At 46.2% G+C, this 124,816-nt stretch overlaps 10 protein-coding genes across 18 annotated transcripts in view; 4 read left to right on the top strand and 6 right to left on the bottom strand.

The window, feature by feature from the left end:
- LOC127215612 (transmembrane protein 198-like) overlaps positions 1-1,277 on the bottom strand; it is a 3,334-nt gene extending 2,057 nt beyond the window's left edge. Inside the window, exons 1-2 of the mRNA XM_051176027.1 lie at positions 1,012-1,277; positions 1-464 (exon numbers count right to left, since the gene is read on the bottom strand). The exon at positions 1-464 is cut by the window's left edge and continues 118 nt beyond it. Coding sequence (XP_051031984.1) covers positions 1-464; positions 1,012-1,186 — 639 coding nt within the window. The 5' untranslated portion in view covers positions 1,187-1,277. The remainder of the gene's footprint in view (positions 465-1,011) is intronic.
- A 2,049-nt stretch (positions 1,278-3,326) lies between these two features.
- On the top strand, positions 3,327-21,558 carry Dnajc14 (DnaJ heat shock protein family (Hsp40) member C14). 2 transcript variants are annotated; one of them, XM_051176023.1, is made up of 7 exons: positions 3,327-3,574; positions 4,042-5,503; positions 8,380-8,486; positions 8,830-8,949; positions 20,131-20,291; positions 20,380-20,482; positions 20,616-21,558. In XM_051176023.1, the coding sequence occupies exons 2-7, from the start codon at positions 4,097-4,099 to the stop codon at positions 20,824-20,826; spliced, it is 2,109 nt and encodes a 702-aa protein (XP_051031980.1). In that variant the 5' UTR covers positions 3,327-3,574; positions 4,042-4,096; the 3' UTR covers positions 20,827-21,558. The 2 variants fall into 2 exon arrangements, with proteins under 2 accessions (XP_051031980.1, XP_051031982.1); XM_051176025.1 differs by lacking the exon at positions 3,327-3,574 and adding an exon at positions 3,746-3,764.
- A 313-nt stretch (positions 21,559-21,871) lies between these two features.
- On the bottom strand, positions 21,872-25,044 carry Ormdl2 (ORMDL sphingolipid biosynthesis regulator 2). The gene is made up of 4 exons (XM_051176026.1): positions 24,879-25,044; positions 23,612-23,786; positions 23,292-23,443; positions 21,872-22,402 (listed from the first exon to the last, which is right to left on the bottom strand). The coding sequence occupies exons 1-4, from the start codon at positions 25,013-25,015 to the stop codon at positions 22,267-22,269; spliced, it is 600 nt and encodes a 199-aa protein (XP_051031983.1). The 5' UTR covers positions 25,016-25,044; the 3' UTR covers positions 21,872-22,266.
- A 106-nt stretch (positions 25,045-25,150) lies between these two features.
- On the top strand, positions 25,151-73,337 carry Sarnp (SAP domain containing ribonucleoprotein). Of its 4 annotated transcripts, none has more exons than XM_051176022.1 (13): positions 25,213-25,306; positions 27,780-27,832; positions 34,800-34,899; positions 34,984-35,125; positions 39,440-39,486; positions 40,109-40,176; positions 45,339-45,390; positions 47,018-47,091; positions 47,535-47,563; positions 49,773-49,798; positions 52,012-52,080; positions 65,143-65,232; positions 72,671-73,337. In XM_051176022.1, exons 3-13 carry the CDS (start codon positions 34,897-34,899, stop codon positions 72,695-72,697), a joined length of 627 nt encoding a protein of 208 aa, XP_051031979.1. In that variant the 5' UTR covers positions 25,213-25,306; positions 27,780-27,832; positions 34,800-34,896; the 3' UTR covers positions 72,698-73,337. The 4 variants fall into 4 exon arrangements, with proteins under 4 accessions (XP_051031978.1, XP_051031979.1, XP_051031976.1 ...); XM_051176019.1 differs by lacking the exon at positions 72,671-73,337 and adding an exon at positions 67,426-67,710; XM_051176020.1 differs by lacking the exons at positions 27,780-27,832; positions 72,671-73,337 and adding an exon at positions 67,426-67,710 and having other exon boundaries at positions 25,257-25,306.
- A 1,312-nt stretch (positions 73,338-74,649) lies between these two features.
- Positions 74,650-81,912, bottom strand: Gdf11 (growth differentiation factor 11). Its single transcript, XM_051176018.1, has 3 exons — positions 81,446-81,912; positions 76,448-76,845; positions 74,650-75,807 (listed from the first exon to the last, which is right to left on the bottom strand). The coding sequence occupies exons 1-3, from the start codon at positions 81,888-81,890 to the stop codon at positions 75,427-75,429; spliced, it is 1,224 nt and encodes a 407-aa protein (XP_051031975.1). The 5' UTR covers positions 81,891-81,912; the 3' UTR covers positions 74,650-75,426.
- Positions 81,913-96,903: 14,991 nt separating this feature from the next.
- LOC127215768 (translation initiation factor IF-2-like) lies at positions 96,904-97,863 on the bottom strand. The gene has a single exon (XM_051176269.1). The coding sequence runs from the start codon at positions 97,861-97,863 to the stop codon at positions 96,904-96,906; it is 960 nt and encodes a 319-aa protein (XP_051032226.1).
- Cd63 (CD63 molecule) lies at positions 97,823-100,329 on the top strand. The gene is made up of 7 exons (XM_051176017.1): positions 97,823-97,927; positions 98,886-99,074; positions 99,240-99,314; positions 99,415-99,510; positions 99,623-99,763; positions 99,957-100,040; positions 100,171-100,329. The coding sequence occupies exons 1-7, from the start codon at positions 97,862-97,864 to the stop codon at positions 100,234-100,236; spliced, it is 717 nt and encodes a 238-aa protein (XP_051031974.1). The 5' UTR covers positions 97,823-97,861; the 3' UTR covers positions 100,237-100,329.
- Rdh5 (retinol dehydrogenase 5) lies at positions 100,169-107,038 on the bottom strand. Of its 3 annotated transcripts, XM_051176015.1 has the most exons (6): positions 106,717-107,038; positions 105,818-106,157; positions 105,404-105,662; positions 101,655-101,818; positions 101,184-101,447; positions 100,169-100,322 (listed from the first exon to the last, which is right to left on the bottom strand). In XM_051176015.1, exons 2-5 carry the CDS (start codon positions 106,125-106,127, stop codon positions 101,218-101,220), a joined length of 963 nt encoding a protein of 320 aa, XP_051031972.1. In that variant the 5' UTR covers positions 106,128-106,157; positions 106,717-107,038; the 3' UTR covers positions 100,169-100,322; positions 101,184-101,217. The 3 variants fall into 3 exon arrangements, with proteins under 3 accessions (XP_051031972.1, XP_051031971.1, XP_051031973.1); XM_051176014.1 differs by lacking the exon at positions 106,717-107,038 and having other exon boundaries at positions 105,818-106,673; XM_051176016.1 differs by lacking the exon at positions 106,717-107,038 and having other exon boundaries at positions 101,184-101,441; positions 105,818-106,666.
- Positions 107,039-107,452: 414 nt separating this feature from the next.
- Positions 107,453-110,934, bottom strand: Bloc1s1 (biogenesis of lysosomal organelles complex 1 subunit 1). The gene is made up of 4 exons (XM_051176013.1): positions 110,803-110,934; positions 110,111-110,183; positions 108,040-108,172; positions 107,453-107,634 (listed from the first exon to the last, which is right to left on the bottom strand). Exons 1-4 carry the CDS (start codon positions 110,861-110,863, stop codon positions 107,524-107,526), a joined length of 378 nt encoding a protein of 125 aa, XP_051031970.1. The 5' UTR covers positions 110,864-110,934; the 3' UTR covers positions 107,453-107,523.
- An 8,784-nt stretch (positions 110,935-119,718) lies between these two features.
- Positions 119,719-124,816, top strand: part of Itga7 (integrin subunit alpha 7) — a 19,940-nt gene continuing 14,842 nt past the window's right edge. For all 3 annotated transcript variants that reach the window (XM_051176009.1, XM_051176008.1, XM_051176007.1), the window contains exons 1-2: positions 119,719-120,095; positions 124,708-124,816. The exon at positions 124,708-124,816 is cut by the window's right edge and continues 19 nt beyond it. In XM_051176009.1, coding sequence (XP_051031966.1) covers positions 119,890-120,095; positions 124,708-124,816 — 315 coding nt within the window. In that variant the 5' untranslated portion in view covers positions 119,719-119,889. The remainder of the gene's footprint in view (positions 120,096-124,707) is intronic.

The raw sequence follows: 124,816 nt of genomic DNA, 5'->3' as shown, positions 1-124,816 counted from the left end.
CTCTGGAAGCGCCTGCAGGCGTTCACCCAGCCGAGTGCCTAGGGCCAGGCCTTCCAAGAAGTAGTCAGCACAGGCCACCAGCCCCGCAGCACCTAGCAGGGCTGTGCCTAGAACTGTGAATGGACGTGGCCACCGGAGTGTGAGCAGGGCTCCCAGCAGTGCCAGCCCCAAAAGTCCACCGACGGGCACCCAGGCTGAATGTGGCTGGTAGATGGGTTCAGTGCCTAATAAGGTTCCAGCGCCCAGGGTCAGACCTAGCAGGAGGCCGGTCAGAAAGAGCCCGACACTGCGAACCAGCATGGTGACCAGGCCGCAGAGGAGTCCGATGCCCAGCGCGATGCCTGCGCTCACCTCCAGGCTCAACTGTGTCTCCAGCACCCGTTCCTTGTGGCACAGTAGGAAGATCACCAGAGCTCCTGACAGCAGACCCGAGAGAAACATCACTGCCTTGAAGCAGCGGTAGCCTGGGAAGGGAGGCAGGAGGCATTGAGAGGCAGGAAGGGGGGGGGGTCCTACAGGGACAGCTAACCAATGGAGCAGAAGCCAGGAGCAGCATACCGCGGGGACCTCAAGGCAAAGGGGAGAAAAGGATAAGCCCAGTGACAGACCAAGGATGCTCAGAAACTCCGAGGGGACAGGCGGAGAAAGGAGGAGGTGGAGTGCAGAGAAAACAGGATGGCGTTAGCTCCTCCAGGAATGGTAAATAGGAAATCACCAGACTGACTCAGATTCTGAGGGAAATTGAAATCTCTGGTGGGGAGGGTATCTGGGAGTGGAATTCTGAGGTAGGAGACAGAGGTAAGGCAAAGAATAGACCCAGAGGCGAAAGCCAGAGGGCATGGGCAAACAGGAGAACCAGAAGCTGGCAGAGGCAGTATAGAAGACTCTGAGGGTGGGCGTCTCCTGACAGAAAAGGTGAAGTGGCCCAGGAACCAGGAAGAAAGCTGACATCATTCTCAAGGACAACGGTCTTAGGCAGCTGCTCCCCCCCCCCCCAGGTCCCGCCCTCACCAAAGCAGCAGTAGATGACTCCAAAGCAGCAGCAAAGGGCACACACAAGGGCAGGGGCCAATTCAAGGCTGTCCTGGGCTCTCAAGACACATCTCAGGTCTGGAGGTTCTGGGAGTTGTTGATTAAAGGGCCTTGGGTCAGATGCCGTAGTCAGGGGCAACAAGGTGTTCTCCATGGTAGAAGGGAAGATGGTCACAGAGTGAACAGTTGGAGTCAGCTTCTCTCATCCATCCATAGCTATTTGGCTGGGGCTGGTAAGCCTGGGAGGGAACAGAGAGCAGAGACCATGGACCTTCAGGGTTCTGTACCTTCATTTCTTTTGAAAAGATGACCTGTTCCAACTAAAGAGCCACTTCTGTCTCATCTGCAGCTGGGACTCCATACCACCCCATCCCTCCCCACTGAATCGGTCCGGGTAGGGTTAATGAAATGGGAGAGGAAGGAAGAGGATGGGATGAGTCATCTTAGGGTCTCAGGACTTGTGCTCACACCCTCCAGGGCTGAGAGCAAAGGGGTGAAATTGCTTAGAGCTGCAGCTTCATCCCTGCCCAGGGGTCCTAGACACAGGGTGGCCAGCCGTTGGCTACAGGCGCTCCCCTCCCACCCCCAGTCACTGTAGGCATTGTTGCTCCCTACACTGCAAGTTGGACCCCAAACCCTGTGAGCTAAATGCAACCCCCAAGGAAGAAAGGGAACAGACACTTAAAAGAGTTTCAGATAAGGAATTAAGTAAGAGTCACACAGTCACCCTGTTAAGATTTTGAAGTCTTGGCTTTATGCCGAGATGGGATTGCTGCGGGAAAGCCGAATACAAGTCAGTCCGAATCCCACGGCCCTACATGGAGTAAGCAGGAGCCTTGCCCACAGACAACTCGCATCGTGGTATCCACTTGCTGCTCACTCGTCTCAGACGCGCAGGGGAATTGTTCCACCCACCCTCTCATCCCGGTACGCCTGGGCTGCCAATGGGATTTGAATTCTGATCCTGAAGGATCACTGAGGAGGGACTGGCATTGGGAAACTGAGGGGTAGGGGGATGCGGATGCACCTTCCCTTTTCTGGCTAAGGGCCGGATTGGAGGACTACTGGGGACCCTAAACAAGGAGAGGTTAGGGAGGGTCTTAACTACTCACCACCCTCCAGGGCTGAGAGCAAAGGGGTGCAATTTGCTTAGACCTCCAGCTTCATCCTAGCCCAGAGGTCCTAGGCGTAGGGGTAGCCGTTGCCTGCAGGCACCCTCTCCCCCAGGCCCACAGTGCCCGTTGCTCCCTAAACTCCTGCAAGTCCAAATCCAAACCCTGGTGAGCTAAATGCAACTAGCTTGGGGGTAGGGGTGTGTGCGGAGGAAGGAGACAGGGTGTGTGTATGGGGTGGGGGGATGACATCACGGGGCGGGCCCCCTCAATCTTTACTCCTGTGTGTGGGGGAACCCAGGCTACCTACTTCTCTAATCAAGGACCAGGGCCTCCCCCTAACCATAGCAGTGAAGAGATATGGGATGCCTGTTAAGACTAAGACGGAAGGCGTCTGAACGCTGAGGAGATTAGTCGACAACTTGACATCTTCGAAGCCCCAATGGGGTCCCAACGCACCCCCAGGTCCAGCTTGGTTTCTCCCACTTCCCAGAGAATTGGAGTATTGTCTTCTGGAGAACCGGGTGGTCGGGATCCGGGAACGGGTTTTTTTTTTTCCCTAACCAGTGCTGGTGGGGTTATTGATGGGTGAAAAAACTTGCGGAGCAAGACGGGCCTGGCAGGGACAATGACAGAACTGTAAGGCTTCAGGAGTGTGCGTAGAGGAGAGGACCCACAAGGGTCTGCGTAGGGGTGGGGGCGCGCGCGGGGGGTCGAACCAAAGCTCATTATGTAAATGAGATGCAAAGCAGCATGCAGATGAGTGCTGGGTTCTGAGCCCGGCGGAGCCTCGCTCGGATGCCCCGGCCGCAGTGCCTAGCCTGGACCTTGGGCCGCGTTCACAGCGGGCGGATCGGCGGCGTGGGAGCTCGCCAGCTGGGTCCGGGAGAGGAGTGTCGCGTGTAGTCAGGGGCCGAGCTAGTCCGGGGCACACACTTCTCTTCCTCTCTGCCACGACAGCCGATAGGGAAGGGTCCGGGCGCGCAGCTCCGGCTGTCTGTCTGCAAGCCACAGGCTATGTGTGGCTTGGCGGCTGCCCTTCATCTTCCAGCTTCGGCAGTGACAAGGAATACAGCCCGCAGGCCTGGGCCGACAGCTCGCCCGCTCACTCGCGGCAGCGCGACCTGTGCGCCTCGCACGGCTCGCACGGCGGCCTCGGGCCCTTTAAGGGGCGGGGCCGGGGCGCTCTGGCGCCGCCCCCTCGATTGACTCGGCGCTCGCCGCGCCCGCTCGCGCCCCCGCCAACCGCTTTTCTCTTTCCTTCCCGTCTTTTACCCCGGTGACCCCGGAAGTGGAAGTAGGCGGCCGCGGCGGGGACGGAAGGCGGAAGCGGAGCGTGAGCGGGAGGCGGAGCCGGGGGAGCTGCTCTCGTAGCTCCCCCTGGCCTCAGGCGCAGCTGCTCGAGGGGGAGGAGTTACCGCCGCTCTTCGGTACGTCGCCTTTGCCCCTTGCACCCAGTCGGTGCTCTCGGGTGGTCCTGCTGCTGGGACCCCCCTTAGGCTCCGCCCTCAGCCTTTCCCCTTAGGCTCCGTCCCCACCCTTTTCTGACAGATTGCGGCCTCTCTTCCAGGCGATCTTTTTTCCTAAGAGTAACCCCCCCTCACCACCACACCCTTTGCGGTAAACTCCCCCTCCCCCCCCCCATTTCCCAGACTGAAGAGTTCAGCTTTCCTGAGGGGGGGAAAAAAAAAAAAAGAGAAATTAAGATTTCAGGGGTGAGGGGGGTTTCTGAGGTCGGGGTTGGTGCAAGCAGGGTTGTGCAAGCAGATCGGTCTGATTCAGGTTTATTGTTAGGGTTAGCGAATGCCCCCAAAGAATTTGCGCTTACGCGGTAAGGGGGTAGTGGGTACATTGTTTAACTTTCTTGACCATTCCCAACTTGCTACCTTTGTTGCAGGCAAAGAACTTACCACAATGGCTGTGACCTAAACTCCTCAGGAAGCCCCGGGGTCATGGCCCAGAAGCACCCCGGAGAAAGAGGGTTGTGTGGAGCCCATCAGAGCGGTGGTGCGTCCCTCAGGACATCAGGACCCTCTGCGGACCCTGAAACAATTTCATTCTCAGGACTCGGGGACTCAACAGAGACTGCTCCTAATGGTACAGGCTGCCTCACAGAGCACTCTAGTCCCAAGTACACACAGCCCCCAAACCCAGCCCACTGGTCGGATCCAAGCCATGGTCCTCCAAGGGGTCCAGGGCCACCTAGGGAAGGAGGCTACCCTGATGAGAGTGAGGCATCCTCAGAAGAGTCAGGAGCCGACCAGGAACTCTCAAGAGATAATGGGGCTGGGTACCAGGAGGATGGGAGCCCTTTTCTTTCCATTCCGACCGCTTGTAACTGCCAGGGAAGCCCTGGGATTCCCGAAGGCACTTACTCTGAGGAAGGAAATGGTTCTTCTAGCAACTTTTGCCACCATTGTAACTCTCCAGCCTTGGGGGAAGATGAAGAGTTAGAAGAAGAGTATGATGACGAGGAACCTCTTAAATTTCCCAGTGATTTTTCACGTGTGTCGAGTGTAAAGAAAGCCCCATCCCGGAGGCAGAGGCACCGGTTTTTGACCAAGGAGGACAATCGGGATAGCGGGCGCAGAGATCCCAGGTCCCCTGGTCGTCATCGGCTGGGCCGAAAACGAAATCAGGCAGATAAGCGCAGAGGCCTGGGACTGTGGGGAGTGGAGGGACTGTGTCAGCTTGGACAGGCAGGCTTCTGGTGGCTGATTGAACTTCTGGTATTGGTGGGAGAGTATGTGGAAACTTGTGGCCATCTCATTTATGCGTGCAGGAAGCTGAAAGTCAGTGACCTGTACCTTTTTCGAGTTTGGGTGGGCGTCTGGGCAGGGAGGTTGGGGAGCTGGGCCCAGGTGGTGGTCGGCTTCCTAAGCCAGAGCTTTTACTACGCGGCAGGGCTATTCACCCGTCTCCTTAGGCTGGTGGGTGCTTTCCTGCTCCTGGCTCTTGCCCTCTTTTTGGGTTGTCTGCAGTTGGGCTGGCGGTTTTTGGTGGGGCTGGGGGACCGGTTAGGCTGGAGGGATAAGACCACCAGGCTGTTCTCTTGGCTGGGTTCTCCAGCCCTGCACCGTTGCCTGACTGTGCTTCGAGGTAGCCGGCCGTGGCAACAGCTGGCGAGATTAGTTCAGAGGAACTGGCTGGGGTTGCCTTGGGTCAAGCAGAGGACTAATGAGCAAGGTAACGCACCTGCAGCTGGCGGGCGCCACTGCCAGCCAGAAGAGGAAGTGGCCCGGCTTTTGACCATGGCCGGGGTCCCTGAGGATGAACTAAACCCTTTTCATGTGCTGGGGGTTGAAGTCACAGCGTCAGATATGGAACTAAAGAAGGCCTATAGGCAGCTAGCAGTGATGGTGAGTGTCCTCCTCCTCTGCTTATTCCTCTTTGTATCTGTCTTCTGTTCCAGAATTATGGAGTGTAAAATTAAGGGAAGGTCCAGCAGGAGGCCAACCAGAAGCTGAAGGATTGCATCCCTTTGTCTTGTTTTTGAGGCAGACTTTCACAATTGTGGACAGACTAACCTAGAACTCATGACTTTCTTGCCTCCACCGCTGAGGGCTGTGATTTATGGGACTTGTCACCATACCTAGCTAAGGGAAATATTCTTAGGCAAGAGCCATAAAGATTTCTCTGACTAGGGAACCTAATTTTTTTTCCCTCAATTAAAGGCTTTTGTCATGAAGTTTTTTTTTGGGGGGGCTGGGTAATATAGCAGTCAGGGTTGAACTCACTCACCCGACAGTAGCTAGATGAAATTCCTCTACTTAGGATAGGGAAGAGGTCCAGTTGGTCATTCATTACCTTAGTTTCTCTCACCTGAACAAAGGAATTTTTGTTTTGTTGCTTGGGGTAGAGTGTTGCTATAAAGCTCCAGCTAACTTTGAATCTGTGAGTCTCTTGCCTTTGGAAGTCCTGGGATTACATGTGTGCATCACCATGAATGGTAAAGAAGGAATGAAAACAATTTTTTTTTTGTTTTTGTTTTTTTAGAGACAGGGTTTCTTTGTGTTGCCTGGGATGTCCTGGAACTAACTCTGTAAACCTCAAAAAACTCAGAGAGATCCACCTGCCTCTGCCTCCCTGGGACTAAAGGCGGGCGCCACCAACCGGCAAGAAATTGTCCCATTAGACTTATTTTATGTGTGCAAGTGTTTGCCCCCATGGATGCATGTGTGCCATGTACAGCCTGGTACCCAAGGAGGTAAAGAGTGTGGTTCCTCTGGAGCTGGAGTTAGGGATGGTTGTGAGCCACCACGTGGGGGCTGCAACTGAACCTGGGTCCTTTACAAGAAAACCAAGTGTTTTAGCAGCTGAGCCATCTCTCCAGCCCCAGCAGGAGATTTTAAACATGGAGAAAACCAACCTCTCCTGGAAATGCAAGTGTAGGCCTAGTGTGGGGAATGACCTCATCAGTGGTCATTCCAGGACCAGGAAGAAGGAAACAGATTCTTTTTTCCTGTGGAATTGAAATGGAGTCCATCCAGGGTCTTGTGCATGTTAGGCAAGTGCTGTCCCACTGATATACATCCCTCCCTAACCTGAAAACAAGAATCTAAACCCCACAGTATGAAAGGGAATAAAACAAGGAGCACACATCATAACAGAGACGTGTGCTATCATGTATGTGCATGAAGATATGTTGCTTTTGTTAACCATGTAGGTGGGAGTTTTCATGTACTATATACTTGAGAGAAATTTATATATATATATATAAATTTTATATATATATATATATATATATATATATATTTTTTTTTTTTTTTTTGGTGCTGGGGATCAAACCCAGTGCCTTACTCAATCTAGGTATACACTACAACTGAGCTAAAACCCCCAGCCCTGCTACTGCTATTTCTGTATGTATGAGTAAAACTATATTATGAATATAAGTAATAGGTGTAAAATTGCACCTGAAGCTGACTGAATGTATGGGCCGGATTGTCAAAACATTACAATATGCAAATTACCACAGTGGCTGTATAACATAAAGAGGAATGGGCAACCAAGGTTTTCCTTGACAATTAAAAGTACAATAAGCCCCCAGACTGATAACTTGGCACGGATTAAATTTGGTCGACAAGACATGTTCCTTAGTGGATGACCTGGGATATTCTTAGACTAGATAACAGTTACTTTTCCCTTCAAATTGTTACTAATAGTAGTAGTAGGACTTGTTTGTTTCACCTTCATGTCTTTCAGCAGACATCTAACTGGAGAATATCATTCTTAAAAACATTCTTGTTTTCCAAATTCTCTTGGATAGAGGTGTTCCCTTATCCTTTATATACCCAGTTCGAACCCCCAAAATCTCTCTTGTTCTGGGCTAGAATTTCTGTTGGCTTCTCTTGGATAACCTAGGCCCCAGTGTGAATACTTTTAAGGCCTGTTACATTAGCTTGAGCCTGTGAAGTTTAAAAGCATTCTTTGTGTTTAGCATCAGTGATGAGATTCATCTCTGTGCTTTTGGGCAATGCAGATGGATGGGAAAAGAAGCTGTACGAAGACAGGCTATTGTTTGTTGTGCAGAAAAGGCCGAAAAGCATAAATAAAACTTCTGGACTCTTAATACACGTTCATTTCTGGAACAGAGAGGCAGACAAGTAGAAAGTTTCAGATATAAGGGTCTCTTAGTTATTTTTCTATTGCTGTGAAGAGACACCATGATCAAGGCAACTTAAAAAGAAACCATTTTTTAATTGGGAGCTGGCTTATAGTTTCAGAGAGCGAGCTCATGACCATCATGGTAGGGAGTGTGGCGTGTGGCAGCAGACAGGTATGCATGGTGCTGTAGCAGTAGCTTAGAGCTCCTTTAGTCCCAGCACTCAGAAGCCAGAGGCAGGCGGATCTCTTGTGAGCTGCAGGCCAGCCTGGTCCACAAATCAAACTTCAGGACAGCCAGAGTTGTTTATACAGAGAAACCCTGTATGTGTGTGTGGGATTGGGAGGGGGACAAAGAATCAAAACAAAAACCTTTTAAAAAAAAAGAGAAGGGGCTAGAGATGAGAGAGATGGCTCAGAGGCTGAGTACTCACTTATTGCTCATCTAAATTACAAACTGCCTGTAACTCTCATTCCTGGGGATGTGATGCCCTCTCCGTGGGCACCAGGCACACACATTGTGCTCATATGTACATATGGATATGCTCTCGAACATGCAGACACACACACACACAACCTGAAATGGGGAGGGTTAGAACTGATTTGTGATGAAATGCCTCTGTGTTTTGGGTAGGTTCATCCTGATAAAAATCATCATCCCAGGGCTGAGGAGGCCTTCAAAATTTTGCGGGCAGCTTGGGACATTGTCAGCAACCCAGAGAGGCGGAAGGAGTATGAGATGTGAGTTTGAAACGGGACATTTCCGGTGAAGTAGATGGAAAAACGTCAATAGAAGGCCCTGGACTTGTGGGTGGGGGTGCTCAGGCAGAAAGAACTTACTTGTCATCAGCCGTTTGGGGGTTGAGTGACTCTTTCACACTGTCACATATCAGACAACCTTTGTATCAGATTAAGTACAGTTAGGAAGTAGCACCAGAAGTTTTATGGTTGGGGACATCACAACATGAAGAACTGTATTAAAGGGTCCTAGCATCAGGAAGGTTGAGAGCCACTGCTGTAGAAGCATCCACATCTGTCTCTTTGTACCTTAATACTCTGACTTATGGAACCTTTCTCCTCTCAGGAAACGAATGGCAGAGAATGAGCTGAGCCGGTCAGTGAATGAGTTTCTATCGAAGCTACAAGATGACCTCAAGGAGGCAATGAATACTATGATGTGTAGCCGATGCCAAGGGAAGCATAGGTATGAAACAAGATGACAGAGTATTGTTGGTGACTGGAGTGCAGGCTGTGAGTGAAAAGACCCAAGTCTTTTACTTTTGTCCTACTACTAAGAGACTGAGGATTTAGGGTTGGAGGTGCTCTGTGATTAAGAGCATTTGCTGTTTTCCCAGAGGATCCAATTTCTACTACCAACACCTACAGCAGATGCTTCACATCTGTCTGTACCTACAGCTCTAGTCAGACTCCTCTGGCTCTGAGAGCATTTGCAGTCATGTACACATACTTACAAGCATACATACATCTCATTTAAAAATTATAAAAACAAATCTCTCTTTGTAGTTTTAAAGTTTTTTTTTTGATCTTGGAGACAGGGTTTCTTTGTATAGGTCTGGCTATTCTGGAACTCACTCTGTAGACCAGGCTGGAGGAACTCACAGAGATCCTCCTGTCTCTGCTTTCCAAGTGCTGAGAAAAAGGTGTGCACCACCATCTTTAAAATAAAAAGATTGAGGATCTTAGCTGCTGATGCCAAGATACAGCTTTCATAAGTCAGGCATGATGACACAGGCCTGTAATGCCAGCACTTAGGAGGTAGAGGGTTAGATATGACGTTCAAGATCATTCACAGCTATATGTCAAATTCAAGGCTAGGGGGGGCCATGTGAGACCCTGTCTCACCTTAAAGGGAATAGAAGTTAATCCTGTAGCCATATAGGAATGACCATGTCCTGGGAACACAGACTCAGGTTATCCACCAAACCACGTTCAAACATGGTATAGTTTCAGGAAGCTTTATTTTTTAGATTTTAAATTTTATTTTATGTGTGTTTGCCTGTATGTATGCATACTACCTGTGTGCCTGGTGCTGGAGGAGGTCAGAAGAGGGCATCTAGGGCTTGAGAGATGTCTCCATGGTTAAGAACACTAGCTGTTCTTTCAGAGGACCCAGGTTCAGTTCCCAGCAGTCACATGTTGGCTCACAAACATCCATGACTCCAGTCCCATAGGCTCTGATGCCCTTTTCTGACCTCTAAGGGTACCAGACATGCACATGGTACACAGATATATAAACACTTATACACATAAAAGAAATAAAATTTAAAAACCAAAATAAAATTTGATACTGATTCTATCCATTAAAAAAAAAAAGTATCAAATTTCCTAGAACTGGAGTTACAGATTGTTGTGAAGCACCATATGGGTGCTGGGAATCAAACCTAGCTCCTCTGTACTCTTAACTGCTGAACCATCTCTCCAGCTCCTGAAGTGGTTTTTATTTTCAGTCTTTGAAGTTACATTTATTTATGTGTATATATTTGCTTGTTTACATGTATGTGTGTGTCCATAGAGGTGTGTAAGTGGAAGTCCTGGGACAACTTAGTGGAGTTCTCTCTTTCCCCCAATTGAACCCTGGCGACAAACTGAGTTGATCAGGCTTGGTGGCACATGCCTTTACCTACTGAGCCATTTTACCAGTCCAAATTTTATACTTGAACAAAATTTATAAATCAAGCACTTTAAAGTTTTTCTTTTAGATTTATTCTTATGTGTATGTGTGTCTTGTTTGCACACATATATGCATCATGTGTGTCTGGTGCCCGCAGATGTCAGAAAAGGGGGTTGGATCTCCTGCAACTGCAGTTACTGATGGTTGTGAGCCACCATGTGGGTGCTGGACACTAAACCTGGGTCTATTGCGGTAAATAAGGATCAGGATAAACAAATAGGCCGAATAGATGTTTATTCAGGGAGAAATAACTTACAACCTAGACAGATGAACACCAGGAAATTCAACCCGATCCTCTCCTGTCCGAGTCACGCCAGCAAGAGAGCGCCTTCCTGGCCCCCTCCGACCTCCTTCCTCAGGTCACCTCCGCCCATCTCTCCACCCCCCAATGGGCGTGGTCAGTGCTACAGAAGGACTACCTCACTACAATTCCCCTTTTAGTCTAAAGAAAAGATTTAGGCTTAATACAAAACTATATACAAAACAGTGAATAACAAGTGTGCTCTAAGAAAAGGAAAATCGAGAACAAAATGACCTACATATCTAGTCCTAGGGTGAGGGCATAATGGAGTTTACAATAGAGTTGTCCTAAGCTGGAAAACGTAAGTCTAGTACCTAATATATCTAACTAGGAAGAGAGAATAATAGTTGTGATAGTTTAATCTTCAACCTCATCAAAACCTGAGAAGGAAATTAACAATACTAGAGTAGACAGGAAATGCGGATGGACAACTTCCAAAAGGTGCAGCAAGGACAGAAACAGCAAGCCACCTGAACAGTCACCCTAGGTCTCACAGCGACGTTGGTACACCCAGATTTGGCTAAGGCCAAGAGAACTTGACAGACCATAACAACAGCAGGGAAATAGAATGGCTGTCTTACCCTGACTTGGCAAGGTCAAGCAGTCTTCTATATTTGTCTCCTGCAAGCACATAGGACTGCATGTCCAAATCAGTGGTCAAGGTGGGGGCAATTCTATGCCCAACAGGCCATTAGCTGAGGCGAGATTGAACTCCAGCAGGAGCAACAACAGTGTCCAACATATTTTCGGGAAAGTGCACGGTGCTGTCAGGAGCAACAGTGTCTCATGTCAATGGAGTACTAATATTAAAACATTTAAATGCCATGTTCTGCATGTCTATGAAGTGATTGAAGATTAAGCATCTATATCTGACTAATCTCATAGGTACAGTGAAGATAATCTGTAATACTCGGGAACTTAGCTAAAAAGACTGATTAAAACTTTCCTGAGTAAAGCAGGAACAAATACTTAAACAATATAACTATTTACATATACCTACAAGTAAATCCCTAAAATAGAGGTAGAGTATAAGTGTCAAGACAAGAGGTAGAACTATAAAGGGCAGCAAGATAAATATCCCAAATTGTATCAATATACAAAATGTCTTGAATACAGGAAAAGTATACATACATAGAATATGGTAAAAAATAATGTGCATAAAATATTATAAGTGGAAACATTTAACACAATATAACAAAATATAAACTTAATTTTACATAGCTTACCACATAGGAATACATAACAATGTAAGCTGTAAAATACTATCTCATTCATACTCAAATTCTCAAGGAAATAGGCTAATCTACTTATATCCCATCTAAACCATACCTTTACCCACCATTCCCTATTCCTGTCTAAAAGATAAACCCGAGTGTAAGCATCACCCAATCCCAAATAACTAAAACCAACCCAAAGACGATGACTATTATCCCAAAATTCCAAGGGTAGGGAAAGGGGGCGTAGTCATATTAAGATTACTTCCTGCTGAAATGGGACGATGATTGCTCCAATGGATCCTGTAGGAAGAAAATTTTTAGCAACCAAATTTCTCAACAGAACTGGCTGTGACATATGTAGTTAGTCACTGTGTGGCAGAAAATTCTTGACTGTAGTTCTATTTGAAACTGGCCAGGGTGTAATAAAAAGGTGCACCATTACAGCTAGCTAGTCATGAGTTGTCTCGAGCAAAACAGTCTCAAACCGGTTTTAGGGTGATGTTTGTAGTTCCGATGCATCAGGTTGAGTCAAGTGGAAATGATGATGTGGGGCCCCATCTTCTTTCCGGAAAGTTCAAAGACTGCTGTTAGGAATCGTTATTATTCCTTGTGGAAAAGTTACACATCAATATTAAAGTAAAATTTTCAAGTTTTAAGGTATGCATTAGGGAAAGACAACAATAAGCATTAAAAGTATGTGAGAAAATTAGGATTTCAGAGAGAAAATTGCATAAGATATGAGTCCCCAGATTTTGTTTCTTCTGCCTTACACCAATTGGCTTCTTGATTTAAGGCAGAAACCATGAATTTAATCTTAACAACATGCTTGAATTTAGAGAAGGAAAGCCAAATCCAACTCCAAAGCCAGCATTGGTTTACAAAATTTGGGACTTCAGGAATACTAGATAATAGAGAGAAATAGATTTCTATATAGAAATAGTTTACTACAATTAAATATTTTTTTTTTTTTTTTTTTTTTACCATATATCAGATTCTGCTTCCTTAAGTGATTGTTTCTGAAGAGCTGTCTTCTCTTCTGTAGGCACCTACATGTTCAGTGTCTTTTGGCTGTTTGATGATAGGTTTTCTCTGTTTTCCTGTAAAAACAAGAACAGAACACTTCCCCTACCTTTGAGAGGCCTCCACACACCTCATAGGACCTAGTTTGTTGGATGACTTGTCATTTCTCTTCATTAAGATGTTTCTCTTGTTCAACTCGGATCTTGATTAACTTAGATGGTATCCATAGTTTTTCTTCTCCTGTAGATACAAATGCAAAACCCCTACCCCAACGTAACACATATCCTGCTTTCCATTCTGAGGTCAGTACATCCTTGAAATACACTGGCTGATTTAGTTCAGAAGTTTTTTCTATTGTCCAGTGTCTTTCTGCAGCTGTTTTTTCTTTCTCATCAGCATTAAGTAAGTTTAATGTTAATAAAGCATTATGTAATCTGTGTTTGGGTGTTTTGGTTCCTCCTGCCTGTTTATGGAGCATTTCTTTTAAAGTACGATTGGATCTCTCAACCACTGCTTGTCCTGTAGGATTGTGTGGTATACCAGTTATGTGCTTTATCTTGTAATACTCAAAAAACTCTTTCAATTTGCTGGAGACATATGCTGGAGCATTATCAGTTTTTATTTGTGCAGGTATGCCCATAATGGCCATTACCTCTAAAAGGTGCGTTATAACAGAATCAGCCTTTTCAGAGCTCAGAGCAGTAGCCCACTGAAACCCTGAAAATGTATCTATAGTGTGATGTACATATTTTAATTTTCCAAATTCTGCAAAATGAAACACATCCATTTGCCATATTTCATTCCTATTTATACCTTTAGGTGGTGGTAAAGGAGTTTGGTTATAGAATGAGCAAGTAGGACATTTCCTTACTATTTCCTTGGCTTGTTCCCAAGTGATAGAAAAATCCTTTTTTAAACCTTTACTGTTCACGTGGTGTTTCTTATGAAACTCTGAGGCTTCTAGCACACTTCCTATCAATAAACGATCAATTTCATCATTGCCTTGTGCTAGAGGACCTGGCAGACCTGTATGGGATCTGATGTGTGTTATATATATATAGGATGAGTCCTCTTTCTGATAGTATCTTGTAACTGTATAAACAATGAAGTTAATTCTGTATTGTCAGGAATAAATTCTGCAGTCTCAATGTGTAAAACGACTCTCTCTGCGTATTGAGAGTCAGTAACTATATTGAGGGGTTCTTTAAAATCCATAAGTACCATGAGAATGGCATACAATTCTGCCTTTTGTACAGAATTGTAAGGGCTTTGAACCACTTTGCTAATATTTCCTGATTTATATCCTGCCTTACCTGATTTATTTGCATCAGTGTAGAATGTATGAACTCCAGAAATAGGTGTTTTTCTTACAATGCGTGGAAGAATCCAAATCGTTTTCTTTATGAATTTGATTCTCTCAGTTTTGGGATAGTTGTTGCTAATTGTTCCCAAAAAGTTACTGCAAGCTCTCTGCCAATATTCGTTATCTTTCCATAAGGAAGAAATTTCCTCATTAGTTAAAGGTACTATAATTTCTGCTGGGTCCCTTCCTATTAGCTGACGAAGTCTTAATTTACCTTTTATAATCAAGTCAGAGATCTTTTCTATATATGTTTTCAGTTTCTTATTCTGTTTATGTGGTAGGAATATCCATTCTAATATGATATCTTCTCTCTGCATCAAAATCCCTGAAGGATATTCTCTAGATGGTAATATAACCAGAATACAGTCTAGGTTTGGATCCACACGGTCCACATGTGCTTCTAGTATCTTCTTTTCTACCCATTCTAATTCCTTCTCAGCTTCAGCTGATAGTATTCGTGGACTATTCAAGTCCTTATCTCCTTTTAGGGCCATTTTCAAGTTTTTCAAATCATGCCCTTCTACTCCAATTATGGTTTGCAGTTGAGAAATCTCTCCTAGTAATTTTTGAAGATCATTAAGAGTCTGGTAGCGATCTCTTCTGATCTGTACTTTTTGTGGTCTAATTTTCTGTAGACCTATTTTATATCCTAAGTAGTTGATAGACTCTCCTTTTTGTATTTTTTCAGGTGCAATTTGTAATCCCCAGCGAGGTAAAACTTCCTTTACTTTCTCAAACATTTTTTCTAATATTTCTCCTTTAGAGTCAGCTAACAATATATCATCCATGTAATGATAGATTATGGATTGTGGAAACTGTTTACGAATTATTTCTAACGGTTTTTGTACGAAATATTGGCACAGGGTGGGGCTATTTAGCATTCCCTGTGGCAAAACCTTCCATTGATATCTCTTCACCGGTTGAGAATTGTTATAATTAGGTACCGTGAAGGCAAATTTCTCTTTGTCTTGTTCTTGTAAAGGTATAGTGAAGAAGCAATCCTTTAAATCAATAACTATAATAGGCCATTCTTTGGGTATCAAAGAAGGCAAGGGCATTCCAGGCTGTAGAGAGCCCATTGGCTGGATAACTTTATTGATGGCTCTCAGGTCTGTAAGCATTCTCCATTTACCAGATTTCTTTTTGATCACAAATACAGGAGAATTCCAAGGGCTGATTGATTCCTCAATATGTCCATCATTTAGCTGTTCCTGAACCAGGCTTTCTAAAGCTTCTAACTTCTCAGAGGTCATAGGCCATTGTCCTACCCAGACAGGTTCCTCTGTTAGCCATTTTAAAGGTAGGGCTTTTGGTTCCTCTGTTTGTTCAGCATTTGTATTTTGTTTTTGTACTGCCTGGATATTTGGTCTCTGTCTTGTATAGTACTTAACAGTATTCTTTCCACAATCATGAGGTCGTCTATGGTTCCTATCTAATATAGGAGGAATGTTAATCTGTGTATTCCATTGCTGTAATAGATCACGACCCCATAAATTTATCACTACATCAGCCACATATGGTCTCAACCTCCCTCTCTGTCCTTCTGGTCCTATACAGTCAATCCATCTCGTGCTTTGTTTTACCTGAGCCAGGGTTCCAATCCCTAAGAATTGAACCTTTACCTCATGCAGGGGCCATCTTTGAGGCCAAGATTTATTAGATATGATAGTTACATCAGCTCCTGTGTCCAGCAGACCCTCAAACAGTCTATTATTCATCTTAACTATCAATCTAGGCCTATGACTATTTATAGCAGTTTGCCAAAATATACGTTTTTCATTTCCTTCTGTCATGTTTGATTCAACTTCCGTCACTAGTTCGTCATCCAGAGCAGTATGAGTTTTTATAATAGGCACAGAATTTTCTAATTGTCCTGTGGGAGATTGTCTTCCACTGTGACTGGGAATGTTCGAACCACCTGTGACGTGGGGGCCTTCGAGAGGCCCCCCAAGGAGTTTCCCGATGGTAAAGGGTTTCCTTGCTTGTCTCTGGTCGATCTACACTCATTTGTCCAGTGTCTGCCTTTGCCACACCTTCTACATAACCCAGGAGGCTGAGGCCTTCTGTTTGATTCATTCCTGGGGGTGTTACTTCTAGGGAAGCTTTGCCTACAATTTCTTTTTAGATGTCCTATCTTACCACAGTTATAACATCTGACATTATGATATCTTTTTAAACCTTTGGGGATGGCTTCTCCTACCCAAGCTTCTAAGTCACCATAGTAAGGAACTCTGTTATCTTGATATCTTCTCTGACCTTTAGATATGGCTTCTCCTATCCATGCTTCAGTCTTATTGTCATTATACTCAATGTTGCCTGTATATAGGACCCATTCATCCAAGGGTGCTGATCGCATTTTTAAAGGCCAAAGCACCTGTTTGCATTGAGGATTCGCATTCGTATAAGCTAAAGATTCTATGAGTATTCGCCTAGCATCTGTGTCTGCTATCTCTAATTGTACTGCCCTAGATAATCTTTCTAGAAAGATACTAAAACGTTCTCTAGGTCCTTGCTTTATCTTGGTATAGGGTTCTATCCTCTCTCCTAATTCATGAACCTTATCCCAAGCATTCAAAGCTGCTGTACTGCATAGAGACAAGATGTGTTCATCATAGGCAGCTTGGGTTTCTGGGTCAGCATAGAGACCCTCACCAAGAATTTTATCTTGGGGAGCTTTATACCCTTTCTTTAAGCCCTGAAGTTCAAGAGCTTTTGCTTCCTCTCTCCATAAAGCCCTCCATTCTATTTGAGAGGCGCTTTCAAGGACAGCTGATATTAATTGATCTCAATCCTTAGGGGTTACCTTGTTATTCCATGCCCATGATTCTACTAATTGCTTCACATAAGGTGAGTGCATGCCATAAGAGACTACTGCTTCCTTTATACCTTTTAAATCTTTCATACGTATTGGTTCCCACTGATATGCAACGACACCTTTTGGATGTTTCTTCGTTGCTGGCTTTTCATGAATAGATACAGGGAAAGCTCCCCTGACCCTAAATGGTGTGGAAAATTTTAAATCTTTTTCATGCCCTGTTACCTGTAGTTCTTCTTCTGATGTATCAGACTGAAGGTCTTCTAAAGCCTGAAATCTATTCACCATTGTTTCTTTGAGTGTCTGAACTTCTTGAATCAAATAACTTTCTAGAGACTTCATTGCATCAGTCAGTTTCTTACTTTCTCCAACTACAAATGATTCCATGTTTTTAATCTTATCATCCTTAGATATTATCTGAATGGCGTGTAAACTGCCTTCCAGAAACAATGTTCTATCTGCTAGCTTGCCATTATCCTCAGACATGGAAGAGATTCTGTCATCTAGTCTTTCTATCTGATGTTCCAGTTTTTTAAACTTATTAGTAGCTTCCTCTGACCAGGAGTGGGCTGTTTCTGCTAGTTTGTTAATGCATTGCATTGTTTCTGTTCTGGTTATTGAAGTATCTGACATTAAACAAATTATACCTTTCAGCTCGCCAACGCCATCTTCAATATTCTGAATCTTTCTTTCTATATTTTCTATGCTTTGAATTCTATCATTTTCAATGTTTCGAATCTTTGTCTCTATGTTTTGAATTCCATCATTTTCAATGTTTTGAATCCTTGTCTCTATGCTTTGAATTCTATCATTTTCAATGTTTCGAATCTTTGTCTCTATGTTTTGAATTCCATCATTTTCAATGTTTTGAATCCTTGTCTCTATGCTTTGAATTCTATCATTTTCAATGTTTCGAATCTTTGTTACTAAGTCTCCCATGGTTTGTACAAGTTCCTTATTGTTTGCTGTAATCTCAAACCATTTCTTTAAGAATATCATGTTAATGATGAAACCCATTGCTATTACAAAATAAAAGTATATATTGGTCCAGTCATAAGTTTCTTCTGCTAAAATCCCTTCTACATATGAAGTAAAATAATTCCTAAAGTTCTGCATAGTAAAATTATCTGCCATAGTTATAGAACAATTTATCTCAGATTTTATATCAGCTTAAATTGCAAAGGATGTTACAATTACCTTAGGTGTAATTCTGCTGTCCTGGAACTTTGATGCTTTTAGTTGTATATCTCAGCTTGTGGTAGCTACGCCTGGAGGTGTGTCATCAAATAGCGCCTAGCCGCCCAGGCTCGTCTGATCCCGGTTCCTGTAAAAAGTTCTTAACAAACTATGGCAAGCAGAATTTTGTTAAAAGGGGACTTTTGGAGTTAGTTGTAACACAAGACGAAACGCGTGCAAGCCGGGCGGGTGCCGCTGGGTGGGTGCCGCCGGGCGGGTGCCGCCGAGAGGCTCTGCGCGAATGCAAAGTCCCGTGTGGAAATGGGCAAAAAATGTTAAGCGGTAAGTGCCTTCTCAGGTCTGCTTTAGCAGCAAAGATCTCCTTTGCAGTAAGGAAGAGGCAAATGTCCCAAATCTGTGGTGAGTCCACCTGGTTAAACCCTGCCCGTTGGGGAAGGTGGGGGAGGGGGGCGGCTTCTGCCGCCTGGGGGCAAAACCCAGGTAAATCCCGCTTCTGACACCAGATATTGCGGTAAATAAGGATCAGGATAAACAAATAGGCCGAATAGATGTTTATTCAGGGAGAAATAACTTACAACCTAGACAGATGAACACCAGGAAATTCAACCCGATCCTCTCCTGTCCGAGTCACGCCAGCAAGAGAGCACCTTCCTGGCCCCCTCCGACCTCCTTCCTCAGGTCACCTCCGCCCATCTCTCCACCCCCCAATGGGCGTGGTCAGTGCTACAGAAGGACTACCTCACTACATGGGTCCTTGGCAAGAGCAACAGCAATCTGTACCTCTGGGCCATCTCTCCAACCTCAAGATATTTTTTTAACTACACTGATGGGAATATCAGGTAGGCTACAGATGTAATCTGATGACACTTTGCTTTTGAGTTGGTGGAAGTTAGTGGCCTGTTAGTATATTCCAGGAGGATTTACCTAATAGTCACAAGGCTGTAGGTGGGCAGTGGATGGCTATTAAAGGGGCTAAAGACAGTCCAAGAAAATTTGGCTTAAGCATGCATCATTCAAATCCCACAGTCAACATTAATTCTAATCAATCACCTTTGTAAAGTCTTTAACATAGGTGTGGCTTTTTGGGGTGTGTGTTATCATGAAATTAGTAATAATTAAAAAAAGGGTTCACAAGGCCTTACCTTTTTGAGGAATTATAGGCAGTTAATAGTTGTTGGAAGAGAGAAAATTTCTTACATTTTTGGTTGTGAGCCTAGCCTTTAATGGCTGAGCCATCTTTCCAGCCCAGAAAGAAAATTTCTTAAGTTGTATAACCACTGGTAAGGTGTCCACGCCCTTATAAGCAACCCTAATGAAACTGGTTAGGTCCCTCCCCCCGAAACAACAACCACAACCACCACAACAAAAGGCCAGGACATGAAAATGAACATTAATTGGGAAGAGGGAGGGTATCAGTGGGAATGGGAGTAAGAAACAGAGGGTAATAGCAGGTAAATAGGATCAAAATACACTGTATACATGGAAATATAATCAAAGCCATTATTGTCTATAATTGTTACATGTTATAAAAACATTAAAGAAAGAAAAAAATAGTTTAAACACAGAAACACCAAAGCAGAGTATGGAACGATACTCCTGTAATCTCAGCACTTAGGAGTCTAGTCTGGGCTATATACCATGATCCTCAGACTAAAAGAAAGTTGAAGGCAGAGTATAGAGAAGAAGATATAGCAGAGTAAAGATAACTTTTAATGTTTGGCCATGTTTGACAGTAATGACCACTTGAAGAGTCTGAAGGAATTATTGTGTTGGTTTGCAGGAGGTTTGAAATGGACCGGGAGCCTAAGAGTGCCAGGTACTGTGCTGAGTGTGACAGGCTGCACCCTGCTGAGGAGGGAGACTTTTGGGCAGAGTCAAGCATGTTGGGTCTCAAGATCACCTACTTTGCACTGATGGATGGAAAGGTCTATGATATCACAGGTACACTTCTGACCTCTAAATACAAGATCATATTTCTTCATCTCATTTGCTATGAATGGATGTTTTGGGTAATTACCTCTATTTGCAGAGTGGGCTGGGTGCCAGCGTGTGGGAATCTCTCCAGATACCCACAGAGTTCCTTATCACATCTCATTTGGTTCTCGGGTACCGGGCCCCAGTGGTCGGCAGAGGTAGGTGGTACTTTTCTTACTTATCTGTTATTTCAGTTGTGAGTATAGTTTTAGATGCCTAGCTCTCTAGGGGGTTTGGAAACTGATCCAGTATGTGGTTAATTTTGATAGTTGATTGTAATGTCTCCCTCAGGGCCACGCCAGAGACACCTCCTACTGACCTGCAGGATTTCTTGAGCCGGATCTTTCAAGTACCCCCCGGGCAGATGTCCAATGGGAACTTCTTTGCAGCTCCTCACCCTGGTCCTGGGGCCACTACGACCTCCAAGCCCAACAATACAGTACCCAAGGGAGAAGCCAAACCCAAACGGCGGAAGAAAGTGAGGCGGCCCTTCCAACGTTGACACCCTTCTCTTCCTTCCTCAAATCAATGTCAGGGAGTCAAAAGGGCTGTGTACAGCACAGGATGGATTTGATTTGTTTATTTTTTAAATACTTTAAAAAGGGAAAATTTTAAATTGTCCACTCAGTACTTGGAGGAAGTTCATGACCTATTCTCCCTCTTCCCAACACCTAGGAACTGAACCTGTCTTCTGACAATACCAAAGAAATAGAAGGTGGCTAGAGCAAAGAGAGTAGGCTCTGGACCCAGTCCAGTCAGTACGTTCCTGAGGTGTGGGAGCTGGGGCTTCTCTGGGTCCTGTATGCCTTTATCTTATCATTTGCTCTCAGAGCAGAGCAAATGATACTCACCCTTTTTAAAATGAGTGTATCTTATGTCTTAACCCATTTCAAGGGTTCCTCCCCCTTTACCCTGATGTACTAGTTAAAAGAAAAAGCATGTAGCCCTAATTTTGGTGATACAGAATTCAGAGTGGAAACTGAAGTTTTCCTCTGACTTTCACTTTATGGGACACCACCTAACTTCAGGCTTGTTGTTGCAAGGATGGCCAAAATTAATTTTTAAAAAACAGACTTATGCCCTGTGCCCTTGGGTGAGGGGGAAGCATAGAGGGTTCCCAGAGGCCCCCGTGTGAGCCAAGGGTTTGTATTTTTTTAAGTTTGTTCATGTTTGTATGTACATATCTATTTAAAGCCAGGGGATTATCTTTCTATAAATATATAACTGGCAACTATTTTCCTTCTTTTCTTTGCCCATGTAGCTTGAGTCCTTTTGTTTTCCTGGAGACAGTCTCACTAAGTGGACCCGGCTGGCCTCCAGCTTGCAGTGATTCTTCTGCCTCTGCCTCCAGAGGGCTGGTTACAGGCCTGTGCCTCCACACCTAGCTCAGGAGCACTTTTTGCTTATTTAAGAATTCTTTCCTTGCCGTTAGCTGACAGTGAAGGATACCCTGTTTTAGATCAAAGGAGTAGTGATAAAAATTTGCTTAATTTTTTTTTATGGTGAGTCAGAATTCCATTTCTTCCCCAGCATTATGAGAACATCTCTATTCTTCTTGCTTATCAAATTTCAGTCATAACTGAAAAGACTTTATTTTAAGGAAAATATACAGCAAAACATAACTTAAAGGTGGTATGTTTGTAAAACATGGAAAACATAATCACCAGACAAGCTGACCAAGTGTGGATGGCTTCTTGCTGTACAGAGAAGAGTGGCGTGGCCCTTAACCTCGTCTACCTTTCCTGATTCAGAGAATCTCGACCCTGTTAAGTCTGGGCCCAGGAACCCCATTTTCCAACTTCTTCCTTCTTGGAGTTTAGATAGGTTTGTCTTATCTCTCAGGCTTCCAAGATACTTGAAGATAGTATGGAGAAGGGAAAACAATTATGTCTCTTTGTTCCAGTGCCTTCCCTCAGTGCCTGCAGAGCTATCAACCCATTTTTCAGTATTTGTTGATTCCAAAGAGACGGACCCCGTGGAATTGGGGCAGCTTAGGTAGCAGGACGCTGAGCAGTGAGGCAGTGTTGATGATGAAATGCGCAGCGTCGTACTTGGTGTAGAAGCTGGCCAGCAGGTAGCTAGGGAGAGAAAAAGAAAAGGGTGACAAGGTTGGTCTTCCGCCCCACAGTCATGCCTTTCCAGTGCTTTTCTTTTCTATTTTGAATTGCTAGTTGTATTGTCCTTTGTAGTTCAAAGCTTCTCTAGCTAACTCAACAGTATTTAATATGAGGTCTAGGGTATAATCAGAAGGCATCTTTAACTAGAGATTATAAATCAGTTGTTTGCTAATGTTGTCTCCTTCCCTCCCCCCCCCCCCCCAAGAGCTGAGGACCAAACCCAGGGCCTATGCTTGCTAAGCAAGTACTCTACCACTGAGCTAAATCCCTGACCCCTGTTTGCTAATTGTTAATGATAAATTGCAAATGGCAGCCAAAGCTGTTTCAGCCTGTGTGACTTTTGGAGCCCTTTTTGCTTCCTTTCCTCAAATTAGTTTTAACACTTAATATCAGTTCTGCCTTTACCTATTTGCTTCTTTGGGGACTGTAAAATCACTTGGATTTAGACAGGAGCTTTGTTACAGTCCCTTTTCCCTTTCCTTATTACCATGGAACTAACAAGGAATGTTTGACTATTATCTTGTACTTTATAGTACTATTCCCTTTAGACTTAGGACTAGTGTACTGTGTGTGCGCACGTGCATGTGTGTAGGTACACATTCAATTCATGTGTGATAGTTTTGGGGGCAGTTTTTTTTTTTGGGGGGTCCCTGAAGTGCAGTTCTTTGGCTAGACTGGCCAGCAAGCCCTAGGGATCTTCCTGCTTCCAGCTCTTCAGTGTTGGAATTATAGGCACCCATAAATGCTGGGGGTTGAACGCAAGTCCTTATGTTTGTATGGTAAGCACCCAACCAAGCCATTTCCCATAGAGCCACTTCTGACCCAGCATTTCCTCTACCCCCAGACTCACAGTACAATAGGAGAGATGCTAAGGAACTTTCGGGAGGAGGTAAATTGTAGTCCATAGTCCATCTGCTCCCAATGTGTCAAAAGCCGAGCCTTTCCTTGGTCAGGGGTCTCAAAAGGTGTTCCTTTCACTGTATGTAGGAAGATATACATTGCCTGGGAAAAGGGAAAGGGACAGTATGAGGGCTAGAAAGTAGTTCTTTGGGTCAAGAATTACGCTAAGATCCCAAAAGGAAGACATAAATTCCCAAACAGTTGGTGACTTTGTTTTGTTTTGGTTGGGATAGACCTGGGTTGGGTACAAGGGTGTGGTTTAGTGCTCACCAAGTTATGGATGACGTTGGTCAGGGTCCAGACAACAGGAATGCTGAAGAAAGGGATGCTGAGTAGAACCACATGCAGCAGTCCTACCAAGATGATGTAGGCCAGCCAGATGCCCCGACTATTCATCACTCGAGTGTTGGGGTTTACTTCGCTGTGTGCCACCCCCACATTCATCCTACCACAATGAGGGGTCAGGCAGGAGTCCAACTCAAGTTCCTCTTAACCCTGATTGAGCTGGTTCCCTGGTGTCTCCTGAAAAGCCAAAATCCCCTGAACTCTAGGGAATGAAAGAATTTCTCTATCATAAAAAAGGGGGGGGGGGAGCTGAAGACTTCGTTAAAACTTGAGAAGACATGAAGCAGCTGGGTGTGGTGCTTGTCATCCTGTACTTGGGAGGGTGAGGCATGAGGGCTATCCTGGGCTAAAGTCAGATTATTTCTCCAAAACAAACAAAAAAGCAAGAGGGTCTTCGAAATGGCTAAGCTGGAGAAGGCATTGGTCACCAAGCGTAAAGACCCACACAGTGGAAGGAGATCCTGCAAGCTGTTCTGAATTCCACAACTGCCATTATTAGTGTGCATACCCACACAAGTGGTTTGTTTTGTTTTTAAGGAAAAAAAAAGTTCCTCACTACTATAGAAACCTGGTAATTTTTACTCCGATCCTTACAGTTCAACTCTAACATGAAGCAGTAAGCTTAGACTGTGACACTCACTTGAAGCACCAGAGAAATCGGGAGTATTTTTAATTTCCTTTCTTGAGAAACTTACTGAATCAGAGATGTCACCCACACCCAGAGTTCCGCAAGAAAGTGATGCAGTTAATCAAGGGTCCAATAAGAAGTCACGCTACCTCCAGTCCTCATCTTTTACTGGGGCTTGTCTCTCCTGTCTCTCACCCTCATGGTCTGTCAACAGCCGGTACCCTCAGCTCTCCAGAAGCGTGGGGCGCAGCAAGAACTTAAGCCAGTTTTTTAAAATTAGTCTAGGAAGGGATCTGAGCTCAGTCCCTCAAGAAATAGAGCCCTCTCCCTTCTAGGGGCGCTTTTGGCATTTAAATTCACGGTAACTGTAATGCCTATTTTTTACCTGCTCTTGCCTGTCCCCAAATCTAGTACCGAGTCCGCCCATGCTCCTCCCAGAGTCCCACTTTCGCACGTCAGTTTGCGGCTCTCTTCACGGGAACTCGTATTCGCCGCCGCCCTTCCTTCCCAATATTCCCATCAGTTCCGCTCGGTAACCTTTTTCAAGTTCCGCGCAGCCCCTACCTGCCAGCTTCAGAAGCCCGGACCGTCCGGCTGGGGCACAGCGGGGCGCTCACACCTGTGGTCTCCAGGAAGTGGCCGCCTTTCGCCGTCTGCGCTCTCCCTATTGGTGGGACAGAATCCGCGGCGTCCCCAGTCATTGGCTGGCTCTGCAGTGGGCCGTGCAATTGGCCGCCTTTGCTATCGTTACTTATGCGAGCCCCGCCCTCTCCCGGGTCCACCCTTTCAGCGAGCCTCGGAAAGCGGCCCAGAGGCGTGAGAGCGACGCCGCCACTGACCAATAGGGAGAGCCGTTGGTGAGAGGTGGGAGTAAGAGCGGCAGCGATTGGTTGACTGAGCCTAGGCTCCTGGGGACGGGGCCGGCGCCGGGGTCTGGTGGAGTGAGGCGCAGCAAGATGGCGACCGAGACGGTGGAGCTCCACAAGCTGAAGGTACCGTTGCTCGGGCAAGGCTGAGCGGGGCTGTTCTGGAGCCCGAGTTCCGCACGGGGCCCTGCGCAGCCCGCCCTCCACGTGTCTCTGTGCTAGACGCTTGCACTTCTTCCCTGGGTGCTGCTGTGTTCTGTGCCTCCCTCCTCAGGCCCGCCTGAGACCCCGTTCCTCCCCAGGACCGCGCTGCTCTCTTTCCCCGCTGTTTCGGCTCTCTTCTAATTGTCTTATTTTCTATCACCCTTCCCCACCCGCCCTGGAGCGCCTTCTGTTCTTTATGCTCGCCTTTCTCATTAGGTCTGCATTACGTCAGTGGCCCTTCCCCCGTGGCCCACGCGAACCCGAAATTACGTTTTCTTCTCAGATTGTTGACACTGTTCACCTGTCGTCCTAAACCCGAGATTTCCCAGTTAGCATACAGTGGCACGTTTGCACGTTTACCTGGACGTGTTCGGGACAGCCCAGAAAAGGTTTCCATTCTGAGTGGGTGGAGTTACGCCCCCGGACTGGAGTTTTGAAACCGAGGAGAGGCTTTGCTCAAGATCGGTTTGCCCGGTGGAAGCCTGGGGCAGAGGCAGCTCCAAGAGTTAGCAAAATGACACATCAGCCCTAACGTGTTTTTTTTTTTTTTTTGAGTTTTCTCAGGAGGTTCTCAGCCCGCTGCCCTCGCTGTCCTTCCCACCCCGAAAGAGAACGTATAGCTGTAGTGTTTTGGAAATACGTGAATTGTGTTTGCAAACGTTAGGATTTTGCTTGTCGTCTTTATCATAGGGAAGGACCCTGGGTCTCTTATTGTCACCGGTTTTATTTATTTATTTATTTAAGATCTATTCCTTGTTTACGGGTATGTGTCTGTGTGCATGTGTGATGCTTGCCCAAGGAGGTTGGAGAGGGTGTTGGAGCCGGGAGCTGGAGTTACAGGCAGTTGTAAGCAGCCCCACGTGGTGCTGCGAACAGAGCTTGGGTCCTCTACAAGAGGAGTAAATGCTCTTAACCTCTGAGCCATTTCTCCAGCACTCCTTGGTGTCACTTCTTGGTGACACTCTGAACCATAGAACCTTTATTTTGAGTTGTAAAATTTGGTAGTCGTGGTACTTATATGTAGACTTCTATTTCGGTGACCATTCTGTAAGGACAGTAATTCTTTTTTTAGGAAGAATGAAGAAGCTATGTTAATTGATTATTGTTTGTGTTTTCATAAGTAACTTTGTCATTAGTTGTTTTGGTTCAGGGAACCTGGTACAAATCAAACTTAGTAAAAACTAAGAACTGTTCTATTTATTTATTGAGACAGGTTGTCACTATGTAGCTCTAGCTGACCTGGAACTCAGAGATCCTCCTACATCTGCCCCAAGAGTTGAGATTAAAGGCATTCACCATCAAGTCCGTTTTTGTTTGTTTTGTTTTTGTTCTTATTTTGTTGCTGTTTTATTTTAATTGTTGGATTGTGATGATTTTTCAAAAAGATTTATCTGTGTGTATGGTTTGTTTGTGTGTGCCTACTCAATTACAGATAGTTGTTAGTCTCTGTGTGTGCTGAGAATTAAACCTGGGTCCTCTGAAAAAGCAGCCAGTGCTCTTAACTGTTGAACAATTTCTCCAGCCCTGAAAACTTCTCTCTCTCTCTTTTTTTTTTTTTTTTTTTTTTTCATAAAACTTGATAATTGGGTCTGGAGAAATGGCTTAGTGGTTAAGAGCACTTGCTCCTCTGGAGGACCTGAGTTTGGTTTTCAGCACCTTAGTCAAGTGGCTCACAACCACCTGAACACCAGCTCCAAGGGATCTGATGCTCTTTTCAGGTGTCCCTAGGCACCTACCTGTTCCTGTGTGACACACACACACTTTAAATCTTGATTTTTTTTTGGTCTTGCTTTAAAAGGTGTAAGTGAAGTGTGTGTGTAGAAAAAGTCCCTGTAATTTAGTCTGTCCCGATGGCATCACTTCTTGACAGCAAATAATGTTTCTTAATTATTGGACTCTCAACTTCATTAGTGGATTTCTATGTTTAGTTATTGTTAACTTGATGGTGCTGAAATGAATTATTAGTGGTTTCCAAATGATTACTTGAACAAGTAAGAAAAATTTAGCAACTGCCTCTATTTTATTTACCTGTATAAGTTCTGTAGTTTTGTACTGTTATACATATTACAAAATACACACAGAAATTAATTTTTAGGTAAAAATTAGTGGGATACCTGATATTTTCTTGTTTGTTCCCTTTTTGAAATCCTGGAGTAAGTCACTAGTTGTTCTATGACTTTCCTTTATGGATATTGTATTTGTTTAAGGAGTTCCTCCTTCCATCATATTAATATTTGTTAGTCCAATAAATTTACATTTGATTGACTAAATCCCATCTAATGTCTTCTGACCTGATTTCAGGTACTGTCTATTCGTAAGAGCACCTGAGGCGTTCTGAGGGCCTAAGCAGGACTTACTCTTTAATCACATTTGCTTGTCTTTGCTTTTTCTCTAGAGCACTTCTTAAACTTTTGGAGGTCACAGATATCTTTGAAACTCTGATGAAAGGTATGGACCCTCTCCCCAGAAAAAGGCATGTACAGTACTTTGCATGCGAGTTAAGAGGCTCCATAAAATTACCTTGTAGCCCTGAGGAGTCCGTAGACCTCTGGTTAAGAACCCATATAAATTCTGGCTTTGAAGACAAATGTTAGGCTCTATAATGTTGATCTTGATTGAATAGTCTGACTTTTTGGATTGACTTAGAGTTTTTATTTTATTTCATTTATCTTTGAGACAGAGTTTCTATTGTAGCTTTTACTGGCCTAGAACTCAGTGAGATCTGCCTGCCTCCAACTCCCAGTGCTAGGTTTAAAGGTAGGTGCCATGTTACCCAGCTGATTTAGAGTTTTTACTACCTTAAACAAACCAACAAACCACTTTCCACTGGGTGGTGGTGCACACTTTCAATCCTACTACTTGGGAGGCAGAGGCAGGCAGATTTCTATGAGTTCAAGGCCAGCCTGGTATACAGAGTGGGTTCTAGGACAGCCAAAGCTCAACACAGAAAAACCCTGTCTTGAAAAATAAAGAAACAAAACAAAAACCATCAACTCTTTCCAAGCTGGTCATAGTGGTGCAAGTCTCTAGTTCTAGCACTGGGAGGCAGAGGCAGGTGGGTCTCTGGGAGTTCCAGGCTAGCTTGGTCTACATAGTGAGTTCCAGGACAGCCAGGATGACATGGAAAGACCCTGTCTCAAAAAACCAAAGCTCTTTCCATTTATCTATCTATCTATCTATCTATCTATCTATCTATCTATCTATCTATCTATTGGTTTTTTTTCGAGGTAGGATTTCTCTGTATGGCTTTGGAGTCTGTCCTGGAACTCTCTCTGTAGACCAGGCCGGCTTGAACTCAACAGAGATCCGCCAACCTCAAGCTCTGGGATTAAAGGCATGCACCACCAATACCGGGCCTTCTTTTCATTTGTATAATGATAAATTGGGACTTTAACTTTAGTTCAGAGAAAAGATAGCTTTGAAGTGTGAAGGATAAAAACATGTACATTGATATTTAAGTCCATATCAAGTGCAAATGTATGAATCTTGTGGCAGTATAGTCATTCTGACTCAGTTGGAAAGACTGAACTGTGGTTGAGACTGTCTTGAACTGTAACAACCAGAGTTATAATTAATCATGATAAAAGGAACTCTACAGTACTGAGAACTAGAAGGTATATAATAGTACTGAGAACTGAAGTATTTGCGTTACTGAAACATGAAACATTTTTGTTGCTAGTTTGGAAAGTTAGTAAAACTGTGGCTATAAAAGTAAATTGGAGTGGCTTTGAAAAGTTCTTGTTTTTTGTTTTTTAATTTGTATGTGTTCCTTTGTATGAATGCAGGCATACACATTGTGTAAGTCAGAGGACAGTCTCTAGTGTCCATTTTTACCTGCCACCTTGTTTGAGACAGGATCTCCTCTTGTTCCATGCCGCCTGTGCCAGGCAGTTGGCCTCTCAGCTTGTTAGGATCCTTCTGTATCTCCTTCACCTCTTTGTACTAGGGTTACATGCTACCTCAGCTGATGTTATGTAGGCTCTGGGGTCAAAACTCAAGTCCTGCCAAGCTTTCTTTACACCCTCTTCTCTTTGTGCAGGTTGAGATCTGGCTTCTCTCTAGCTCAGACTAACCTTAGTCTCAAGGTGACCCTTAACTCAGACAAAAGGAGCCTTTTGTAACTGCTCTGGTTTTCCTGGAACTCACTCTGTAGACCAGGCTGGCCTTGAACTCACAGAGATCCACCTGTCTTTGCCTCCTGAGTGTTGGGATTAAAGGCATGCTCCACCACACCTGCCCAAGAGTCTTTTTAAGTTGTATAAGCAGTTTTTATTTGTGTGTATGTGCATGTGTGTGTGTGTAAAAATAGTCCTGTTATATAACCCATGCTTGTTTAGAGTTCATGACCCCCTGCCTCCATCACCTCTCAGGTGTTGGGATTATATGAGATGTAACTTGTTCAATAGGAGGCAGCAGTGTATTAACTACTCAGTCATCTCTCAAGCCTTGAGCATTTTTATTTTTCGTAGCTATAGCATAGGTAGGGAAGCTTCGGAAAATCTGAGGAAGAGCCTGATAGGATCAATTTATGTTCTGAGGATGGGCTCTAGGGGACAGACTTGCCTGGTTAGGACTATATTATAGATACTCTCCTATACTGCCTAAGAGGACTTTTTAATCTCTCCTAGTCTCCTCATTCTACACTATCATCCTAAACTACCATGAATGATTTTGTTCTTTATTTGCTAACATATTTGCTATGTGGCAAACACCTATTGATGACTAAATTAGCTGGTTTAATTCTCATGATAACTCTGTAAAGTAAAATGCTTCTATATCCTCATTTCAAAAGAAAAACAGGCCCTGAAATAGTAATTGATTTGCCCTAGTTCTAATATGCCCTAGTTCACTTATTACAGCTAATAAGCACCTTGTCTCCAAAATTCACAATTTTATTTAAAATTTTCACTTTATATTTATATTGTGTGTGTGTTAGTGTGTGAACATGGGCTTGCTTGTGCCATGGCATACACGTGGACATCAAAGGACAACTGTTGGGAATTTTTTCTCTCCCTCCACAGTGAGATCGATGGGTAGAACTCAGGTTGTTGGACTGGTATGTCGGATGAACACTTTTTACCTGCTGAGCCAGAAGAGGATGTACAGCTGGTGGAACAAACCAGCTGTAAACTTCTGTGTGAGTGCTGGGAATCAAGCCTGGGCCCTCTTGAAGAGCCAACAGTGCTCTTAACCACTGAACCATCTCTTTAGCCCTCACATCTTTTTAAAACCAATTTTAAATTACTGTGTGTGTGTGTGTGTGTGTGTGTGTGTGTGTGTGTGTGTGTGTGTGTGTTAGGGTGGGTTGTGCCATGTCAGGATTCTCTTTCCACTATGTAGGTACTTGGGCACTCAGATCATCAGGCTACTTTGTGTAAACACTTTTAATTCAGTACTTTGGAAGCCGAGGTAGATAAATTACTGAGTTCATGTGGCCAGCCTTGTCTGCATAGTGAGTTCCAGAACAACCAAAGCTATGTAGAGACAATATGAGGTTTCAATAAAAGAGACACCCCCCTTTTTTTTTTTTGAGAGTATTTTTTAGAAAACAAAACAAAAAAAGAGTCAAGCCAGGCTGTGGTGGCACACACCTTTAATTCCTGCCTTCCGGAGGCAGAGGCAGGTGGAGCTCTGTGAATTTGAGGCCAGCCTGGGATACAGAGTGAGTTTAGGACAACCAGGGCTGTTACACAGAGAAACCCTGTCTTGATGAAACAACAACAACAAAACCAGAGCCTTGCTATGTAGCCTAGGTTGACTTGGAACTCTGTGTTGTTCTGGCTGGCCTTAAACTCATGGTCTTCCTGCCTCTACCTATGAGTGCTGGGATTATAATAAGCCTGAGCCATTATGCTTAGTTTACTAGTTTAAATTTCATAGTTGTCCTATAGAATTTGCTCTAGTATTCCCATTTTATAGGAACCCGAAGCATAGGGACTATAAGTTACTTTCCAGTAGTGTATAGATGTAGGTGGTAAAGGTAGAATTTAAACCTAGCTTGTTTTTAGTGTGGCCTCATTGTCTTAGTGAGCTCCATCTGTCATGTATGTATGCATGTGTATGTGAGTGGACATTGTGTGCATTCATACATACAGAGTCCCAAGGTGGATTTTAGATATTTTTCTCAATTTTCACCTTATATGAGGATCCCAAGAGCAAGCTAGCAGCTAGATTTACTAGCTAATAGCCAAAATGTCAAGTTCTGAGTTCAAGTGAGAAATCCTGCCTCAATATATAAGGTGAAAGTAATTGAGGAAAATATCTAAAGCTGTAAGCTGTCAGGCCAATAAGCCTGGATTACACAGTGCAGTGGCAAATGAGAAACTCTGCCTCAAATAAGGTAGAAGGTATAGACTGACATTAGGGTTGTCCTATGATCTCTACATTGTGGTAGGATATGTGCACATCTCTACACATGAAAATGAACACAAACACAAGTATTTTAAAGAGTGTATGTATATCCATTCCAGGAAAGCTATTACAAAGTTTATCAGAGATCTATAATTTCAGCTATGTATAATCTATACTTAATTTTGGTGGTAACTTTCCCTGAAAACCTAATGTCCTTATCATTTTGCTTTTTCTTAATATTTATTTTTATGTGTATGAGTGGTTTGCCTGCATGTATGCACACCATGTTTGTGCAGTGCCCTTAGGGGCCAGAAGAGGGAGGTGGATCCCCTGAAGCTGGAGTTAGTGATGGTCATGAGCCATGTAGGTGCTGGGAACTGAACCTGAGTCCTCTGCAAGAACAGTGAGTTGTCTTTACTGCTGAGCCATTTCTCCAGCCCCAACAGGGTGGTTTTTTTGTTTTTGAGATGGTCCCACTATGTCACCATGGCTGTCCTGGAACTCACAGAAATCCGCCTGCCTCTGCCTCCTGAGTGCTAGAATCAAAGGTGTGCGCCACCAGTGCCCGGCTTCTTATATGTTCTTAGGGTTGACCATTGGTATTGATAATCAGTTGTGCCCTTCTCTGGGGGAAGACTGTCTCCCACTCTGATCATTCCTTAGTTGCCTGTAGTTGTCTGTGTGGTGTTGAGGGTCCTAGTCTTGTCCATGTTAGTGTGTTTATTGTTGCCTTTGTTCAGTTCTTGTTAGGTAGTCCTGTTAACTTCATGAGTGCAGTTTCTGACATTCCTAGGACACATAATATCACAGCAAACTTAATTTTTTTTTTTTTAAAAAAAAATTATGTGTCTATGTGTGGGCATTGTACATGTGATGCAGGTGGCCAAAGAGGCCCCAGGAGGAAAGAAGAGGTTGTTAAATTCTCTATAGCTGGAGTTACAGGCACTTTGAAACTTCTGATGTGGTTGTCTTCTTGGTTTTGTCACTTCCCAGCACTATTCCTTCTAAAGTCTGTGCGATTGGTAAGTATATATTTGTACAGATTTAGAAAGCGTGTGCCCAGTAGGCATGAAGACAGTGTAACAGTGGAATGGGTGGAAGTGCATAGCTCAGAAGCCTGGGTCCCCAGGGTTGTGACCCCTAAGTCACTTAAGTAGGAGCTACCTACTCCTACATTTGCATATCGTGCATTTCTTAGGTGTGCTCTGTTCCTTACAGGTAGTCCTCATGAGGAAGGATTTCCAATCTTTTTACCATCTGACTTCTTTCATATGTTAATATTTTAAAATGTTTTTATCAGCATATATTAGTTTTTTATGAAAATGAGTCTCATGCATCTTTATACATGTATGTAATGTGTTTTGAACATATTTAGGTTCTCTTGCCCCTTTCCAACTCTGAATAATCCTTTTCGTAACTAGTCCCCCTTCTACTTACATGGTTTGGTTTTTTTCCTGTGACCCAGTGAGTTTCATTAGGGTAGGGTTGTCTTTATAAGAACACCAGTGAAGAGTTTCTTTATGGGAACATGGGCACTTACCAATGGTTACACCACTGAAGAAATCCTTTATGTGCCATTAACTGTGTAAATCCACAGAGAGGATCTCCAGGTTCTCCCTGCTCTTCCATGGCAAGGAGTTCATGTGGTGGAATTTTGTGCAGGTCTGGTGCAGGAAATCAGTCATAGCTGTTGTGTGATTTAAATTTTTTAATAGGGCTGGGTTATATATAGCTCTAGAGGTAGAGTAACTGTTGAGCCTTGATATACAGCAACAGCAAAATAGAAACCTAAACACTATGCTATGGGAGGGGGTTGAATTTCCTTTGTGGTGATATAGATAGATCCTTTAGTTAGGCCATTGTTGACATTAAGCCAGCTAACACATCAGTCTAATTCTTCAGTGATTATTTTTATAGATGTGTGTATGGTATATTGTAATAACACTTTTGGGATAATAGGTTATTTATTAGGCAGTTTTCTACCATCATAACAAAATACCCGAAGCTGTACTTTATAAAGAACTGAGATTTATTTTCCAACTTTGGAGACCAAAAGTCCCAATTGCATAATTGTCCTGGTAACAGGCTCATAGTAAATGACATGATGGTGGTAGCAATTTTGAGGAGAGATCACATGGCAGGATCTAAAGCCAGAGGTTAGGGAGAGTTCAGGACAGGGTTCAAGCTGACCTAACTCTTGGTCTTCCTGCCTCCACTTCCCAAGTGCTGGGATTACAGGCCCATACCCAACTACTCTTATACTTTTCTGTGAACCCGCCGTTTGGAGAGTTGACCGAGAGAACTATATTAATTCTTTCCTAGGGTAAATCCTCCTTTCATGTCCTAAACACTTCCCAGTAAGCTCCATGTTTTGGTGGGTGTTTTTGCTGGCCTTAAATCTGGGATCCTCCTGCCACTAGGTCAGGCTCCTTCACATTTTGTTGCTGTTTTTCAAGACAGGGTTTCTCTGTGTGCTTTGTAGACCAGGCTGGCCTTGAACTCACAGAGATTGTCTGTCTCTGCCTCCCCAGTGATGGGATTAAAGGCCTGTGCTACCACTGCCTGGCGTGTTTACCTCTTAGTAGTCCCAGCACAACTACACTGAGGACCAGGCTTCTGACACAGAAACTGTGTTGGAACGACACACTTCTCGTATCAAGCCATAGCTGGTTAGTAGGGAGGATCCACTGGATTTTCTGACTGAAGATTGACATACCCCCCCCCATGTTGTTGGCAGAGTAATCTTTTAGAACTGTCCCCCCCTTAGTTATTATTAAAAACAACAACACAAAACAGTTGCACAAATAGATTACAATTTTACTTTTAAGTGTGTGTTTTTGTTTTGTTTTGTTTTTTTCTTCAGTGTATGTTAGAAAGTCCTACTGTATATTGAATGTTAAAGGAAAAGTAAGCTACCATTGTGAATTCAGCGTCTTGGTTAGGGATAGTACTTGCAAGTTGGGAATTGACCATCATCATTATTATCATTTTCTCTTTTGTGAGAACCACCTCTTTTCATCCATACGAATTAAAGAAGTTGTTCGTTTGTTTGTTCTTTCCCCAGCTTGCTGAACTAAAGCAAGAATGTCTTGCTCGTGGTTTAGAGACCAAGGGAATAAAACAAGATCTTATCAATAGGCTCCAGGCGTATCTTGAAGAACATGGTGAGTACTTTGTGGAGGGAACATGATGTGAGTGAAGCAATAAGTTTCAAGCTCTGACACTCAAAAGATTTCTTCCTTTCTTAGGTCATTGGTGATGTAAGGTCTAAATTAACAACATCAAGAAAACTTTTAGAGATGGCCATGGTGGCTCATGCCTCTAATCCTTGCACTTGGGAGGCAGAGGCAGGAGGATCGCCTCAAGTTCAAGGCCAATCTGATTTGCAAAGTAAGAGTCTATCCAAGAAAAAAAAAAAAAAAACCAAAAAACAAACAAACAAAAAAACCAAAAACACAAAAGGTACTGTTGGCTGAGCAGGATGTGGTAGTACATGTCTGTAATTCAGTACCCCATAGGCAGAGGCCTGAGAATCAGGAGTTTGAGGCCAGCTCATGCTACAGAGTGAGACTCTGTCTCAACAAAACAAGACAAAAATTTGTGTATTAAGATATTTTTGTTTTATACTAAAGAGATAGGATCTTGTCATGTTGCCTCTTGGCTGTGATTATTTTACCGTGTTATTTAAAAATCTGCATGGAGGGGCTGGAGAGATGGCTCAGTGGTTTAGAACATTTGTTGCTCTTGCAAAGGACTTGGATTCAAATTCCAAGCACCCACATGGTGGCTCACAACCATCTGTAACTCCAGTTCCTGGGGATCTGATGCCCTCTCCTAGGGCACATGATGTATATACATAACATGCAGGCAAAATACTCCTACATACAAAAAGTAAAACAAGTAATATTTTTAAAAATTAGCCAGTCCTGTAATCCCAGCTGCTTGAGGCTGAGGCAAGGGAATCAAAGTTTGAGGCCCATTTGAACAACTTGGTGAGGCTATACCTTAAAAAAAAATACATGTATTCATATATGCCTATATCATACATACATACATACATACATACATACATACATACATACACACACACATGTATAATGCTGTCACTAATTTAAGAGTTTGAAGGTATTGGGCAGTGGTGGCATGCCTTTAATCCCAGCACTTGGGAGGCAGAGACGGGTGGATCTCAGTGAGTTCAAGGCCAGCCTGGTCTACAAAATGAGTTCTAGGACATCCAGGACTGTTACAGAGAGTCTTTAAAAACAAAAACAAAACAAAACAAAAAAAAAAAGTTTGAAGGCTTTAATTTTAGCCTATGTTGTGCAAAAGTTCTCTAAATATGTTTGGACTATCATTGTTTACATAGCTAAGTGTTTATCTTTCACAATATCAAAGACAAGTGTCTGGACCCTTCAAATCCTAAACTAGGTAATCTCTGGTTCCTCCTCAACCTCATATCCCCCAATTCTGCCTTGAAAATATAGAATAGCGCTCCTCTCACATAAGGTGCACATCATCATCCCAGTTTGTACACATCTTTCTAAATTGTATTTATTCTCTTTTATTCCCATTCTTCATTTCACTTCCTTTCAATACTCTGAGACATCTATTCTTATGTATCTGATATATTCAAGGTACGTTTAGGGGTAGGAGAGATAAGGGCATTTGCTGTGCAAGCATCAGGACCTGGCTTTCTGCCAGCAGACTAGCTCCAGGTTCAATGAGATATCCCATCTCAAAGGAATAGGTGGAGCACAGTTGAGCCGAGCACCTTACAGCCCCACTGGTGCACGTGTACACATATATCCACCACACCACACACATAGTCTTACAGACACATGAATCAACATATAACACAGGTTGCTTAGTACAGTATTTTAATTTCTATCATTGGTAATGAGTTCACAGCCTTTATGTCTCATCTATGTCTATATTTTCTTTTAAAGTTGTATATATGGGAGATCTCTGGAGGTGGTCTAGTGGGTAAAGGGCTCTTGCTGTGTAAGCATGGGAACCTCAGCTGTGTATCTATGCAGGGTTCTAACCTCAGCCCTGGGGAGTAGCAGTGGGTAGATTTCTGGGAGCTTAATGTCTGGAGAGCTCCAGGTTCAGGGAGAGACACTGTCTCAAGGGTATGGAACAGACCATGTCAGAGCAGGATGCTTACCTTTTCTGAACTCCACACATACATAGGTGTACTCACCTACATACATACTCACACACATGCACAGAAACAAACTAAAGCTTGTATCTGTGGCATGAGGTTTTGTGGTTATTTGCTTTATTCATTCCATTTCTAAAGTGGCATTCTGTGATACATAGTCACTGCATTAAAATTTTTATATTTATGTGTATGTTTGTGTATATGTACATATGCCTTGGTGCACATCTAAAAGTCACATGACAGCTTGCAGGGTCAGTTTTCTTCTTCTATCATGTGATCCTAGGGATTGACTTCATGTTACTAAGCTTGGTAGCAAACATCTGAGCCATCTCATCAGCCGAATCACCACGTTTTTTGTTCCATTCCTTGATAGTCACCTAGCGGATTTAATGCCATTAGTATGTAATTATATATAGTACTATATATTACAAATTAATATTTTGTAATATTCTCTTATGAACTGTTTTTCTCTATGTGCCTGTGAAATTATATAGTCTATATCCAGATTAGGATTATAATGATTATATGTCCACAAATGTATAAATACTTAATATGATTGAGCACTACCAACTTGCTTCCTAAAATTGCCTTATAAATCTATATTCTTCATTAGGATATGGTGACTCTTTTCCTTTTTTGTTCTTTTTGTTTGTTTGTTTGTTTGTTTGTTTGTGGAGACTGAGTTTCTCTGTGTTACAGCCCTAGATGTCCTGGAACTAGCTCTGTAGACCAGGCCAGGCAGGCCTTGAACTCAGAGTGCCTCTGCCTCCCAAATGCCAGGATTAAAGTGTGCGCCACTACTGTCTAGCCAGGGTTCTGTCCCCTCCCTCCCTCCCTTTCTTTTTGTTTTCCAAGACAGAGATTTTATATGTGTCTAGAGAGTTGGCTCAATGGTTAAGAGCACCAGCTGCTCTTGTAGAGGACCCATGTTCAATTACCAGCACCAGTATGACAGTTTATAACCATTTATAACTCCAGTTCTGGGGTATAATGCTCCCTTCTGACCCTTGAGGACACTATACACATGTGCACAGACATATATGCAGGCAAAAACACTCATATGCATTTAAACATTAAGAGAATTAAAAGAGAAAAATGTATTTTTATTGCATTTGTGAGGGTGTGTGCCTGTATGTGTTTATGTACCATGTGTGTACCTAGTGCCTGAGGAGGCCAGAAGAAGTCCCCTAGACCTGGAGTTAAAAAAAAAGATGGATATTTGTGAGTGATCATATGAGTGCTAGGAGCCAAACCCAGGTCCTCTGCAAGCGCTCTTAACCACTGAGCCATCTCTTCAGCCCACTTCTAGGGTTCTTTTATTTACACAAACCTGTATTTGGCATTATCCTATCAAGCAGCGACCTAGTTTTGCTGATTTGTTGGTCTTAATATACTTTTCTCCATGAAGAAATTTTAAATGTCACTATTTAAACTGTCTTTGTTCCTGATTCTGGGTTTGGTTTTTGCCCACAAGTGCTAGAATTACAGGCATGGGGCTACCTTGTTGGTTTTAAACACAAATATCTTTGTCATTAATCTTTTATGTTTTTACCCTTGGTGTTCTTTAGTAGAAGTGCATAGTTTTGAAAATAATTTTTTTCACCAATGTGGGGTGTGTGTGTGTGTGTGTGTGTGTGTGAGAGAGAGAGAGAGAGAGAGAGAGAGAGAGAGAGAGAGAGGGGGGGGGGAGAGAGCACTCGAGCACATGTGTATGGATGTCTGAGGAGGCCAGTAGAAGCTGTTAGATTCCTTGGTGCTGAGGTTAGTGATCAACCTCTTTAGTACCATTTTGTTTGTTTGCTTATTTTTTAAAGAACTCCTTCCCTACCTGCTACTAAATTTCTTGGTGCTTTGCTTATTGGCCACTAGTGACTAAGGTAAAACATTCTTTCTCTGTCTGTCTGTCTCTCTTGCTCTCCCTCTGCCTCTCAGTTAGTTATTCACTAGAGATCAACCCTGAGTATTGTTCTTAGGAGCCATCTACCTTGTCATTTTACTTAGGCTCTGTCACTGGGATCTGGCTCCTCTTGGCCCTCAGGTCTGGGATTACAAGTCTTCCAACACCATACTTGAATTTTTATGTGGGTTCTGAGAATTGAACTGAGTTACCAATACACAAACGCACACCTTTTATATTGCTTATTTGAGACAGGGTGTTATATAGCCCAAGCTGGCCTCTGTAACTGAGAATGGCTTTGAGTTTAATGATTGTGTTGCCTTTATTTCCCAAATGCTGGGATTACAGGGCATGCACCACTATACCCTGTTCTAATTAGTTTTTAAATTAATTTTATAGTGTGACTTAAGTACAACCTAATTGCATTTAGTTATTCAGTTCAGATGGAGTTTAGTTTTATACTAACATTTGATAAAGATCTGGTTTTATCTTCTGCAAATATGGCTTATTTTGTAAGGATTGGATCTGCCATCATTTTTAAATATAATTTTGGGAAAGCAAAGAGTTTGTAATTTTACTCTTACCATAGTGATCAAGATGGTTTTATAGCAGGACTTGACCTGAATGTTTTGTTGTTCTTTAGCTGAAGAGGAAGCAAATGAAGAAGATGTACTGGGAGATGAAACTGAGGTGAGTTGGGAAAGGTTAGTCACTGGATTGATAATGGTCATTGCTTTGGCTAAATTGTTTATTGTCAGTCCTTTGAGTTTTTAGGTGCCTAAGAGGAATCAAAGACTGGTTCATTTTGGAGTTCTTAGGTTGTCTCTTGATGGATATTTCTTTATTTTCCTAATAAAATGTAATTAATGTTTTTGAGCTAGGGTCTCATAGCCCAGGCTGTTCTCACATTCACTGTGTAGCTGAGGATAACCTGAGCTGCTGTTTGTTTCTATTCCTGCCTCTTGAATGCTGCCATGCCCAATTTATCTTTTTTTAAAAACTTGTTGTTGTTTGTTTGCTTTTTTGTTTTTGGAGCCAGGGTTTCTCTATGTAGCCTTGGCTGTCCTGGAACTTGCTTTGTAAACTAGGCTGGCCTTGAACTCACAGTGATCTGCCTGCCTCTGCTTCGTGTGTGCTACTGCTGTCCAGCTTAAAGTTAATTATTATTGTTATTGTTTCTTCACAGGGTCTTACTGTATAGTCCAGGCTGGTCTGGAACTCACAGAGATCCTCTTGCTTCTGCCTCTCAAGTGCTGGCTCTTAATGGATATTCTTGATTTATGCTAACCATGTTCTTTCATTTTGTTTTTAGGAAGAAGAACCAAAGCCCATAGAACTTCCTGTTAAAGAAGAAGAACCTCCTGAAAAAGCTGTTGATGTGTAATTATTCCTTTTTAATAATCTGGCTTTTTGGGGGGTATGCAAGAGACAGGGTTACTCTGTGTAGCCCTGACTGTCCTGGAACTCTCTTTGTAGATCAGGCTGTTCTTGAACTGTCAGAGATCCACCTGTCTCTGCCTCCCAGGTGCTGGAACTAAAGGCGTACACTACCACACCCAGCCCTTTTTAATAATCTAAATAAGAGCAGATAGTTCTATTTTTTGTTGCGCTAGTGTGGAAGATGATGTCAGGTGTCTTCTTTAATCACTCTCTACCTTAGTTTTCTTTCTGGTGTTTGTTTTTTGTTTTGTTTTGAGGGAGGGTCTCACTACATAGCTGTGGCTGCCCTTGAACTCACAGAGATCTGCCAGCTTGTGCCTCCTAAGTGCTGGGATTACAGGTGTGTGCCCAACTCCACCTAGTCTTTGAGATAGGTCTCTTACTGGCATGGAGGAGCTCACTCATTTGAGCTGAGTGACTGGCTAGTGAGCCCTAGGAATCTCATGTCTTTACCTCCTAGTGCTGAGCTTTTAGGTACCAGCTCCCCACCTGTCTTTTCACAGGGAGACTGGAGCTTGAACTCAGTCCCTTGGGCTTTGGGACGTTAGGCATGGTGATGTCATTAATTTTGAGACTGGGTCTTCTATTTAGCTCAGCAAGGCGTAGAACTCATAGTCAACCTGCTCTGCCCCTTGAGTGCTGCTATTACCGGTGTGTGCCAAAAGCTTTGTTAAGTGCATTTCGTTATAAAAGGTAGTGTGTGAACCTGGGTAAAGGATGTGAAGACACTGATGTCCCATGTCAATGCTCATCAAAGGGTGACCAGCTGAGGAGGAAGGAGTTCAGTAATGAAGCAGGTAGGATGAACCCTTCTGTGGACAGTCAGCCTCTCTCCTCAGCCATTCCTGTCATTGCCCAGGGTCCATGAACACAGTGGCCATGGTGGCAGAGATGAGGGTTATGCGTGGGCTCAACAGCATGCATTCGCCAAGGCTGTCGTGGCTACAGCTGCTGCTGATTCCCAGATCTGCCAACAGCAGAGACCAACACTGAGCCCCAGATATGGTATCCATTCTCTGGGGTGACCAGCCAGCAACCCTGTGGCAGGTGGATTACATTGGACCCCTTCCTCTGTGAAAAGGACAACTCTTTGTCCCTACCGGAGTGGATATTTGTTCTAGTTATGGATTTGCTTTTCCTGCACGTAATGAAGCCAAAATCACCATCTGTGGACTTACACGGTGCTTTGTCTGCTGACATGGTATCTCACACAGTATTGTTTCTGACCGGGGAACTCACTTCACAGCCAGAGAAGTGCCATAGTGGGCCCATGACCATGGAATCCATTGGTTTTACCTTGTTCCCCACCGTGCTGAAGCAGCTGGCCTGACAGAAATATGGAATGGCCTTTTGAACACAGTGCCAATTAGGTGGCAGCAACATGGAGGGCTGGGGCAGGGTTCTCCAGAAGGCAGTATATGCTTTGAGTCAATGTCCAATATATGGTACTGTTTCCCCCATAGTCAGGATGCATGGGTCCAGGAATCCGGGTGGAAACAGGAGTAGTTCTACTCACTACCACCCCTGGTGACCAACTAGGAATGTTTTTGCTTTCTGTTCCTACAACCTTAAATTCTGCTGGTCTAGAAGTCTTGGTTCCAGAGGTGGGAGTGCTCCTGTCAGGAGCCACAATAAGCATTCCATTGAACTGGAAGCTCAGACTTCCAGTTTGGGCTTCTAATGCCCTTTAACCAACAGGCTAAGAGGAATAACAGTGTTAGGAGGGGTGACTGATCCAGATTACCATGGGGAAATTGGATCGCCTCTCCATAGTGGAGGTAAGGATTATGTCTGGAGTGTAGGAGATCCTTTAGGGCATCTCTTGGTACTACCATACCCGTCGATTAAAGTTCGTGGGAAGCTACAACAGCCTAATCCAGGCAGGATGACAAAGGGCATAGACCCCTCAGGAATGAAGGTGTGGTCACTCCTGCAGGGAAAGAGCCAGGACCTGCTGAGGTGCTTGCAGAGAAGAAATACAGAATGGGTAGTAGATGGTAGTTACAAATACCATCTAAGGCGATATGTTCTGTTGTATTTTGTTAAGAATGCATTTGTAGAGATATTTGTGGTTTTTTTTTTTTTTCAATTTAACATCAAGAGAATATCAGTGGTTATCATATTTAAGTTTGAGGTACTAAAAGGATGTCCCTCAAGGGACATTGCCACCTATTCTAAATTTATAATGTGTTTGCATTTGCACATGGGATAGATATGTTTAGGTGTTATATGACCTATTGTTTTCACTTGGAAATTAATCATGATATAAGGAGATATGATTGTCAAGTTGATAAGGGGTGGACTGTGATGGCTGCTTGGTTGTCAGCTTGACTATATCTGGGATGAGCTATAATTCAGAAATGGAGGGCACACTTGTGATCTGAATCTTAAGGTTGGAAGACACAGGCTTTTGATCCTGATCTTGAGGTGAGAAGACACACCTTTAATCTGGGCCACACCTTCTGCTGTGATCCAGTATAAGGACAGTGGAAAGAAGAAGAGTTCTTTTGTTCTTCTGCTGCTTGTCTTCCCCTTGTTAGCACATCCTCCCTTCTCTGGCATTGGAGCCTAGCTTTTGGGATTCCAGCACATACAGAAGACCAGCTGAGACAAGCAGCCTCGTGGTACTGAGCAACTACTAGATTCTTGGACTTTCTGTTCATAGCTAGTCACTGTTGGATTAGTTGGACTGCAGCCTGTAAGTCATTTCAATAAATTACACACACACACACACACACACACACACACACACACACCTGTGTGTGCGTGCGTGCGTGTGTGTGTGTGTGTGTGTGTGTGTGTATGAGAGAGAGAAGGAGAGAGAGAATTTTCATCCTATGAGTTCTGTGACTCGAGAACCCTGACATTGGGGGAATGCTTTTTGTATGTGACTAGATGAATTAATCAGTGAAGAATGGAAATCTCCTATGAATACTTTGAGTGATGTGATATGTATTTATTGCCTGAGTTTATTGTGTCCAAAGGAATTGGTATGTAACATGAGCAAGTTTGCTCTTGGGTTCCCTTTTTACTTTAAGGTCTACTGTAATGATTGTTTTTCAAGATGTGAACATGGAGACTGAGATTATAATTTAGTTATAGAGAGCTTGCCTAGTATGTACAGAGCCCTGGTTCAGTCCGCAGCAATTCGTAAACTTGATGCACTGTTGTGTGTTTATAATTTCAGCATGAGAGAGGTGGAGGCAGAGGATCAGAGGTCAGAGTCATCCTCCAGTACTGGAGATACTGTCTCAAAAACAAAAAAAAAAACAAATGAGAATGTGAAAGCCATTATCTGAAGTTGATGGAGAAGACTGCCTCTGCCTTCCTCTTTTCTCCCGAGCCTTGGGATGTGTGCCGCCATACCTGGCTTTTGCCTCTCTGTCTTAATCAGGAAAGGTCACAGAACTTTGTTTAACCTGAAGTCTAATTTCATTAAAAGAACAGTGTTTTGGGGCCTAGTAGCCTATGCCTTTGGTTTTTTTTTTTTTTTTTTTTTTTTTGTTTTTCAGACAGGGTTTCCATAGGCCTGGCTGCCCTGGAATTTGTTACATAAACCAATCTGGCCTTGAATTCCCAGAAATCCTCTTGCCTCTGCCTCTCAAATGCAGGACTTAAACATGTGTTGGACCATGTCTAACTGTGGCCATGGTTTTAATCCCAACACTTGGGAAGCAGAGGGGGGCAGAAAATACAGGCTAATCTGGGTTACAAGATGTAGCCCTGTCTTCAGAAGAGAAGTAAGGGAGTGTGTAGTGTACATCTGTAATCTCAACACTGGAGAGGTGGAGGCAAGAGGATTAGGGGTTTGAAGATAGCTTTGACTTTATGTGGGAAGCCACATCTCGGACAGCAACAATGAAAAATGCAGTGAGTCTTGGTGAAATTTCTTAAACAGTCTGAATATTCCTAAGCTGATTTGAATCCCTTATATATTCAAAAGAAAATCTCTTTACATCATCTTTGGCCTGAAGTTATGTGTAAATACACTTCTATTTCTAGTTTTAAGAGCTTTTTTTTTTTCTCCCGAGTCAAGGCAGTTAAATATTGTAGGGCTTAGTTATGGTCAGCAGGGGGCATCTGTTGCTTGCTTGTTGGTCTGAGGACCTCCAACAAAAGGATGGAGGACAGAGTCAGGTCCTGTTCCAGAATTGCTTCCTCTGAAAATGTCATTAAACCATTACTACCTTTCAGGCCATCAAATGGGAAAAGTGTTTGGGATATTGGAACAAAAGCTGCCCATGTCTCTAAATAAGGGACCTTAATGAGACTGGTTATGACCCACGGTTTTATGGGAGTTGTTTGCTGGAGTTAATGCCCTTCCATTTATCCTGGGGACTTCCGAACTTTGTCTCCTGCCCCTGTGGTCCCCTTCTTTTGTTTTCTCTTAAACCTTTTGACCAGTAGCTCACCATGTTTTCCTAATTCAACACCCCATCTCCTTGGCCTTTTTTCTTCCCACTTCCTGTGGCGTTTTTATTTGTTCTGCTTTGGCTGTTTTAGCTAAGGCTAAAATCCCACGGGAGCAATAGGGACTTAAAAAAGAAGGAAACCAGGGTGTGTACATTACTGGCTAAATATTGTGATGAAAGTTGAAAGCATCTATTTAATTGAAGGTTGAAGAGAGAGTTTTTAGTTCAAAAGTAACTGTAAAGTTCATAAAAAGCAAATGGAATGATTTAGTCCCTTCAGCCCAGTACGTTTAGCTTAACTTCTTTGCTGATTACTTTCTTAAGCCTTAAAGTAGCTTAGTTTTATTTCAATCTTTTCCTCCCAGTAGATGACAGTTCAAGAAACCAGAGTTCTTGTGGACTTAATATTTCTTTATATTAGGGGTGGTAAACACATATGGGGCAGAGGTCATGACTCAGGTGAATTTTCACACATTTCTAAGGTTTTGGTTTAAAATAGCAGTTTTCTGATTTTTAAAAGATCTATCTTTTCAGCTGGGTAGTGGCAGCGCACGCCATGAATCCCAGCACTCAAGAGGCAGAGGCAGGGAGATCTCTGAGTTCAGGCCAGCCTAACCTGGTCTACAGAGCTACACAGCGAAACCTTGACTAGAGAAACAAAAACAAACAAACAAAATCTGTCTTTTACAGGGCATCAGAAAAGAAGGTGGTAAAGATTACATCTGGAATACCTCAAACTGAGGTAAGCATTCTTAGTATGGATCCCTCTCTCCTCTCGTTCTTTTGTTGTTCATGGGGTGGGGTTGGGGATGCTTGAGTGCAGTGGTGCACAAGTGGAGGTCAGGACAATTTCAAGAGTTTGTTGAGGTGGGGGGGTCTCTATCTCTCTTTAAAAACATTTTTAAAAATTCAAAATTTTTATGTGGTGCTTGTGGGTGCATGCTTGTGTGCATGTTTAAGACAAGTTGGAGGGATTGGTTCTCTTCTAGCATGTGGGTTCCAGAGATCAAACTTAGTCATCCAGCTTGGTAGCAAACCCACTGAACTGTCTCCCTGGCCTATTTGTGGTCTCCTGTTTCTGCAGCTGTTTGTGTGCCTCAGGCTAACTGGCCCGTCCCTCGAGCTTCCAGCAGATCTACCATCCTGCACTGGGAGTGTTTGGTTTATAGATGTGTACTAGCACATTTTACGTGGTTCTCTTTTTTATGTGGGCTCTGGGGTATTCTAGTTCAGGTTATAAGACTTGCACAGCATGCACTTTCACCCATTGAGTTCCTGTTTTTGTTTTTTTGAAACAGCATCTTATTGTGTAGCTTAGGCTGGCCTCAAACATAATCTTTCTACTTCAGCCTCCTAGGTGCTAGGATTCTAGGAATGTGTCACTATGCCTGGCCATCTGTTTTTAACCCTTTCTTCTATCTGCATCATTTGAAATGTTTCATTTAGGGCTGTTAAATTGGCTCTGTGTGTAAAGGTGTGAGAAAGGAGCACACTGAGTTACATGTGCTGTAGCATAGATGCATACAGCCATACATGTATACAAAATTAAAAAGAAGTACATGTAAAACATTGATCCATAGACAAATTCTCTATTGACAATTGATGTTTCTTTCTCTACCTACTCAGGAAAATACTTTGGCTGTCATAGTGAGTAGTTATCTTTAAAACTGTCATCTGTTACATACACCATTATGGTCTTAATAGTAATTTTACAGGCATAGGATTAGAGTTTGAGCAGATTGTGTCTTGGAAAAATAAGAAAAGCAGTTGTTCCCTTTAAGTTGGTAGTTGGTGAGGGTGAAATTTCTTTGGAATCTTCTTTCAAGATATATGAAAACAGGTTTCATTTGAGATCTCTTGTTCAAGAGAGGGTTTTGTTTGTTTGCTTTGGTATTTTGAGACAGTGTTTCTCTGTGTAGCCCTGGCTGCCCTGAAATTCACTCTGTAGACCAGGCTGGCCTTGAACTCAGAGATTACCTGCCTTTGCCTCCTGAGTGCTGGGATTAAAAGTGTGCACTGCCACTGCTCTGCTCAAAGTAGAAATTTACTAAATTATTTTAGAATTCAGTGAAGTAGTGTTTTTTAACTGTTAAATTGCATGTCCTGGAACCAAGACGTTTTTTTATCTTTTTTTACAGAGAACCAAATACAACTTTTGTGTTCTGGGGTTTGTTTTTGAGAATGTGAACATAATAATAGTGTGGGTGTGTGCGTGCATGCTCGAGTACTTTCTAGAAACAGTTGTTGTGCTAAGCCTAAGGATGGATACTGCTAATGTGTCGGTGTTTTCAGTTAGACTAAGAAATGACTAACTTTTTTTAAAACAAGAAATTACAGTTTTCTCTTCATCTTTATTTACCATCACTTAGAGAATGCAGAAGAGGGCTGAACGATTCAATGTACCTGTAAGCTTGGAGAGTAAGAAGGCTGCGCGGGCAGCTAGGTGAGTGTTTCTAGCCCTTTGAACACAAGGTGGAGATATTATAAAGATTCAGGTCAGATCTTCGTTTCTAGACATCATTGTTAATTTTAAGTGGAGCAGAGTTCTCACTAAAATTAATGGACATAGTTTGGGCCAAAACATTTCTGCTGATTTGAATATAGTAGCTGTGTATTGGGTTTTGTCATCATCAGTTGGGGTTTTTATGATAGGTAAAAGTCAGGAACTGACAGCTGCTCCTGAGTCTAAGGACTTCTTTTAGTATACTCTTGGACTCTTGGTGAGAAGGAGAGTAAACTGAACCTTTTTCATGGGGTTGTTAGAATTAGCTAATGATTGCAAAGTTTGAGATCACAAGGAAGACGTGTCATGTACCCCGACACGGACACAGACAGCTAAGAGTGTGAACAGCTTCCTAAAATTCAGCTTGTCTTTGCTTCCTACAGGTTTGGAATTTCTTCTGTTCCAACAAAAGGTGAGAATATTTTCTTTCTGAGAAAGTTTACTTCTTTGTTTTTTGTTTTGTTTTGTTTTTGATAGTAGATTTCACTCCTCCAAATAAAGTAAATTTGTTAGCTCTAGAAGCCCTTAAGAGTTGTAGCATTTGCACGTCTAAGACAGCAGGCATAGTTAAGAGAAGGTTCTGAAATCATGAGGAAGGGGAACTCAGCACTTGTCTCCCTTCCTAGGACATCTGAGAAATTTCTAGTCCTTTGTTACTTATTTCTGTGTCTTATTAGCATGACATTATGGTGCACTTTTTCAGTGCTCTAAACTAACATAAGTGCTAAAGTAAAGGAGACTATAGTAATTTCACAATTTTACATTTATGGATCTAACAAAGAAGTAATCTTTGATATACTTAGACTTAGCCATAAAGCTTGTGTTATTATCATAGATATTGATTAATAATTGGAAAAATATATCTAATACAGGAATAATTAAGTGTATACTATAGTATAGTAGACTATGTAGAATGTTAAAGTGACATTTTAAGGGCTGAGGAGGTGGCTCTGTGGGTAAAATGCTTGGGAGTTTGAGCCCCAGAACGCGGATTTAAAAAACAGCAGGATATGGTGGTGTGTACTTACAGCCCTGAGCAGGCAAAGGCAAGGGGTATTCCTGGGACCTTCTGGCCCGCCATCCTGCCTAATTAATTAGTGAGCCTTAGGCCAATGAGAGTCCATCCCTTGTCTCAATAAAAAAAAAAAAAAAAACAAAGTGGATAGAGTCTGAGGAATCATGCCTCAGGTTGTGCTAGGGACTCAGGGTCCCAGTTGCAGTTTGGAACTGATAATTATCATTGTGTTTAGTGGTACTTACAAGTAACCCAAGTTCTTGAGGGTGGACAAGTGGGCGAAGGAAGGTTTGGGGTTTGAGGTCATCCTCTGCTGTGAAAATACTGTGTTAGTTGCTTTTCTGTTGTGGCAAAACATCGTGATGAAAAACAACTTGAGGAAGAGTTTATTTTGGCTAAGGGTTCCAGAAGGTTAGGAGTCCACCATGGGGTAGGCACATAGCATAGAGAGTGAACTAGAAATAGGCTAGGCTTTTTTTCCTCAAAGCCAGTCTCCAGTGATACTTCCTTCAGCAAGACCACACTCCTGAACCCCCTTAAACACCATTTCCAGCAAGGGACCAGGTGTTCAAATGTCCTCGTTTTTAGGTGACATTTCTCTTTCAGACCACCATACATATAAACAGTATGTAATTCACTGGAGTTCTTAGTTTAATCATAGGTTTTTGCAACATTACAGCGAGTCTGATACTTACTACCCACAAAAGAGAATTTTTGTACATATCATCAGTCATTCTTCATTCCCTCTTCTACCCCAGTGCTTAATTTACAATCTTTTTCCTGTAGCCTCCCTGTAAAATTACACATCTGCACCACTGGGTCTGTTCTGTATGCTCATTTGTTTATATTTTCAAGACAAGGGTTTCTCTGTGTATCCTTGTCTGTCCTGGAACTGTCTTTGTAGACTAGAATGATCTCGAACTCAGAGATCTACCTGCTTCTGCTTCCCAAGTGCTGGGATAAAGGCCTGCTCCACCTCCACCCGGCGTGTGTGTCTTCCCTGTTTGTGAATAAATAGTCCTTTGCCACTGAACATCATTCTCTGCCTAACACGTTTCCAGGATTGATATTAAAGAATATTTCATTTCTCTTATTGCTTATAATACATTCCATTATATGGATATGTTCTAATTTATTTAACCAGTTATCAGTTGATAATTGCTTATTGCTTTCACTATTTGTCTGACACAATTAATGATGCTGTGAATATTTGTCTTTAAGTTTTTGTATGGGTGGATGTATATTTTTCAGTTTTTTGAACCCATGTCTAGAAGATAACTTACGTGGAGTTGGTTTTTTTTCACCTTTACTTGGACTCTGGGGATGAACCTCCAGGCTTGCGGAGCAAACACATTTCTTTACCTGCTGAGCCATCTCACCAGCACCAGTGTCAAATTCTTAATAACCACAAAAGAATCTGGAAGTCACTTATAAATTCTGTTTGTAGGTATTGTCCTATTTTGAACCAGTTAATTTGATTTTGAGACAGTCTCAGTATGTTTAAGGTTTTTATCTTGTGTGTCATGTTTGTGCTTTTAATTTGATTTGAAGATTTGATTTTATGAGTTTTAACAATAATAAATAATTAAACATTTTTCCCCCTTAGGTCTGTCATCTGACACCAAGCCTATGGTATGAAATCTTTTTAACTCTTACAAACCAATCTTAATCCCATGTAGTTTTAAAGATAGAGTCTTTGCCAGGTTAGAGGAGATTCCAGGTTATGAGCTTGGTTGCTGTTTCCAGTATAGTGTGCCTTGAGTTTTAAGTGTTTGAAGTTTGGGGAAGATAGAAAATTTGCCACATCTTCAACTTGCTATAACATAACCTTCTTTCCTACGAGCCATCAATTTGAAAGAGTATGTAGATTTTTGTTAGCTAAAAGATAACCCTCAAGTTTTAGGCCTTACAGCTTTTGGTAGTGCCTAATTTTTCATTATTTATTTGTTTGTTTATTGAGATAGGAGTTCTCTGTGTAGTTCTGGCTGTCCTGGGACTCATTCTGTAGACCAGGCTTGCCTTAAACTTGGAAATCTACTTGCCTCTGCCTCCCAAGTACTGGGATTAAAGGTGCACACCACCAGGCCTGGCTTAAAAAACAAACAAACAAACAAACAAAAACCCACTTTATTTAAGGTTTGTTTTTGGAGACGGGCATGCCACAGTTCCTGTGGTGATCAGAGGACAGCCTTGTGGAGTTGGGTTTTTTCACCTTTACTTGGACTCTGGGGATGAACCGCCAGGCTTGCGGAGCAAACACCTTTCTTTACCTGCTGAGCCATCTCACCAGCATCAGTGTGTCTGGCCCCTTTTTTTTTTTTAAGATTTATTTGTTTGTTTTATGTATGTGAGTGGTCTATTTGCATATATATCTGTAAGCCAGAAGAGGGCATCAGATCCCACTATAGGTGGTTGTGAGCCACCATGTGGTTGCTGGGAATTGAACTCAGGACCTCTGTAAGAGCAGCCAGTGCTCTTAAGGGCTGAACTGTCTCTCCAGACCCACCCCCCAGTGTCTGAATCTTAATAACTACAAAGAATCTGTGAAAGCAACTTAATAAATTCTATCTATACTGTTTTTGTTGTTGTTGTTAAATTAGTCAGTTAATTTTTTGAAACTGGTTCTCTTGACTCCTCGGCTAACTTGGGTCTTGCTTTTAGCTGAGGATGGTCTGAACTTCTGGTCCCCTGCCTCTGTCTCTAGAATGCTGGGACCCCAGTCCACGCCATATGGTACTAGGGATCAAGCCCAGGGTGCATGCTAAGGAGGTACTTTACCAGCTGAGCTACATCGTCAGGCTTTTGTCTCTTAAAAGCCAGGCATGGTGGTGCATACCTTTAATCCAGCACCTGGGAGGCAGAGAATCATAAAATTCAGGGTCAGTGGTCCACATAGTAAATTCCAAGCAAGCCAAGGCTACAAGGTCAGATGTCATTTAAAAATATATATATATATATGTGTGTGTGTGTGTGTGTGTGTGTAAAAATTAAATATATACACAGTTATATGTGTATATATATAGTTATATATACATATATATGAGAGGAAAAAAATGTAGAACTAGAGTAGTATTCTGAACCATTGTGGTGGCTACTTAGCATGTTTTAAAAATAGAAATGTGTTGTGATAAAATAAATTATTCAACTCTGAAATCCTGCTGCAGTTAGTGTCATAACTGAAATATTTTATTACTCTTATGTTCTGAATAGTCACATCAAAAGAAAAGAATTGAGTTGAGCAGTATCATTTGTCTTTTAAAGCTGAGAAATTTGTCTTTGCTTGAAGATAAAATTAGGAATCACTTAGCAGAGTTTAGGCTGACAGTATATGCTTGTCATCAGCATTCAGGAGGCTGAGGCAGGAGGATTGCTGCAAGTTTGAGGCCATGCTAGGTTATGTAATGAGTTTAAGGCAACTTGGGCTTCATAGTGGGAGGGAAAGCCTTTCTCAGAAACTAAAAACCGGTCACACAACAAATTACTTTTAGAGATTGTGGTCGGGATTCATGAATTGAAGCTGTGAATGGTGCACTCATTTTTAGAGGTAATGGTTTGTGTGTCTGGTAGGTTTGCAAGCAGGGTTTGGCTTACTTTGCTCTTGATCCCTCTTAGGCTCTTGCCACCAGATGAGTAAAGAAGTTAGAGCTGAATCCTTCACCTTCACCACATTTCAGGAGAGGCTTTTTATTATCATTGGGATAAGTAGGGTTCACTTGGTTCCTGAGTTTGCCACATAGGGTATGTTTGATATCAGTAGGTTTATTTGAACTCAGTTTGGGACCACAGTTTCTGCCTTCTCTTTATTTTATTCTTTTTTTTTTTTTAATGTATCTCTATTTTTGTAGGTTAACCTGGATAAACTAAAGGAAAGAGCACAGAGATTTGGTTTGAATGTCTCTTCCATTTCTAGAAAGGTAATATATGTTGCTGTAACTACTGTTTTTAGAATATTACAACAGCCTGGGAAGCCTGTACAGATTGGAAATGACTTTTGTGAAATCATTTTGTAAACTTGGCTTTTTAGCACTTCATTTTTATAAGTCATTTGAATACCATTGCCTTACTTGGAAACTATATCATATGAACTGCTAACAAAATAATTTAGAACTATAGCTTGTACCCAGACTACTAAAACACAGCCTGTTTCTCTTTGGTACATTGTTGAATATAGGGAGGCAGGTTGGTCTCAGTAGTGATATCCTGTCTTTAAAGACAGTGTGAACTATAGTAATGTTCAAGTGTGCTTTAACTATTCTGATACAGTTATAATGGGAATTAAAGAGAAAACAGGTACCTACAATAGAATTTGCAGTTTATATAGAACAAAAATAAGGTATTTTTTTCCCCCTGCTCATCTGCTAATTGATACTCTAGTTTTTTTTTTTTTTTTTTTAAGCAAAATAACTTTGTTAATACCATTCTGGGGTGACCACTTCTCCAAGGCATACTTGACTTTGAATTTTGATAGGTATGTTGGAAAAAGTGATTAAAAACTCTCCTTTTTCCTTACTGTTTGTGTTAATTTTCGTTTTGTGAGACTGGAAGCACATTTCTTAGTTTAAATGGTAGTAACAAGCTGAGTCAAAGCAGAAAAAAAATAGCACTTAGAACACCTTTTGGGGCTGGAAAGGTAACTCAGATGTTACGAGTGCATTATTCCTTGCTGGCTCAGACCATCTGCGCTCCAGCTGGAGAGGATTTGATGCTGGCTTCTGACTTCCCTGTGTCTGCACATGCAGACACTGGATAAGGGCATCAGGTTCCCTCTGTTTCTGCCTTATTTCTTTGAGTCAGTATCTCCTGAACATGTAGCTCATATTTTTCTCCTGTTTTGGCAGTCAGGAAGGCTCAGTGATTTTGTTTACATGCTCCCAGAGTGCTGGGATTGCAGGTGTAAGTGAGATTGCTCCTGGCTTGATCTGGCTTGACCATTCCTGGTTGCTAGAATCTGAACTCTGGGTATTCATATTTGCATAGCAAATGCTCTTTATCACTGAGCCATCTCTCCATCCTTTTGGCTTTTTTTGTTTAATTTTTTTGTATGCATTTTGTTGTTGTTGTTTTCTACAAATATGTGTAGGTGGATAAGTGCCATGGTACATGTGTGGAGGTCAGAGGACAGTTTGTAAGATTCAGTTCCTTTCCCACCATCTTGGCTCTAGAGTTTAAATTCGGGCCATCTGTCTTAGCTTATTTTAATTTTATGTGTATGGTTGTTTTTATCTGCTTATATGTCTGTATACCACTTTTGTGCCTACTGCCCTGTGAGGGCCAGAAGAGGGTGGCAGAATTTCTGTAATAGGAATTACAGATAGTTGTGAGCCATCATGATGGTGCTGGGAATCAAACCGGGGTCCTCTGGAAGACCAGCCAGTGCTTAGCCGATGAACTCTCTCTCCAGCTCTCTCCAGCTCCTGCAATGAGCTATCCTCCTAGCCCTTTTTTGGACATAGGAGCCGGATAGGGGCTAGCCCAACAGATAATGCATATCATCAAGCTATTAATCACTTCCAGTTCTCAGCTTTCTGGATGGAAGAACAGGTTTTACGTCTTTCCCATTGGAGAGACATCTTGTGTTCCTTAACATTCTTGATTTCTGTGGAGGTCTGTGGGCACAAGGACCATCATACTGTGCTCCCAACATTCTGCAAAACCAACAAGTGCTCTTTTGAGTTATATTTCCAGTCCCAGTTCTTGTATTCCTAGTACCTCCTTTTATTTGATAGTATTTAAGCCTTACATGACAGGTTGATATGCATGTCCCATTTAAGGCTGAACATTCTCAGCATAGTAACTGGTTATGAGTCAGTGCATGACTGCCGCATACTGCAAAAAAAGCAGCTTTTTTGACTAAGATTGAGAGCAGTAGCAGCCTATGAGTATAAATATAAGTGTTTAGAAGATAGTTTGACAATGTGTCCATTTAGCAAGTCAACAATTGTGGGTTTCCCACCTAGTGATTGTGTCTTCCCTTGCCATGCGCTTTTGACCTGGGTTATAGTACAAGGTGTGAATTCCCACATATGGAACAGTTCTGGAAATCAGTCAGAAAGCAGTTGTCAGCTCCAGCAGCACCTGTCTTTGTGCTCCTAGCTGTCTTGTGGCCCAAAAGTGTAATTCTTAATGACAAAGTAGTAGTTTTCTACTGGGCTGTTTTATACATCCTTAGCTTTGGTTAACCACTCCTCCATTTCCTCTCCTTCCCCATGCCCCTCACTCCCAACCCCACTTACGCTTTTAACATCCTGTCCCCTCTGGTTTCTACGAACCCCAACATACTTTCAAATCACACGTGCTCTACTGTTCCATCTGCTTTAAGGCCCTTTCCCCGCCTCCTTATGATTATGGGCCAAATTAAACAAATTCATAAGTTTGAAGTTAGAGTCCTCATGTGAGAGACAACATGTGGCCATTGTCTTTCTGGGCCTGGGCTGTCTCATTGAATGTAATGTATTCCAGTTCTACCCTTTGTTCTGTAAATTCGTTTATAGATGAACAAAATTCCCCTGTGTGATCCACGTTTTCCTTGTCCATTTATCAGTGGTGGACTTGTGTGATTCCTAGTTATTGTCAGCAGTGCAGCTCTGAACAAGGATGTGAAAGCATCTTTGTCATAGGTTATTGATCACTTACAAGGGAAGGCTACTTAATTTTTTATTGTAATTTTTCGAGATTATGATTATATCATTTCCCCCTTTCCTTTTTCCATCCTACCCATGTGCCTTCCCTCTTGCTCTTTCTTAAATTCATGGTCTCCATAGCTATTAAAGTAACATGTACATGTTCCTGAATATGTACATGCAACATGTTCAGTTTGTATAATGTCACATGCATATGTATATTTTTAGGGCTGACCATTTGGTATTAGATAATCAATTGGAGTGCTTAATTGAATGTATGCAGGTTTGTCATCTGTAGCCTTTATTATGTTGAGCTACAGTCCTGTTCCTAGATTCTTCAAACTTTGTATTATTAAAGACTTATTTTATCTTTTGTGTTTTGCCTGCAAGCATGTAAATGTACCATATGATGTGTGCAGTATGAGGATAGAGGATAGTGTCAGATACTGTGAAACTGCAGTTATGGGCTGTTGTGAACCAACAGATGGGTGGTAGGAACTGAACTGAGGCCCTCTGCAAGAGTCACAAATGCTCTTGCTGAGCCATCTCTAGACAAATTTTGCAGATGTTAAACCTGAAGGACGTTAGATTTTTGTCAAGAACCTTTCTGTGTCTGTCAAGATGACCATGTGATTTGGTCTGAAACGTTCTGCCCTTAAACTTACAATGATCCACCAGTTTGCGCCTCAAGTGCTGGGATTAAAGGCCTGGGTCACCATGCCTAGCCCATTTATGTAAAATAAAACATTTATTGATTTAAGTATATTGATCTCTGAAATAAAGGCAACTGGGTCATAGTCGGTGTTTTTCATTAGTTTTTAAATGCTGTTTGCAAATATCTTTATGAGAATGTTGATTAGGAAAAAGAGTTTGGTTATGTTCCTTTTCTGTTTTGGGGAGTTTGAGAAACATTGTTGGTGTTCTTTGGAGGTCTGGTAAAATTCACTAGTGAATAATCCCAGCCTCCTCTAGAGGAGGTCCTTCATCAGGTCTGTCAGGGATAGACAGTGACACCCTGTCTCAAAAAAACAAGCAAACAAACAAGCTGATGCGTGGGAATTGTAAAGGTATAACCTTGGTAATGGGATAGACCCTCCCAGGAAAACAAAAATGTCCCTGAGCAGTGCCATACCGAGGCTTACTTTTCTAGTAGTTACTGAGTGTGATGGCAGTAATAGTTATAAATATAGTCTAAGGTGTTCTGTCAAAATCTAGAATGTGCTAATTTCTTTCCTCACCTCCATATTCTATGACTTTTTTGTGTTATGTTTTGTTTTTTTGTTTTATTTTTTGTTTTTGAAACAAGATCTCTTACGGCCTGGCTATCTTTGACCGTGCCATTACTTGAGGCTGACCTCCAGCTGGTCCAGTGCTTCTGCCTGCTGCTCCACCCAGATGCTAGTTCCTGGTTCCTGTTTGTGGGGTTTTATTTTGTCCTTTTTAATTAATATTTTATTCAAATCTTACCTTTTAATTTTCAGAGCAGATTCTTAGGACAGAAATAGAAATATCTTTGCAGTGTTCAGTATTTGGAGTATGTATAAAATCTTGAATTTTCAAATTCCTAGCAGTGAAGATATCTTTTATTTATACCTGTTTATTTTTAATTTTTTATATTTATTTCGCAGAAACATTGAGATTGTTTGAAATGTTTAGTGTGGACTCCAGAGAATATTTTGGTGTAGAATTAACTAGGATATAACACAGAAGCTATTACAGAAAACTCAGTGTCATGCCATTGTGAAGAAGAGATTCTGTAGAAGGTGCAGTTGAAAATGAACAGTATTATGAGGGGGCACTCATTAGTGTTCTAGAATAGCATGTGTCTCGGAGAAACCCCTTCCCCCTACTTTATTGACACCTGTTTCTCTATCATTTTTGAAAGGTCTTTTCATGGTTGAATCTAATTATCCTACTCTTGACCCTGCACAAGTGTGTCCTGATTTTTTTTGTCTTTTTAAAAGTAGTTCATTAATTAACTTTTAGAGCTGTAGTTTGCTGTTTTGCTCAGGGTGCTCTCAATTTCCAGATTCAAGCCTTTGACATATTTTTGTTTGTTATAATTATGAAAGATTCTCATTGCCTCTCTGCTTGAATTCTAGGATTGTAATAGGGTATCTATGATTCTTTCCTAGCCTTTTTTTTTTCCTTTTAAAAAATTTTATGTGTGTGTATATTTTGCTTGCATGTATGTCTTTGTATGTGTCTAGTGCCCTTGCAGACCAAAGAGGGCGTTAGATTCCCTAGAACTGGAGTTAGAAATGATGCGTTCTGGCAGTTGAACCTGGGTCATCTTGAAGAGCACCCAGAGCTCTTAACCACTGGGTCATCTCTCCAGCATCCCAGCTTTTCTCTTGACTTTTACAAAAATCCCTGATGCTGAGATCTTTTTTTGTAATATTTGTGAGGAAAATAGAGCCAGATGACAGCCTTATTTGGATTTGATGTTTTTGAAATTTTTTATCAGTAAGTCAAATATAATTGTAGTTATTTCTAAGTATGGTTACATAAGTAAATACCAGGATCTTAATAAACATAGTTCCTGGCAAGGCATGATAGGTAGTTCATGCCTTTACTCCCAGGCAGAAATTTAGAATACCTATGAATTTAAGGCCAGCCTAGTCTGCAAAGCAAGTTCCAACTAGCTGGGTTTTCACAGTTAAGTCCCTGTCCCAAAAAAAGGGAAATATTCTCCTAGTCCATCAAGATGGCGAGCTCAGTAGGTGAGCATGCAAGCATGGCAGCTTGAATTCAGTCACGAGAATCTGTAGTTGAAGGAGAGAATTGACTCCCAAAAATTGTTCTCTGACCTTTAAGTGCGCGCTATAAACTGCTACAGGCATATCACACATACACGTGTATGTGCATATATACAATATTAATAAATAATAAAGAACTACAGCTCTATAATCCTGTCCTTTTGAAATTCTTATTTATTGGGTTGATACGACACACCAAGAATGTTTTTTTTTTTTTTTTTTTTTTTTTAGTAGCCCAAGTTAGTTAAAAAACCTTCATTTAACACTTCTTGAGTGCTCAAGAAGATCCTTTTTTTTTTTTTTGGTTGTTATTCTGTGGATATTTTGGCTATGATAACATTCACTCTCTCTAACAAAGTTTTACTTCTCTTTATTGACTTCTTGATATTTCTGCCAAGCTCTGCATCACTTATCCTTAAAAGCAGTCACTTCCTGGCTTCTAAGGGAAGGAGGTGGGAACTTTTAATAGAAATTGGTTTCCTGGGGTCTCAAGTGTGAAGCCTTCATTTCCTCCACCTGCTCTTCTTTGTCCTGCAGTCAGCTAGAGCAAGGCTCCTGGGGGGGGGGGGGAGAGGGGGAGAGAGAGAGAGATTGGAAAAAGTGATAGGAACTTGTGAGAAGAGTTTTGGCTCCACGGTTCTCACAGTCTGTGTTGGCCCTGAGAAGATTGTGATGTTACAGAGACTGCTGAGTGCAGGAACGATGGCTGTATTGTATGTGTTTTAGGAGTGTTCTTAGACCTCTTTACCATGGTGTGCTAAGGTGGCATGCTTTCTGCCAGCCCTGTGTTTCACCTTTAATCTGCCTAGGTGTGTGTGTGTCCATTAGTTTTGGGGACCACTGACTGGTATAAAGGCTGAGGGACAAACAAGGTCAGATGGGTTTCGGGAGCTGACGCGGGGAGAGGACAGCTGTGTACTCAAGCATTGAAGTGTGGTCATTCACCCCGTGAGTATGAAACTGGAAGCTCACTTACCCTGGAGTGTTTCATAACGTTTACCTCTGGGAAGTCAAGGCCATGTGGACATTAATTTTCCGTTATCCCCTAGGCCCTGCTTTTTACCCTGCTGTCAGTCACATGGTGGTAGATTCAGGAAAATGGTCCTAAGGCCCTTTTGCTTTACAACCTTAAATTCATTTAGAAAGTCAGTTTAGCTGGAGAACTGCTGACATCTTAATGCTATTATAACTTACAGAGTGTAACTGGCTTGGGGCCAGGGTTAGGACTCAGTGGTAGAGCACTAGCGTATTCAAGGGCTCATATTCTTACACTGTGGGGAGGCAAGAGGTAACCATTTTAGCTCATGGCAAGCTTCCTTACTCCAAAGGAAAGATTTCCTGAGGGAAAGTGGTTGTAGTGCCTTAGGTTCTTTCTACCTGTAGAGGTGTCTTGACTAGATTTTCAGATTGGAATTCGCCCTCACACATGGTATAAAAGGGCTGATAGATGAATAGCTTTGTTGTACTCACCAGTAAAACGGTACCCAGCTCTAGTCTGTTAAGATAATAATGAAGATTTTTCTTATTTGAGTTCAGTCACTGTTTTTGTGTTCCTTGGAATTTCTGAGTTCAAATTTTTTTAAATGTGCCCAAATTATATACACTGCAGGTCACTGTTTTTTTCCCCGTTTCTTTTATCAGCTAGAGTGGTTGGTACCGGTCAGATTGAAAGAGATGACTGTTTTGAGGGCTTGAACTTACTGCTTACAGGGCACTAATTATGTCAAAGTGGACTGCCTTTGGCAGTCTATGAGCAGTATTTGTGTTTTCAAGATAAAATTAGTAAGTTTTGTAAAATGCCCTTTTGAATTTGAATCTTGAAGAAAAAAGTTGTTTGGAAACTAACAAAAGTTTGAACTCGTTTTTATATAGAGATACTAATGTTATTTTGATGGGGGAAAAAGGAGAGACAAAAAAAAAAAATCCATGGTATTAATTGCCAATTGCTGTAGCTAATTTTCTGCTGTGTGCTTAATTCCTGGCCGCAGTAGGAATGGCTGCCACATAAGCTCTTGGGTTAAAATGTGTGCTTGTAACCCACTTCTCTTTCTTTGCTCTTAGAACAGTTGAAATATTTGAAAACATTCCTGTTTTATTTAGGGGAGAGTAAATTCTTTTTTGTTTTGAGACAGAGTCTTCTATGTGACTCTGGTTGTTCTGGAAATCACTCTTTAGACCAGGCTGTCCTTGAACATGTAGAGATACTGTCTGCCACTGTACCAGGCTTGGGTGGAGTGAATTCTTAAGAGCTAGCAGCAGTCCTATAACTAACTATATCATTTTGCTTTTCCCAAGCACTTGCCTCTGATACTGATTTTAGTATTTCTGAATTTCGTATTTCTCTCTTCCATTTTAGTATTTTTGGCTACTTTCTTCTTTCCTCTCTCCCTCCTTTCTACAGTACCGTGGGTTAAACCCAAGGCCTGAACAGGCTAGGCAAGTGTTCTTACCATTGAGCTACATTGCCAGCTCTTTGCAGAGCCTGCAGACAAATGTGCTTCAGAAAAACCTAAAGTCCCACCTGGTCAGAGTGCAGACACAAAAGAGACAACTGAACAATTACAAATGAACTTCCTTGTACTTCTTACCAAGTGAAAGAAAGACCCACTGAAGGAGAAAAATGCTAATTGGAAATAGAAATTGCCTTTATTTTTTGTGTTTCTTTAATCATATCCAAGATTGTCTTAAGGCAAAATCTTTTTCTCTGTCCCACCTCTGCTGTGAGACTGTCCAGTCTAAAGGGATTTTCTTATATATTTTACATGAGGAATCCAGCTGGTATGTTCTAGTGCATGTAAAGTGCCATTTTATATTTTGGAAAACTATGGAAGAATGGAGTAATTATAAGATGTGTAAGGTCTCCAGATGTACCTGTATTGAAATGGTTTCTTTTTTTAGCTTTTTGGTATTATAAAATGTAGACTGATGTAACTAACAATAGATAAAATGGCACCAAATTTATATATTATGGCTTATACTGTATGAAAAATAAAATTTTGTTTTGAGACAGGATTTTATAACAGATTGGCCTCAAAAATCAATTCTCTTTAACTTATAAATGACTGGGATTATACAAGCTCTTGAACACTGGACTTGGTCTGGGCCGCCCTTTTCTATATATATATATTATTATTTCTTATTTTACATATCGATCCCACTTCCCTTTCTCTCCCTCCCTCCCCTGACCCTGCCACCAGGAGTGCTCTTTTCTAATATTTTCAAAATCGCTTCTCAAACATAAGCCACATTCTTGGCTGTAGAGTTTGTAGCAACAGGAAGAGAGAAGTATAGTTGCATTGCTGTTAATGGTGGTACACAGTTTGCTGACAGGTTGCTTATGAAAAGCACGTTTTAGAGCTGGGATTACCAAGAAAATCACTGCTCTCCCCCCGCCCCCCAGGCCTGATTTGATAACTCAGTAAGGTAGAGAAGAATTCCACATATCTCTACAGTAACTCCATGGTGAATTTATTAGCCTCATGAGGTTAATTTTATAAGATCTTTATTTTATTCATATCTGCATTCCCAGGGCCTCAAGTGGTACTTGATCTAAAGGGATTCAGTTAATAATTTGAATGACGAATGAATGAATTTATGGTTGCAGTGTTATTGAAAATGTTGATTTGTGCCTAATGTGGAATGTATATTTATAATCCCAACACTGGATATTGAAGCAAAAAGCTGCTGAGTTCATGGCTGTCTTGGGGGCTACATAGAAAGATCCTGTCAATAACAAAGTGATTTCCTATAAGTCAGTAAACACAGTTCTTCAGGAATCTAGAGTTAGAACCTCAGCTCAGTACTGAGCTTTATTTCTGTATTTATTTGTTTTTCCAGTTATTAATCATTATAGTTGATTAAGTCAATAAAGGGTATGGTACCTAGTAAGAATGGTAAGTTAATAGAACCCAGTGGACAAGACTGTGCTTGGCTCACACCTAAAATTTTGACCCTACATCCAATCATGTGTTCAGCTATTTGGAGTTTCCTTAGTAATTGATTCCAACCACTCTGTTGTGATTCTACCTTGTGTGAAGAACTGGCATGGTTAGCTTAAAAAATTTTTGGTAGTCTTAGGCTTCAAGGGAACAGAAGAAATATTTCAATAAAAATACCTGAGGGTAGAGAGATAGCTCACCAGATAAGAGGTCCAGAGTTCAGGTCCCTAAAACCCATTTAAAAGTAGTGGTAATAAACTCCAAGAGCAAGCCAGTTATCCCAAACATGATCTGAGTTTAGCAGTTATCAGAGACCCTGTTTAAATATATTAGGTGGAGAATGATTAATGACAACTACAATGACCTTAGGTCCCCACCCACATAAACACATACGTGTATCACACACACACACACACACACACACACACACACACACACACACACACACACACACACACAGGCTCAGCATAAGCATATTCCAGCTGAACATGGGTAATGGGATTTGTAAGGTAAAGGCCCCGGGTTTGTGTTTGCAATATGGCCGTGTCAGCTGTAGTATATTGTGTCTTAAGCTTTCTCAGGTGCTGTCAGTATGGAATTGAAATTTTTTTATTCATTTTATTTTATTTTTTTTGTTTGAGACAGGGTGCCCCTGTGTAGCCCTAGCTGCCCTGAAGGTCACTCTGTAGACCAGGCTGACCTTGAACTCAGAGATCCACCTGCCTTGCCTCCCAAGTGATGGGATTTATAGGCATAGGCCATCACCACCCAGCCAAGAGCAGTTTCTTGATGGGGCTCAGAGAGTAGTGTATTGCAAAATCCTTGTACTTTGTAGGTCTCTTGATTATCTTTTGTTTGGACTCTGGTTTTGGCATATTCAGAGACAATGTGACCTGTAGAATAACAGATTCTTGGGATTTCAACAAACCAAAAAAAAAAAAAAAAAATCAAAATTTAAACAAAAATCTAACATAGAAGAACCTCACAGAACTGCATTTAACAGTGAAAACAAACAGCCTGGCATGGTGGCCTAAGCCTTTGATCCTAGCAGGGACATCTCTAAGTTAGAAGTAGCCTGGTCTACCTAAGGAGTTCCAGGACTGCATGGCTATAAAGAGAAACCTGATTCAAAACAAATAAGCCAAAAGGGGCGGGGAAGGGGGGTGGCGAACAAAACAAAACAAAAACAGCCCTTCTGCTTTCTCCAGAGAGTTGTGGGAGGTCTTGTGAGGACCTAATATAGTTTGGTTTTATATATATATTATTTTGTATTTCCTCTTTTACTGTCTTTCCTAATTATACCCAGTCATTGAAACCTCAGCACACCTTCCCAGCTGCTGAGATCACAGGTGTGCCTCATCTTACTCAGCTGAAGCCTAGATGTTTAAAATAGCTTTAAGAAAAATAAAATAAGATAGCTTTAAGAGAATGGCCAGCTTCCACTCATAGCAAGTTGAACCATTCTCCCCAGTTACTGGGCAGACCTGAATCTCACAACTGCTTGGAAATATCCAGAGCCTGTCTGGTGTATGACTGTAGTTGTCACCTGTCTTACTTAAAAACTGTTTTTCCTGCTGGAGAAATTGCTGAGCAATTAAGAGCATTAGCTGCTTGTCCAGAGGAGTGGTTCAGACCTGAATGGTGGTTCACCGCCAACTATAGTTCTGGTCCCAGGGAATCCAACACCCTCTTCAGGTTTCATTGGTCACTAGGCACACATGTGATGGCAGACATGTTCAGGGAAATCACCCATACACATAAAATAATAAAATAATTTAAAATGTTTAATTACATAAGTTCAGTGCTTCTGTGACTTACTGGATAGCTCAAGCAAGCCATTGACTCTCTTAGCAGATTTCTGAAATGTAATTCTGACCCAAGATAAACAATAATTAGGTATTTATTAAGGAAGCACTTACACAGATAAGAGTACATAACCTCCACAGTCTTCCTGCTCCAGAAGATGCATTGTCTGCCCTTTGGATGCTCTCACTGAGACCCAAGAGAGCAGGAGCCAGCCCCTCCTCCTGATAAGGGGGTCACATCTGAACCTGAAACCACTCTCAAAGGGTGTGGCCACCTCCACAAGTTCACTGGCAAAGCCAGATGCCGCTACAGTGTTGTTCTTCTTTTTCTTACTTGGCATGCATTATTGGAACTTGTGAGTAGTGAACAACAAATAGTTGTCTTCACCATCTTACTTTCTGTAGGCTCTATTCAGTGGAATGTTTTTTCTGCATTGTCAGTATTTATTGAGTAAAGGAATTTGTTTTATATGTGTTTTTTTGTTCTGTTTTGTTTTTTGTTTTTCAAGACAGGGTTTCTCTGTAGCTTTGGAGCCTGTCCTGAAACTCGCTCTGTAGACCAGGCTGGCTTTGAATTCACAAGTGCAGGAATTAAAGGCGTGTGTGTGCCACTACCACCTGGCCCTACATAAGTTTCTTTTAAAATTAAAGAAAATATATATTTTATTTGAATGTATGTGGGTTCATGTATATATGGACACCAGAGGTCAACCTCAGGTGTTATCCAGGTGCTGTGTGTATGTATCTGTCTGTCTGTCTGTCTGACTGGCTGCCTTACAAGACAACCTAGAGGAATCAGTTCTCTGGTGGTCAGGCTTGCCAATAAGTGCTTTTATTGGCTCAGCCGTCCAGCTGGCTCCACTGTGTTTTTTGAGGCATTCTTTCATTGGCCTGATGCTTGCTGAGTAGGTTATAGGCTGGCTGGCCAGTGACCCTAGAGATGTAGCTGCCTGTCTCTTTCTCCTCAGTGTCGGGATTACAAACATGGTTCCTTATCCAGTTTCTTACATGGGATCTGGGGACTGAGTTTTTGTCCTTATGCAAGCACTTTACTGTGATTCTGCAATCTTAGCCTTTTAGTTTTTGAGAGTCTTGCTATGTAGCTCACACTGGCCTGGAACTCACTGGAGCCCAGACTGGCCCTGAATTTACAATCTTCCTGTGTCTTTCTAAATGCTGGTATTACACTCATCACAATGCCTTTTTTCACTGCACTTAAAGAGTTGTGAGGCCCTACTTAACATAAAAGTTTTTAGTTACTCTCCGTACAAGACACTATATGTTAACTGTATTAGTCTTTTATTACTGTAAGAAAACACTTGAGACTGAGTAACTTGATAACGAAATTTGCTTAGCTCACAGTTTTAGAGGTTGGAAGTCCTAACAGCAACAAGGGTCCCGCCTCCCTGATTGTGACATCATGGTGTAGGGATGTTGTAGGAGGAAAAGAGCACATTTCCAAATAGGAAGTCAGAACACGACACAGAGATTAGGTTGGTTAGAATAATTTTTCTTCACAAGAATAACCTTAATCCTTTCTGAAATAATACTACCCATGAGCTAACCAAGGCCTCTAATGCCCAGCCTCTTAAAGACCTTCCCACTTCCCACTATTGTCACAGGAGCAGCTGCAGTCCCCAAACTTACAACACATGAACCCTTGGGGTCAAATTGTACCTAAACCATTATGCTAGGGTGTTTATTTTCTTATTTGTCTTTTGTATTTGTGTGATCCTTGGCTCTTTATATATAAGGTTGGCTTGCATATTGTAACCAGTAAATTACAGTTTTATTCCTATAAACGTTGTAAATAGAGACTAACTTGTTTCAACTGTTTTCTGTATCTGTTGACAGTCTGAAGATGATGAGAAGCTGAAAAAAAGGAAGGAGAGGTTTGGGATTGTGACAAGTTCAGCAGGAACTGGAACTACAGAGGATACAGAGGTGAACTATATTTAGAATGCTTCGTAGAGCTGTAATAAAATCAGTCAAACAAGCAACCCACCAGAATTGTGCACACGCGCACACATGCCCTCACATGTCAAGGCTCGTGTGTGGACATCAGAGGACAGCTCTGGGGAGTCCCTCTTGGTGTGAAGGCAGTCTCATTGTTTCTGTCACTGTGGAGCTTACTCCAGGCTGTGTGTCTTCTGGAGATTGAACTCCAGTTCTCAGTTATCAGGTTCACTTGGCTAACACTCCCACCTGTTTCCCTCATCCTTCTAGGATGCTCTTTTGGGTTTTGTTCTTTTCTGAGACAGGATTTTTCTGTGTAGCCCTGGATGTCATGGAACTGTAGACCAGGCTGGCCTCAGACTCACAGAGATCTGCATGTTTCTGCCTCCCTGGGATTAAAGGTGTACATCACCACCACCACCACCACCACCACTCCCAGCTTTCCTGTCTGATTTCTGAGAGTCTCTCACTGATGGGTTAAGCTGGCTGGTCCAGTGAGTGCCAGGAATCTGCCTTTCTTCCCCTTACCCAATGATAGGGTTACTGGCATGTGCCAGCTCTGCTTCTTTGTGTGTCCCAATGGTTGCTTGTTCAATAAGCAACTGAACAATCTTGCTAATTCCTAAAGTTTCTTTATATAAATAAGTATATATGTCATGAAAATTACAGATCAAGGGCTGGAGAGATGGCTTAGCAGTTAAGAGCACTTTGTTGCTCTTGCAGAGGACCTGTGTCTGATTCCCAGCATGTGGTACACATGCATGTATGTAGTCAAAATAGTCATACGCGTAAAGTAAATAAATCTTTAAAAAAAATTGTAGTCAGATCAGTTTATGCTCTTTACTAGGAGAAAAACTAAAGGGATCTGCCAACTTTGTCCTACTGAAATAACTTGTTATTTGCAGTAAGTGTATGCTTCTGCTTCCTTGCTGATCTAACAAGACAGGGCTTGCCTCAGTGCTGGCGGGAGTTATTTCCTTCTTACATGGAAGCTGTTGTTAAGCCAGGTATTTCACTAAGTGGGGTGCATTGGCTTTTCCAGGCTAAAGAGGTTGGTAGCAACAGTGGCTTTGGTTGGTAGTCACTGTGTATAAGGGAGTAATAGCTTCTGAAGCTCATGCAGTTTATATGGAGCAGAGGAATTTTGTTTCATTTCAAGGATTGTATTCTGCATCAGACCTGCAGTGTGAATTGCTACAGGGAACTCTCCTATGTTCTGGGGCGGTGGCTGAAGTGAAGATACAGGACATGAGTGTTTTTCCTGGGTGCTCACAGCTGACTGTGTGCCCTCTTCCCAACAGTGCTTTCTCTAAGACATGCATAATACACATAACTGCTGGGCCCCATTGTACTCACCGGATGACCCTGGTCATTAAGGAGGCGCCTAAAGTAACTATGCTGTCTGTTGCGATCTGCTGAAGAATAAGTATTCAGACATGATAGGGGAGAGGCTTGATGTAGGAGGAAAAAACCAAAAACTGGTTGTGGTAGGATTTGCTGCAGGAGGCAGAGGCAGGAGGATCATATATTTGAGGCTACCTACTGGCCATGGTGGCACACTTCTTTAATCCTAGCACTACAAAGGCAGAGAGCCAGGAGGATCTCTGAGTTCAAGGACAGCCAGAGCTACACAGAGCAACCCTGTCTTGAAAAACCAGGGACGAGGATGGGGGGGAGAGAGAGAGAGAGAGAGAGAGAGAGAGAGAGAGAGAGAGAGAGAGAGAGAGAGAGAGAAAGAGAGAGCGCCATAATGACTTTCTTGCCAATCCCCTTCCTTCTACACTTTCTGTCTTGAAGAGTCAACTTCTCTGTGGACGGGAGGCCTAAGACATAGCTACTGCCTCATTCTAACCGCTATGTTCTCTTTCAACTAATAGTAAGGAGGTCTTTCCATTTTCTGTCACTCTTTCCATCCCCCACCCTCCCTGTGTTTGTTTTTCCTTTATTTTTGTGTTATGTGTGTGGAGACGTTTTACCTTCGTGTCTCGACTTTTTCCTTTTCACTAAACCTCCCCTCTTCTGACTGGATAGCTGGAGGGATTCAGGAATAAAGTCTTGGGTTAGTAGTTATCTCTCCTTGGCCTTTTGACAGTTAATGTGGATTTGGATTAAAGCTGCCAGGAACTTAATCTGCTATTGTCTTACAATCTAATTTTTTTTTTTCTTGCTTTTTCATTACAGGCAAAGAAAAGGAAAAGAGCAGAGCGTTTTGGGATTGCATAATGAAAAGTTCATGATTTCTGCCTCATAGTGGTTTCCATTTCTCAAATTCTTCATGGTTTTTTACACACACACACACACACACACACACACACACACACGTGTGCCTCACAGTGAGGAAGCATGTACCGTAGGTACATCCTTGGATTCCAGCGGCAGTTTGATTAAACTGCTACTCTGCATTTAAGTTGTTATATTTTTGTTTTTAATTATTTGCTTATTAATAAAAAAAGAAAGAAAAGAGAACATGCGTTTTATTAGGTGTTCCTTTAAATTGCCAGAGCCAGATTAGACCACACTGGGAGTGAGTGTCATTGACAGGTATTAGGGGGAATTAATTGTAATGCCTTTAACCCACAGAAGAGAAGATAAGAAGATTGAGTCTACCTTTTAAGCCTGTTTATTATTTTCTTGATACTCTTTTGTATTTCAGGACAGGGTTTCTCTGTATTATTTTGGAGCCTGTCCTGAAACTCTCTCTGTAGACCAGGCTGGCCTCAAACTCACAGAGACCCTCCTGCCTCTGCCTCCCGATGTGTGTATTAAAGGTGTGCACCACCAACGCCTGACTCTTTATTTTTCATGTTGAGGCCAAGTCACCTAAAGGTTGAAATAGCCAGGCAGTGGTGGCACATACCTTTTTAATCACAGCACACAGGAGGCTGGTGGAGCTCTGAATTTGAGGCCAGCCTGATCTACCAGGACATAGGACTACACAGAGAAATCCTGGCTTGAAAAACCAAACAAGTAAATAAACAAATGCCAAATGCATGAATAGCTAGGTAGATTGTTAAGAAGAGGTTGAAATAACTTATTGAGAGAATGTGGAGAAAGTGTGGGAGATTTTTAGGAATGTAGATAAGATATGAGACTAAGAATTAATAGTCTTCTGCTTTGAATGAAACCCAACTGGGTAAAATAGAATCCATCATGAAAGGGCCTGCTTTCCAGAGTGGTCTAACATTGTATTGTCTGATTAGAACAGAATTGAGTGTGTGGGACCTTGGTGGTAAAAGGTCTGGCCACTCCTGAGGTAGAAGTGTAGAAATCTAAAGTGAGACCAGAAGTCAGAGGTGTTAAGTATCATTACCTAGGTTATTGGGACATAAGTAGAACAAGATGATGCCTGGTGTTTTTGCTCCTCTATCCCAGTACCGGGGATCAAACAGGGCCTTGTACCTGCTGGATAAATGCATGACTACTGCACAGTGGTCCCAACCACGCCTGCGCTTTCTAATCAGGCTTGCAGCCACAGTGGTAATGTGTCTTGGATGTCACTAAAATTCATTCTCCTTTCTCTTTCCTCCCTTAAGTTATATGTAGATCTGAAACCTGCTACTTAGCCTTTTTGATATGTTAATGTAGGTCCCCTCTCTACATCCTTTCTTTTTTTTTTTCCTGGTAGATTTTGAGACAGATCTCACTGCAACCTGGCTTGGGAACATGCAGTGCAGCCCAGAAGGGAGGTCTTGAATTGGATCAGCCTTCTTAGCCTTCTTAGGGCTGTGATTACAGGCAAGCACCACACATCTGCCTTGGGTTTCTCATTTTAATCTCTGTATTTCCAGATCAGTAAGTGCTTGGTTTGGGAGATTTCTTTGGGAAAGTCTTAAAAGTTACCTTATTTGAAAACTTCTCTGCCAACAATTAAATCTTGGGTTGCTATGATGTGAATCTTTGTCCTTCTACCAAAATGGAAAGTTAGCCTTTCTAACATTTCAGTCTTGTACCATGAAGCATGATGTGTGCCTGTAATCACAACACTCATGGGGCGCATGCGGTTGGGGGAGTGCAAATTCCAGGCTACTACAGAGTATCTGGCTCCTCAGAAAGGTGGGGCCCTAAGTGTAGACAGTAAGGGAATTTCACTGGTTACCAGGAAAGGTTGCCCATTTATTATTGTGGCATTTGTCTCTTCTGAGACCTTGGGAAAAACTTGAAGTTGATTAAAGATTAAACTTTTGTCGCCTCCTCAGCCAAATCAATGATGTGATCAGATGAGTTTCTCTTCCCATCATCCTCTATCAGCCCTACCCTCTTTTTTTTACACAAGGCTATAAATAACCTCCAGTTACTTTTTTTCCCCTCTCGGTGATGTTTTCCTCTGAAAACTAAAGAATTGCTGTTTTGTATTAGGAGACAGAGTATAGGTTCATTAGGATTTATAATCCAGAATGACTGCAAATAAATACTGAAGGAATAAAGTAGATGCTGATAATAGAATGTAGCAATGGGGGAATCCTTCAATGTGGGGTGGTTTTTGAGACAGGTTATCTGTGTAGGTAGCCCTGGCTGTCCTGTAACTCCTTACATAGACTAGGCTGGCCTCAAATTCATAGAAATTTACCTGCCTCTGCCTCCTGAATGTGGGTATTAAAGTCGTTCCTGGTATATGTGATTTTTTTTTTTTTCTTTTTGTTTTGATTTTTTGAGACAAATTTCTTCCTGTTGCCCTGGCTGTCCTGAAACTTGCTCTGTAGACCAGGCTGGCTGTGAATTCAGAGATCCTGCCACCCCGATCCCCAACACCCTGTGTTGGGTTTAAAGGTGTGTGCCACCACAGTCCAGCTCTGATCTTTATCTTTTATAACCTTCCAGAGGCATACTCAGTTAACACAGGGTTCTCTCTGCTCTTCCTACACCCTTCATTTTTGAGACAGTGTCTCACTTTGTAGTCCAGGCTGTTTCTAAATTCACAGCATCCTTCAGCATCTGCCTCCTAAGTGCTAGAATTATTAATAGTGGTGGAATTACTACCATACCTGGCTAAGATTCTGCTTTGTGGTTTTACTTTTATGGGTGTGTGATGCATACATGTGTTCATGTGGGTAGGTATGTGTGCCTTTTGAGGCTGGTGGTCCACATTAGGTTTCTTCCTTAATGGGTCACCATTTAATTTTATCAAGACAGGGCTCTTTACTGGCTGGCTACAGACAAATGCTACAGACTTAGCTGGGGTCTACACTCAGGTTCTTTATACTTGAGCAGCAGCATTTACTGACTTGCGCCAGTCCTCTTCTTTTAAGGTACAATCATTGTCTTAGTTTGCTTTATCCATTTCTTAAACCAAAAAACAGGGTCTGATTTTATATCCCTGGCCTGCCTCAAGGTTTACCTGCCTCTGTTGAGGGCTGGGATTAAAGGTGTATACTACCACGTTTGGCTTTTTTTAGTTAGCCCTTTTTGTTCCATTTCTGGATTCTCCTAGCTTCTAAGCCTGAACATCCTCTTCCGTGACCTTTTAGTCATCCCACAAAGTGATCTCGAGTAGATCAGAATGCCTAATTTTTACTAATTGAGTCATAGAACCCTCAGTCCGTTTTGCTTGGCCAGACAGGCATCATCCCTCATCTCCCAGTCTTCTGTGGCTGATGCAGCATCGACATTCCCCAGAAGCTCTTAAGGGGTCTGTCTGGTCTGTGCAAGTCTCAGTGAGGACTGGATCCCTTAGCTATAAAGCTGTACCTTTTTATGGTTCTGCCAGCTCTGAAAACTGCTGAAAGAAGAAGGCTGGAAGGGTCAGGGGTGAAGGCTATAGGAAGGAAGGTACAAGAGCAGAATGTCTTGAATCTTTGAGAGTTGTTAGTCTGACATGAGAAACGGGGAGAAGGGAATTTTGCAGATAGTTGAGATGAGATAGTGACTTTGTGTTTTGTTTTTTCTTGACACAGGTTGGTTTCTCTGTAGCCTTGGCTGTCTTGGAACTTGTTCTGTAGACCAGCCTGGCCAAGAGACTCAGTGACCCCACTGCCTCTGCCTCCCAGGTGTTGGTGGGATTAAAGGTGTGTGCTGCCATGCCCAGCTGGAATAATTTGGTTTTTGTTTTGTTTTGTCTCTGGAGGCAGGGTTTCTCTGTGTAGCCTTGGCCATCCTAGAACTAGCTCTGTAGACCAGGCTGGCCTTGAACTACGTGTAAGTTTTCCTCTACTGCGCTTTTGTCCACAAGGCCTCTGACAAACTTATTTCCTGTTTATTAAAGTCTAGCCTCCCTTTTCTTTTTTCCCTCTTGAAGCAGCCCAGGCTGACCTCAAATGAGCTATGGAGCAAGCTGAGGGTGTCCTTGAGTTTCTGGATCTTTCTCCTTCTCCCTCCGTAGGGCTTGGATTGCAGGCCTGTGCCAGCATGCCTGGTTTTGTGTGATACTGGGCAGGAACTGTTAGGCAAACACCATCTATGCTACATCCCCATCGCTAAGCTTATCACTTGTTTGTCTCTTGAAAGACCTTGGAAAAGGTTCTGTACCCTGCCAACCCTTTGAATCCAAGGTGTTTCTCAACTTTTTCACTTTCTGTTGTCCCTGAATTCACTTTTCCATCTCTCATATCATTTAACAACAGATTAAAACATATTATTGCTCGTGAACTACCTGGGCTTGATTCCTTGTTCTACCTTCTACTTCTGGATCATCCTGATTTGGCAAATTACTTAATGGCTCTGTGACTCTTTCCAAACTATTGTGAGGGTTGCAGTAAGAATTAAATGACATTATCATGTGCTTAGCACACATACCTGATGTAGTTTACATAGTAGTTTTTCGGTGAGTATTAGCTCTGAAGTTTACTAAAGTAAAATAGATCTAGGGTAAGTGGGAGCCCCCAGCTAATGGATGGGGTGGGATGGTGTGGTGAATGGAGCAGTCTTGGCCTTTGTGTGTATAAGTGTTTATGTAGTCTAGCTTCTTTGGGGCAGGGGTGCAGTTGGGTGAGATTGAGAAGAGGCCCAGGCATTGCTCCCTTTCACTTATTTGACAGGAAAGCTTTGATAGAACTAATGAGGTGGAGAAACACTTAACTACAATGGGGAGTGGCCAGCTTGATTTTGGCAGGACTGTTGAGGCAGCCAGGGTTAGAGGACTGAAAAGAGACTCTTTGCTAGGCCATTTGAACTCCTAGGGTCTTCATTCGGTAGGGGCTAGATGTTTTTGTAATCTTTGGGACTGTTTAAGTCCTCTTCCTTTCCCAGCCTCTGTCCATCCTCAGTTTGTACGTGGCAGTTCATTCCCATGCCCTTAGGATTTCCCGTCTTGCTCCTCGGACCTTAGATTTTTAGTCCTTTTTTTCTTAAAAAAAAAAAAAAAAAAAAAAAAGGTTCTTTTAGAGCTTCTTTAGTTCTTGGTCTCCCAAGTGTAAACGTGGCGCTCAATTAGGGAGAAGAACCCACCATGGAATTCTAAACTCTTTGACTGCTTTTATTTCTCTTTTTTCAGGTTCAAGTGCTGGATTGTGTCATGTGACTGTTCCAAAAACTCAGAGCACCCTATGGCCATCTTTGCCCTCTGTCACATAACTGGAAATCTGCCTGATGGCCTTTTTGCAATGGTTCCTTCCTGGAAACCTTGATGTCACTGAAGTCCTTTCCTAGCATTCCAGTGCCCCTGTCAGCCCATACTCCTCAAACACCCTTAACAAACAAAGGCAACCACACACACGATGTAACAAATACACAAAGAATTACACTAATAATGATAATTTGGAGGAGCACTGGCCAGTCCACACAGGTGAGATGTAGGAAGTACCCTTACTGAGCTGCTCCCACTGAACTGCTAGGCCATGTCCTCAAGCCTCTTAGGGGACACAAAGAACAGGAGACTGAGAGTTAACTCAGGTTTGTGTTCATAAGAGAGCCCTTCACCCCCCTGGAAAGGTATTTACCTGGTGGTGGTAATAAAGAGGCAATATTTGAAGTTTAATGCCCCAGCTCTCTAAACTATAGAGATTACCTGATACCTAATTATCCCACCCTTACCTTTTCCAAAGTCAAGAGGCATTAGACCTTAGAGGAAAGCATCTTCTGATTTCCTATTCCTCTCCTCCACCAAGTTAGTGTGGTTGGTGTTGATGGTCAAATGTGTCTTGTTCTTTAAGATGGGGTAGGAAAAAAATGACGAAGAACGGGACCAGAGAGGAGGCTTGGGACTAACAGCTGCTACATGGGAAGTGAGTTGAAAGGCTTAATAACCCTTGTCCATTCCTCATAGGAGACATCTCCTTTTCTTTCTCACTATGAGGATAGGAGTTAGGTGCCAGGGATAGTCACAAACCTTTGTCCTTCCTACGGTCTGGCCCAGGTGAGAGAAACATGCTCTTGGGAAGCACAGACCTTCCTGGCCAGGCTTCAGTTCGGCACTCTCTCTACCATAATGGCTGGCTCTACTCATGGTCATTTTGCTGTGATCTCACCCCACCCCCACAACCTCTTCAGACTCTCTTCTGGAGCCAAGAGGCCACTGGTGAGGTGTGGTTAGAGTGTGGAGATTCTCAACTCATCAGTTTCAGCCATTGTCCAGCTGAGAGGCGAGGGGTACTTGTGCTCTGCAGCCTGTGACTCCTCCAAGCCTCGAGTCTCTTCACCACCATGGTGGTGCCCTGGTTATCTATTCCCACAGCGAGAGGTATTTTATGTCCATAAAGTGCCCGTGGTAAGTGCTCAGAATTCATCTCTTGGCTGTGGTGGGTGCTGCTGTTTCTCTTTCCATCAAGGGGAAGAAACCGAGGCACAGTGAGTCCAGAGGAGGGCGGGTCAGGATTGTGGGAGGGACGAATGGGCCCAGTTAGTGACTTGAAGTGGCAGCGAATCACCTGCCTGCTTCCTGAACCTTCCAAACCACGAATTCTCCATCCTCCCATCCTCTGCTGTAACTGGTCTTGTCACATGCCTATACTGTCCCCTCCCTGCTGTCAGGTACTGCTATATTCCAAAAATAAAAGATAAAATTATAGACACTCTGCTCCCTTGTTCTCCCTCCTTCCACCCTGAGCTTTGGGGTAGGGGACTAAAATGTCCCCCTTCAGAATCCCTTCCACCTTGGTCTCCTGGCTCTATTCCCCAGCCTAGAGCAGTGATTTGGATTCAGATGCCCTGTAACCTTCAGCCTCTTTACTATTTTCTTGACCCTTACCCCTTCCCAGACCTGGGGGACTCTGGGATTTCTAATTTTTATTGACCTGAAGATAGAGGCTGAGAGCAGGGGCATTCCACAGGCTCTTTGGTCTCTTGGCTGAGGGGAATCTGGGGGTAAGCAGGCTGTACCCCCTGGCTAAGGTAGGCCTGAGGGGTAGTTTAGTAGCTCTCATAGTTCCTGGATGTTGAAGTTCCCTTTCCCCCAGCTCTTAAGTCTGAACTTTCTGTCTCCATGACCACTCTGCTTAACCCATTTGGCTCAAGAAAGTTGGTTAGGGTGACTATGGGTTAGAAGCTTCCATGCGTCAGCCCTCTTGCCCTTTACTCCCATCCCCAACCCTGGAGGCTTAATACAAGTGCTTAGTAGGTTGGTGTTGGGGAGAGCAGGGTTTCGGGAGTAAGGGACCAATGGGGCACGGGGGGCAGGGCCCCTCCCATTCCAGTAAAGCCAAATACCAAAAACATGAAAAGTCACAATAAATAAATAAATAAAAAGTTCCCAGGTCCTTCCTTTGCCCCATCCTCGTTTCACTTCTGGTTGGTGTTGGAAGGAGAGAAGGAAGAAGCTAAGAATGGACTTGATTTACTCCTACTGAGTTGTCAGGGGAACTCCCCAAACTATACCAAGCCTCACTTTGCTGGTAGAAAAAAGGAGGCTTGAGGCAGGGCTTTCACTTTACTCCCATTTCAGTCTCTTTCTCCTTGTCTGTCTTTGCCTACTCTTATCTTTAGCCTCTATTCCTTTGCTTTCTCAGTGTTGCTCTGTTCCTCTCTCTCTACCCTTCCATCTTCTTCCTCTGTCTCTACGTGTCTTCTTGCCAAACCTTCTCACCTGCAAATCTCAGATACATTCCACCCTGACTGCCCTTCCTTTCTCCCCACCCCTCACCCCTCCATCCCCACCTGCCTCCCTCTGTTGTATTGCACACTGCTTGGTCAGGGAACAAGGTGTGGTGTTCATGGGAAGAGGTGGAGGGCACTCTAGGGCGTGGGAGAATGGGGACCAGGGCCGGGGTTCTTGGGGTAGGGTCTATGAGGGAGGTATTCACTGTAGCCCACACCTTAGGAGCAGCCACAGCGATCCACCACCATGCCAGGGATCTTGCCGTAGATAATCTGCTGCTTGTCATTGAAGTAGAGCATGTTGATTGGGGACATCTTGGTAGGGGTGCAGCAGGGCCCAGCAGAGCCTCTTGGATTGGCCTGTTGCACCAAGTGGGTGTGTGGATACTTTTGCATGAACATGTACTCGCACTGGCCGGAGCAGTAGTTGGCCTTGTAGCGTTTAGGTGCGATGATCCAGTCCCAGCCAAAAGCCTCAAAGTCCACGGTGAGAGGGTACCGGCAGCAGCGGGACTCACTGGAGTACTCATCGCAGTCCAGGCCGAGGTTCCTCCTCGACCTTTTTGTGTTCTCTAGGACTCGAAGCTCCATGAAAGGGTGCTGAGGGCCAGGGAGAGGGGAAAGAGATGTGACATAGCCCTGAACAGTTTCTCCTTCCTACCTGCATCTCAACAGAAGCATCAGATCAGAAACCATTGACATCTTAGTTTGCTGACTGCTCCCACTCACAGACCTGCCATCTAGCTATCTCTTCTGTTCGCTTTCCCTACCTTTTCCTTTCCTGGCAATGTGACCTCATGAGAGCCTTGGCCCTGAGGGCCAGGGTTTGTTTTTTTTTTTTTTGTTTTTTTTTTTTTTTTTTTTTTTTTTTTTTGATTTGAGATAGGGATCTCACATAGCTCAGGCTGGCCTCAAATTTGCTATGTAGCAGAAAATGGTCTAGAACTCCTGATCCTCATGTCTGGCCTCCCTACTGCCAGGATTAGATAACACCACACCCAGAGAAGGGTCAGGTGTGTGTTCCCACGGGTCTCCCACTAACTAACACCTTCACCCCAAATCCAGTTTCAGTTTTCAGCTGTTTCCTGGCTTAAAACCATGAAAAGTGATAGCTTGCCACCCCACCTCCACCTCCAGAATTAGTTCCTGGCCCCAACTCCATATCCCTGGTCTACTTTTTCTAACCCCCATCTCCTGGGGACAGGTTACACACATCCACCACTTGAGGCCCCCTGCTCACCAGCCCCTCAGCTCCTGGCCCAAGGGAAGTGACAGCCAGGTCTGTGCCACTAGGATCAAAGGCGTTGATCTCGATGCCCCAGTTGCTCTGTGGCTGGCGAAACCAGCTGTGTAGCACTTGCTTGAAGTCGATGCTCTGCCAGTGGCCGGAACGTGAGTGCAGCTCAATCTTTAGTGAACGGATACGGATATGACGCCGGCCTCCACCCCCTCCCCCTGCAGTCCCTTCCCCAGTTAGGGGTTTCAGTCGCAAGATCTGCAGGTAGACTGTGGCTGGACGGGGCACAGGCCGAAGGTACACCCACAGCTGGGCCTTCAGTACCTTTGTGAACATCACCTTGGGGCTGAAGTGGAAATGGCAACAGAGAGGGCTGCCATCTGTCTGCACTGCAGGATCCGCTGATAAGAGAGAAGGGGACACAGCATTAGCAAAGGGTGTCTGTGCAAGGGTTTAGCAGCCCCAGGTGGCTTTAGCAGATTCTTCTCTGTCTGTTTTCCAGATGTTCTTCACCCTTCTCCTGTGCCTGTCTAGTTAGCTACTGTGTCTCTAGTACCTAAATGATAAATTTGTTAGGTCTTAACTGATCTATACTCATTCCCTATACCATTTCTCCTAACACAGAAGATCCATCTACCAAGTGACCTGCTAAGGTGGTTACTAAGTCTCTCACCTGATGCCTTTTCTGCCTCTGGTGCTTCTCAGCTAGTCTCTCTAGCTTTTTCTGAAGTTTTACTATACCTGCTGTCCTCAAGTTAGTTACCTTTCCCCATTTCTGCCCTGGTTTATCTACTTAGCCGGTGGAACCTGGCACCCCCCCCCCCACCAAAAAAAAAAAAAAGCAAAGGAGGCATCAGAGGTTTGGCCCAGGGTTCAGAGAGATGGAGTGTGGGCTAAATTTATAAAGTAAACCAGAATTCAGATCTAGGCTCCTTATTCCCAGTAGCACACCTTACAGAATGGAACTACCAAGCACTTCCTGTCTCTCCACTGCTGTTTCCTCACTGCCAGCAGAGACACGCCCCTCAGCTACTGAGGGAAAGAAAAACCGTGTGTGGAGTGTCCTGCTTGTCCAGAGCATCAGAAAGGACACAGCACCTATAAGGACCAAGTCAGCTATAAGCAGCCATCTTTTTACCATTGAGTTCCCTCTGTTTGCTCAGCCCAGCGGGTGCCTCTTCCTCTTTCAGAAGTTTATGAACGAACAACGTTATCTTTTGACCCCTTTCCCTTGCTCAAGATCTTAAATGTTCTCAGTGTTCCCTTTGCTTGTCTTCCAGCTCCCTTTCAGTTTTCCGTAAGCTCTTTTCAGCCTTTGTATGTGTCCTTGGCTGTTCTGGAACTCACTAAGTGGCCCATGCTGGCCTCTGCTCACAGCAGTACTCCTGCCTCATCTTCCCAAGTGTTGAGCTTGTACGTGTTCCACAATGCCCAGCTTTTCCTAACCTTGCAAGTGTGGTAGAGATGCCCTACACTATGTGTCCATTCTCACTGTAGATAGGAAGAATGGAATGAGGTTTTCCCAGAGCCATGTAAGTATGGTAACATCTAGGCCCTAAACTTAGCATCTGTCATCTCCGGTTAGCTCCCCATCACCCCAGGAGGAGGAAAGTACTTAATGGCTGTATACTCAGAACACGACACACTTTTGTTCTTCCAAGATCCCAGTGTTCTGACATTCTCCAGTAAGGTAGAGTAGGGAAGAGGAATGGAGGTTTAGAGATTAGGAGGGTAGTTTGGGCCAGGAAAAAAAATCCTGAGATCAGAGTGACAATAATCCAAATGCATACCACATCTAACTGGAGCATAGAGTATTTGTGCCTGTGTGTGTGCCTGTGTGTGTGTGCGTGTGTGTGTGTGTGTGTGTGTGTGTGTTACCGGGGAGCAAACCTAGGGCCTCATAACCTGCTAGCCTAGCACTCTACCACCGAGCTACACTCCCCACCCATCTTTATTTTGAGGCTGGTTGCCCAGGCTGGCTTTGAACTCTACTTCAGGCAGTCTTTGAACTTCAGAAATCCCTGCCTGTCTCCTAAGTAGCTGGAATTACATGCAGGTACCACCAGGTCCAGGTACAACTCTGTTTCTTGCCATCAGATACTTATCTCTTTGAGGACTCATACTTGTCTTGAGACTGTTTTGTCATCATTATAGTTTCTGTGCCTCTCATACTGTCTTATGTTGAATTCTTAGACTTTCTCTATCAGCAACCAAAGTAAGTTTAACTAATGCCTGGCTTGCTGCCCCGTATCTAACCTTACCCCCCCATACTTCCCACTGTGATACAAACGATAACTGTGCATTAAAGAATGTAAAACTAATAGCTTCTCATCTTATAAACTAAGCAGCCCACTTAAAGCTGGGCTATCCTAAGTCTGGTTCCTTTGAACAAGGGTTCCTCTATCTCCACCACAGGGAATCCACACATGTCTCTGTGTATATGCAGACAGGTCCATGCTTCTCAGGGACACGATGTAGAAAAGGGAAGAGGTCGGAGATGCCGGTCAGAATGAAGGCAGGTTAGAGGAGATGAGCAGAGGAATGGAGTGGGATCGCAGTAAGGAGAGGCAATACTTGGAAAGATGGGAATACTGGGTGGGCTACACTGGCATGAGCAGGGGTTAAGAGGGCAATGATAGGAGAGTCGAGCCTCATAAGGTGCGGGAGGAACAAAGAAGCAGGTAAAGCTACAGAGGGAAGGACTTGGGAGTCCCTAACACCCATTTAGGCCCAGCTCTGGTGGGGAGGGGAAGGGGCCACATCTGTGTTGGATTGATTTGGTTGGTGGCAGGCAGCAGGTCAGGTTTAGTAGGCGGTGCTGATGGGGGAGAGAGGTCATTGCACTATTTTCAGCAAAGGCCCAACCCCCTCTCTGCTTACAGCCTCCACCCCACCACACACCCTCGCCCAACTCAGGCTGGATGGCCCAGGGGCAGGAGGTTGGGCGAGAGGGCAGGGGCCTCTGAGTGAGCGCAGGAGAGACAAACTGAGGGGCCGGGCTTGGCTCCCAGAAGAGCAGGGGGCTGGGTTCCCAGGGATGCAGGCTGGGGTGGGAGAGTGAGAGGGTAGAGGGAACTAGGGCAGGCAGACAGCCTAGGAAAGGTGGGGGCTGGGGTCCGGGGTTGGCTGGGGGAGGGGAGGCAGGGGGAGGGGAGCAGAGGCCATCTCTGCTGACAAACACCTCCCCCGATTAGCAGAGCACAAGTCTCTTATTAAAGCGGGTCCCTGGGGATTAGACTATAAAAGTCTCTTTTTCCTTTTCCCCTCTCTCCCTCCCTCCCCTCCCCTCTACTCCCCCTCCCTCTCTTAAGGTCGCAGCTAGACTCTTAAAGGGGAAGTACAATACCTGGTTTGAAACCCAGTTCCTGGATTACCTAAAGTCCTGGAGTGGTACTAAAATGATGCACTCCCGCCCCGGGACAACCTCTACTGCCAGTCCGTGCAATCAGTCCCTTCACTTCTGCGGCTCCCCGTGGCCAGAGTTAATTCTGGGCTCAAGCTTTTTGGGTAAGGGATGCTAGGAATAGTGAAGGGCAATGGGAAGCCCACAGCTTAGGTCACTCACCCTGGAAACACACACTTTACACCACACAGACCAGAATAACAACATTTTAGGTCATTCATAAATTCTCTACAACTGTTTTCTAGAATCCTTTCCCCATCCCCACCCTGAGTCAGTCTCAGACTGACCAGGGTTTCCAAAAGTAGTAGCCTTAAGAACAAGGGGAACTGAGAAACCAAGATCAGATCTCTCTCCATGCCTACACACACACACACACACACACACACACACACACACACACACACACACACGAGAGTTTCCTGGTTCTTTTGAGTTTTCTTTACAAGCCTGATCAAGTTGGAGTTGAATTCTGCAGAACCTGGGTGGCAGTGCCACGCATTCAACCTTCCAGATGCACACCTGGGTTCCTGTACCTCTACCATGGGGGTGGGCCACTAGGATTTCCCGAAGCCCCCAGCTTTTTATGACCCATCTGCCAATAAACCAGCCTCTCCCCCCCCACCTCTGTTCAGAGCCATAAAACCAAAGGAGGGGGGCTTGCCAAACCACTAGGGAATAGAGAAAGCCTGATTCCCTAGAGTTGGGGGGGGGGGGAACGACAGTCGATGGGGGAGGGGAAAGGGGAGTCACCTGACCCTAGGGAAAGCCGGCAGTGGGGGCGGTAGTATTGGCCTGGATTTTCCAGGCCATAAAATTTCAAAGCAGTTCATGTCTATTAAGTGTTCATCCTCCGTTTGGCCAGGGGCTCGGATGCCTGGGTTCTCCCATCCCCCTCATCTAGTTCTTTCTCCCTGGGTCCTCTCAGGGTCCAGCTGTGGGTAGGACAGGGAATAAGGGACAGAACACTAAGGTGAGAGTAACCAAATGATACTCATTAAGTCGCAAGCGCAGTGGAGTTGAGTTGTTTGAGCTCTTTCTGTACCAGGAGGGAACAGCTCTTCAAGCTCCTAGGGAATGCCCAGTGCGAGATCAGGTGCAGAAAGGAACGGTGTCAGTCAGAGGGACACCAGGTTTGGGTCCTATGCCTGTGGGGTTAGAGGAACTTCACTTCTCCGCAGCCTGGTGGGCGCCTTACGGAGCCCCGGGCAAGGAGTTAGTGCTGGTGCCAGAGCAATGGGAAGGTGGCATTGCGGCGGGCCCAGCTGGGACTGCACGGGTCACGGAATCTCCCCACCTCGCGCTTCAAGGAGAGTCACTGTTGGGTGCCAGTTTCTGGGACTATTTCAACTTAAGTCATTTTTCCGCACAAGGGATGGGAAGCAGTATCTCACAACCTGCCGGGTTTGGCCGGCCCCCCCCCGGCCCATCCTCACCCCCCCTCCCAACGGGGCGTGCACTCAACTCCGCGGCCCATCTTCACTGCTCGAAAAAGTTATGTGGAGTAGCCCGGCTCCCCTATCCGTCAAGTTTTTGCAGAAAGGGCTTCCGGGTCCTTCCCGAGATTGGACCGCACCGCGCGCACCCCGCAGCCCACTTACTCTCCTGGGCCATGCTTATGACCGTCTCCGTGGTAGCGTGGTACTCGTCCTCTTCCAAGAAGTCCTCGGGCTGCAGAGCGTCGCCTTGGAAGTCGTGCAGATCCAGGATCTGCTGCAGCGGCGGCGCCTTAGGCAGCAGCTGCTTCACCACCTCCCGGCTGATGTTGGGCGCCTCCTTGAGCCGCAGTTTGCTCAGGATCTGCGACTTGATGCTCTCCAGGCGCAGCTCGCGGCTGTGCTGCCGCCACACGCACACGGGGCAGCCGTCCGGCTCCGGCGCAGCGGACGCGGCCGGCCGGCTCGAGCGCTCCCCCCCGACCCCGGCCGCCGCCGCCGCCGCTGCCGCCGCCGCCGCCGCCGCGGGGCCCTCGGCCGCCTCCCCCCGGGGCCGCAGCTCCAGGGCGAGGAGCAGGAAGCCCAGCAGCAGCGGGGCCGCGAGCACCATGCTGCAGGGGAGGGGGAGGAGGACTGGGGGGCGGGGACGCCGGAGTCCCGCGGGGAGGGGGCGGAGGGAAGAGGGAGGAGGAGGAGGAGGGGGTCCGGGCGGCGCGGGATTGGGGGCTGCCCGGCCGAGGGGGGGGCCGGGGGCCGGGGGCGGCGGGCGCACGGGCGGGGCGGGCGGGCGGCCGGGGCGGGCGGCTGGGGGGGCCCAAGCCCGGGCCGGGCCCTTTATAGCCCCGGCCCCCGTGTCGTCAGCGCCCGCGATTGGCTGCGGAGCCAACAAAAGAGGTAGCGCTGTCATCCGAGGCGAGAGAGGGAGCCGGAGAGAGCCGAGGAAAAGAGAGAGAGAGAGAGAGAGAGAGAGAGAGAGAGAGAGAGAGAGAGAGAGAGAGAGGGAGGGAGGGAGGGAGGGAGGGAGGGAGGGAGGGAGGGAGGGAGGGAGGGAGGGAGAAGAGAGAGAGAAGAGAGGGAGGGAGGGAAGGAGCGAGGGAGCACGGGCCAGAGAAAGATGAAGAGACCGAGCGAGAGATGAGGGGGAGGGGGAGGCCGGGAGGGACCGAGTCAGAGAGACCGGGGACAGACGGAGCTATGAGTAGGGGTTGGGGGTGGGGGACGAGGCACATCCAAAGAGACCCAGATAGGAAGGGAAGAGGGAGAGACAAAAGGGGAAAGAAGTCGCAGAGGGGAGAGACTTAGCTAGAGAGTCAGAGCAAAGATGGATAAGGACCAGAAAAACTAGTGGGACAGTGGAGAGAGTAGACAGAGTCAGAGACAAAGGTAGACCGCGAAGAGGGGCGGGCGGCTGACCGAATTCTACAGAGTCGAACGGGAGAGAAGCAGGGGAGGTGGGAGCTGACAGAGATTCGGTGGGGACAGGGGGTCGCTTGGAGGGAGCCCCCGATGAGGCAGGTGCAGAGAAAACATCAGAAGGCAAGATTCTCCTGCAGCAAAGAGGAACAGGGACAAGCCCATCGTGGTGGGAGCGAATAGACACCCAAGGGGAGGAGGTGGAGATGTGGAGAGTAGCCTCGGCTACTTGAGGTAGCCCAGGATGCTTAAAGAAGCCACACCGTGAAACATCAGGGCCGACTTTCACAGGGGCCAAGGAGATTAGGAGAACAAGGGGCCAGGGTGAAGCTAAGAAGTTGGGGAGGTGATGATGGCAAGTCCTGAGACCGGAAGAAAACTAGCTGGGAGGCCCGTGAGCTTGAAATTGAGGTTTTAACGGAACAAAGAGAGCGATCGCGCTGGAAAGGATGGGAGCCATGAGGAAAAGAGCCAGATGAGACAGGGCTCGAACGTGGTGCCTGGAACCTGGACCCCCGCGTTCCCAGTCATGCCTCTGCACCGTCTTACATGTCTGGAAAAAGAGCTTGACGTTTAAGGCGGAAGGGTGGGGAGAGGTCTATACTCAGATACCTGATGTGTAGACAGGCAAGCTGCAAGGGAGGCAACTCAGGTGTGGGAGCAGCCTTAGTGTTCAGGTGTGACCCCCAAGCGTAGCCAGACGGTGGGACAGAAGACGGAAGAGTGCCAAGTGATAAAATGACTTCAAGGTGGTCACTAATACCGGTTACTTTTCCCAAGACCTCAGTTTCTCTCTCTCCCTCTCCACCTCCCCTAAACCCTTTCCCTACACTCCATTCTATCTTTGAGACTGGGTCTCAGTCATCCTCCTGCCTCGGCCTTCGGAGAGCCCTTTGCCTAGACATGCTTTGACCTGTGTCTGGAGATACCTTGGCAAACTGGAAATGTTTGGGGGTTGGGTCTTGCTCCTTTGCTATCACACAAAATATTACCTGATCAAAACATATAAACTTCAGTAGGAAGGTCCATCTCAAACTGGGATTCTTGGGCCGGTAGAAGGCTCTCTGGGATTAAAACCAAACAAAATATTGCTAACTGGGCATGGTGATTTATGCCATTAATCCCAGCAGTTGGGAGGCAGAGGCAGGCAGAAATCTGTGAGTTCCAGGACAGCCAAGGGAACATTGTGAGACCCTGTCTCTGAAAAACAAACAAACACCCCATAAACACCCTGAGAGCCCAGTGTCACCCTTTCTGTTCCTTTAGAGAACACAGCTGGCATATTCCCTTATCAAACGTGCATTCTAGTGGAAGATGCAAAAACAATCGAGATGCTAAGACTCTGCTTTCCTTCAAGCAGCACACTTGTTATACCAGCTAATGCTCTGGTCCAGAGAATTTGAGGTACCTCAAACATCACAGATCAAGCGGAGGAGCCCTTTCCTCTCATATGTGCCCTATCCTGCGGGCTTCCCTTAATGACTGGCAGTCACCCAGACTACGTATCCGTATCCATATCCGGGTGTAGCATTCCAGCCTTATCATCCAAGCTGTCTCCTCAGAACAACTTTTCAGCTGGCTGGAGCTCAGGAGCTCAGTGTGATGTGTGCACACTTAGCCTGTCAAGGCCTGACCCCTCCCACACAACTTCCAGTCTCCCAATCTCTTGGCCAAATTTACTTTTTCATTAGGTCTCAGTAGAGATGAGATTTTTAGACAAGTCGTTCAGGAGTCTTTTCCTTATTCTAGCTTCTCTGATAGAACTAGGCTGACTGTATCTATGCAACCTCCCTTTCTGGCTATGTGAACTCCTGTGTGTGTGTGTGTGTGTGTGTGTGTGTGTGTGTGTGTGTGTAGGGGCACTCAAGTGTGAGCTCAAGTGCACAGGAGAACAAAAGGAGTCTTAATAATTTTCCGGAGTAAATTCTCTTTCCACCATGTGGGTCCCTGGGACCTATGTCAGGTCTTCAGGCTTGGTGGCAAGTGCCCTTACCTGCTGAGCCACCCTGCCAGCCCAAGTTATTAAACCCCTTTACAACTAGAGTTCTTCTTTGTAAGATGGGAATTACAATACTGCAGCCATTTTTGAGACATTATGAAGATCAAAGGTCTGACCCACCATTCTAACTGTGTTAGTCATCACCTCTTAATTCTGCTTGTAACCTTCATGCTGTGACACCCAACAGAGCAGACCCTTTTCTCTAAAGCATTCCTTTGCTTCTTTGACTAAAAAGTTGAATGCACCTTCATGAGGGAACCTGGTCAGAGCTGGGGGGGGGCGTGAAGAAAACTGTGTATTTGTGCCCACAAGGGGTTGTTGTGTGCCAAATAACCAGGAACAATTTGCCAGACAGATTTCCCTCCATCACTAGGACTACAGGTAATTCATTAAGTGGGCAATCCTGCCCTCTGGTGGAATAATATGAAACGGCAACCCAGTGGTTTTGATATTTTGCCTTTTAGACTTCAAGTCCCCAAGTACTGGTCTCCAACCTGGAACCCGGGTTGGTAGGCAAACTCTGGACCTATGAACAACACCGTCAGCCGAAGTTCTAAAATACAGTAAGCCTTGTCCCTTCTCCACCTCTTTCCACGACTTCTCTCAGGCCTGGTTCCTTAGGATTCTTCTGAGGTGCAGAGAAAGTAACCCTTAGGTTTCTTTTTGGAACTTCAACACTCCAGCTGCCCCAGACCCAGTCATGAGGAGGGGACACTGGTTGCAAAGGAAGGAAAGGAGTTGGAAGAGAGCAGGACATTAAGACTTTTGCTTGCTGAGATACAAAACACATGGCTGTAACTAAACTGAACAGTCGAGAGGCTGAGGCAGGACGATGGCCGTGAGTCAAGGTCAGGCTGGGCTACCTAGAGAGACCTTGTCACTAACCAAATAACCAACCAAACAACCAAACCACCCATCCTTTGCTTATCCCGCCGGTATGTGCCAACCCTGGCTTGGGTCCCAGCCCACTGTCCTGGTCTCCCTGGTAACTAACTGCCTTCCTACTAGGGGTGCCCCCTCTGCTAGTGTTGCCCAGGAAACCTTCTGGCCTGCCTCCTTTAAGGTCCTGACTGGTGAGAAGGAGGCGTGTACCAAGGGGCGGACCTTGGCTGAGGGACAGAAGTGCGTTCTAGGATATGCAGTCTGTTAACAACCTTAGAAACAAGAACTTCTGTTCCTGGGATTCTGTCGCCAGTTTTCGAGGCTAAGGGGTACTCCTCCCCGCCTTGTACGTCAGAGCTGCCTCCTTTGAGAGAATTTCCCCAACCTTCCTATCCAAGTGCTATCCAGGCCCTACCCAGTTTAGCTTCTGAGATTAGGCGAGGTCAGGTCATGGCGGTATGCTGGTAGACAGGATTCCCGAATCCTACCTCCTCTCACTTTTTGTCCCCAAAGGCCTTATTTCAGGGTTTAACGTCTTTATTCCTTGGCACTTGGCTTTTTTGGGGTGGGTGAGGAGACATGGGATGGTTGCATTGTAGTTCAGGGGAGAGGGCGTCCCTGGAGGCCTAACTCCCTACTCTCCTGACCTAGTGTGTGCCTCTGGGGATGTAGAGAGGGCTTTTGTGGCTGGGATAGTATGCTGAAGGCGTGGACCTTTGCAAGGCCTCTGCCCACAAACCCTGCGGTCCCCAAGAGGACCTTACTGTGTAATTATTGCCCCTTACCATATCATGTTCTCCAAACCCCAAAGTTATGTTGCCTGCGTCCCTGGGCAGCCCCGCTAACTTTAGCTTCTCTGAGAGAAGCTGGGGGCTGGGAGAAGGGCTCCAAAGAGTTTGTGATACGGGCTGTGGTGGTGGTGATGGAGGCATAGCATAGTACAGTTTGGAGATTGTACAAATTACTAGGGGTCATGACTTCCTTTGTTTGCCTCGAGCCCCCAGAGAAGAGCATTCTCGGAACTCCAGTCAACCTCCCCTAACCTTCTCAGGGAATGCCAGCCCTCCCACACCGCCCTTTCCTTTCACTATTGGTTTTCCCAGGTCTCTCCACCCTTTCTGTGCCTCTCTTACATAGTGCTCCCTCTCCAGGACCTTGAAGTCCTAAAACTTCAGGGTCAGACGGGGCCTTCCAGCAGAGGGCGCCATATTCCGGTCAAAGAAAAGGAGAGAATCTGTGCACAATGTTTTTACTCTTCCAGGGACAACAAAATGCTGCCAGATGGGCTGAGACCTGGGGGGTGGGGGTGGGGGACAGGACGAGACACACGACTGACAAAGCATGACCTGAACTGTCAGATGAGGGAAGGTGGTCAGGGGTTAGCAGCAGGCCGAATGCCAAGGAAATCCACTCTCAGGAGGAAGTCAGGAGAACACTTGGCTGTGAAGATCAAAGTGGTTGCCCTGAAGGGGATGGTGCGTGTTTATAAGTGCGGCGTGTGCATGTGCGTGCTTGTACGTTTTTGTGTGTGTGAGCGTGTGCGCGTGCGTGCGTGCGTGCGTGGGTGCGTGTGTGTGTGTGTGTGTGTGTGTGTGTGTGTGTTGAGGGTGTGAGGCCCAGAGAGTCTGCCTCCTCATTACCAGCATTCTTTCTTTACCCACTCTAACCCTGATACGTCTCCTCTGTTGGCTGTCTCACTGCAGTAATACATCCACGAAAGGAAACTGACTGGTTTGAGAACAGCGTTCAGTGCACCCCTTATAAAGCCCTCATTCCTTGGTAACCACCTTAGGTGTGTTTGTTTTTGAATCAGGATCTCAGTAGGTAGCTCTGGCTGTCCCGGAACTCTCTAGGTAGATAAGGCTGGCCTCGAACCCACAGAGATCTCTTTACCTCTGTCCCAAGTGCTGGGATTAAAGGTATGTGCCACCAGGCCTAGCACATCACCACATTGTAGTCTCATCCATGTGTGCAGCTTGTAACCATCTTTACTTCTTTTTTTTTTTTCTTTTTTAAAGAAAAAAGATTTACTTGTTTGCATTTTGTGTGTCTCTTTCCTGTGTGTATGTGCACTGCATCTGTGCCTTGTGCCAGGGAGGCCAGAAGAGGGCGCCAGATCCCTTGGAACTAGAATTACAGTTGTAAGCCACTGTGTGGATGCTGGCACAGAACTCCAGTCCTTTAGAAGAGCAGCTGAGCTATCTCCCCAGTTCTGCCTTAAGCGTCCTAAAGGCAGAAGCACATCTTCCTCATTCTCATACAGGTCTGTGGTAGAATATTATTTTCAGGTGTGTGACTTTTGTTTATGCTGCACTGCATTTGTTTAACTCGGTGAAGCTGTGACTCTGCCTGTTTGAAACACCTGATGGTCTAATAAAGAGCTGAACGGCCAATAGCAAGGCAGGGGCAAGGATAGGCAGGGCTGGCAGGCAGAGAGGATAAAAAGAAGGAGAAATGAAGAGGAGGGCATCAGGGGCCAGCCACGAGCCATCCATCCATCCGTCCACCCACCCATCCATCCATCCATCCATCCATCCATCCAGCCAGCCAGCCAGCCAGCCCCAGCCAGCCAGCCCCAGCCAGCTGCGGAGTAAGAAGGAAGGTAAGATATACAGAAGAAAGACAAAAGCCCAGAGGGAAAAGGTAGATGGGTTAATTTAAGATAAGAAAAGCTGGTTAGCCCCCAAGCTAAGGCCGGGCATTCATAACTAAGAAGGAACCTCCGTGTGTGATTTATTTGGGAGCTGGGGGGGGGGGGGGCTCTCAAAAAGCCAAAAGAAAAAAGAACATTTCAAACAATACAGTTCTAGGACTAGAATCGCTCAGGGTTGTTGTTGTTGTTGTTTTTAATACATGGAATGAGTGAGTGAGTGAGCGAATGAGTTGTTCCTCAGGCCCTGCCTAGGGTTTTTGGCTTTCAGTCCCAAGGACTGACATATGAGGCAAGCAACAAGTCCTTAGCTTTGCTTCTGTCTGGTTATCACATGCTCATCTATGCCCTGTCTCAGGCGAAACATGAAGGTGCCCATGGAAGTAGGAAAAATGTGTCACATCCTCTGATGTGGGCGATGGGGACTGAAGACAGGTCCTCTGTGTAGTAAGGTCTCAACCACTGAGCAACCTTTCCAGACCATCAAAGTAAAGTTATTTTCTTTATATTGTTATTGTTATTATTGTCACCATTTTGGCTTTTTGAGTCAGGGTTTCTCTGTGTAGTAGGCCTGGCCGTCCTGGAACTACCTTTGTAGACCAGGCTGGCCTCGAACTCACAGGGATCCACATGCTTCTGCCTCCTAGAGTGCTGGGCATCACCACCCAGCAGGCAAGCAAAGTTATTTTAATTCCCATAAATCCAAAGATAGTATGCTAGGCATTGTGGTACACATCTTTAATCCCAGCACTTGGGAGGCAGAGGCAGGCAAATGTTTGGGAGTTGGGGGTCAGCCTGGTCTACATAGTGAGTTTCAGAACAGCCTGAGCTACATAGTGAGATCCTGTCTCAAAACAAACAAAACCCTAATAATAATAATAATAATAATAAACATAACAAAGCCTTTCTTTTCTTTTGAGACAGAGTCTCAAGCATCCTAGGACAGTCTCAGAGTCTCTTTGTAGTTGAGAATGACCTCTGAATTCTAATCTTCTTGTCTTGTGCTACCATGCCCAGTTTGTGCAGGACCATGGGTTGAACTTAGGCCTTCATGCATGACTGGCAAGCAGTCTACCAGCTGAGCCACCTCTCTGCTCCTTAACTTCTTATTAGTGCTGGAGATTGAACTTGGGCCTCACACATGCTAGATAAGCACTTTCTTGCACGGGCTGGAGCCCTAGCCTTCCTGTCTTAAGGGAACAAAGCCAGCCCTCTGTATTCCTTAAGAGATCTTCACAGCTGCCTTGTGAGGCGAGAAGGCAAGTTGTTTACCTACCACTAGACCGGGTAAGAGCTTTGCCAAGGTCGCACCACTTGTGAGTTGACAGAACAAGTTGTCAGGGGAGTCTGCCTTGGGGAGGATCTTGCTGGGGACAAACATGGCACCCCTACTTTTGCCAGCAGGTTGACTCTTCATGACTAACTTTATTCTCTGAGTCTCCTGTTTCCTTGCAGTGAGGACATACGGGGATTAGGCAATGTGTCCTCTTGGGTAATATAGCGATCCATTGCCCGTGAAACAGTGGAAACAGTCACAGTTGGGCCATCAAGGTCCCTTCTGTTTCCTCAGACTCTACTAACCAGCCCAGCAGAGTGACATTCCTCATGTGGGGTACATTCCCCTCAGGGATGCACTCAGCGCTGGTATAAACACAGTTCTGTGTCAGACTGTGTGGTGAGCTGTTCTGGGAATGGTCTATGAATCTTTCTGCCCGCAGGACCTAACACCTGCAGTCACAGCCTCAGCATGGTTTCCATCTAAGCCTGTGGTCTGGGAGTGTTTCCCTAATCATCCAAGGCTGTGGCCTTAAGAGTCAAAACTCAACATAGGATTGCATATGAATTGGGTATTTTACTTGGCTCATTTTAAGTGCGTGCGCGCATACGCGCGCGCACACACACACACACACACACACACACACATATATATATATATACACACTTTTTTTTTTGAGACAGGGTTTCTCTGTGTAACAGTCCTGGCTGTCCTGGAACTCGCTTTGTAGACCAGGCTGGCCTCGAACTTACTGAGATTCGCCTATCTCTGCCTCCTGTGTAGTGGTCTTGCCATGAGCTTGTAACGGTGGCCACGCCCTCGGGGGCGTGGCCTCAGGCAGACGGAAGAGGAAAGAGGGAAACTTGAGGCATGACTTTCCTTTGCTCTTCCTTTTCTGGTGGATCAGCCAATCCCGTAGGAAGGACAGAGAAACTCCTGCGGTTCTTTGTATTTTTCAGTGTACTTGTTCCCAGTAAACACCCATTCATCATTTATTTTGGGTCTAGGGAAAGAATTACATCCTCGTCTTCTTGAGTGCTGGGATTAAAGGTGTGCACCACGACCACTCAGAAATTTTTGGGTATATTTTCAGGTAGAGTTAAATGGCTTTAAGTGATTTGTATCTTATAAACATTACCCCCATTGATCCCCATATTAAAAACTGTATTTATGTATATAGATGTGTGGCTGAGTGCATGTATTTGCACTGTGAGTGTAGTGCCCGGGGAGTTCAGAGGAGGCTTCAGATGGACTGGGTTATAGATGATGGTGAGCTTCCATCTGGGGAAACAAACCTGGTATCATTGTAAGACCAGCCAGTGAGCTCAACTGCCCAGCCATCTCTGCGGCCCATCCCCAGAGTAAACACACTTCCCTCACACCCAGCACCTCACAGCGCCGTACTCAGTAGGAGTTTGAGTCTGAAGTGGGTGGTTTGACTACCAGAGCCCCTCCCCCTGCCCCCCCCCCACTTCTATATGGGTGGGTTTATTTTCTGGGTTTCTCCTGCTTCCCCAACTGCCCCCGCCACTGTGCCTTTGCTGCAGCTTGCCCTAGCCCTTCCTTTGGCATTCTCCTGAGTGGGGGTGGTGGGTAGTTCTCTCCGTCTTCATACCAGCTCTCCCCTGCTCATTCAGCTGTGCCCAATTTCCCCCCCTTCCCCCCTGCTTGACCTGTCTCTCCACACTACTTGGCACCGTTGGCTCTTGCTGTTCTGTAAGCTTCCTGGTGCTCTCTCCCACCTCTTGTTTTCTGTCACAAGTGTCCCCTGAAAGGGGAAAAAAGCAGGGGCTTTCAAGTTTCACGTCTCTTTGTGAGTGTGGGGGGTTGTATCTACCGCATGACCATCTTCACCTTCCTGCCTTGGGTGCGCGTCTCCTGTCCAGAGTGATGCTTCCATTCTCTCTCTTGTAGATGATCTGGGTTCAAATTCCAAGACAGGTGGTGGTGGGCGGTGACAGTCACCTTTAGTCCCTACACTCAAGAGGCAGAGTGGATCCCTCTGAATTGGAGGCCAGTGTGGTCTACATTCTGAGTTCTAGGACAGGCAAAGATCTTGTTTTGAAAAAGAAGAAAGAAAAAAAAAAAAAAAAAGCAAACAAAAAATTCGAAGACTGTCCTGACTGGCCCTGGGAATGTTACTCTACATAGTCAAGCCAGTTTTCTTATCTCTAAAATGAAAAAGAGGCCAGCAGGTAAGGGCAGTTGCTTCTAAGCCTGAAGACCACATAGTGGAAGGAAAGAAACGACTCCTAGGCGTTGTCCTCTGACCTCCACACATAAAATATAAATAACCGTGAAACAGGAGTGACAATATTGACCTAAAGGGTGGTTGTGAGGATTAACCCTTAGTGAGCTGGGAAGGTTCTTAGCACAAAGCCTGGCACAGGGAAGAGGTCCTCATCTACCATAGCCTCTCCCTTCTAGCCCCTTTGCTGGCTTCTTTGGCCTGTTTCCATTTCCTCTGCATATGCATGGGTGTGGGGGTGTGTGCATGGGTGTGGGAGTGTGTGCATGGGTGTGGGTGTGTGTGCATGGGTGTGGGGGTGTGCGCATGGGTGTGGGGGTGTGTGCATGGGTGTGGGGGTGTGTGCCCGGGTGTGGGGGGTGCGTGCATGGGTTTGGGAGTGTGTGCATGGGTGTGGGGGTGTGTGCCCGGGTGTGGGGGTGCGTGCATGGGTTTGGGAGTGTGTGCATGGGTGTGGGAGTGTGTGCATGGGTGTGGGGGTGTGTGCCCGGGTGTGGGGGGTGCGTGCATGGGTTTGGGAGTGTGTGCATGGGTGTGGGGGTGTGTGCATGGGTTTGGGGGTGTGTGCATGGGTGTGGGGGTGCGTGCATGGGTGTGGGGGTGCGTGCCCGGGTGTGGGGGGTGCGTGCATGGGTGTGGGGGTGCGTGCCCGGGTGTGGGGGTGCGTGCATGGGTGTGGGGGTGTGTGCATGGGTGTGGGGGTGTGTGCATGGGTTTGGGGGTGTGTGCATGGGTGTGGGGGTGTGTGCATGGGTGTGGGGGTGTGTGCCCGGGTGTGGGGGTGTGTGCATGGGTGTGGGGGTGTGTGCATGGGTGTGGGGGTGTGTGCATGGGTGTGGGGGTGTGTGCCCGGGTGTGGGGGTGTGTGCATGGGTGTGGGGGTGTGTGCATGGGTGTGGGGGTGTGTGCCCGGGTGTGGGGGTGTGTGCATGGGTGTGGGGGTGTGTGCATGGGTGTGGGGGGTGTGTGCATGGGTGTGGGGGTGTGTGCCCGGGTGTGGGGGTGTGTGCATGGGTGTGGGGGTGTGTGCATGGGTGTGGGGGTGTGTGCATGGGTGTGGGGGTGTGTGCCCGGGTGTGGGGGTGTGTGCATGGGTGTGGGGGTGTGTGCATGGGTGTGGGGGTGTGTGCCCGGGTGTGGGGGTGTGTGCATGGGTGTGGGGGTGTGTGCCCGGGTGTGGAGGTGTGTGCCTGGGTGTGGAGATGCGTGCAGAGTAGTAGCAAGCTCTTTACTAAGCACTCTCTCCAGTCCACACCTGTGTCTTTTTTAAACATAAAGCCTCCCAGAGGCTCTGTCTTTTTTCCTCCTTGCTTACCCATTTATAGGTGAATTAACCAATTCTTAAGAAACAAGGTCTTGATATGATATCCAGACTGGCTTTGTGCTACTGACTCAGGTGATTCCCCAATTACATGGACACACCAGCTTTTGTCTTTAGGCTTTCCCTGGTCTCCGGAGTTTCACATCCAACTTCTGGTAGGATGTAGCCATCAGGATGCCAGTCTGGAGCTTCCTATGTTAAGTGACCATCTCCTTTCCTGACTGATGCCCCATTTTCTCTCGAGTGGATGATGCTGTCATCTCAGCCTCTTCCGAGTGTCCATTCATTTAGTGTAAGCCCAATCTCTAAGATCGTACCACCGTCTCAGAAGCTTCCCATTACCTCCCTTCCCATCACTTTTGCCGTTGAGACATACCCAAGGGGGCCTTGGGTAATAGAACTAATAAATAAAAACTAGTAATAGAACTCCAAACACAGTATAGGCGTGACACGGCACCCTTGAATATTTTATTATGCATCTTTAAAGACTTAGACTAATTTTTCTGCATTATTACTTCACTGTCAAAGCTAGCAAATTTTACTTTTTTTTTTTTTTTTTTTTTTTTTTTTTTTTTGCATTGATAGGGATGGAACCTGGGACCTTGACTATGATAAACAAGTGTTCTACCACTGAGATACTCCCTCCAAGCCTAATAACTACTGTTGTCTCTAATTCTCACTCCCCATCCCTGAAGCTGAGAGTTTGCCTGTTATTCATCAAGGTTGCCTTGGAGGAGACTACCCACCTCCGAGGAACCCACTCCCTCCCGAGCTCTCGTGGCTCACCAGAAGTTTCTAGCCCTCCTTCAGTGTGCACAGGACATAGCTCTGCCTTCTGGCAGAGGTCAGACCCATTCTCTTTCTCTCCCGGCTGCCCCGTACCCAGTACAGGGTGGAAACACAATTAGAAAACTCATGAATACTCTTTTCTTAGGCATCTTGACTCCTCCTCCGTATCCTGCCATGATAAGGAAGAGCCAGGTCTAGAATGTGCGTGGTGTATTCATTCTCCTGGGAGGACATAATTCTGCCAGCCCAGACCATCGCCTTATCCTTGCATTTGCTTTCATGGATGTGAGGACCAGATGAAGTCCCGACTAGTCACCGTTAAGGAGCCCAGTACAGCAGACCCACAGGAGTCTGCAAAGCTTTTCTCCGAGTGACAGGCTCAGGGAGTCCCTGTGTGACTGCTGATGGAGTTCACAGAGAGCATCACACAGCAGCTGTAAACAGCCTGAGACTGCTCCCCTACAGGCAGCTCCTACCTTTCCTCATGGCACTGCACACAGTAAAGGTGCTGAGCTCCTGCATTGCATGCTGGTGTGTCCCACCTGATTTCAGCTTTCCAGTACAAGTCCTTTCTTCATTCCCTCATCATCCCAGGTGGGTCTAAGACTCAGGTGGTGCTGGGTGAGGCAACATGCCTAGGGGTCTTCATTATGACCTTTCTTTCTTTTTGATTTTTTTTTTTCCAGGACAGGGTTTCTCTGTATAGCTCTGGCTGTCTTGGAACTGTAGATGATGCAGAGATCCACCTACCTCTGTCTCCCTGGGATAAAAGGTGTATGCCACCACCGCTTGCCTGGCTTCATGACTGACATTCCCATACATAAATATTTGCTCCCATTATTTTCCTCCCTTTTAAAATTTCATTGGTGTTTTTTTGCCATACAGGCATGTCTGTGTGAGGGTGGTGGACCATGGAGTTACAGAAAGTTGTGAGCTGCCTTGTGGGTGCTGGGAATTGAACTCAGGACCTCTGGAAGAGCAGTCAGAGCTCTTAACCACTAAGCCATCTCTCCAGCCCTGTTATTCCTTCTTATTCATCCTCTACTTTCTTGTCCTTTCCACACCCCTAACAGTAATCCTGCACTTACCTTCATGTCCTTTTAAAAACCCAGAGTCCACATAAGAGGAAACATGGGATGCCTGTGTTTGTGAAACTGACTTTCACTTAACATGATGATTTATTTTTTTCTTTTTGGTTTTTTGAGACAGTGTTTCTTTGTGTAACATCCCTAGCTGTCCAGGAACTTGCTTTGTACACCAGGCTAGCCTGGAACTCACAGAAATTCCCCTGCCTCAGCCTCCCAAGTTCTGACATTAAAGGCATGCACCGTCACTGCCCAACCAAGGTCTATCTACTTTCATGCATATTGCCTCTGTCTGTTATGTGTGCTATATGTATGTCTACATATGTGTTTGAAGTCAAGAAAGGATGCTGGGTGTTGTGGAATATTGTTTTAAGATGTGGTACATTTGTTTAATGATGCAAAGATGTGCTGCATTCTTTTATGCTGCATTTGTTTAACTCTGTGAAGCTGTGCTACTTTGCCTGTCTAAAATACCTGATGGTCTAATAAAGCTCTGAACAGCCAATAATAGCAAGGCAGGAGAAAGGATAGGCGGGTCTGGCAGGCAGAGAGGATACATAAGAGGAGAAATCTGGGAAGATGGAAGATCCAGGAACAGAAGGAGAGGGAGAGAGGGCTCCAGGGGCCAGCCACCCAGCTACACAGCAAGCTACAGAATAAAGAAAGTTATAAGGAATGGTAAAAGCCCGAAGGCAAAAGACAGGATAAATTAAGAAACTCAAAACCTTCCTGAACGATTTAGTGAGAGACACATACTAGAGCCAGAAACAAGCCAAGCTAAGCTAAGGGATGTCTCCGTGTATTTATTTGGGAGCTGGGTTGCAGGCCCCCAAAGAGCAAAGAGTAAAGATTTTTTTTTTTTTTTTTTTTTTTTTTTGGAGACAGGGTTTCTCTGTAGCTTTGGGGGCTGTCCTGGAACTAGCTCTTATAGATCAGGCTGGTCTCGAACTCACAAAGACTCTCCTGCCTCTGCGCCACCACCGCCCCATTAAAGAATAAAGAATAAAGAAAAAAAAAAAAAAGCCTCGGCGCACATAATCGGGAGGCAGAGGAAGGTGGATCTCTGTGAGTTCAAGGACACCTGGTCTACAGAGCTAGTTCTAGGACAGCCAGGACTACACAGAGAAACCCTGTCTTGGAAAAACAAAACAGCAAAGATTTGAAAGCGTTGGGATTACAGATTACCACCAGGCTGGCCCTTAGCTCTAATTATTTCTTCCCTTCAAACTCAGTAAGCAACTCGCAGAAGGAGCGGTTGTGAAAAGGACAGCTCAGGCTAGGAATGTGAAGGCTGGTTCCCTTTTAGCGGTTCACAACAGTTCCATCTGGGAACCATCAGCGGCACAAGGGAGGGAGGGGTTTCTAGCTCCTGTCTTCACCTGGCTTTCATATCTCCCTCCCTCCCTCCTTCCCTCCCTCCCTCCCTCTTCCTCTTCTTTTTGAGACAGGGTTACACTGTGTAGCCAGCCTTGGTTATCCTGGAACTCACTGTAGACCAGGCTGGTCTCGAACTCACAGAGAGCCTCCTGCCTCTGCCTCCCGAGTGCTGGGATTAAAGCGCGGCGGCTTTGCCATTTCTGATGGGAAGAGGAATAAGATCGGGAAGTCCACTCGATGAAAGCCTTGCTAGCCCTAGTGTCTCTTTTTACAATTCAGGAGCTGGGATCACAGACGTTAATCTTTTCCCAGAAGGAGGGCCCAGGCTCTGACGTCTTCTAGGTGACGTGGAGTAGAATAGGGCTTCCTCCGGTTTGCTCAGTCCAGGAGTCCCAGGAAATGGAGAAGCTGGGGTCAGAAAACCCTAGGACGTGCAGCCAGGGACTTTCTGAAAGTGTTTACTCTAGCCCCACCCAGTCCCACCCGATCCCCAGCTTTGTGCGGGCTCGGGGATGGGGGCGGGAGGTGCACGGTTCTCGGCGGGCGCGTTGAGGTCTGCAGAAGACCCTTTTGACACTTGGCCTCATCTCCGCCTCTGGGCAGCTCTGGGCGGCCCCTTGGTCCTCCGGGGTCTCCCTCGCCTACTCCGCGTTCCCGAACCGGGGAGACCCGGACGGCGCCGGGTTCCAGTAAGGGATCCGGGAACCCTGAGGTCCGGCTCCTGGCTCGCGCTTTCCCGGTAGGGGCCACGTGGCGCCGCCCGGGCGGGGGGCTCGCCTGCCCCCACCCCCCTCGTGAGCCCCGGTGACTCAGGCCGCAGCTGTTCCCGCGTCACATGAGGGAGCTGGCGGCCACCCTGCGGGGGAGGGGGCCGGCCGGAGCCGGGGCGGGGCCGCGCGGCAGGCGGGGCGCGAGCAGGGGGCGCGGGAGGCGGCGGCCGATCCGCGGCTCGAGAGCTTCGGGAGACGTCGGGGAGCGCAGGTGAGGCTGCGGCTGGCGCGTGCCGGGGGGGGGGGCTGGACCGGGCTCCCGGCCGCCCTCGAGCCGCCCTGGAGCACCGTGCTCGCCCCCGGGCCCGGCCCTCGAGCAAGTCCGCCTCCAAGTCCGCGCCGCGCCGCGCCCGGGGCTCCCGAGGGTCCCCGCGCGGACCCGGGGGCGGCGGGGGTCCCGGGTCGCGGCCTTGGCGGCGGCCGGCGCCCATCAGAGCCAGGATCCCGCGGAGGACCGGCCGGCGGGGGTCGGGGTCTGCCCGGAGCCCGGCCGGCCGCGCCCTCCGTGCGTCCTGGGATCCCGAGGCTGCGGCCGGGGCCCCGCTCCGCGGTGGGCGAGCGGGCGCGCGCCCCACCCCTGTCCAGCCGCCGCCGCCGCAGCCGGGCGGAGGGGGCAGGGAGACGTGGACCTGACCGCGGGTTTCCGGGTGGGAAGGGCCGCGCTGGGGGCCGCGCAGGGAAGGCTGCGAGGGCCGGCGGGGAGCTGCGGAGCCGGGGCCCCCTCTTCCTGTTCTGATCCCCGTGCTCTCCCCGACCCCAGGCCCGGCAGCCATGGCGGTGGAAGGAGGAATGAAGTGTGTCAAGTTTCTGCTCTACGTTCTCCTGCTGGCCTTTTGCGTGAGTAGTGGGGAGGGGGGGGGGAGAGGGACGGACGGGGCACACCGGCGGGGTGCGGGGAGCCTTGGAGCGGGAGCCAGGAGTGGCGAGAGACCCAGGAACGCAGGCAGCTGCAGGCCAGATGTGGAAGGAAAGCCCGAAGAAAGGTCCAGAGGCAGAACGCCCCCCTCCCCTGCTCCCCGGCTTTCTGGGACCTCTGAGGAGAGTTTGAACAGAGAATGGCCACCCTAGATGGGTAGCACCCCACACCAACCCCCTCCAGGCCCTTCCTGTCTGGTGACCCAACCATTTGTGATACGGGGTAGTGGGGCAACCTGCCAACGGTCTGATGGTATCGCCATGGGGCTAGTACCCCCACTCTCCACCCTGTTGTTCATCTCTATCCTCTCATCCAGTTGGGGGAAGGAAGGGCTCTGCCCACCTTCATTTGCTCCTGCCCTGAAAAGCTAGTGTTTGTTCCGGGAGGGGCCACTATTACCCCCTTCCCTCCTCCCTGGCCTAGCTGGTCCTAGGACCTTAGTCACTGGAGTGAGGGGGGCAGTTCTAAGAGAGACTGTAGTGAGTATTCTCTTTAAAGGAAGGCCTGACACCCAATTTCCCTCGCCCTGAGGGTCTAGAACAACTTCCCAGCCTTCAAGGGGCAAGGATGGACAGACATATTTCTTTACAGTCAGCGCATCCTGGAGGTGTTAAGAATCTGTTTTCTGGGCCAGGTGGTGGCTTTAATCCCAGCACTGGGGAGGCAGAGGCAGGTGGATCGCTGTGAGTTTGAAGCCAACCTGGTCCACGGAGCTAGCTCCAGGACAGCCAGAGTGCTGTTACACAGAGAAACCCTGTCTCCAAAATCCGGCGGGTGTGTGTGTGTGTGTGTGTGTGTGTGTGTGTGTTTTCTGGCTGGGGGTCAGGTGTGAGGGCTACTGGAGAAAAGACCTGACTAAACGCTCATCTTTCCCCTCAGGCCTGTGCGGTGGGATTGATTGCCATTGGTGTAACAGTTCAGGTTGTCTTGAATCAGACCATCACCCACGAGACTAAGCCTGGCTCCCTGTTGCCTGTGGTCATCATTGCAGTGGGCGCCTTCCTCTTCCTGGTAGCCTTTGTGGGCTGCTGTGGGGCCTGCAAGGAAAACTACTGTCTTATGACTACAGTGAGTGTGGTGTGGGACAGCGTGACTCCTCCGGCTACCAAAGGGCATTTTTGTGGTGAGGTGGGTGGGTGAGGGACATCAGGAGTGTCCCAGGGATTGACTGGGTCAGAGCAAGCTCTTTGAAATCCAGATTTCAAACCCAGATCCTGCCTTGTGCTCTTACAGTTTGCCATCTTCCTGTCCCTTATCATGCTTGTGGAGGTGGCTGTAGCCATTGCTGGCTATGTGTTTAGAGACAAGGTAAGCAGGGAATAAAGGGGAACCCTGTCCGCGGGTTACTCTGCGACACTAGTAAGGCCTGAATTCCCTCTCAAAAACAAGCTTCTCTCTCCACTCTTAGGTGAAGTCAGAGTTTAATAAGAACTTCCGGCAGCAGATGCAAAATTACCTTAAAGACAACAAAACAGCCTTGGTGCTAGATGGATGGCAGAAAGAAGTGAGTGGGAAGCTGGGAGGAGGGCTGGTGGGGATTGAAGATTCTCATCTCTGAATTACAGTGCGGTTTCGCTTTAGCAACCTCCCCTCCCCTTCGCTCCTCATTCTCCTAGTTTAAGTGCTGTGGGGCTAACAACTACACAGATTGGGAGAATATCACTGGTATGGCCAAGGACCGAGTCCCTGATTCTTGCTGCATCAATGTCACCGTGGGCTGTGGAACCGATTTCAAGGAAACCACGATTCATACTCAGGTAGGGAGAAGACATTAGACTAGGGAAACTTGCGAAATGTTTCTAGAGGCGGGAGAGATGGTAACGGAATCAGGGTTGGGGGTGAGATCTGGGGAAGAGAGGGGCTGGGAGAAGGGGACAGGTCCGGAGGAAAGGTGGCTAGGAGGTAGGAAGTTTCTTTCTGTTGGAATTCTTGCTTTCCTCTTCCCTTCAGGGCTGTGTGGAGAATATAGGGGTCTGGCTGAGGAAGAATGTATTGCTGGTGGCGGCAGCGGCCCTGGGCATTGCTTTTGTGGAGGTATGAAATGCTGTGTGTTGGGGATCTGAATCAGCCCAGGGCATCTGGGGAACAGGAGGGGCTGGCCTGGATGGGTCTGGGGAAGCTTGCCCTTCCTCCTCTCTAACCTCATTTCCATCTTTCCTTGCAGGTCCTGGGAATTATCTTCTCTTGCTGTCTGGTGAAAAGTATCCGAAGTGGCTATGAAGTAATGTAGGGGGGAGGGGTCTGGTCTCTTCTGTCTCTTCATCTAAGGAAGTGGATTCTCCAGGTTTTTCAATTAAACGGATTATTTTTTCAGACCTAAAAAGGAGATGGTCTCAGTTTTTCTTAGAGTGATGGATGGCCCCTTTCTTTTCCTTCTTCCTGCTCTGGGAACAGGCAGGCCATTTAGCGGGAGTCTGGGAAAGGGGTATTTTGTTGGTGTTGGCTGGGTTGGCAGTGGGAGAAGTTGGGAGATAAGGAGGAAGTGTCTGAGCGCCCTCCCTGACCCCTGGTTTTGTGTTGCCTGCTTAGCCTTCAGTGTCCCTGGAGCATGTATTGAGGCTATCTCCTGCATAAGTCAAAAGGGTTTCCTACAGAGTTCCTATGTGTCTAGCTTGTGTCAATTTTGGACAACTTTTTGGCCTTCTGATGCCTCGAGGGGCCAGCAAACTCCTTCCCCCTCAGTCCTCAAGGAGACCTGGCTACTATCAGAATGGTTATGTTGCTTGAGATCTGTGTGGCCAGCGTGCCTGATTCTTGCCTTAGATAATGGGAATTTAAGTATTTCCTTCTTCCATGGAAGCCACCTAATCAGGCTCTGACTATTTTCATCCCCAGAAACATTAGATAATGCCTTGCCAGGTGCAAATGAACGCTCACTACTCGATGTAGAAAAATTGGACAAAAGTGCCACCTGGTGGCCATTTCTCCAAGTGCAGCTACAAAAAAATCATCTGTAGCGTAAGGTAGTTCCTTACACCCCCCAGTGGACAACAGAGTTTTTGCAGGCACTAAAGCCTGAGAGTTCTGGCTTTACTTAAAATTTGTCAGGCTCCCACAGGTACCTTCATTTTTGCCCACCTACTTTTCCTTTTAAAGCAATGCATATTTATTGAGAGTGGACTTTGTGCCAGGAACCAGGCAGCACCAGAGAGTGGAGACAGAAATAAAGATTTTTGCCTTTCAAAATCAGCCTCTTGCTGGAAAGTTGGAATCAGTAGATTGACTGGGCAGGCTGGGGAAGGACCCAGGACAGCACAGCATCCACCAGGCTGGCTGGAAGGTAGGAGGCTGGCAGCCAGAGCAGCTTGGCATCCCAGCCTGGGCTGTAGCGGGTTCGGGGGTGACGAGCAGTCAGGGCATGCTCCAGGCAGCTGATCACCTTCGTTAGGTCTGGGTCACAGATCAGGTTCATGATGCGACGCTGTGCTTGGAGATCTGTATCTTGGAAGATGCTCGTAGTTAACGTGCATGTGGTCCCTGCCTCCCCTCTATTCCATCTTGGGCTGTCTTACAGATCACCTGGGCTGGATGCCCAGTTGGGGAAGTGAACACACCTCTCTCTGCTTGCCCTTTTCTGCCCTACTAAGTCTGACCTTTCTGGCCCTCTCTTCTCCCCATCACGCTCTCAATATGGGTCCAGCTACTCACAAGAAGCGAGGAAGGCTTCCCCATAGTGGGCCTGTGTAGACGGTGGTAGCTGGGCCCAACAAGCTTTCAGCGTGTTCTCCAGACTCTCCAGGTTGGTCACAGGGGTTCGGAAGAAGCCAGGCTCCACAATGGAGACTTGTACTCCAAATGGAGCCATGTCCCGCCTGGAGGATGGGCAGAGGGGGTTTCTGGGTTTATACTCTAGGTTTCTAGGACTGAGGAATCTAAGACGGAAAGGTGTTACAGTGGAGGAAAACATGGCCTGACAGGAAAGGCTGTTGCTCATTGGTCTGGGATGAGGAGCATGGGGTGTCGTCGTCCGTGTCGTCCCCCTCCCCCCCGGCACTGGAGATAAACCTAGGGACTGTGCATGGTAGATAAGCAACTGAGCCACGCTATCACCAGCCAAGGGGGTGCATCTTTCACTGTTTTCCTTGCATTTCCTTTTTAAAAAAGATTATTGGTTATTTATATGTGAACTACTTGAGTTCACGTGCACCTTATGTGTGCAGGGGCCTTCATTGGTCACAAGTTGTCTTGATCCCTTGCAACTGCAGTTACAGGCTGTTATGAACCACCTTGTGGGTGCTGGGAACCAAACCTGGGTCCTCTGCAAGAGCAGTAATCACTCTTATTTTCAGAGTCATCTCTGTGGCCCCTTGCTTTTGTTTTTTTGAGACAGGGTCTCACGTAGCCCAGGCTGGCCTTGAAATCCTGGTGACTTCTGTCTCTACCTTCCATGTGCTGTGGTTATAGGTACGAGCCATCATGTTAGTCTGGATATTTTTCTCTCTCTCTCAGCTTTTTAAAATTTATGAGACAGGGTCCCACTGTGTAGCCTAAGCTAATCTTGAAATGTATTGTACTTACTTGTGTATGTTAGTGTGCCACTGTTCATGTATGGATGTCAGAGGACAACTTGGTTCTTTCCTGACTTATATGTCCACTGAACTCGGTGTCAGGCTTGTGAGCAAGCTCACTTAAGTGCTCAGCCATTTTGCTGGCTTGGAAAAAAATTTTTTTGTTCTTGTTTTTTGTTTTTGAGATAGGTTTTCACATAGCTTGAATGTGCTGTGTAGTAGAAGCTGGCCTTAAAAGTGCTAAGACTATAGGCCTGTACCATACAGAGAGAAAGATCTTGTTTTGTAGTCCAGGTTGGCCTCAATGTGTCTCAGCTTCCCTAGCCTTGGAATTATGGGTGACTATCACCATGTAATCTCTGTATTTTCTCCTGTTAACTAGATTAATGGTTAGCAAGCTTTATTTATTTATTTTTCTTTGGTGATAATGGGTGCTTGGGATCAAGCCTAAAGCCTCATGCTGGTAATGTAGTCCAGATTAACTTTGAACTCAGGATTCTTCTGTCTTAGCACTCTGTTCCCGTCTAAAAAGATTCATGTAAATGTGTACATGTATGAGTGTATGTGTACAGGTGAATGAAGGCCGGAAGGCAGCATCGTGTTACGAGGGTATGGGTCCTCAAGATTACTCAGCAGTCTTAATTGGTGAGCCTCTTCCTACCCCATCCTTTACTTTTTCTTAATAGTAAATTTTGAGGTACTACGTACAGGCCATATGAAATTTATGTTTTTATTTATTTTGCTACAGGGTTTTACCATGGACTGGAACTTGCTATGTAGACCAGGTTGGCCTTGAACTCACAGAGATACTCCTGCCTCTGCCCTGTGTGCTGGGATTAAAGCTATATACAGCAATACCTGGTCAAATTAATGTACTTCTATAACTATTTACAATATAACCGTTTAGATGTATAAAAACCATTATTGGCCTGAAGGCAGCTGAACTCATCTGGTTAATACCTGCAGGCCGACAGTTCTTGATCTAGAGCCTCCTTCTGTAGCTTCCAAAAAATAAGGTTGAGTTCTGAGTATTAGGTGTGAGGGATGTAGACTGGTATTAGCTGGTAGGTGTAGTGATATATTATTTATGATTTAATACAGCTTGCCTGAGAATTCAGAAAGCAAAGCAGCCAGCCAATAGCTCTCACCTCTAGCTCAGGCCGAAAGGGCTGATCCACGAGCGAGCTCTTCGCCAAGTCTCAAACTGCTACCTCTCCTCAGCATGGCCGGAGAATGAACGCCTGTAAGGCTCTTGTCCTGTCTTATACACCCCTCTAGTGCCGGGATTAAAGGTGTGGTCTGTTGTTCTTTTAGACTGATTTAGTCTCATGTATCCCTGGGTGGCCTTGAACTCAGAGAGAGCCATCTACTTAATTCTGAGTCCTAGGATTAAAGGTGTGTGCTTAGCTTCTACGGCTTGTGGCTGACTTTGCTTTCTGAATCCTCAGGCAAGCTTTAATAAATCGTAAATAATATATCGCCACAGGTGACTTGATGGCACAAGTAGGTTACATCTCCCTGCCTTGCTCTGGCCTGGGTAGAGACCCAAGTGTACTCGTCTTCCATGATGCTGACTGAAGAACAGGGAAGGGAACAAGAGTCGATGGAATTATGTGGGGTATGGTGATGAAGACAGCCTTCCTCACTAGTGGGCTCCTCTTGAACAACTTGGGCTTCTGTTCCAAATTCAGACTCTGCTGCTCCCACAGTCCTCTTTAGCTCCTTCAGACTCACTATTGTTTAAACTGTTACTGTAAGCCCTAAGTGGGGGCACATGTCTGTGATCCCAGCACTGGGATAGTGAGTTTGAGGCCAGTGTGGGCTACGAAGTCATACCCTGTCTGGAAGGAAAGGAAAGGAAGGGGACATGAGAGCTGGCTTAGCGGTTAAGAGCATTAGCTGCTCTTCCAGAGAACCCAGGTTCAATTCTCACATGGCAGCTCACCTACGTGTAACTGCAGTTCCAATGGATCTGATACCCTCACACAGACACACATGCAGGCCTCCTGGTCTATATAGTAAGTCCCTGTCTCAAAAATGAGGGCAGACCTGACCTAGGGGCATGTCTCAACGCTCCTACTAAGTAGTTCTATAGCAATAGCTATTCACATAGGGTGGACAAGAGAATTAAATAAAAAATATTACTGTTTCTACTTTTAGTGGTGATATGAGGGGCTGGTGAGAAGACTCATCAAATAAGGCCTCTTTCCATTAACCCTCATCACCTCAGAAAGAGAACAGACTCCAGAGTCCCGTAAGTTTACTTTGACATGCATACCATGAACATTCATGTGTACACACGATGTGTGTGTCTATGTAAATCCCATTTTAAAATGATAAAAGGCTTCCCCAACATCTAGGCATTGAAGGGTTCTTGCACACACCTTACTTCAAACACCCTTGAGACAAGCCTCACTCTAATTTAACAGATTTGGAAGAAAAACAGGAAAGAAAAAACAAACAAACAAACAAAAAACAACCTAGTTGGGTGTGTGGTGGCTCAAGCCTGAAATTCCAGTGCTTGAGGGGCTAAGGTAGGAGGATTGCCAAGAATTTGGGGCCAGCTGGGACTAGAGTGCAACCCTGACTCAAGAACTAAGCCTGGTAGCACACACCTTTATGTACGGCACTAGGGAGACAGAGGCAGGACGATTTCTGAGTTCAGGTCAGTCAGGATGACACAGTGAGACTTGTCTCAAACACCTGAGATGCACACACCACCCAGTGTAAGCTATTTAAGATGGTTTATAGGTGGTAAGCTTGGGTTTCACCTATCTATGACCCAGTCTCCTATCTCTGTTAACGTTGCCTGTGCCAGCAAGCAAAAAGCCTGTTTGAGTAGGATCCCTGTTCCTCTCCAGGCTGGGGCCTGGAGCTGTGCACCCTCACCTCAGGCTGTCAGAGAAGGCCTCCAGTCCAAACTTGGAGACACAGTAGCCCCCGCCACTGGCTGCTAGACGACCCAGGACACTGGTGATGTTGACCACCCGGCCCCGGGCCTTTTGTAGCAGGGGCAGTAGGGCAAGGGTGACTCCAATGGGACCCAGTGTGTTCACGTTCAGCACGCGCTGGAAATCATCCTGTGTCAGCCATGGTGTAGGCCCAATGACACCAGCCACACCAGCATTATTCACCAGACCAAAAAGCCCTGTGGGGAGATGACAGACACAGGGTGGGGGATTGGGGAGGTGAGGCCTGGTCATGGTTCCTTCCTGGGAGAATTTGAACTCCATTCCTCCCCCACAGCCTCAGTGACTGGGATTACTGTACAGACCAGGTTCCTGATGGCTGCACCACACTCACCAGTTTCTCCAACATGTGTCTTCACCCACTTGGCAACCTGCTGGACATTCTGGGGGTCAGTGACATCCAGCAGTGTTGTGTGGAGGCGGGAGGAGCCCATCTGCTGTAGGTCTTCTGCCCCAGAGCGGGTCAGGCAGCTGGCCAGGACTCGGAAGCCTTTCTGGTCAAGCTGCAGTGCCAGAAGGCGCCCAAAGCCTGAGTCACAGCCAGTGATGAAGATGAAAGCGTTGCTGGCAGGGAGTCTTTGCTGGTCTCTGAGCAACCACAGCACTGCCCACAGCAAGGCACCCAGAAGCAGAGGCAGCCACATGGTTAGATGCAGTGCCCTGCAGATGGCAGCCTAGACTGGGCAGGAAAGCTTGTCATTTCCTTTGCTCCTTAACCCTGGCTCCTAACATCTACTTGGCTGGAAATGTTTGGTCTGAGCAAACAAACCAAGAAGCTATCTGCTGGGCAGCTGACTGGCAAGCTATGGCTTATTGTGCAAACGCTATCTTTATAGCTAATGAGTTAAACCTGAGCTGGTGCTTCGTGCAAACGTGTTGTGAGGGAGCAGAGGGGCCTGGATTACCATTGTACCTTCTACTAATGCAGGACATCATAACCCCCTGAATGCACCCTTGCCTTACTTTTGGAACCGAGAGCCCTGCATTTCAGTCCTGGTGGCTTCAAAGTTACTGTGTGAAGGCAGACACCTTCACTCTGTCTTGGAACCGACCTCTTCCTTACCTAGCAAATTGAGCTACAATACCCATCAGGCTCACCTCAGTGTTGTGGACGATCGAAGGGACGACGTGTGAGACAATGTTCGAAGCTTACGGCTTGATGCTTGGACGATCAATACATGCCACCCCAAGCTAGTCTTTTTATAGCAACCCCATTCCCACGACTCCACTTACCTCTGGGGAAAGCTGGCAGGCACACAATGTGCGACGCTGTAGCTTTTCCGTCTGCTTAAGAGACTTTGCTCCCGGCCTTCCCAGGCTCCCACTCTAGCTACAGTGAAGGCCAAAGTCTGGAGGGGTGGACTCTTGCTGTGGAGCAGGAGTGTTAAGTGTATGTTTTGGCGGGTGAGGGAAGTGATGATGACGAGGAGGAGCTAAGAGGCTGAAGCCTGCCTGGCTGAAGCTCTGCCCGGGGCCCCCCCTTAGACTGTCTTTCTCAGTCTGGGCCCCTGACCATCTATGCCACTGTCTCCTAGGAGGCGGGGACTACCAAGGATGGCAGCTGCCCCTCTCTGTGGGTGGCCCTGCCACTTTCCTTCCTTCTCAGCCCTAAAGTGCCCCCAAGAATTAATCCCCCCCCCCTGTGCAGACTCATGACCCTGCTTAGGGGAAGAGCACATGAGCATGCATGTGTTGGGGCAGAGAGCCAGGGCTGAGGACTAGGTCTGCCTTAACTCTGCAGAAACTGAACTCTGAAGCAGAAAGTTCTAAGCAGAAACCTCTCCTGGGCAGCAGGCACGAGGAAACTTTCTGCTCAGCCAAAAGGCACCTGCAGCAGGCTCAAAGAAGAGTAGGTACAGTAGGAGGGCTTATTGTCACCCTCCACCAAAAGGCACTCGTCCCACAGGGAAACCACCCTGGAACCCTCCACTATGACACGGGAGCCAGTGACTCTGTCAAACACACCACACAGAATGGAAGCCTGGGTTTTATTCATGACCTACCAGTCTCCCTCCTGGGAGGGGGAGAGGGGAGGAGAGGCTAGGGTGGAGCAGACTGCAGCTGCCCTTTGTAGACATACTCCAGCGCAGTGGCAATGGTACGCATGTCCAGCTCGATGCTCCGAGCCCAGTTCTCCACATCCCCAATTTCCTGGGAAGGGGGAGAGGAGATTGGAGGTCAGGAATCAGGGTGGGTAGATTGTGCTTCCTAGGCTGAGCTCGCTCACTCAGATACACCAACTGCTTCCCTGTGCCTGCCTGCCAGCCTGCCTGCCTTTTGAGGTGGATCACTGCAATATTGCTTACACTGGCTTCAACTCCTGGGCTCAGGCTACCCTCCTGCCTTAGCCTCCGGAGTGGCAGGTATGACTGGAGGGTTTTCTGCAGAGCTAAGGATTGAACCCAGGGCTCGTCACTGAGCTACATCCCAAGACCTTGCCTTTTTTTCTTTCTAGCCTTTCTGATACCAGAAGGAATATCTGGGACCGTTCCCACTTCATTCCCTGTCTGAGACAGTTATGAGACTAAACATAGCCGATGGTTGAGTGTGGCCCACCTTAAGTGCCTGGTTGAAGTTCTCCACCATTCCAATCCACTGGCCTGTCTGCTTGGCAAACTGGGCGGCCTGGACCTGGAGGGTCTTCACCTCGTGGTCCAGCTTTCTCTGGTTCATGTAGGCCTGGGCCACACTAAGGATTGGAGGAGGGGAGGATGTCAGCTCATCCAGTTCATAGGGGGTGGTCTCCAGGCCCTACGATAGTGGTAGGACATTAGCCAGGAGGTAGGACTGGGGAGACTTCTGGGTGTGACCCAATGAAGCAGGCTCCTTCCTAGAACCCTAGGGTTCCCAAGAAAGCCCATTTGTGAGCTGACTAGAAGCATACTTTTTCTCATTCTCTCAAGGAGTTTCTGTAGCTGAGATGGGGGATAGGGAGGGTTAACCTGGGGGATATCCCAGAGGGAGAGCTGGGAGGGGAAAGGGAGCATGGGAAAATTCACATCTGGCAGTGATTCGAAGCCCATCGATCTCTGCAAGCAGTTGGGAAGGAAATCAGGCCCCTCCCTGAATATGGGGTGGGGTGGGAGAGTGAACCCCCGCCTTCAGAACCCTGGGTCAAATAAGCCTATCCCAGATTTCCTTGGCTCTTCCTCTCCCCCACCCTTTGAGATGGGGTCTTATGCAGGCCAGGAAGACCTCAAACTTGCCATGGGGATGAAGCTGGCTTGACCTAATCTTCCTGCCTCTGTTGTCCAAGTGCTGGGATCACAGGCATATGCGCACCACCCACAGTCCTTTGACCCACAAAGATGAGTGAACGAACACACACACACACACACACACACACACACACACTCACACACACACACACACTCACACACACACACACACACACACACACACTCACACACTCCTGTCCTTACACTCCAGGCAATCCATCTTTTCTGGCCAATCAAGGTGCTGGCTGTGGTTGCCATCACTACCACACGTTGGTGCTCCGTCTTTTGCTTTCCCTCCTGTATGTAACCACTGTTCCCTCTCTTACTAGCGGATGACCTTTTCGTTCCCTATCCCAAAGCTCTAGGTCAGTGAGGGGAGTCCACATCCGGTGCCGCCACCCACTGGAATGTGTGGGGGCAAAGGAGGCAAAGGGGGGGTGTCCAAGAAAGTGGGCAGGGCACCTGACAAGGGGCCCAGACACACTACGCCTTTGTTTCATTTTCTGGAGAACAGGAGCTGTGGGAAGCAACACAAAACCCTTTCTAATCTGGATTTGGCTTAGCTGCCATCTAAGCTTGAAAGTGGGGTGGCATCTAGCAAGTAAATAGAAAAGAGAGAAGTCCGGCCAGCCTCAGAATTGGTAGCAAAGGAGGTGCCAGTGTGGGAGTCCGGAGAGGAGAGAGCTGTCTGGAAACGAAGACCAGAGGCCAGAAGCCATTTCCCCCTCATCTCTTCTCAGATGAGTAATGGAGATGACCCCAGCCCCTGCACGGCTCCCTTGGATGACTCAGTCTCTGAATTTACAACGGAGCTGTTCTACTTGCCCTGTGGAAGGCATGACATGTACCTCCTTTCTTCCCATAGACAGACTATCAAGTTACCATCTCTGCTGTCTCTCTGAGTCACCCAGGTCCAGGAAATCCTTCCAAGTCTTTGGCTATCACTGGCGTTCTCATTTAGGGTTGGGGTTGGGGGGAGGGTCCCTGGAGACCCCGGAAGGAAGGGAGGGGACAGCCTGGTTTTGTCATAGCTCTTGGCACAGCTGTGCCATCTTGTTCCTGCCAGTTGTTTCCCAGGCTCGCCAGAGTAGGAGGTGAGGAAGGAAAGACGGTATGTGGCGAGAGAGGTTGTCCTTCCCTCCCACCCAAGTGACAGCTGGCCATAAAAAGGGTGAGTGGAGTTGGCCAGATGGCATTAAGTTGTGCCAGGGAAGTCAGTTTGGGGAGGGGGGGGTTCTGTCCTGACTTCCCATCCTCTGCAGCTGCTTAGGAGTCAAAGGTGACTCAAGTTTCCATGAAGTTACACTAGGGAGAGGGCATCAGGGGAGCCGGGATCCTTCAGGAGGACGGCCCGGACGTTGTCTAACCGGGGTGGGTGGAGGAAACCAGTTGGGCGGAGAGGTTCATACCCCACATTGAGGTGATCCACCAAAGCTTCGGTCAGGCAGGTCGCTGCAGTGATGGCCTCTCGACGCCTCTTCTCTGGGGACAGGGGGACAAGGATTGAACAGAGTTTGTATTTGAGAGGTGGTGCTCATGGGCTCCCCATGCTCTTATTACTATTCTAGAAACTGCCAACCAACGTCAGCCCTTTACAGAAGAACCTCACATACATGAAACCAAACCAAACCCCTTTAATTTGGAGGCGAGGAAACTGGCACCCTGAGAGGGGAAGGGACTCCCACAGGCACGGCCAGGACTCGTCCCAGACACCCTTTCTCCACTACTTTGGGCAATGGATTGGCAACTCCAGGATTCCCAGTGTGGGCCTTAGGAAGGGCACGCTTCACAGCCTTGGCTGTGGTGGCAGACCCGTTGGAACCGGCCGCTGGGCGGTCCCCAACTCCCTCCCGCTTCCGGGGTGAGGCAGCCTGGGCCCATTGGCACCCAGTGTGGGGAGCCGGGGGCGGGGCTCAGGCGCCGCCTAGGCGGGGTCGGGGGAGTTGCCGAGGGGCCCGGAGCTTCCGCAAGTGCCGGCCCCGATCCTCTGCCCTGCACTCGGGTCGCCCGCTAGCCGGCGCCCTCCCCGGGAGCGGGAGGTCACCCGAGGGCCAGGCTTCGGGCAGAAGCTAGGCCGCGGCCGATGGGACTGCGCGCTCACCCTGCAGCTCCTTGCGCTCATTCTGCTTGGCCTGGTGTTCTTTGAGCAGGCGGGACAGCATGGTCGTATCTGGCCGGGCGTGGGCACAAAGGGCCCCTCCCGCGGGCTGCGGAGCTGGGTTGCGCCGGGGCTCACGCCGGGCCGGGGTCACGTGGCGGCGGCGTCACGTGACGCGGGAGCCGCCCTCTCTCTCTGGCGTTGGGTAATCGGTAGTGACTGTAACGGAGGGAAGTGGAGGGTTGGGTGTAGTAGGTGAGCCGGTTCTTTTTTTTTTTTTTTTTTTTTTTTAGCGTGGAAGCGCTTTTCCTATTCACTCATGCTGGGTAGTCGGTTTCCACGTGCTCTGTCCGTCTGTCCGTCCCCGAACGCATTGAAATGCTTTTCCTCCCCTCGCCTTACTTCCTGGCACTGCTTGCTGGCCGGCAGGCACTCTGGATTCCCGCTTTCCTCTCCCCCAGAAGAGAAGGCTCTCTCCTCTCTTCCCAGCCCAGAGTCACCTCACCACTCCACCTAGGTTCCCCTAGCTCTGGGAACTCACTACAGTGAAGCATTTTTAGGCGCCACAAGCGGCCTTCTAGGGAGCTTTGCTAATGTTGCGGGCTCTGAGTGGCGAATGCAAACTCCATCCCTGCCCTTTTGTGGTCAGGGAATGCGAACCCATTTTAGTCGTGGCAGAAACCTAAGTGCTGGCAAAGTGAAAGGTAAATTATACAGTGCCTCTCTTGCCCAAGAAAGAATGCTTCCAGGATTAATTCCAACAAGAAAAATTATAAACATCATTAATTTACTGCTGTTGTTACAGTCTGTCTGCCTCTCTGCCTGCCTGCTTGCTTGCCTGTCTTTCTGTCTGTTTCTCTTGGCTCCCTGTGCTTTTCAGGATGGCCTGTAATTCAGGAGTCTTCTACTTCAGGCCCACAAGCAACTGGGGCTATGGAGTGCATTACAAGTGTGCAGACATGCCCCGGCGTGGTAGCACATGCCTTTGATCCTAGCACCCCAGAGGCAGAAGCAGGGTGATCTCCAGGGCAGCCAGGACTACAAAGAGAGACCCTGTCTCAAGGCAAAAACAAACAAATGTGGAGACATGCTGAGCAAAATTTGGTCAGTTTGCTTACCTGCTCAATAATAGTTTTATTGTTAATAAAATAAGGTGATTAGGTTAATATTTAGCTGATGCAAACTTGTCAGGAGGCTGAGGTGGAAGAATGGGGAATTCTAGATCAGTTTGGCTTCAAACTCAGAAATCCATCTGCCTCTGTCTCCCGAGTACAGTGATTAGAGGTGTGCAACACTGCCCTGCTGAAATTTCTTTATTTTTTTTTAAGATTTATTTATTATGTGTACAGTATTCTGCCTGCATGTATGTCTACAGGCCAGAAGAGGGCACCAGATCTCATTACAGATGGTTGTGAGCCACAGTGTAGTTGCTGGGAATTGAACACAGGACCTCTGTAAGATCAGCCAGTGCTCTTAACCACTAAGCCATCTTGCCAGCACCCCACTGAAATTTCTCAATAAGAGTTGAGAATTATTGATCCATTTGTGCATTTATCTATTTCGTTTATTTTTTGTGTGGGTTGTGGTGATACTCTAGGGAGTCACCTCTCTCTCTCTCTCTCTCTCTCTCTCTCAGACAGTGTTTCTCTGTGTAGCTCTGGCTGTCTTGGAACTCCCTCTGGTCTTGAACTCACAGAGATCCTTCTGCCTCTGCATCCCGAGTGCAGGGATTAAACACAGTCACCATCACTGCCTGGCTCAGTTCTCTCTTTTAACAGATGGGTCCTGAGGATGGAATTCAGACCTTGCTGGCCCTCGTTCAGCAATTTGAAGAGTGGCGTCTTATGTTCTGGGAGATGAGTGAGAAGAATCATGAAACTGCTGTTAAATGACAGCGTTAAGCAGAATCTCACGAACTGTCAGAATAACATTTAGGAGCTCTCATTTTCATGTATGTGTGTATGCTCACAGTGCCAGTGGGGACCGCAAGAGTACTTATCCTCCGGAGCTAGAATCCAAGACAGTTCTAAGGTACTTGGCGGGGTGCTGTGTGCTGAACTCAGGTCTTCTGGGAGAGTAGCGTACATGGCTGGTTTTGTGCGTCAATTTGACATAAGCTAAAACCATCAGAGGAAGGACCTTCAGCTGAGGAAATGCTTCCTTGAGATCCAGCTGTAAGGCATTTTCTCATTTAGTGATCAATGTGGGAGGGCCCAGCCCATGGTGATGGTGCCATCCCTGGGCTGCTGGTCCTGGGTTCTACAAGAACAAGCCAGCACCCCTTCATAGCCTCTGCATCAGCTTTCCCTTTCAGATCCTGCCCTGATTGAGCTCCTGTTGATGTTTGATAAGGATCAGGAGAAACAAATAGGCCGAATAGATGTTTATTATAGACAGATGAACATCATAGACAGATGAACACCAGCAGGTTCCTGGTCCCATGCCTCTGGATGTTCTCCTGTCCCCATGCTGCAAGTAAGAGAGCTCTCCGAGCCCCCTCCTCAGACTGGCCCTGTCTCCACCCCCAATGGGCATGGTCTATGCCACAGGTGCAGACAGGTGAACATCTCACTACAAGCTCCTGTCCCGACTTCCTTCAGTGATGAACAACAATGCTGAAGCGTAAGCCTAATAAACCCTTTCTTTCCCAACTTGCCCTTTGGTCTTGGAGTTTCATCGAAGCAGTAGAAACCCTAACTAAGACAAGTAGCAAGAGATTTTAACTGCTGAGCCATCTTTCCAAGTCCCCATGATAAAATTCTTGAGTAGGAACTGTATTGGGATGTAGCTCAGTGGTGGAGTACTTGCCCTTAGTCCCCAGCACTAAAGACACACAAAAGCTAAATAAAAATGCTGGATAATGTGTATCTGTATGCTTATGTGTCTATTATAAACATTCTCTGAACACTCATAACAGGCCAAGCACTTTGTGTGTTCATTTAATTCCTAGAACAGTCCCGAAAAATATTACCGCTAGGCTGTGGTGGTGCACACCTTTAATCCCAGCCCTCGGGAGGCAGAGGCAGGACGATCTCTGTTAGTTTGAGACCAGCCTGGTCTACATGAGTGAGTTCCAGGACAGGCGCCAAAGCTACACAAAGAAACCCTGTCTTGAAAAACAAAACAACAACAAAAATTACGGTCTTCTCTAGCATGCAGGTGAAGATTCTGAGTTTTGTGTTAGGAAGTGGAACTCCTGATGGGCAGAATTTGGATAAAAATCCAGGCTAATTCATGGGAGTCTGTATTACATAAGCCATGGGAGAGACCCCAGGAAGCAGAGACCCTGAACAGTTTTCAGGGGAGCCTGTTGGGTGTGAGCTGAAGGGAATCCTGGAAGGGGAGGAGTGTTTTGGAAGAGGCCCTATTCTATGGAAGGGCTGATCAATAGAAGCTGGAAGAGTGAAGAATATCACAGGGCAGCATGGGCCAGGGGTCCCCGCCGCCGCCCCCCCCCCCCGCTCTGGCTCCTTCGTCTAGCTGCAGTAAGCAAGCAAAACAGGCAGAATGGAAGATGCCTGCTTCACTCTCAAAGCCTGGGGGCTTGAGAGAGAAGGGCTTGGATTGATCAGGGTGCCAGAAAAGGGAGACAAAAATTGAGAGGGATAGAGAAGGTGGGCTAATGAGAGGGGTTGGTACTGGGCATTTCAGGAGTGACTCAGAGAAAGTGTTAGGACCATCTTGTATTCCCCTGACCTAAGTTGGCACGACTTCCTGACATTTTTCACACTAGAGACTGCCAGGATTTGGCTGACGTCAGTCTCTGCTCTTCTCACCCACATACTGGTTGTTCCTCTGCCCTACAGCTGGGAAGTGGACACGGGGTGGCTGTATCCGGGGACTCCGACCGATGTTATCTTTAATCTGATTTTGCCTGGACCCTTGTTTACCCCGTGACCCCAGTTTCTGCTGTAGTTGGAGCTCATCAGCTTACCCTGACTTTGATAAACGTGGACACAAGTTCCCTGCATCTCCAGAGGATGACTCTCCTACTCATGACTGTCTCTCCCTCTCCCCATCCCCCTTCCCACTCTCTCTGTAGTATGCTTATGTGTGTGTTTATTTGTATTTCTTGGGTCTGAGTGTGTGAGGCTGCCCATGCAGGTATGTGTGGAGGCCGGAGGTTAATTAACACTAGGGCTTCTTCAATGGTTCTTCGTTTATCGAGGCAGGGTCTTTTGCTGAGCCCCAGGTTCACCAGTTCTGGCTAGTCTATCTAGCTAGCTTGCTCCAGTGGACCCAGCCTACCCCTCGAGTTCTGGGATTACAGGTGGCTCCCATGTCTGTCCATCTTAGGCTTTCACATGGGCTCTGAGGACCAGAACTCCACTCCATGTGTTTGCATAACAAGCACATTTCTCTGAGCCACCTCTCCAAACAAATACTTGCAAGTTTTTAGATTGGGTGAGGTGGCTCACACTTGTAATCCCAGTACTTTGGAGGCTAACACAGGATGCTGGCCACAAGTTCAAGGCCAGCATGGGCTACAGAGTGAGTTCCAGACCCTCTTGGGTTACACTGGGTGACCCTGTCTCCAAAACCAAACAAACAGAAAAGAAAACAAAGGAAACAAATGGAAACCTACAGCAACCAAGTAAACAAAGTAAAAAAAAATGCATTTGAAATCGCATTCTGTTCATGTCTCTGAATGATTTTACATTAGAATAAATGAATGTTTCTTCACAGTTCCCTTGTTCCTCTGAGGTCTCTCTCAGAGTTAGTATTATTGAACCAGCTCCAAATAGAGCATCTAGGCCAAACCTTAGTGCTGGGAACTGCTGAGTTGTTAGGGGTTGGGTGAGGACTGAGGGAGTACATGGAGGGAGTGGAGAAGGCTTCACATACTAGGAAGTTTGGCCCCGCTTCAAGAGAGGGGGCTGTTGGCAGTGTGGCCAAATTCCAAATGTTGGTCTAAAGCCAGGGCTCAAAGAAAAGGGGCCCTTAAGACGGTCTAAATGGCTCCCTGTGGGAAGTGACCCCTTGGTCCTCTCTCCAACATGCAAGAGTTTCTTTTGGGTCCTCGAAGTCCAGAGTGGTCAGGCCATTTCCCTATGGACTTCACTCAATCGCATTTATGTTCTTTCTTTCTCAGCCACTCCCCCAGTATGAGCTTTGGCTACAGCCAGAATTCAGAGGCCAGCAAAGGCTTCTAGTGCCGAGAAGTGTGTGGGGTGAGCTAGAAAGTCCTCAAGCTGTGTGTCTTGGGGGGAGAAAGCCTGACCCTCGACAGACAGACACTCCAAGCCCTTGTTACCAGAGGGGGTGAAGAGAGAAGTGGCCCATGCAGTGTGCCTTCTAGAAGCGTTTGCTTACGTTAGCCACAACAGCTGGAAAAAGTATGTTCTGAGGAGCTGGTAAAGAGGGGCTCCATGCACAGGTGGAAAAGGTGTTTAGGGTTGGGGAAGGGACTGGAGAAAACAGCCACTGTCTTTGCCGAGTATAGACATTTCTCAATTAAAATATTTCTTAATTAAAATAATTTTCCCCTATTTTTAATTTTTTTCTTATCCCAGTAATTAAAATAATTTTAGAATGAGAGACAATTGCAAAAGGCTTGGGGACCTTCTGTTCAGTATCCTAGAATGGTGACATGGTTCGTAATTGCAGTTTGACGTCAGAACCAGGAAGCTGACATCGGTACAATACCATTAGTAATCTGCAGGCCTTACTCATTTTTTAAAGTGCCGTTTACACATGCTGTCATCTCTGCTTGTAGTGCTGTGCAATTTTACCCCACGTGTAGATTTTACCTCCACCACAATACAGAGCCTGCAACTGTGAAGGAACCTCGCTTGAGCCTTCCCTTAATACTTGGACTCATTGCCTGCTCCCCTTTATCTCCTGGAAGCACTAGCGTGCTCTTTTTCTGTGTAGTTTTGTCATTTTGAGAATGTTATATCAATGCTTTAACACAGTATTTTTATGTATTTAGTGCTGGGAATCATAATTCATGACTTCATGTATGCTAGGCAGGGACTCTTCCACTAAGCTATGCCCCTGCCCTTTGCTCTTCTGGACTTTAGGCTGGCCCATGAGGGCTTGGATTGAAGGAGTGCAGTACCACGCCCAGCTTTGACCATTGCTTTGAGCATTTTACTAATTTCTAAACTCTTGACTCAACGGCAAGAGGCTTTCTGGCAGGGCATTTAATGTTGACCTCGCCTCACTCTCTGGGTCTCTCTAGTTTCTTCATGTATGTTCACCTACTGTGTGGCTCAGCATGGCAACATTCTGCTTCGGGTTATCCCTTAGGGAAATATATTTGTCTTCATTACTAAGCTGGTCTAGTAGTCTTGTGTGTTCTTCCCCTCCCTTGGCCCACTATTTATAGCCTGGCTAATTTTGGGCGACCAATCTCTCTTATTTTCTGCATCTTCATCCTGTGGCGGGTGAGGTGACTTCTCAAATATTTGGGCAGAGGAGGTCAGAAGCAGATTCTTGGCATCCGATCTCAACCTCGGATTTATGGGAAGCTGGTGGAGCTCAGTGGGGGTGCAGACAGAGGCAAGCCAAGTTGCAGGTGCAGAAAGGAAGGCAGCTGGGACTCTAAAGGCATTTTGACCAGAGTCAGAGGCCAGGGGAGGAGTCATCAGTACTGGGTTCCATCCCTGTTGGGCTCTTCTGAATTTCTGTATCATCTCTTTTCTGCTGACGGGGGCTCTGAGACACAAACACGCCGGAGAAGAAACACCGGGGAACACTGGAGTTAGAACCTAGTAGTGCCAGCCTTGCATGTGTCTGTGTCATAGCAACAGTTTTGAGGCATGCTACACAGCTGCAGAGCATTACAAACATGGCCAAAACCATCGCATGCCTTGTAACTTACCCAGCAGCAAATATTGTCCAGTGATGAGAGTAAGAGCCCACATTCCTTTTTTTCCCTGCCAGAGAAGTATAATCCTGAAGGAGGGAGGTGTGAGGGACCCAGGAGAAGCCGCCTTTAAGAAAGGGGAGAGATCACAAGAATATGAGATATTTGAAGGGCAGAGACATGGAGAAATGGACTGCGAAAGCTCCAAGAGTGACATGTGGGGCAGTAAGAACAGAACTTGAGGTGAAGCCTGAAGACCGATGCCTGGTAAGAGTCAGGAGCCAAGAGGCGAAGTGGAAGGCTGTGAGGCTGCCTTTCTGCCAAATTATTTCCCATCTCATCTCCTGGCACCGCTTCTGGATTATAGTTATAAATAGCAGAGAGATGGGAAAAAAGTCCCCTCCCTTTGCTTCTATCCTAGAGTGGGGGAGGGAAAAGAAGCCCAGGGAGAACTCTTGTTTTTGAGACAGGGTCTTGCTTGCAGAGATCTCTTTTCTGAACCAGCCCAAAACTCTGTGCCCACTCTTGGTTCATTTATTGAGACACGTCTCACTTTGTAGCCCTGGCTACGTAGATCAGGCTGGCTTCCTTCTGTCTGTCTGTCTAGCGCTGAGGTTTGCAGGCGTGGGCCACAAAGTTTGGCTTCTCATTGCTCCTCTTTCCTTTTGAGACAGACTCTGTAGCTCTGGCTGGCCTGGAACTCTCCATGTAGACCAAGCTGACCTCGCAGAGACAGAGATCTGCCTGCCTCTGCCTGCTGGGATTCCTGGGTGACCCACCCTACTCCTTTTGCTCAGTCCCGGAGAAGAGTGGATAGCAGGAATCTCCCTTTCTGTGCCTTCGTCTCGAGTTGTAGAATATCGTTTTAAGGTGTGTTACTTTTGTTTATGCTCGGAAACATTTGTTTAACGATGCAAAGATGCGTTTGGTTAAATAAAATTCACCTGCAGTCAGGAGGCTGGGTCAGCAAATAGCTGACAGGAAATTGTAGGGAGGAGCCAGGTGGAGAGGGTTTATAATGAAGGTCGAGAAAAAGCTCAAAGGACTTCTTGGGATACACTAAGAGGTGCACTTCTTGCTGTTCATCCTCTCTGGGAAGCAGGATTCTACCTCAACCTTTGAATCTTGAGTTCTTTAGCAGGACAGAGATTTAAATAAGTTTCCTTAGTAGCTGTGAAAGAGTCTGCTTGAGGGAACAGAATTGCCTCAGGCTTTGGCTATGAGGCATAAACGCTGCCTGTAGTGGTGGAGTGGCACACACACACACACACACACACACACACACACACACGCACGCACGCACGCACGCACACGCGCGCACACACACTCACGCAACAATTAAAAAGGCAGCAACAATTAAAAAAAAACAAAACAACAGGCCAAGTGTCTTTCTTCTTTGCCCTTCTTGACCCCCTCTTCCCTCTCCACAGTTTAATTTGCAGTTCTTTATTTTACTTTTTTTTTTTTTCTTCACTGCACTTTGAGCTAACTCTTGCTTGGCCTTCCTCCTGCTCTCCGTTCTTTTTCCTCCCTGTTTGTTTGCTCCACTCTCCACACCTGCTGAGTGTTTTCTCTGTGCCTTTGCTTCCCTCGGGTCTCTAGAATGCTGATGCTATTTGTGGGCCCTAAGTCGTTCTTTCGAAGTGGTTTGATTCCTACAGACTAAGAGGTGCGCTATGCTACTCTGGGGAGTCGGAGTCAGTAAAGGAGCACTGGAGATAGAGGCCCAGGAACCCTCTGCTTTCGCTTCTGTATTTAAATAGTGCTTCGGCTTCTCAGGTAGTCAGTTCTTCACCCTCATCCCAGGTCTCTCTTCCTATTGTATTTCTCTCTCTCCACATTCCTGAGCTCAGCCTCCACTTTTTTTTTTTTTTTGAAGCGAGAAGTGCGCTAGGGTGGGGAGGCAGGTGCTAGACTAATTTCTATCGGAGCGGAGCCGAGCTGAGGGTCTGGGCATCCTTGGCTGTGCGCAGCAGTCACCATCTGCTCCGGGAGGCAGGGGGCGGGGCAGCGCGGGGCCAGGGGCGGGGTCTGGGCGGCATCCCGGAGAGGAGGCGGAGCCGGAGCGCACGCTGGCTCTCCCACTGCAGTAGTTGTACTTAGCTGGTCCTGGGGCAGAGGAGAGGGGAGGACTTAAGAGGGGTGCCAAGGTGAAAGATTGGAATATTCCTGAAAGACCAGCCAGATTTCTGAAACCAGAAACACTCCTGGGAAGAACTGGGGGCTCCAGGCGCGCGACGATCTCCTCGCACTAACGGAGCGCTCGCAAGGTTGGTCCCATGGGTAGGATTCCGAGCTGCAATTCCCTCCGGCCCCCTGGGATTTGCTACCTTCTTAGATACTTGTTCGCTGGACTGCTCTTACCATGGGCTGTCGCCTTCAATCTGGATGTGATGGGCGCTCTGCGCAAGGAAGGAGAAGCTGGCAGCCTCTTCGGCTTCTCGGTAGCCCTGCACCGACAATTACAGCCTCGACCCCAGAGCTGGTGAGTCACCGTACCCGCCCAGAGTCTCCAGGCTCAAGCCCTGGGCTACATACCCTTCTCCCAACTCCGCACCTACCAGTCTCTCAATCTTTCAACCATATTCTGCCCACAGGCATCCCTAACTTGAAGTCTTGCCTGGTCTTGTCCAGATCCCCAGACGCAGGCTCTTGCCTTGGGGGAATGAGTTGGAGACCAATGCTCTTGCCAGAGACCCCCTTCCCTCTGCCTTTCCCTTCAGTTTGCATCCTTGCTCCAGCCCTGCATGCCCGATTCCTTCTCTTCCTTGGAGGTGGATGGGTGGGTGGGGACAGCGGCGAACTGCTCCAGGCAAGGAGGGCTGAGCATTCTGTTTCTGTACAGGGTGGAAGGAGTGGGCAAGGACAGAGAGGATGAGGGTGCCATGGGAGAGAAAACAAATAGCATGGAGTGATGACTGCAGGGAGGCCCGGAGTGACATGGCTCAACACAGCCGGGAGGCTAGAGGAGGACCAGAGAGGGCCCGGCAATCTGCAGAGATGGTTTAGTCACAGACAGTGGCAGGAAAATAGACTCCGAGTAGTAGCAAGGGATGGTGTCACCACCACTGCCAGAAACAACAACATCATCCTCAACATCAGCAGCAGCAGCAGCAAGATCCAGTAAAGGTGCCAAGCTGCTTCCTTTCCTCCTCAGGGAATGCCCAACTCCAGAAATCTCCTTAGTAGGGAAAGACAAGGAGGAGTGAGGTGTAGAGGACAATTGTCATCTTTTCAGGACGTCTGGTAGATAGACACACTTGCAGCTGACTGTGTCTCTGTATCCTTGATTCTTGCCACACAGAAAAAGAGGCAAGGACAGGAAGAAAGCTTCCCACCCCCTCCCGCCAAAGGGCATCCCCCCCCAATAGCCAATGCATACGCCACATTTAAGTGTCCATTACTGGGATCGATGCTGTCCCCAGGGACTGTCTTCTCCCCTTACTATTGGTTTGGGGGGCAGGAGGCAGGGACAACAGTTTTTTTTCCTCCTCATCCTCTGGAGGTGGGGGTAGCCTTAATCTTCCTTCTTCCATTATTCCTGCCATCTGGGAGAAGGCATGCTCTCTAAACCTTTGGGAAAGATAGAAGCCGACTGATGTCTCAAGCCCTTAGCAAGCTTCATCTTCATCCCTTCCTCCCTCCCTCCTTCCTTACCCCATCTGTTAGCGTTCCAGGCCCGGAGGCCTTTTTAGGACATGCCGAACTCTCTGAGTTATTTCCAGGCAAATTCTAGGTTATTTTTAATAGCTTGTCTCTTGTCATTTATTTTCCCCTTCTCTGAAGGTGGCCCCTGATCCTGTCTTTCAGAGCCAAGTTGGGGGCATTCCCGGAGGGGCCTGACTGTCTGGCTCTGTTTTGCTCCAGCAGGGGGCATTCTACTGTCTGTAGGGTAAGGGGTAAGGGGGGGGGGGGGACACGGAGAAGTTGTCCTGACGAGAAGACCTCGTTTGCTTCCAGTCTAACCTAGAGATAAAACTTTGAGGTCTGACCTTACTTTCCTCTGTATTTGTCACCTCATTTATTCTCATCAACTGTGGTACAACGTCTCTATCATATGGGGCTGTTTGGGGGTGGGATTAAAAGTCCTTAATACACATAAAATAGCTTAGAATAGCACAAGCCTTGTAGTGAGTGCTGTGAAAATGTTCATTGTGCCGGAGCTCTTGTGTTGGGCTTCAGAGAGCTTGAGAACAACAGCGTTACAGCATCCAGGTTCCAGAAGCTTGGCTGAAGGGGCCCCAGGCTGAGCTAGCCTTCCTGGCCAGCCATGCAGCTTTCCCAGAGGGCCACTCAGACTGCACTGGGTTGGGGTGTGGGGGGGGCAGACTGGGGCTGAAGCTCTGGTAGTGTGTTACTTATGGGGCTCCCAGGTGCACTCTGTACCCAGCGGCCAACACCACCCTCACGCCCACCCCTGCCCCTTGCAGTGGCTGGAGCTGTGGTTACTGTTCTCTCTGAAGGCCCTGGGGTGGTTGGGCTCCTGGGATGAAGCCAGGAAGGAGAATGTGGCTGGAGCAGAGGTGACGGGGTGCTCGTGTTCCAGAAGAAGTGGCTGGGTTCTTTCTTCCAGGAGTGGGAGCGGCTACTCAGTGTCTGTCTATATGAAGCTTTTCCTTCTTGCCGCTCTTGACCTTCAGGGGAGACATCAACCCTGAACACACACTTCTACTTCTTTGGCTGTGCAGCTGTACTCTGGGCAGTGCAGGCCCTGCATGTCTCCCTGAGTCCACAAAAGGTGTGAGCCCAGTAAATGAGTCCCGGCACTTCCTATGGGGTGAGCACAAAGATAAGTCAGACAACCCCAGTGTAACAGACAGCATCCTGTGTGTTTGCAGGCTGGTGCACTGCGGACGGGTGTGAAAGCTGGGGTTTGTTTTCCCAGGGCACCATCGCCTGGATTTCCCAGGGTGTCACCTTTCCCCTCTCTTCCTTTTTCTGGAGTGGTTTCAGCCTTCTGAAAACAGGCCAGGCAATGAGTGGACTGACCAAGTAATTAGGCAGATATAGATCTAAATGTGGGCAGGTTTCTTGCTTGAAGCATTTGAATGAGTATGCTCATCTGGAAGACAGGAACCCTTATCTTACAGCACTGTGAAATCACCTAGGATAACGCTTGTGGCTCATCTCCTAGGAATCTGAGGGGAGAGTGGTAAAGGTTAATTTTTTTTCCAACCTCCTTGTCCAGCCTGGGGCTTGGCCTATAGAAGGTACTATGTCGTCTTATATCAATCAGTGCCTGACCCAGAGCTTGGTGTATGATGGGGTATCAGTCAACGGTGGTGAGACAATGATGAACATATGTCCTCTCTTTCTTCCTGCTTCCCCCAGTTTAAAATATATATATATATATATATATATATATATATATATATTGCCTCTCTCTCTCTCTCTCTCTCTCTCTCTCTCTCTCTCTCTCTCTCTCTCTCTGTGTGTGTGTGTGTGTGTGTGCATGCACTGCTTGCATGCCTAGTGTCCATGAAGGCCAGAAGAGAATGTCAGATCTCCTGGAGTTGGAGTTAAAATGGTCATGAGCTGCCTTGTGGCTGCCGAGAACCAAACCCTGATCCTCTGCAGGAGCAACAAGTGCACCTGTTAAGCCACCCTCCTGATCCCTCATCCCACATCGTAAAAGATGAATTTTACATTTTTAAAAAAAATGTATGTGTTTGTGTGTGTTCTCTGTGGCATATACATTTATGTGCACCATGTGAGTACGGGAGCCCACAGAGGTCATTGGATCCCCTGGAGTGGGAATGTTTCAGGCCATTGGGAACCACCTGGTGTGGGTGCTGGGAACAGAACCCAGGGCTTCTGCATGAGCAGCAAGTAATCCTGACTACTGAGCCATCTTTCCAGCTGCACGTTCCCCCGACCCTGCTTGACACTGGCTCTGATGTGAGATGACAGCTGCTAAGTAAGAGACAGCAGGGGTTGTGGGAACCTTTCCCTGCACTCGACAAGGTTTGGCTCAGTGCCCCGCAGATGCCTGTCTGTAATACTGTCCGGCAGTTGTGAGATTTACCCCCAGGATGGGACATGGAAGCGGGGGTGGGGGGGGAGAGGACTTGGGACTTGTCAAGAGTGCTGCCTACCACTCTTGAGCCTTTCCCGAAGAGAAAGGTTGCTGTCTGGGTATCAGTTACTTTACCTTACTTCCCTGCCACTTCTGGCTTCTGGGCTCAGTCCTGGGGGACCCAGGAAGCATCCATTCCCAGCACAGTCCTTCTCTGGGGAAGACGCTTTGGCTGTAATCATGGAAAATTGTTCTGCCAAGAAAGTTGTAACTAAGAAAAAGGCTAAGGGGGCAGTGAGAGAGAGAGAGAGAGAGAGAGAGAGAGAGAGAGAGAGAGAGAGAGAGAGAGAGAGAGAAGACTGGGTAGGGGTGGAGGGAGAGGAAAAGGGAAAGATGTGGGAGGCAAAGGTAGGGCAGGGAAAGGGGTTCTGGGTGTGGGGAGGAGGGGCTGGTGGGGTTAGAGAAACCTTTGAGAAACCTTTCCCTACGTCCATGCCAGTGGGCAAGGCTGAGTTTGGGGCTTCCAGAGCTACCCTGGGTAGGGTCTTTGCTGGACACATGGTGAAGGGGAAGCAGTCCATTTCTAGCCTCTCATCTGGTCCCCGAAGCTGTCCCCAAGCCTTTACAGTGCTAGTCTGTGTGCCTGCTGGTCGTTCTCCAGCATTCTCTTGCCATCTCTGGCAGGGTTTCAACTGGACCAGGGTTAGGGAGGAGGGCAGAGTCCGAGGCTGGGGCCAAGCAGGGGGTGGAGAAGCTTGTTGGGAACAGGTGCTAGGAACAGGCAGTTCTCTTAAGCTAGCAATGCTGACAGGCTGCTCTGGCTGGCTGGCATGTGTGTATTTACGTGTCTCTATTCACTCTTTCTGTTGGTGCTCTATGTAGAGAATAAGTACACATACAACATGATTGTAGGTCCAGGTCTTTTAACACGTCCTTGCCAGAATTTGAGAAAAATTACTTTTTCCCCCCTTTAGTACTTGGAACACTCTGCTTGGCACTGAGGGGTTGGGGCCAGGGAAGCTCTGCGGTGGTTGGAGCACTCTGGCCTCGGAATCTAGCCCTTATCCCTCCCATCCTACAGGCTGCTGGTGGGTGCTCCCCAGGCCCTGGCTCTTCCTGGGCAGCAAGCAAATCGCACTGGAGGCCTCTTTGCTTGTCCCCTGAGCCTAGAGGAGACGGACTGCTACCGA

The sequence above is a fragment of the Phodopus roborovskii genome, unplaced genomic scaffold (genome assembly GCF_943737965.1).
Source record: "Phodopus roborovskii unplaced genomic scaffold, PHOROB, whole genome shotgun sequence".
Taxonomy (NCBI): domain Eukaryota; kingdom Metazoa; phylum Chordata; class Mammalia; order Rodentia; family Cricetidae; genus Phodopus; species Phodopus roborovskii.
Note: the sequence above shows the minus strand (reverse complement) of the source record. Positions and strands in the feature narration are given on the sequence as shown.

Excerpts from the sequence above, each read along its gene's own strand:
- Dnajc14 (XM_051176023.1), top strand. The coding sequence starts at position 4,097 with ATGGCCCAGAAGCACCCCGGAGAAAGAGGGTTGTGTGGAGCCCATCAG. Across the intron at positions 5,504-8,379 it reads ATAGGCAGCTAGCAGTGATG|GTTCATCCTGATAAAAATCA; the intron begins GTGAGTGTCCTC and ends TGTTTTGGGTAG. Across the intron at positions 20,483-20,615 it reads GGCCCCAGTGGTCGGCAGAG|GGCCACGCCAGAGACACCTC; the intron begins GTAGGTGGTACT and ends TGTCTCCCTCAG.
- Ormdl2 (XM_051176026.1), bottom strand. The coding sequence starts at position 25,015 with ATGACTGGGGACGCCGCGGATTCTGTCCCACCAATAGGGAGAGCGCAG. Across the intron at positions 23,787-24,878 it reads CGGGCTTCTGAAGCTGGCAG|GATGAATGTGGGGGTGGCAC; the intron begins GTAGGGGCTGCG and ends TCATTGTGGTAG. Across the intron at positions 22,403-23,291 it reads AGCATCTCTCCTATTGTACT|CTACCTGCTGGCCAGCTTCT; the intron begins GTGAGTCTGGGG and ends TTCTCTCCCTAG.
- Sarnp (XM_051176019.1), top strand. Across the intron at positions 35,126-39,439 it reads AGGCCAATCTGATTTGCAAA|CTGAAGAGGAAGCAAATGAA; the intron begins GTAAGAGTCTAT and ends GTTGTTCTTTAG. Across the intron at positions 39,487-40,108 it reads TACTGGGAGATGAAACTGAG|GAAGAAGAACCAAAGCCCAT; the intron begins GTGAGTTGGGAA and ends TTTTGTTTTTAG.
- Gdf11 (XM_051176018.1), bottom strand. The coding sequence starts at position 81,890 with ATGGTGCTCGCGGCCCCGCTGCTGCTGGGCTTCCTGCTCCTCGCCCTG. Across the intron at positions 76,846-81,445 it reads CATAAGCATGGCCCAGGAGA|CGGATCCTGCAGTGCAGACA; the intron begins GTAAGTGGGCTG and ends CTCTCTTATCAG. Across the intron at positions 75,808-76,447 it reads GGCCAGGAGCTGAGGGGCTG|CACCCTTTCATGGAGCTTCG; the intron begins GTGAGCAGGGGG and ends CCTGGCCCTCAG.
- Cd63 (XM_051176017.1), top strand. The coding sequence starts at position 97,862 with ATGGCGGTGGAAGGAGGAATGAAGTGTGTCAAGTTTCTGCTCTACGTT. Across the intron at positions 99,075-99,239 it reads ACTACTGTCTTATGACTACA|TTTGCCATCTTCCTGTCCCT; the intron begins GTGAGTGTGGTG and ends GTGCTCTTACAG. Across the intron at positions 100,041-100,170 it reads TGGGCATTGCTTTTGTGGAG|GTCCTGGGAATTATCTTCTC; the intron begins GTATGAAATGCT and ends CTTTCCTTGCAG.
- LOC127215768 (XM_051176269.1), bottom strand. The coding sequence starts at position 97,863 with ATGGCTGCCGGGCCTGGGGTCGGGGAGAGCACGGGGATCAGAACAGGA.
- Rdh5 (XM_051176015.1), bottom strand. The coding sequence starts at position 106,127 with ATGTGGCTGCCTCTGCTTCTGGGTGCCTTGCTGTGGGCAGTGCTGTGG. Across the intron at positions 101,819-105,403 it reads GCCTTCTCTGACAGCCTGAG|GCGGGACATGGCTCCATTTG; the intron begins GTGAGGGTGCAC and ends CCCATCCTCCAG. Across the intron at positions 101,448-101,654 it reads GGAAGCCTTCCTCGCTTCTT|ATACAGATCTCCAAGCACAG; the intron begins GTGAGTAGCTGG and ends GCATCTTCCAAG.
- Bloc1s1 (XM_051176013.1), bottom strand. The coding sequence starts at position 110,863 with ATGCTGTCCCGCCTGCTCAAAGAACACCAGGCCAAGCAGAATGAGCGC. Across the intron at positions 108,173-110,110 it reads GTGGATCACCTCAATGTGGG|TGTGGCCCAGGCCTACATGA; the intron begins GTATGAACCTCT and ends TCCAATCCTTAG. Across the intron at positions 107,635-108,039 it reads ACTTCAACCAGGCACTTAAG|GAAATTGGGGATGTGGAGAA; the intron begins GTGGGCCACACT and ends CCCCCTTCCCAG.